The sequence below is a fragment of the Pan paniscus genome, chromosome 17 (assembly GCF_029289425.2).
Source record: "Pan paniscus chromosome 17, NHGRI_mPanPan1-v2.0_pri, whole genome shotgun sequence".
NCBI lineage: Eukaryota > Metazoa > Chordata > Mammalia > Primates > Hominidae > Pan > Pan paniscus.
The window spans coordinates 80969299-81113477 of NC_073266.2; the positions used below are offsets into that span (position 1 = coordinate 80969299).

The 144179-nt window shown below is 39.0% G+C and overlaps 3 protein-coding genes and 1 pseudogene across 6 annotated transcripts; all 4 read left to right on the plus strand.

The window, feature by feature from the left end:
* Positions 1-18398: 18398 nt before the first annotated feature.
* SERPINB5 (serpin family B member 5) lies at positions 18399-48003 on the plus strand. Of its 2 annotated transcripts, XM_003827270.5 has the most exons (7): positions 18399-18733; positions 26105-26279; positions 28631-28768; positions 31039-31156; positions 34656-34798; positions 40794-40961; positions 44931-48003. In XM_003827270.5, the coding sequence occupies exons 2-7, from the start codon at positions 26112-26114 to the stop codon at positions 45321-45323; spliced, it is 1128 nt and encodes a 375-aa protein (XP_003827318.1). In that variant the 5' UTR covers positions 18399-18733; positions 26105-26111; the 3' UTR covers positions 45324-48003. The 2 variants fall into 2 exon arrangements, with proteins under 2 accessions (XP_003827318.1, XP_054958415.1); XM_055102440.2 differs by lacking the exon at positions 18399-18733 and having other exon boundaries at positions 25906-26279.
* LOC100986383 (ATP synthase F(0) complex subunit C1, mitochondrial-like) lies at positions 38593-39468 on the plus strand (annotated as a pseudogene).
* Positions 48004-60282: 12279 nt separating the features above from the next.
* On the plus strand, positions 60283-111907 carry SERPINB12 (serpin family B member 12). Of its 2 annotated transcripts, XM_008952647.3 has the most exons (9): positions 60283-60459; positions 60606-60769; positions 97710-97895; positions 100055-100189; positions 101311-101451; positions 102818-102935; positions 105706-105848; positions 107173-107340; positions 108335-111907. In XM_008952647.3, the coding sequence occupies exons 2-9, from the start codon at positions 60752-60754 to the stop codon at positions 108737-108739; spliced, it is 1314 nt and encodes a 437-aa protein (XP_008950895.2). In that variant the 5' UTR covers positions 60283-60459; positions 60606-60751; the 3' UTR covers positions 108740-111907. The 2 variants fall into 2 exon arrangements, with proteins under 2 accessions (XP_008950895.2, XP_054958479.1); XM_055102504.1 differs by lacking the exon at positions 97710-97895 and having other exon boundaries at positions 60310-60459.
* An 18425-nt stretch (positions 111908-130332) lies between these two features.
* On the plus strand, positions 130333-140835 carry SERPINB13 (serpin family B member 13). 2 transcript variants are annotated; one of them, XM_008952649.5, is made up of 7 exons: positions 130333-130497; positions 131355-131441; positions 134003-134131; positions 134510-134627; positions 136014-136156; positions 136691-136846; positions 138606-140835. In XM_008952649.5, exons 1-7 carry the CDS (start codon positions 130333-130335, stop codon positions 139008-139010), a joined length of 1203 nt encoding a protein of 400 aa, XP_008950897.2. In that variant the 3' UTR covers positions 139011-140835. The 2 variants fall into 2 exon arrangements, with proteins under 2 accessions (XP_008950897.2, XP_024782101.1); XM_024926333.4 differs by lacking the exons at positions 130333-130497; positions 131355-131441; positions 134003-134131; positions 134510-134627 and adding an exon at positions 135834-135897.
* Positions 140836-144179: the final 3344 nt, after the last annotated feature.

Genomic DNA, 144179 nt, shown 5'->3' on the forward strand with positions numbered 1-144179 from the left:
ACCCCGTCTCTACTAAATATACAAAAATTAGCCGGGTGTGGTGGCAGGCGCCTGTAGTCCCAGCTACTCGGGAGGTTGAGGCAGGAGAATGGTGTAAACCTGGGAGGCGGAGCTTGCGGTGAGCCGAGATTGTGCCACTGCACTCCAGCCTGGGCAACAGAGCGAGACTCCGTCTCAAAAAAAAAAAAAAACAAAAAAACAAAATCACAAAATCTCTATATATTAGTTGAAGCACATTTGGAAGTATAAGAAAACAGAGAAAACCAGAAATATTCTATAAGCAATGGATACTCTTGGTTTTTGTGTTAGTCCGTTTTCACATGCTAATAAAGACATACCTGAGACTGGGTAATTTATAAAGGAAAGAGGTTTAATTGACTCACAGTTCAGCATGGCTGGGGAGGCCTCAGGAAACTTACAATCATGGCAGAAGGTGAAGCAAACATGTCCTTCTTCACATGGCGGCAGCAAGGAGAAGTATAAGTTAAGAGGGGAAAAAGCCCCTTGTAAAACTATCAGATCTTGTGCGAACTCACTCACTATTGTGAAAGCAGCATAGAGGTAACTGCCCCCATGATTCAATTACCTCCCACCGGGTCCCTCCCCACAACATGTGGGGATTATGGGAACTACAATTCAAGATGAGATTTGGGTGGGGACACAGCCAAACCATAGTAGCTCTTCTAAAAGTCCATTGCTTTGGTTACTCATCTGCCAGGTCCAGAGCTTCCTCTTGCCACTTCTGTGAGGCAAGTGAAGCAGGCATGGGGGTAGGAGGATGGAGGAGAAAGCTTGACCTCCTGAGCTGGGCTTTGAATGAAAATGACTGATCCCTGAATATACTTATTGGACCAGGCAGTTCTTCAGACCCTGACCAGTAGACCACCCAGTTTCTTGTCTCAGTGGGAACCTATGATTCTTTCCAGGCTGGTTCTGGGGCTCTGCTTATTTGAATATTTGATCTAAGGTTCAAAACATTTGATTTCATGTTCTTAATTAAACTGCATTGCTGTATAAGTGAAGTCAAGTCACCACTAAAGTTTAAAATCTCACTTACTCTAAGGTTGCTCAAACTGTTGTTCCAATAATGTCCTATATAACTAAAGAAAAACTATTTTTTTCTCTTCCTTCTTTCCTCCCTTTTTCTGGTTCAGGATCCAATACAGATTCACACATTCATTTAGTTTACCTGGTTGGATTTTTTATTTTAATTAATTAATTAACTTTGAGACGGAGTCTCACTCTGTCACCCAGGCTGGAGTGCAGTGGTGCAATCTTGGCTCGCTGCAGCCTCCACCTTCTGGGTTCAAGCAATTCTTCTGCTTCAGCCTCCCGAGTAGCTGAGATTACAGGTGTGCCACCTCACCTGGCTAATTTTTGTATTTTTAGTAGAGATGGGGCTTCACCATGTTAGCCAGGCTGGTCTTGAACTCTTGATCTCAAGTTATTCACCTGCCTTGGCTTCCCAAAGTGCTGGGATTATAGGTGTGAGCCACCATGCCTGGCCTGTATGTTCTAAAAATCAGCTTTTTTGAGGTACAATGTACACATAATAAAATGCACCACGTTAGGTGTGCAGTCTAGCAAATTTTGACAAATCCATGCTTCCACGTATCCACCACTTCAATGAAGATATGGAACATTTCCATCATCCTAAAAGATTCTCTTTGCTCTTTCCCAATCTCACTCCTGGTCTTAGGTAACCTCTGATCTCTTTTTGTTATTTTATATGAGACTTATCTTGTTTACAGTTTTGTGCAAATGAAATGATACAGTCTGTACTCTTTTGTGTCCAACTTCTTTAATTCAGTATACCATTTTGAGATTCATGTATATTACTATATATAATATGTAAACATATCATTATATGTTTTCCTTTTTTTGTTTCATTGTTCATTAAAAAAATTAAAGTAGCATTCTACTGTATGGACATACTAAGATTTGTTTATCTGTTGATAGACATTTGTGTTGTTTTCTTTCTTTTTTTGGTATTAAAAATAAGCTGTTATGAATATGTTTGTACATGTTTTTGTGTGAACATATGTTTTCATGTCTCTTGGGCAAAACTGCTGGATTTTATGCTAAGGGTATATTTTTATTTACAAGAAACTGCCAAATTGCTTTCTAAAGTAACCATACCATTTTGCATTCCCATCAGCAATGTATAAGAGTTCCAGTTCCTCCACATTCTTGCCAATAGTTTATATGCCCAGTTGTTTTAACTTTAGCAATTAAGATTGTAGAGTAATTATGGTTTCAATTTATATTTCCCTGATAATCAATGATGTTGAGCATCAGCTGATAAGATTTTAAATTTACAGACAATAATAACTTTTATCATGCACTTACAATATGCTAAACTAAGTCTGAGCACTTTATTTGTATTATTTCGTTCTCATAACTACCCTATGAGGTAGGTACTACTATCATTCCTGTATTAAAAATGAAAAAAGTAAGGCACAGAGAGGAAAGCAATTGGCCCAGGTTCTCATAGCTAGGAAGTGTGAAGCCAAGTATTAAACCTGAGTCCAGAACCTGTACTCTCAACCGCTATCCAACACTTGACCTACGAGTGGTGTCTAATAAAAACCTAACACTCTTTCTTGACTGCTTCAAACTATTTCTCTTGCAGATTGGTTTTCTTCTTCCCCCTTGCCCTCTGTCTAGTTCTGGTCTTGCTGGTGCCCTCACCTTGAAGCCTTTCCTTAATTGGTAAAATGACCTGCCTAGAAAAAAATAATCCATTTTATCTAGCAATCTCTTCCCTTTCTTATATCCAGAGGCTGTTTACATCTTCCTTTTTTTAAAAAATTGCAATTTCTTTTCTCTCTCTCTCTTTTTTGAGACAGGATCTTGCTCTGCTGCTTAGTCTGGAATGCAGTGGCGTGATCATGGAGCACTGCAGCCTCAGTCTCCTGGGCTCAAGTGACTCTCCCATCTCAGTCTCCTCAGTAATCGGGACTACAAGCAGATGCCACCATATCCTGCTAACTTTGATGTTTTTTGTAGAGACAGGGTTTCGCCATGTTGCCCAGGCTGGTCTCAAACTCTGGGCTCAAGTGATCTGCCTGCCTCAGCCTCCCAAACTGCTGGGATGACAGGCATGAGCCACCATGCCTGGCCTTTTTTTTCCTTTTTAAACTTTTGTTATGAAACATTTCAAACACAGAGAAAATACTTTATGAACCCTCACTTTATCTGTAAAAAATATTAGTAGTTATCTTAAATTGAGGAGGATTTTAAGAAATCATAACTCTGATATCATTATTACACTTGAAAATAATTATATCAGCTTATTAGTATCATCAATAAATCTCCTTGGTCTTCTCATTAATTTGTTTTATGGCTAGTGTGAAGCAAGATCCAAATACTTGTGATCATTTGATACATCTCATAAGTTTAGTTGAATTTATAAGTTCCCCTTTGAACTCTTTTTTGTCCTTGAAGTTTAATTGTTGAAGAAAACAGGTTGTATGCTTATAAAGTTTCCTATAATCTGAATTTTTTTTGACTGAATCTTGTAGTATAGTTTAACGTGCTCCTCTGTTCTTTATATTTCCTGAAATTTGTAGTCAGATCCAGAAACCTGATCATATTTGGGTTCAATTTGTTTTGCTTAGACTACTTCAAAGACGATGCTGTGAGCTTCCACCAAAAAATAGACAATATCTGACTGTGTCTCCTTTTGAGATGGTATCAGCCATTGATAATCATAGCCTAAAATATATGAATTCATTAGGGGTTGTATTCGTATCATTTCTTCCATATTTATTAGCTGAAATATACCTACAGAAAGAAAACTTCTCCTTATCTACTATTTAGTTATTTAAGATTTGTAGAGAAAAAGCAAAACAAATGTTGGGCTCTTTCTATTTTGCCCTGGTTTTCAAAACAATAAGTTGGTTAGGAGATGATGTTCTTTTTTTTCTTTTTGAGACAGAGTCTGGCTCTGTCGTCTAGGCTGGAGTGTAGTGGTGTGATCTCGGCTCACTGCAATGTCTGCTTCCCAGGTTCAAGTGATTCTCCTGCCTCAGCCTCCTGAGTAGCTGGGGTTACAGGTGCATGCCACCATGCCCAGCTAATTTTTGTATTTTTAGTGGAGACGGGATTCACCATGTTGGCCAGGCTGGTCTGGTCTTGAACTCCTGACCTCAAATGATCCATCCACCTCAGCCTCCCAAAGTGCTGGGATTATAGGCGTGAGCCACTGTGCCTGGATGGTTGTGTTCTTTAAGATAGTAGGAGAATGCAAATACGATATGATGATGCTGGTCCATTTGCCAATAATTAATCATACAAACTCTTTTAGTAGAGTCTCATCCTTGGTTTTCCTGAAGAACATGCCAATGCTAATGGGAAATTAGGCACCTTATGCCAGAAAATTAGCACAAAGAGCAATGTGGCACTTTTCATCTTCAAAGCATTTCAGGGCTAATTATTTCTCCCATCTCCCCAAAGAAGTAGGTGTTATTAACTTCATTTTAAAGATAAGAAAATGGAGACTTAAAGAAGGCATGAAAGCCACCTGCCCCGAGCTAAGAGGGCGTCACCATGAGAAATGAGATTGTAATTTATATGTGGCTTGATTCTTAATTTCATCCTGAGGAAGGGAGGTCCAGGGAGAGCCAGAGAAAAGGGAACTGGGGATCTCTGACTCTGTTCTGATGCCAGGAGTTGTGCAGTGTGTGGAGACTTGAAGACACGCTGTGGCATGGGCATTATCAATGAAGTATTTGATGCTGTAGTGCCTGACCTGTGGCAGGTGATGTGTAGATGTTTGTTAGCGCACCATACATAATTTGCAACTGTATATCTCTGTCCTGTGACAAGGACAGGAACCTCCTCACTAGATTTAGACTTCTCAATTACTGTACAGCAGGCAGTTGGAAGATGACAGTTGTTTTCTTTTTCCTCCGGGTTAGAACAATTTAGTTTACACTGATTACCTCTTATATACAGCAAAGATAATATTAATATTTATACTAAGCTTGGAACATAGTCTGTGCTGAAAGACTCCAGGTAATCGTGAGCCTGAATCAAACAAGAGATCATATAATTCTTGGGACTCAGTCTTCTGAACATCTGGGCTGGTACTTGACTTTTCCACTGTAGAGATGTTGAAGTTAAAATAATTTCAACATCTTGGAGCTGGAACATACAAAACTTGTGTTCTCCACCCAGAACAATTGCCCTAACAGCCCATAATCACCTGGTCCTCAAGTAAGTTTGCATCATCAGCACCAAACCCACTGTAGGTGGTGCCGGTGTAGGGAAAGTCAATCAACAGAAGGTGTTTCCAAAAGGAAGAAACCTGGAAACCTCTTTCTGACATTCATTTGTGTTTCTTTGTTTTTAGAGACAAGGTCTTGCACTGTCTCCCAGGCTGGAGGGCAAGGCATGATCATGGCTCACTGTAACCTCCTGGGCTCAAGTGATCCTCCCACCTTGGCCTCCCAAAGTGCTAGGATTACAGGCATGTGCTACCACACCCAGCTAATTTTTAAATTTTTTGTAAAGATGGGGGTCTCATTATGTTGCTCAGGTTGGTCTTGAACCCCTGGTCTAAAGCATTTCTCCCACCTCTGCCTCTCAAAATGTTGGGATTACAGGTGTGAGCCACTGTGCCTGGCCTAGATTTTTCTTATTTGTTACCTAACAACATCTCCTAGACTAAAACCCATTTGGTGAGCTTTATGATGACTTGGCAATTTATCTCCTCCTTGAAAAGAATGGCTAACACCTTCCATGTACTTTAGACTTTTAGTTCATGACTCAAATGCCACATTGCTCTTTGTGCTCATTTTCTGGCATGAGGTGTCAGTTTTCCCATTACTGGGCGAGAAATCTCTCTGTTTAGTTTGCACCTTATGCCTCTCCTCTCTATTTAATTCTTAACTCATGTGCTAATAACCTATTAATTGGCTTTTTTTAATTTAAAGGAATTGCATTTCTTTTTAGTTTTTCTCATTCCTTAACTTCAAGCTAGCATTGATTCTATGGTTGCTCAGCTACTTAGAGACATTCTTGTAATCGTTTGGACAGGGAAAGTGGAATGGGAGAGGTCCTGTCCCTCTTACACAGCCTCCTCCTGCCGTGAATCCACTCAGACATGCCCCACTTTCCTCTGGCTCTTTCCTCCCTGGCTAATGATATCTTCGTGTCATGACTGATGACAGTAGGGAAACACTGGTTTGCTCATCAACTCCTGGAATACAAGAGTTTGTGAAAAGTAGGTTTATGACTAATATCAAGGACACATTATGTGACACAAGAAGAGAAAATGAACCATCTTTGCCATCCTAGCAAGTGACATATGTAATTCAGTTAGGGGTATGCTCCATGATGAGGGACTCCAGGGAGGCATCTACCATGGACACCAGTCATGCTCTCCTCAGGGGGGTGAGCATGGTGTGGACTAAGTGAGTCTACATGGTGGTCTGGGTTTGTGCTGAGTCTTTGGGCTTCCCCTTCAAAACCTCCTTTGAAAAGGAAACTGATAATAAATCTTGAGAGAATTACCTTTGGTTCATTCATTTTCTTCCATTCTTTTTTTTTTTTTTTTTTTTTTTTGAGACAAGGTCTTGCTCTGTTGCCAAGGCTGGAGTGCAGTGATGTGATCTCAGCTCACTGCAGCCTCTGCCTCCCAGGTTCAAGTGATTCTCCTGCCTCAGCCTCCTGAGTAGCTGGGATTACAGGTGCATGCCACCATGCCCAGCTAAGTTTTGTATTTTTAGTAGAGACGGGGTTTCACCATGTTGCCCAGGCTCATCTCGAACTCTGGACCTCAAGTGATTCGTCTGCCTCGGCTTCCCAAAGTGCTGGGATTACAGGCATTAGCCACCACACCCGGCCTCCAGTCTTTTTTTTTTTTTTAGACAATGGAAGGCAGTATGGTATTTGTACCGTCTCACTGAGTTCTGAGTGTGACTTTGACTTTATTTCTTACTAGTAATTACTTAAATTTCTAATATCACTTTTCTCGTTTGTAAAATGGAGATCATAATACATAACTGACTGATTTATTGTGAGGTTTGAAAGAGATAATACATATATAATTGCTTTGAAGAAAAGGCTGGGTAAACAATAACAACTAATAAACTGCAAAGCACCATAATTATGCTAATATGTGTTGTTGGTCATATTAATGATATTTATTTAATTTGAACTATTAAATGTATACTCCACTCTTTGAAATCTTAATCTCCTTTCTCACTATGAGTAAATTTCATTTTATTCTTGTTTTTCATGTTATAAGACACCATAACCCAAAGGTAGAAAGTGAAAACTTCACATAAATTGTGTGTGTGTGTGTGTGAATGTGATATGGTTAATGATTCTTAATTCTTCTCAAGCTTTAAAGACTATCAGTTTTTCTTCCAATTAAAAAATCTTGAAATATATTAATACAAATACAGACAAAAAATTTTCTGTCTATCCCTACTATTGAGGTAAAACCAATCTCTCTGAGGTTTGTAACTTCACTACAGCCTTTAGAGTACAAAAATCATGATAGTTAACATTTTTTGAACATTTACTGGTGGCAGGCAATATTCTAAGCCTTTAGCATGTATTATCTCATTGTGTCCTTGTTATAACCCTATGAGGAATTGCTAATGTCACCTCCATTTTACAGACGAAAGGACTGAGGCAAAGTGAAATGTACTAATTTGTTCAAGGCCATGGTGTCATTAATGGCAGAGTGGGAACCAGCCAGTCTCATGCTAGAATCAGCGCTGACCATTGGACCAACTGTGGTTAGTGCAGAACCTGCCAGAAGCTTGTGATTCTGAAAGTGTGGTCTGTGAACAACCAGTTCTGAGCCACCCAAAGGGATTCACATTCCTGGGTCTCACCCTAGACCTCTAAATCCCAGATCTCTGAGGATTTGGGTCTGGAAATGTGAAATTTGATTGTACTTCTTCACCTGTCCTCCACACACATTATTCCTTCTTGATTCTGATGTGCAGTGATGTTGAAGGACCACTAGCATAAGGATCTTTATCTAGTTGGATAAAAAAATAAACCTTTGATTTACTTGCTGTAATGTTTAATTCTTTCTTTATATTTCAAGATATTAAAATAGCAACACCATCTTTCATGGACACCACCTCCTGTCCTAACAATCATTGTCTGCACTATGACATTGTGAGAGGTAATTGATTGGTTTCTACTACTAGACTAGGACAAGTTTATTTAATGTGTAGTGTGAAAAGAACTTTGTGAGTTCTAGGAGAGGGAGTAGGGATGTACAGATAAACTGTGGTCCCTGGCCTCCCCATGGCTCAGGGTCTAGACAGGAACCAGGCATGAATGCAAATAATATAAAGGGGTCTTCAAAAAGTTCATCAAAAATGTGTATCATGCAAAAACAATGCATGGATTTCATTTTTTTGTATCAAAATAAACTCATACTAACTAGTTACAACATGTCTAAACAGGATCTAGTTTGAAGTGCTAAGAAAGATACCAGTTTGAAAAGAGCCCCTATCAAAGCAATGTGAATTCTGCTAAAATTGAAACAAGAGCAAACATCAAATTTGTGGTGAAGCTTGAGTGCAAGAATAGTGAAATCACTGATGCTCTGTGAAAAGTTTATGGAGACAATGCCCTAAAGAAATCAGCAGTTTACAAATAGATAACTCATTTTAAGTAGGGATGAGAAGATATTGAAGATTGTGAAGAAAAAAATTCACCTTGTTTGTGCCCTAATTGAAGAGGACTAATGATTAACAGCACAAACAATAGCTAACACCATAGACATCTCAGGTGCTTCAGCATACATAATTCTGATTGAAAAATTAAAGCTGAGCAAACTTTCTACTTGATGGATGCCAAAACTGTTACAGCCAGATCAGCTGCAGACAAGAGGAGAGCTTTCAACTGAAGTTTTAAACAAGTGGGATCAAGATCCTGAAGCATTCTTTGAAGAACTGTTACAGGAAGTGCAACATGGCTTTACCAGTATGACCCTGAATGCAAAGCACCATCATAGCAATGGCTACCAAGAGACAGAAGTGGGCCAGCGAAAGTGGACTGGTCAGGAGCAAAGGTTATTGCAACGGTTTTCTGGGATACTCAATGCATTTTGCTTGTTGACTTTCTGGAGAGCCAAGGAACATTACATCTCCTTATTTTGAGAACATTCTGAGAAAATCAGCCAAAATGTTATTTAAACACCAGAGAAAGCTTCAGTAGAGAGCCCTTCTCTACCATGACAATGCTCCAGTTTGTTCCTCTCATCAGATGAGGGGACGTGTGCGAGAGTTTCCGTGGGAAATCATTAGGCATCCACCTTACAGTTCTAATTTGGCTCCTTCTGACTTCTTTTTGTTTCCTAATTGTAAAACAACAACAACAACAACAACAAAAATCTTTAAAGGGCAGCCATTTTTCTTCAGCGATAATAAAAAAGGGACTGCATTGACATAAATTCCCAGGACTCTCCTTTCTTCAGAGATGGACTACATGGCTGATATTACCACCTACAAAAGTGTCTTGAACTTGATGCAGCTTACGTTGAGAAACGGAGTTTATATTTTTAATTTTTCTCTTTATAATTCAAATTTTCCATGAATTTTTGAAGTCCCCTCATATGTGGGAGTGAGTGAAGAGACAGAAGTCCAGACTGGGACTCATGAAGAAGTGTCTGTTCTCAAGTTTCTATGGGGGGCACTCTTGGAGCTACAAGTGAATCTCAGAGTCCTCCATGTCTGGGAGAAATTGAAATTGCTGGATAGAAGGACTCACTCTTAAATCCCATTTTAGGAGGCGGAGACCGGGACGGAGTTCTCATCTGCAGAGTCTAGCACAGTGCTTTACATACCTAGCACAGGCTGATTCATACATCTCCCCCGCCCCTGCCAAATGACCTTCGAAGACTTCATGAAAATGTCCTCCCTTCCCATGGGGTGGGGAGGTGATGGGGATGGTTAATGCGTACAAGAAATAACTAGAAAGAATGAATAAGACCTAGCATTTGACAGCACAACAGGGTGACTATAGTCAATAATAATTTAATTGTACATTTAAAAATTATTAAAAGAGTATAATTGGATTATTTGTAACACAAAGAATAAATGTTTGAGGGGATGGATACTCCGTTCTCCATGATGTGATTATTACACATTGCATGCCTGTAATAAAATATCTCATGTATTCCATAAATATGTACACTTACAATGTACCCAGAAAAATAAAAAATAAAAAATTAAAACAAAATTCCTCCCTTTCCAAGTAAAGCCAGCTGACTTTGTGTTTCTGAGGCCTGTAAATTCCTGCATTCTCTCTCCTCTTGAATTGGATCCTGACATCACATAGAACTAAGTGCTTATTAGAGGAAAAAGTATTTCATATCAATATATTTCTATATAGCAATTATAAATATATTTCATAATTGCTATTATATATAAACATGTATAGTTATATATTTTATATAATATAAATATATGTTTTATATAGTTATATATTTTATATAATATACATATATAAATTTTATATATTTATATATTTTATATAATATACATATATAAATTTTATATATTTATATATTTTATATAATATACATATATAAATGTTATATATTTATATATTTTATATAATATACATATATAAATTTTATATAATATACATATATAAATTTTATATATTTTATATAATATACATATATAAATTTTATATATTTTATATTTCATATAATATATATAAATTTTATATATTTTATATAATATACATATATAAATTTTATATATTTATATGTTTTATATAATATACATATATAATACATTTATATATTTTATATAATATACATATATCATATCTTTATATATTTTATATAATATACATATATCATATATTTATATATTTTGTATAATATACATATATCATATATTTATATATTTTATATAATATACATATATCATATATTTATATATTTTATATAATATACATATATCATATCTTTATATATTTTATATAATATACATATATCATATCTTTATATTTTTTATATAATATACATATATCATATCTTTATATATTTTACATAATATACATATATCATATATTTATATATTTTATATAATATACATATATCATACATTTATATATTTTATATAATATACATATATCATATCTTTATATATTTTATATAATATACATATATCATATCTTTATATATTTTATATAATATACATATATCATATCTTTATATATTTTATATAATATACATATATCATATCTTTATATATTTTATATAATATACAGATATCATATCTTTATATATTTTATATAATATACACATATCATATCTTTATATATTTTATATAATATACATATATCATATCTTTATATATTTTATATAATATACATATATCATATCTTTATATATTTTATATAATATACATATATCATATCTTTATATATTTTATATAATATACATATATCATATCTTTATATATTTTATATAATATACATATATCATATCTTTATATATTTTATATAATATACATATATCATATCTTTATGTATTTTATATACTATACATATATCATATCTTTATATATTTTATATACTATACATATATCACATCTTTATATATTTTATATAATATACATATATCACATCTTTATATATTTTATATAATATACATATATCACATATTTATATATTTTATATAATATACATATATCACATATTTATATGTTTTATATAATATACATATATCACATATTTATATATTTTATATAATATACATATATCACATATTTATATGTTTTATATATTTATACATTGTGTGTGTGTGTGTGTGTATATATATATATTTATTTTTTATTTTTATTTTTTTAGAGACAGAGTCTCACTCTGTTGCCCAGGCTGGAGTGCAGTAGTGCTATCTTGATGCACTGCAATCTCACCTCTTCCCAGGTTCAAATGACTCTCCTGCCTCAGCCTCCCAAGTAGCTGGGATTACAGGCACCCGCCACCACGCCCAGTTAAGTTTTGTATTTTTAGTAGAGACGGGGTTTCACCATGTTGGCCAGGCTGGTCTTGAACTCTTGACCTCAAGCAATCCACCCTCCTCGGCCTCCCAAAGTGCTGGGATTACTGGCATAAGCCACTGTACACGGCTGTATTTTTTATATTTGATACAGGAATAGGCTTATTTAATCTCAGATTAGGGTCAAGAATATAACGTTTAACACGTGGATATAGTATGTTTGTTAAGAATGCTACCTGGATTTAAATCGGGTTCTACCATTCACTAACGTTGTGACCTGGGGGAAGTTACTCAATAGCCCTAGGCATCTGCATGTTTTTCCTTTTCATTTATAAATTGGGATGAAAATAGACCTTACATAAAGTGTTATTGCAAAGCATGTATAAAAGGTCTTCCTCGTATGACTTTAAAAAATGCTCACACAAGGCGCTGTGGGTGTATGTTCTTCACCATTTGGAAACAAGGTTTGGACTTAGTGGAAGCAAGCTTCCTTTAGCGAAGAGCTGCGCTTCTTGGCACATTTCAGTTGCATCACCTATCAAGGCAGAGATCATGGCCTGCAACTGAGTCAGCACACTGGCTGATGGTACAGAGGAGGAGAAGGGAGGAGGAGGGAGAAAGAGGTCAGGCGTGTTCCCATTTGAGCAGCTCTCCCCTGGGGGGGCTGACACTCTCGGAGGTGCTCCTGACCATCCCAGAGCCCCGGGCTTGGGCTCTCCTCAACCCGGCTCACCTGGGGTGTGGGTGGCGGTAGGGGTGGTGTGTCTACCACAAGGGTGTGCACACCACAAGGGGTGGTGTGCCGAGATGACGTGCTCATCTCAGGACGACGTCAGCTTCTGTTGTGCAGCTGAGAGGTCCTAGGCCTCACAAAGATGCTCTGGAATTTCCACTGCTTAAGAAATGCAACTTTTTAATCATAAGAAATGATATATGGTGATTGTTGAAAATTTGCAAGATATGCCAAAGATATGGAAAAATAATCTTTAATTTTGCCAGCCAGAAATAACTATTATTAAAATTGTTTAGGCCAGGCCCGATGGCTCACACCTGCAATCCCAGCACTTTGGGAGCCCCAGCCGGGCGGATCACCTGAGGTCAGGAGTTTGAGACCAGCCTGGCTAACATGGCAAAACCCCATCTCTACTAAAAATACAAAAATTAGCTGGGCATGGTGGCACATGCCTGTAGTCCCAGCTACTTGGGAGACTGAGGCAGGAGAATCCCTTGAACCTGGGAGGCAGAGGTTGCAATAAGCCAGTAGAAATTAGGAGCTTCTGCTTCTTGTTATAAAGCACTTAAGGGTTGCTTAATTTTGTATTAGCAAATTAGATATTTAGAGGACTTGAAGAAAATCTATAAAATAATTTTTTTTTTGAGACGGAATTTCGCTCTTGTCACCTAAGTTGGAGTGCAGTGGCCTAAGGGATTTGTCACTCAATTTTTTGCTCAGATATGCCTTCACACATAGTATTAAGCATTTTATTTATTCATATATATTTTTAATAGAGACTGTGTGTTGCTGTGTTGCCCAGGCTGGTCTCAGACTCTGAACACAAGTGATCCTCCTGTGTTGGCCTTCCAAAGTGTTAGAATTACAGGTGTGAGCCACCGCACCTGGTTAACGAAGCATTTTAGAGGTGAATTGTGCCACTTCTACTATCTGGTTTTGGTTTAACTTTGGGGTCCGGTTTAACTTTGGGGTCCTGTTTAACTCTATTTTTTTTCACTGTGGTCTTTTTTTTTTTTCTCTTAAGTTTGCTTCTTAGAAAATTTCAGACAGCCTGTGTTCTGTAATATAATACAGTTTATCATATAATATAAAATTTCTTCTAGACAAACACCAGAAGTTGAAAAGACAAAAAGTATGAAATAAATCCTCAAAATAGAGTAATTAGGATAAAGAATTATAAATCTGGGGCTTTTAAAATAGCTTTTTTTCCATCTCAGTCAGAAACTTTAAAGCAGTCACTTTATCTTCCCTGACTCAGTTTCTTCACAAGTGAAAAGACATAATAGTCCACAGTGACTAGTTAGGATCCTTTATCGTCAACTGTGAATGGCTGGAAACGTGGACAGCTAATATGATTCCACTATTGTATGGGAGAGGCATCATGTGAATTAGTGAGAATCACCTTTATTAGTGAAGAAAAAAATCACTCGATGATCTGTAGGAATCCGGGGAGAATGCTGAGAATTTGTGGCTGAAACTTCTCTTAGGAAAAGAGAGAGACTGTGAGAGCGAGAGCGAGACAGAGAGAGAGAGAGAGAGAGAGAAAGCGAGAGGCACATGCTAGAACAAAGCTCCTTTCATTTGTTCCTGGGAGTGGCTGGGTGTGTCAAATCATCCCTCAGCCTCGAAGCTGAGTAATCAAGTATAATATTTGCAAAGCTTCAACCTATAGGTAAGAAAAAGCACGAACAAAACAGTCTCCTAGGTTATTAAATATTTAGTCCAATGATTACTTGTGTTGAACTAGAGGAAGTTATTTCTTCATACAATTGTATAATGAATGAATGAATAATTCATTCTTTGAGCTATGTATCTCCCCTCCAAAAAATCTACTCTTTTAAATATATAGTCAATAAAATGGTTTTTGTGGCAAATAAAGAGAGGGGAAAACATTATGGATTATTTTTGAAATTATAGAGCCAATGCGTTTTCCTACAAACAGGTGTATTCTTTGTCACTAAATTTTTTTAAAGAAATCATTTATTTGGCTGGGTGCGGTGGCTTACGCCTGTAATCCCAGCACTTTGGGAGTCTGAGGCAGGTGGGTCACAAGGTCAGGAGATCAAGATCATCCTGGCCAACATGGTGAAACCCCGTCTCTACTAAAAATACAAATATTAGCCGGGCGTGGTGGCAGTCATCTGTAATCCCAGCTACTCGGGAGGCTGAGGCAGGAGAATCGCTTGAACCTGGGAGGCCGAGGTTGCAGTGAGCTGAGATTGCGCCACTACACTCCAGCCTGGGTGACAGAGTGAGACTCCATCTCAAAAAAAAAAAAAAAAGAAAAAAAAAGAATCGTTTATTTTACAAATATAAAGTGTTTGGGATGAATCAGATGCACTGGTCTTCATATACAAAGAGAACTGGAGGAAAGGTAGCTGGTATTTAAGGAAATGTCAAACTGACTTCAAATTTTGGGTTGAATTCATCCTTAGTTGAATTCCTGTCAGGTAGGGTTATTTCCCACTCATTCATTCTCTACCCACTATGTGCTAAGTACCCACTATGTGCCAGATACTATTCTAAGTTCTTGGACTACATCAGTGAAAAAAACAGACCAAAAAAATCTGCTTAGATTTCAGCTGAAGGAGGCCATCAACAGTAAACATAATAAGTGAATTGTATAATATATCATATAGAAAACTATAAAATCTGGCTTTATATCTGCTTCTTATAGGTTCAAACTTCATCAGGAAGAAGGGAGATCAAAAATACTCTAGAGTTGACTATTCATGGGCCCACATAAAAAGCTTTTCATGAGGCAAGAGACTGAAGATTATAACAGGATAATAACACCATATTGTTATTTTTATGTTGTTGCTCTCTGAGTTATTAGTATGAGTAGAACCTTTTTTCTTATAAGTCTGATGCTTCTAAGTCCACATGTTAACATAATTGACATGAGAACTTTGTTCTTTCCAGGCATTTCCTTCAGGATGTATTTTTTTTTTTTTTTTTTTTTTTTACAGTATAACAATTAGTGTAGGTATCTGACTTATAGAAATGCAAAGCTAAACTGTAGTCGGCTTGAGATCCATAGTTAGGTCTTATTCTGGGTCTTGCCCAGGGTCTGACACACTCAAAAAATGCTTATTCAGTCAATCACAGACTCCAATCAAAATGTCCAGTTAAAACAGGGAAGCAGAGTAGAAACCTATTGAATGCAGAAGACATTCTTGAGGCCACTCTTTCCTAAAATTAATCAGCAGGCATGTTCTCCAGAAACTAGTTTGAAATTCTGTAATTTAAAAAATGTGAACTACTTGTATAACTCCATCTTCTCCCACTTTTCTGTTTTCTAGTGTCTTTTTAGGTAGAATTCTAAAGAACTTAAAATTTTGGCTGCCGTGGAAAAGAATATTACTGGGAAATGGGTCTTCTCAGTCAAATAGAATCACAGTTTTAATACTCTTTCCACTGAATGGGAACCACTTTTTTTTTTCCTGCTATTTTGCCTAAATCAACAGTGTGTTTTGTCAATGATGTTACACCTGAGACTTGTGAGTCCTTGCCTTACTTGGGTTCAATGAGAGGGTGAGAACATTCACGTACAGGGTCTGACCTCCAGAGATACTTCAACAAGTGAAAGCTTTTGACAGGAAATGTTCTGTTTAATCTTTTGTTAACATATCTGTCCAATATACCTTGTATCATCCCAGCTCTGGACCTCCGTTCTCAGGCTTAAATGGTCTCCTGATGTCCAATGATGCTGCCTCCATGATCCTTCCCCAGTCATAGCCAGACTGAAAAGGTCACACCCATCTCTGAACTACTTTTGTCATTTGCACCTCTCTTAAGTCCCTTATTACATTCCTCCAGATACTTTCTTTTGTTTCTTATCTTCCTATTGTACCCTTTGGGGAGAGGGAACATGTCTTATAGCCCCAGTCGAATGGTGCCTCTAATTTTCACCCAGTTAGAATCACCCAAAGGCATTTCACTTTGCTAGAACTTCCTTGGGTATTGTTCAATTCCTGTCATTGGAAATGTTTCTGCCCCGGCTGAGCAAGCACTGAACAGGAGTGTTTTAGAGGGAATTAAAACTTCAAAAAGGAGAATAGAGAAGCTCTACCATTTAAATGCAAGTCGCTTGAAATCTGTAGACCACAGTAGCAAGCACGAAGCAGGTGTTCAATAAATGTGGTGAATTCAATGTCAATAACATGCTCCGGTCTTTTGTCCACTATCCCCCGAGCCTACCTAACCAATGGGCAAAGTGGTACTAATTGCCATCATTAGGAAGCACATGCTATGTGTCAGAAAGTATGTAAGAATTGTCTCTTCATCCATCTCTGTCTATATCTCATTTTATCGATCTTATTGACAAATGAGAACTATATATAGATCTCATTTTACAGATGAGGAATCTGAAGATAAAGGGATTAAGCAATTTGCTCAGGATTTCTCAAGCAATGAGTGGTTAGACTTAGTTTGCAAATTTATGACTCTGCTCCCAAATTCTCATTTTCCCTCCTACAGCTGGATAATAGAATTTTTAAGAAGCATTCTTCCACGCCTCCTCACCTATGACCTTACCTCCACTTGCTCCACTGATGCCTAAAATTCTGTTTTTGGAGTTCACTTAGTTTATGACTTTGATTCTGGTTAACATTAAAATACCCAGGACATGGGGGAGGGGAAGCTGTTATCAATCTTAGTTTTGTCAGTTAATATAGCGAGTTGCTCTTATTCATTACTCAACAAGCACTTATTGACTGCATACTGTACCTCAGGTCTGTACCAAGTTTTGGTGTTATAAAAATGAATGAAGCTTGGCACTTACCTTTAACATTGTTGTAGTCACATATAGGAGAATGTAAGAGATTATTATGAAACAATGTAGTAAATGTACAATAGGGAATTCTAGATAAGCACAGCAGAGAAGCAACCAGCTCCGTTTCAGGTCCTTTCCTAAGACTGATTCGGCTGGAAGGGAGTAGGTCCCGCCAAATGAAGAAGCTGTGGGAAGACAGGAGGACAAGAACAGGCTCCACGAAGAGATTTCAGAGCAGAGCTGCGTACTTCTTTTTCTTTTTGTTTCTTTTGCTCTGTCACCCAGGCTGAAGTACAGTGGTTAGCTCACGGCTCACTGCAGCTTTGACCTCCCAGGCTCAAGTGATCCTCCCGTCTCAGCTTTCCAAGTAACTGGGACCACAGGCATGCATCACCACACTAGGCTATTGTTTTACATTTTTTGTAGAGATGGGGTCTCACTATGTTGCCCAGGTTGGTCTCAAACTCCTGGGCTCAAGCAATCCGCTCACGTCAACCTCCCCAAATGCTGGGATTACAGGCGTGAGCCACGGCGCCAGGCCTGAGTAATCCTAATCACAGGATTTTAAAAAGAAACTTCCTGCGCCACCCATTAAACAATATCTCCTACCAATTTGGTAGTAAATATTTTGCTAATAGTACCTAATTTTTAGGTAGGCACTGTGTTTATACATACATCCATTCCTTCTTTTTTGATTGTCTTTCTGTTTAATGGGCAGCTACCTCTTTTGGCATCTAGCAGAATGAGCTGCTGCAGTTTACACAAAAAGAATGGAGATCAGAGTACTTTTTGTGCCACCAACGTGTCTGAGAAATTTGTAGTGTTACTATCATCACACATTACTTTTATTTCATCTAATATTTCACCTTCCGGTCCTGCGTGGGCCGAGAGGATTGCCTTACGCATGTCTGTACGTATGCATGTAACTCACAGCCCCTTCCTGCCCGAACATGTTGGAGGCCTTTTGGAAGCTGTGCAGACAACAGCAACTTCAGCCTGAATCATTTCTTTCAATTGTGGACAAGCTGCCAAGAGGCTTGAGTAGGAGAGGAGTGCCGCCGAGGCGGGGCGGGGCGGGGCGTGGAGCTGGGCTGGCAGTGGGCGTGGCGGTGCTGCCCAGGTGAGCCACCGCTGCTTCTGCCCAGACACGGTCGCCTCCACATCCAGGTCTTTGTGCTCCTCGCTTGCCTGTTCCTTTTCCACGCATTTTCCAGGATAACTGTGACTCCAGGTAAGCAAGGTGGGGTAGCAGGGCTGGTGACTTCCTTTTTCAGGGAAATTCATAAATATCGTTATTTGAGCTGATTTGAGATGGTGAACAAAATGGACTTAGGTCCATTTTGGGGCTGTTTTCAAAGACGGGCTGTTGGGTTGAGTACTGTCGCCTCTCATCCCCCATGTTGGCAGTATTTCCAGCTCCCAACCCTTTGAGCACCAGGAACACCGCAGAGGGAGTAAAATCACTTAACCATACAAGGTAAGAATATGAAGAAGTCACATGGCTCGGAGGTTTTGGTGGTAGAGGGGTGCAACCATGATTCACGGAGGAGAAAATACTTCTGAGGACATTTTCAGGCCTACCTTGGAACTCAGAATGAATTTTGCAATGCTAGTTTCAGAAAGGGTGTGGTACCCGCAAACTGGGGAAAGTTGAGAAGTATTGGTGTGTCTGGCTGGCTCTTCTCCCTGGCTGACGTTGTAAGGCTGAGATTTAGGCATATGGACTGCCCTTCTTTTTGGCATTTTTAAGCATCAGATCGCTGTTCATCTACTTGCAACTGCATTCTTCTAAGCGGAAATTATTCTCCCTTCAGTTTTCTGGGTTTCAGCATAACTTTAAACAAGTTACACATTTCAGATGCGTATTCTTGGACTTTTAAATTATAACAGCTGCTTGTAGTTTCTTACTCATATGCTGTACACTTTTTCTTATGGCTTCATTTAAGCATATCATACTAAAAACCAACATGCCAGGCTATTCCAGAGACTTGTAACCAGATCCTCAGAGCTGGGGGCTCTTAGACATATTTCAGCCCAGCCCCCTCATTCTGTAGATGAGGAGCAGAACTCACAGAGGTGATCTGGTGTCCAAAGCCACACAGCTTGTAAGTAGCACCGCTGAGATCGAATCAGGCCTTCAAACTTGCAGCTCGGGATGTTTCCACAACACCATGGGTTCTGTTACCATCTTTTTCATCCCCTACATCTCCTGGGAGGTTTTCGATAATGGGTTCCAAACCTCAGTCCCTGTCAGTTAGTGTAAGTGTTCGATGAGTTCCTTCATGGGTGGAGATGAAGCCTGTCTGAGGAAAGGAGTCTCCAAAGGAAATGAGTCAGCAGGTTTATATCTTTGCTTCCTAACGCCTTGAATTGTGCCACTTCAATCCCTCTGGGTTGCAGATTGACTTTGGGGCTATGCAGTCTCAGCGATTTGGGCCATTCTGGTGTGACTGAGTCTGGCTGTAAGTTTACTGCTTGGCAACAGTGGGCTGGGTCAGTGGTCAAGATCAGGCTTCTAAAGAGACAGGAGCAGCTATGATGCTTCAGAGCAAAGCAGACGCCCCCCTGCCATGGGAAATTAAAGCAATTACTAATAGCTGTATTGTACTTTCTTGCCCACAAAGCACTTTTCATATACATTGATTCACTTAATCACTTCGTTTAGTCCTCATAGTCTTTCACATTGCAGAAACTTCAAAATATCCTATTTTCTTAATCCTGCACATCCTTTGCTCCTCAAAGACTTAGAATGTGGACAACAGAGGTTGTGTTTTTTGGCATTCCATTACTGATATTATAATAGGCAAGGTTTCTCATGGCATTCCCTAAGGACTGGTTATACCAAATACTTGAGAGATGTTTTTCACCATGTCTTTCCATCTTTAAAATGAGGCAAGCCAGGCTAAATGATATCTACAATACTCTGACACAGTAAAAACGTAGTTTTTTTTTTTTTTTCTTGAGATGGAGTCTTGCTCTGTCACCCAGGATGGAGTGCAGTGGCACGATCTTGGCTCACTGCAACCTCAGCCTCCCAGGTTCAAGTGATTTTTCTGTCTCAGCCTCCCAAGTAGCTGGGATGACAGGCACGTGCCACCACGCCCGGCTAATTTCTATATTTTTAGTAGACACAGGGTTTCACCATGTTGGCCAGGCTCGTCTCAAACTCCTGACCTCAAGTGATCTGCCCGCCTTGGCCTCCCAAAGTGCTGGGATTACAGGTGTGAGCCACTGTACCCAGCCAAAAGTTAAGGTTTTAAGGGATGAAAAAACTATGCTCATAGCTCTGTTTAAATATGCACACCCGTGATGTGTGGTTGAAGAGTGTGGTTGATGGTCTATAAGTAAAATGAACATATATTGTTCAAATCAGGATATGTTTGAGAGTAAACGGGGCACTGTTATTAATGTCAAGACAACAGACATAAACCAGGATTGTCCCAGGCAAAGTGGGATATATATATCCTACCCACAGGACTTTTTTCTCACCTAAATGGTCTAAAGACAAAAAATTTGAGGACCATTGGCTCAGATGCATAAAAAACTTAGGAAATCTTCATACAAAGACCAGTGACAAGCTATAAGTCTAGAGAAGTGAGCACAGCCCTACCCCCAGCCCAGTACATGCGTCTCCATTCACTGGGGCCTCTCTGAATTGAGTCAGTTCTCCCTGTCCCACGTTTTTGCAAGGCTAACTCCTACTTATCCTGTAGGACTCACCTTTAATGTGACTTACTCAGTTGTCACTGTCTCTGAGGAGGTGTCACTGAGGTTTCTAGTATGGGGGGTCTGTCACTCCTGGGGATCCCATAGTGACTTGTGTGCTCATCAAAACACTTAAAACATTCATCATACCACTAACTGACAGCTCCTTGGAGGCAGGGGCTATGTCGTTTTCACCTTTTCTTAATGCTTACCCTGACACACATTAGGTACTCAGTTAATACTTACTAGATGAAAGCAACGTCATACCAAGAGTTTACAACATAAGTGGCAGAAAGGGAACAAGGGCTTCTTCAAGTAGGAAAATCATAGGGAAGAAGTTTTGTGTCGATTGAACAAACCATGCAGGATATGTTGATATCTTCAAGGGGAGACTTCAGGACATGCAGGATTTTTGGAACTCGAGACACTTCTGAGAGAACAAATGCCAGCAAAGATGCAATTAACAAGAAAGCAGGTGATCAGGTGTGGCGGGGAAGTGCCAGGCTGGGAGCTAGAAGCAATGAATTCTAGGTCTGGTTTTGCCACTCTCACTCCCTGCGTGGGTGGCCTGGTAGACTCACTTCATCTTTGTCTGCCTCATTTTCCTCATCTGTAAAATGAAGAGGTGTGGCCAGCCTAGATCCTCTCCAAGATCTTGTCCCACTTTCAAGGTTTATAATTTGCACAGATTGCGAAAGCAAGGTACTTGGAAATAAGTTCTTAAAACTGCATTTGTATTACTGCTTGAACTTCCATCTATCTCACTTTCCTATGGTTAAAATAAAGTTCCTTTTAAATTTTTAAGTGCTGAAAGATGTAGCGTTTTCTACATTGCAACTATAAACGAAGTTCTCCTTGTTAAAATGGTTACAGGGTTTTCACAGAAATGGAAGAAGACCCTTGTGACAAGGCAACAGAATGAAAAAAAATTTGTAGCAATTTTAGCACTTTCAACAGAAGTCATTAGGCACATTAAATTTATTATATAGGAATTGCTAATCTCTACTCTGGTACTTACAATTTTATAGCATTTGATCATGCAAAATGGTCTGTGTAGGAAGTTTGTATTTTTTCCAGGTCATGTATTGTTAACATTGCTGAAGTTTGTTTAAATGCTTTGATTGTCTTGCAACACAGTCATGTGGCAACTGTGGCCAAAGTCATCTTTTGAGCTACCTCAGACCAGATCAACTTTATAGTGTTTTTAGGTCACTTGGGACTAATCACAGAGCCACTGATCAGATTTACTGGGCAGTATTTGATTGATTACTTAGTGGGTGATTTTTTGCAACTACAACCATTTCCATGTACAGACCTTTTCTGTTTCCTTTAGCCAGCATCAAACAATGCTCTTGCCGCTGGGACCCCAGATACTAAGGGCTGTATGACCTTCCCAGACATGAAGGAGAATTTTCTGAGAAAGGAGCCAGTCAGCATAGGAACAGGAAGGCAGATCTCTTTGCGTTCATGCACTGAGGATTAGCATGCAAAGGAAGGGACTCACTCAAAGGGAAGGTCTGCCAGTGGTGAGAGAAAGCCCCAGAGATGTTAGGATGTCAGATGTGCACCGATTTACATCTCCAACAGGGACCTGGATCTAAGCCTTGAATTGCAACACAGCATTAATTGTATTGTGTAATTAACTACACTAAAAGCCACAATGATCTTGTATCCACAATCATTTAGACTAAATGTATCTCAAAATGTTGTGACAAGTGAATGAATAATGCTTTAGTGAAATAAAATGGTAAAATGAACATCTCCTCACCATTTGATCCACTCCTAAGATCCATTTGTAGGTGTTTGCAGCCAAACTCCCTCAGCACATTAAGATCTTAAACACCATCTTTCTATACAAAGGAAATCACTAAAAGTATAGTTTGTTATTGACTATGCAAAATTATTGTAGTTTCTCTTGGAGGATAATAAATACGTGCTTGGAGGAGCTACTTGTGTTTGTTAAAGCAGTTTGTGTGTTTTCATATTATTATCAGTGCGATTAGCTCTCCACTGGTGGAAGTGTTAAGAAGCTTTCAGGGATCTGGGTTTAGGCTTCTCTATTTGGTGAAGAAATAACTCATTACTTCTTGTACATGTTGAGTTTTACTTGTAGATGAACTTGGCATTACTAATATTAAATGTGCTGTGGAAGGAAGCCAGGTTTCCTATTCTGAAAGTCTGTCCACAGATTCCCCAAACCTTTTGTGAAGAGTTTCTTTATATTTTCCCAGTGGCGGGCACACTGGGTGAAACACTCAACAGGCTTTCATTTTTGCCTCAGTATACTCTGCTAACCTCAGTATACACCTAATGCCAGTCACCTTTCCCTGGGGTGTGATGTCACCTGTAGGCCCTTGCCCCTGCCCTGAGGGGAGAAGGAGTAAGGTTGTGGGCTTTAAAGAAAAGTGAGAGGCCCACCTGACTTCAGGGGGCCTCATGGTATATTTGCAATGGGAACTGGCCTGAGTGCATGGCTGTACTTATCAGGGACATATGGAGAAGGAGGAAGCCCGCGGAGATGACCAGTGAGCATGAACAGAGTCAATAAAACATTATTTTTGGATAATGAACTCGCTTTTTCAGACTCTGAGATATAATCGATTTAAGTCCATCCTACACACAAGCCATATATCCCATAAAAGGGAGAATTCTGAAGAAATGTTTAAAGACCAGGAGTCCTCTCCTCCATCTTATTCTCGTCTTTGCATTCTGAATTTGTGTCCAGGTATAAGGTGCAAATTGCAATCCTATTCATCATGCCTTTGACTCTTGACACACGTTTGGGTACTGGCCAAAGGGAGTCCTCTATCTTAAGCAGTGGAGCTTACTTTCTGATGCCAGGGTGCATGTCCTACCTGAAGACCTTCAATGTCACGTTCGGCCCTTGTGTCTGTGTGTGTGTGCCTGAGGCTTTGGGGGAACACTTCGAGTTTAATCCCTGTACTGCTCACCCCGGGGTAGTAATATCAATTCATTTCCCTTAGAAACATGCTGTCCTGGCTTAGGCAGAGCCTCAGGAGTTCATGTAGTTCAGCTCTGCTCCCAGAAAGGGAAGCCCTGACTGCCTGAATTTACCTAATTGTCTTTGGAGTCGATCAGTAACTACTAGACTAAATAGGTAGGTAGACCTTTATTAGAACAGTGAAGCTTTTTAAATCTGAGGACCCTGTTACACTCTTAAAAATTACCGAGGACCCCAAAGAACTGTTTCTTTAAAAAAAATGTAGATTATATCTATCACTATTTACCAAACTAGAAATTAAAACCAGACACATTTTGAAATGTTCATTTACTAATTTATTAAAATAATATAATTAAATACTAATATGAATAATATATATATAAAAAAACATTTTCTAAAGTGAAAAAATATAATGAGAAGAGTGATATTGTTTTTCATTTTTGCAAATCTCCTTAATATTTGGCTTAATAGAAGGGATGTCATATAGCCTCTGGAAAACTCCGCTGTCTATTAGAGATTGAGAATGATCATGTCTTAGTATTATTATGAGAATAGTTTTAACCTCATGGACCTCCTGAAAGGGTGTTAGGGACTGTCAGGAGTCAAGACACAACACTTTGGAAGTTGCTGTGTTAGAATTAAAGAGCTCTGTGATGTGACAAGATGCCTAGTTGCTGCTATATCCACTTTACCAGGCTACATATTTTGAAACTGTTCCCTCTTTTCTTTAACTCCCATATTACTTATTATACCACTCACATATCTTGGGCAGCTCTGTATTCTAGTTATTTGTCTGCATATCTGCCCAAAGAGACTATGAGCTTAGAGAAGGACGAGGTCCACTGATCCTTGTAACACTCTGGGTAGTGTCTTACACACAGATGCGTATTATAAACGCAAACAATAACGGCTGCTGTTTATTAAGTATTGTTATGTGCTGGGTGTCCTGCAAAGGCATTACTTACTTTAAGGGTTTTCTAGCACTTCTCACACAGCACCACAAACCGGGCAGCTTAAAGCAACAGAAGCTTTATTCACCCACAGGCTTGGAGGCCAGTACTTTGAAATGACGATGTCGGCAGGGTCATGCTGTCTCAAAAGGCTCCAGGGGAGAATGTTCCACGACTTTCTCTTGGTTTCTGGTGTTGCCAGCAGTTCTTAGCGTTCTTTGGCTTCTGGAAGCATCCCTCCAATCTCTGCCTCCATTGCCATACGGCATGCCCTTCACACAGGTGAAGACATTTGTGTCTTCACATCTTCCCTCTGTGTATGTCTGTTTCTGTGTCTCTCCTTTTATTCCTTTAAGGACACCAGTCATATCGGATTAGGGCTCACCTAACCCCAATGTAACTTCATCTTAACTAATTATATATTAGTTAAGAAATAGGACATACCCTGTTTCCACATAAGATCACATTCACAGGTAATGGGGATTAGGACTTAACATATCTTTTTGGGGGACACAATTCAACCCATTACACTTACTAAATATTAAACTGAACAATGCAAAACTGCTGCAATTCGACTGTTTTTGTTTTATAAAAGTTTTAACTTTGTAGTTTAACTGAAATCCTAATGGAAACAATATGTGGTAAATAAAACCAACTGATGTTGATTAGTGCTGTCAACTTTTCTGACATATGCTGGAGAAGAGGTGTGACCACTGGGCTCCCGACAATGGCCACTGTGGCTGAGCAGGCCCAAGACTGCAGAGTCTAGGCAGAGCTGGACACACAGAGGACCTCACATGCCTTCGGACATTTGCCTGGAAGTTTCTTCACAACTGATCTTACTTTTGAATTTACAGAAAGTTCCTTGTTTCTTCTGAGATCAATTACTCTGTTTAAATAGAATTCTTATGGTGTTGGCAGAATGCAGTTGAGAAGATGTTAAAGATGCTTTAGAAACTAACCGCTCCCTTGTCCTTGCTTCCAGGCCCACAATGGATGCCCTGCAACTAGCAAATTCGGCTTTTGCTGTTGATCTGTTCAAACAACTATGTGAAAAGGAGCCACTGGGCAATGTCCTCTTCTCTCCAATCTGTCTCTCCACCTCTCTGTCACTTGCTCAAGTGGGTGCTAAAGGTGACACTGCAAATGAAATTGGACAGGTAAGCCCCAAAACCTTGTTTCTACTTTAAGTGGGAATACAGTTATTAGAACCCATAGGCAGTGCCTACGGAAAAAAGGAATGTAGACTTTGTGGCCAGAATTGGTCAAGATTCAGAATTGTGCCATTCCAGGACTCTCTTAATCTTTTTTTTTTTTTTTTTTTTTTGTGAGACAGGGTCCCACTCTGTCACCCATGCTGGAGTGCAGTGGTGCGACGTTGGCTCACTGCAGCCTCCAGGTTCAAGCGATTGTTGTGCCTCAGCCTTCCGAGTAGCTGGGATGACAGGCGCATGCCACAACGCCCGGCAAATTTTTGTACTTTTAGTAGAGACAGGGTTTCACCATGTGGCCAGGCTGGTCTCGAACTCCTGACTTCAGGTGATCCGCCTGCCTCGGCCTCCCAAAATGCTGGGATTACAGGCATCTTAATTTATTTTTAAATGTGAAAGCTCGCTTGTAGGTAATGCAACTCACATCTGGGACAGGCACCAGGCTGTGATGGAGATCCTGGAGATCTGCTGGGTAATCACAGCTTTTTCATTCTGACTTATAATATTTTTAATTTACAGTGGTTTTATTGAGATGTAACCTCATGATAAATCAAGCAGCATCTGTATCGTTTTAGGGTTTCTTTCTGGCTATGGTTGATTATCTAGCTTTGTAAAGTTCTTAGACCTTCAAATGAGACAATTTTCCTGATTGTTCCGTTTTAAGTCCTCATGTACTTTTACATAATAGGTGAATGTTCTTATAATTCTATTTCATTATCACTCTTACGCTAATCATTCTAGGTTCAATAGAATTTCTTTTCTATTAGCTCATAAGCATTTAAAAAGGCAACACCTTCTTGTATTCATATGTGTCCAGAAAGTATGGCCCATAAGAGTTATTTAGGTAAGGATGAAGAATTTACACTTGGGACTTGAAGCAGCTTCACTCCTGCGAAGAGGAGATGTATCTTCTCATCAAGCCACATCTCTGAACTGCACAACTCCACTATCCCTACCCAATCTCCCATTCCTCATTTCTAATCTACCATTAGAGAAAGGCCAGCGAAAGAGAACTTCCGGGTAGTGGGTCTGTTCCTCAGTAATTCCTCAAGATCTTCTCAGTATATGCAACTGGTTCCCCAGCAGTAGTTACCTGGGCTCTTAAATTTTCTGGTCTCCTTCATCCATCTTTAGGCATGAGAGTTATGCACTGTCTGGGACCAGCATTTGACCCTGCAATGCTGAGGCTATGTAATTCATTGGGACAATGTGCCGGTTTGGCAGCGTTTGTTATCTGGGTTGTGGAATCACAGCATGGCCATTATGAGTTATGGAGCGAGGAGGGTGTCATCTTATGCTGACATTACATGTTGTGGTGTTGCAAGGCAGAAAAGATGCTGGACTATTGGTTGGAACAATAAAAAAAAAAAAAAGGAACAAAATACAATGATTTAAGCCCTCCAAATGATAGTATCCTGGTTTTAAATGGCTTACAATATTATTACAAGAATAATTAACAGTTTGAATCCATATAATATTTTACGTGTTTTACATATAAGTAATCCTCATTAACAACTCAGGAAAGCAGGTATTTTCAGCCCATTTTACGGAGAGGAAAGGAGGCTCTGAAGAGTTGGAGAAGATTCTCTGAAGAGTTGGAGAAGAGGTGGTGAAGGCTGGGATTCACAGGCAGGGCCATCTGACTCTAGCCAGCCCAGGGCAGCCCACCATTTATTGTAGCTGCCCATCAGAAATGACACATCTATTTACCTGGCATTTGCTAAAGCACCCAGAGGGACTAGACAGACTCTGGCTAGAGGCACTTGTCCTGAAATCTGATTCCTGCCTGATGATGGTGTCTCTTGTATCAATCTCTCTCTCTGGTCTTTGAATTGGATAGAAATTATAACCCAGCTTCATCGTTCTCCAAGTTTGGAAATCCTTCTGTGTGAGTATTAAGGGCATCACTTTAAAGAAAGGACAAACGTTCTCGATGGTTGATTTGGAAGAGTACCTTTATGGTAGTGTTTCTCAATGGGGACAATTTGTCCTCCCCTTCCCACTCTGGGATAATCTGGCAATGTCTGGAGACATTCTGAGTTCTCACAAATAGGGGGAGGATGCCACTGGCACCTAGTAGGTCAGGGATGCTGCTAAGCATCCTGCAGTGCCCAGGACAGCCCCACAAAGACTCATCCAGCCTGAATGTCAATAGCGCTGAGGTTGAGGAGCCTTACTTTACGGGAACTAGGCAGGAGGATTCTGTATGCCCAAGGACGTTGGTCATTATCACGTGTCCACTTCAGTACAGCACTATTCAGAGGCAATGCTTTTTGGGTAATGGATTTTTCTCTTAACAGGTTCTTCATTTTGAAAATGTCAAAGATGTACCCTTTGGATTTCAAACAGTAACATCGGATGTAAACAAACTTAGTTCCTTTTACTCACTGAAACTAATCAAGCGGCTCTACGTAGACAAATCTCTGAATCTTTCTACAGTAAGTTGTTTAAAGCAAGTAGCAAGACTTAACTTTTTACAAGGAGTGGCATTTTCATGCTGTTAGACCTACAACTTTTTTTCAGTGAAATTCATTTCTAGGATGTTCACTTGTGATTTGAGGCTTTAAATAAATAAATCCTAGTGGAGAGGTTGAGTATAGTGGGAATCAATTGCAGTCACATCTTCTAACTCAAAATACAGAGAAGCTTATGGGCTTTCCTTTTCCCTCTCAAATAAATCTTACCCTTTCTTTTACCTTCCTCTGAGAGAATGGAGAACAGAGTAATTAACTCTCTAATAAATGTAGCTCCATAGACAATGAGCTGTCTTACAGAATGTAAGACAGCTAATGATTTAAACTTTCTCCTTAAAGAGCAGGGCATATGGCCTGGGACAATGTTTTAAGCTCTCCACCTCATTTTTTATGCACACAAAGTTCTTCTGATGTTTCTCAAAATCAGCAAGAAAAATAATAACTATGAATTCACAATTTTCATCAGTCACAAATTAGTTTTGTTGGCTGGGCTGGTCAGATGGGGATCTCCACAGGCAGCTCTGGTTATATAAGTTTAGCCATTGCTCTAAGGAATCATACAAACACCACTATGGTACCCATTGTTGTAATATTTAAAAATCTGTATTTGAAACACACAGACAATATTCTAGACTACATGAAGTTTCCCTCTGTACTTCAGTAACACAGAGTTGATTTAGTTCCTGTTTGGATGGTCAGAATTTCAAGGTTTCCAAATCGAAAAGCTAGACTACCAGCTTTTAAATATTTTACCATTATTTTGCAACTTTCTGCAGTAGGTATTTTTGTGGTTAAGATCTTTTGAGGACATGGGTTACTAGATATTGTGAGTATATTTTTTGTTGCTTAAAGATACATATACACAACCATTTTTCTTCCAACAATCATCTGAAGAATTAAAAAAAAAAACTGAGATGTGAGTTGAAGCCTGAGCATACATTTCTAGAAGCTCCCTAAATGATCATTAAAGAGACAATTAACACATTTTTATTGCTGGCAGTGAGGACAATGGAGGCCCTCCTTCATCTGGCTGAGGCTTTCTAATGTTTTCAGGTGAGATTGGTTCTGTCAGTCAATGGTGACAGTGAGTCCCAAGGTTGATTTGCAATTAACTGAAACTAAGTTAATTGGCTAAGGCTGAAGCTGCTCTGAAGAAATTCAAGAAGCCCTGTGCTTGGAAGTGAACTGACATGACACTGAATCAAGTTATATTTAGTTTCATTGAACTTCCATGCAACATCTGGAATGATCTTAACCAGACTAGGAGTTGTAAAGTTTTGTTTTGTTTTTTTCCTTGGAGATGGAGTCTTTCTCTGTTGCCCAGGCTGGGGTGCAGTGGCATGATCTCGGCTCATTACAAAAGATTTTTTAAAAGACTGCTTTCCATTGCTCCTGCTAGGTGCACAGCATCTGCAAATTTACTAGTTAAAGGTCCAAACAAGTGTGCTCTGTGGAGGATCTCTTGCATAAGAACTATCTGGGTGTTAAAAGGGCAAGTTCTTCAGGCCCTTTTAACACCCAGGTAGTTCTGATTGAACCCAGGTAGTTCTGATTAAACCCAGGTAGTTCTGATTATCAAGGTGGGAATGGGGTTTAGGGTTGCACATTTTAAATAAGCATCAGAATAAGAACTCCTGCTATGTTCTCTCCTGCATTGTGTTTCCAACCTTAATTTGCAGATGGCACACCTGGAAATTTTGTTAAAATGCATTCTGATTCAGTATGTCTCGGGTGGGGTCTGAGATTCTTCATTTCTAACAAGGTCTCAGGTGATGCTGTACACCACCTTGGACCACAGTTTGAGTAGCAAGGGTCTACAGGATATTTATTTAGTTCAGCAAAGACAAGAGTTTTCTGCTCATAATTCTCTTTTCTATACATTTCCTATATTCTAATATATATGTATCTGTAGACATACAACATTTTCATGTTTCTGAAATTACAACCCATAAGAGAATTGGGCATATTTAACATAGTGTCTCTTTTGTTTTCCCCAAAGCTGATATTAAGTTGACAGATGCATTTAATAATTGAAATTGTCTTATAATTGAAAAAAATGAAACATTCAATAAAGAAATTTACTGACTTCTACATGAGGTTTCAATTCATATAGTGTTACCAATTTTGAAAGTGTACATATAGCAGTTGATATTTAATAATCCTTTTGTTAGAAGAGAATAACAATGCAATAGCTTGACTACAGACTCTGATTTTATGAACTGCATGTTTTTCAGGAGTTCATCAGCTCTACGAAGAGACCCTATGCAAAGGAATTGGAAACTGTTGACTTCAAAGATAAATTGGAAGAAACGAAAGGTCAGATCAACAACTCAATTAAGGATCTCACAGATGGCAAGTACCCTTTAATTGTTCTGCTATCAATCACCAAGTAAACAGGGCCTTCTATCTCATAAATGTTTGCTCCAAGGATAAAAAAAACATCTGGAGGATTCTCTGGATATTTTTACTACACAAGCTAAATTCTTTCCCTTCAAGCCTGTGAACAACTTGGATTTCTGGGCAATTCTTGTATCATCTCATCACTTGGTAGAAACTGTTGATGCTTCAGTGTTAGTTTACTTTGTCTTGCTCTCTGACGAGCTGTCACAGGCCCTAGTGGAATCCTAGCTGCGCCTCTAACAAAGTATGACTTTGGGCCAATCATGAGGCCATTTTTCAGTATGGAAATAGAGGGACTGGATTATAACTTCACGATCCCCGAGGCCCCTTTTAGCTGACAAATTTTACAAATTTGTTAAGGAAAAAGGGACATAGGCAACATATGTAAAAGAAAAACCGGCTGGACGCGGTGGCTCACGCCTGTAATCCCAGCACTTTGGGAGGCCGAGGCGGGCGGATCACGAGGTCAGGAGATCGAGACCATCCTGGCTAATACGGTGAAACTCCGTCTCTACTAAAAATACAAAAAATTAGCCGGGCGTGGTGGCGGGCGCCTGTAGTCCCAACTACTCGGGAGGCTGAGACAGGAGAATGGCGTGAACCCGGGAGGCGGAGCTTGCAGTGAGCAGAGATCGCGCCACTGCACTCCAGCCTGGGCGACAGAGCGAGACTCTGTCTTTAAAAAAGAAAAAGAAAAAAGAAAACCAAACCAAACAAAACCGTAGTGTCAGCTTGTCCTCAGTGCCGCAGCTTCCCATGCTGGTCGTTCCTCTGATAGCCCCGGGGTCCAAGAAGCTCCTAGGTTCTTTCTCCGGCTCAGGGCTTCCCCTAGGCGTCTCCCTTGTCGGGCTCCTCGTCCCTCCCTTAAAATTGCCGGTGAGTTGTCTTCCTTGCTGGAAAAGAATTAGGGTTATGATGATTTTGAGGGCAAATCAGTGACTTTGTCCCCCTCCCCAGTGGATATATTTATAATTGCATCTGGAGGGACCCGTTGGGAGGCCGGGCCGAATCTAGTCATGAAAGAATGAAGCCTAGGCAGTCGCTGCTGTCTAGGGAGGGATACACTTCCGGGGCAAGGGAGACCCACTTCCTGCGAGAATGACTAGCGCCCCCAGCTGCTCTGTTTCTGTACTGACTGAGGAAGTTCTAACAAGACAGTAACTGCAGAATGAGAACATGGAAAGAACACGGTCTCTGGAGTCATTCAGCACCTAGGTTCAAATCCAGACACTGGTACTTACTAACTGATATTTGGACACAAAGCTTCAATTTACTGAACTGTAAAATGAGGCACATGTTACCTGATTTAATTTTTAAAATTGTATTATATTGTGTTTTATTTCAATAGGTTTTGGGGAACAGGTGGTTTTTGGTTACATGGATAAGCTCTTTAGTGGTTACTTCTGAGATTTTGGTGTACCCATCACCCAAGCAGTGTACACTGTATGCAATGTGTAGTCTTCTATCTCTCACTTCCTTCCACTCTTCCCCCACCCCACAAAGTCCATTATGTCATTATTATGCCTTTGCATCCTCATAGCTTAGCTCCCACTTATAAGTGAGAACGTACACTGTTTGGTTTTCCATTCCTAAGTTACTTCACTTAGAATAATGGTCTTCAGACCAGGCATGGTGGCTCATGCCATAATCCCAGCACTTTGGGAGGCCAAGGCAGGTGGATCACCTGAGGTCAGGAGCTCAGGACCAGTCTGGCCAACATGGTGAAACCCCGTCTGTACTAAAAATACAAAAATCAGCTGGGCATGGTGTCACGCACCTGTAGTCCCAGCTACTTGGGAGGCTGAGGCAGGATAATCGCTTGAACCTGGGAGGCGGAGGTTGCAATGAGCTGAGATCGTGCCATTGCACTCCAGCCTGGGTGAGAAGAGAGAAACTGCGTCTCCCAAAAAAACAAAACAAAAAAAGAATAATGGTCTTCAGCTCCATCTAGGTTGCTGTGAATGCCATTCTTTCTTTCTTTTTTTTTTTTTGAGATAGAATGTTGCTCTGTCGCCCAGGCTGGAGTGCAGTGGCATGATCTTGGCTTACTGTAACCTCCGCCTCCCAGGTTCAAGGGATTCTCCTGTCTCAGCCTCCCAAGTAGCTGGGGCTACAGGTGCGTGCCACTACGCCCAGCTAATCTTTGTATTTTTAGTAGAGATGGGGTTTCACCATGTTGGCCAGGCTGGTCTCAAACTCCTGACCTCAGGTGATCCGCCCGCCTCAGCCTCCCAAAGTGCTGGGATTACAGGTGTCAGGCACCGCATCCAGCCATGAAAAGACTTCTGAGTTTGAAATGGGAGGCTCAGGATTGAAGTTGAAGCTCTGTCGTTTACCGGCTCCCACACTTCTTTGTTCTTCAGGTTTCTTCAATAACACTAATATATATTTAACATATTATATAGCGTTGGCAGGACCAGTTACATAATTTGCATGGTCCAGGGCAAAAGTAAAAATGCTGGGCCTCTTGTTTAAACATTTATTAAGAATTTTGAGGTAGTGACAGCTGAACATTAAACCAAGTGCAGGGTCCTTCACACAGGGGTCACAGGCCTGTGAAGTGGGCCCTGAACATTGGTCTGAAAATTGGAGATTAGGTAAATGAAAACCCTTTATAAAAAACCTGTGGGCTATTCAAATGTGAAGAGTTCTTTTTATTAAGGGATCACTCCCCTTGAATTGTTTTGGCTATTGGGATTTAGCTTTATAATAACTGCAATTGTGATTGAGCCCTACGGTGATTACAGTTGACCTTGAGGCAATCAGCCTGCCCGCAAGGAGTGCAATTGAGAGAGTGGATGGAGAGCTGTGGGGTGAAGGGGACAACCTTCAGACATGCTTTCCAGCTGAGGAAACTAGAACAGCTCCTTGGCCTCTCTGAGCCTCAGTTTACTGCACTGTAAAATGGAGATAATGATCTTTGCCTTATAGGACCATTGTGAAAAGACTGAGATAATATATGTGAAATTCTGCCATAAAGAAAGTGATTACGTATTTTCATTCAAGAGCACAGGCTTTGGAGTCAGAAAGAGCTGGCTTTGAATCCTGAATCCACCCTTGTTTATATATCATCCTTGAAAGTGACTTATCATCGCTGAGTCTCAGCTTCCTCATTCATAAAGTAGGAAGAAATATATATCATGTGTATCAAATAGCTTGTATACTGCCTGACACAGAATAGGCATTCAGAATGGTAGCTGTGCTTTCCTTCTTATTTCTCTTCCTTTCTTCCCCGCTCCTTCATTCTCCTCTGCTGACCTCTTTGGTAGATCTGGTTGTGTCAAGGTAGAAGGAGAGAAAAGAGTCCTTCTGAAATTTGATGGTTGGAACTATCAGGCCTTACATGGTGTGACTCCATGAAGTGGTAAATACTCAGCGAATATGCATGTGAATTTCAGATGTAGTTTGGAAGAATAATTCTGCTACTTGTGTTTTCCTAAAATTGTTGCAGGCCACTTTGAGAACATTTTAGCTGACAACAGTGTGAACGACCAGACCAAAATCCTTGTGGTTAATGCCGCCTACTTTGTTGGCAAGTGGATGAAGAAATTTCCTGAATCAGAAACAAAAGAATGTCCTTTCAGAGTCAACAAGGTATGTGGGGCAGCATGTAGCAGTAAAAGGAACCCAATTATAGATGTGAATAATGATAGGGACAGAGTGGGGCATAAATCCATTCCAACGAGGAATCTGAGGGCACGGCCGGCAAAGTGCCTTTCCTGAGATGAACAGCTGGAAGGTAAGTGGTACAAAAAGAGCCAGAATCCAGAGGCCCTCCCTCCTCTTTTCCACAATGTCTTCAAGGATCTGAGCTGAGTGAAACTTTATAGAATTTATAACCCAGTGAGGAAAGCTGAGTCACCGGCTGAAAAATAGCTACAAACATCTGAGAACTTTAGCAGAAAAGGAAAAGACCAAACTCTGTTATCAGAGGACTTTGGATTGTCATGAAACCTTGACATCTAGGAATCTTGTTCCTGATTGATTAACTTCTCTAGCATCTCATTTCCTTATCGGTTGATAGCGAAGTATATTGTTCTGGGATTTTAATTTATAATTTATAAGATGCTTTGATGGCTGGGCGTGGTGGCTCACGCCTGTAATCCCATGACTTTGGGAGGCCAAGGCGAGCAGATCACCTGAGGTCAGGAGTTGGAGACCAGCCTGGCCAACATGGTGAAACCCTATCTCTGCTAAAAATACAAAAATTAGCTGGGCATGGTCGTGGGTGCCTGTAATCTCAGCTACATGGGAGGCTGAGGCAGGAGAATTGCTTGACCCTGGGAGGCAGAGGTTGCAGTCAGCTGAGACTGCACCACTGCACTCCAGCCTGGGCAACAAGAGTGAAACTCCATCTCAAGAAAAACAAACAAACAAACAAACAAAACCAGATGCTTTGAAGCACTTGTTGGCTGTGAAAAAACAAAGTATAGCTTACTCATTGGCATCACTGGAAGTTATTATGGGAAGAATTAAGAGCCTGTTTTGCAGGCCAGTCTCATTGATACTGTTGAAGTAAATATGTTAAATAATTAATAGAGGGTGGGCACAGTGGCTCACGCCTGTAATCCCAGCACTTTGGGAAGTCGAGGCAGGCAGATCACGAGGTCAGGAGTTTGAGACCAGCCTGACCAACATGGTAAAACCCCATCTCTACTAAAAATACAAAAATTAGCCGGGCATGGTGGCATGTGCCTGTAATCCCAGTTGCTCAGGAGGCTGAGACAGGAGAATGACTTGAACCCAGGAGGCAGAGGTTGCAGTGAGCTGAGATTGTGCCAGTGCAGTCCAGCCTGGGTGACAAAGTGAGACTCCATCTCAAAAAAAAAAAAAAAAAAAAAGAAATGGGTAAAGTACCTCTTTTGTAAATGAGACCAAGGAGCTGAGACTGGAAATTTGACCCATTTTATTGGAAAACCCAGAGATCTATATGATGATGTGATGTGGTCTCCGTGGGTGGGATCTGACTTGTGTTAGACTGGAAGCAGCACTTCAGTTAGTACCATACTTGAAGGTAGCTTAGTTACCTGTAGCTCCTACGCATCAGTTCTAGTTTTCATGCTTCTCCCAGTAGTTAGAGTACCTAGCATCAATATCTTGTTTTTGCCAAATATAGTAGCACCTTCTTAATGCTAGCATCCATGAGGAAAAGCCCTGCAAGATACAATCTATGCCTGGGTTAGCTGGATGGCTTCCATTACTCTTTCTTTCTTTGTTCCCATGGAATTTTTATTCATACTCTCCCCTGTCCACTGCCAGAATTTGCTTTTCCACAGTGAAATCTGTTTACTTACATAGATCCCCTACTAGTGCATGGGATTTTTAAGGTAGGGACAATGCGTTATTCACCTCAGTGTCTACAATTTCTGGCCAAGTCCCTAACACATCAGTAGGTGCTCAGCAAATTTGCTGAATGAATGATCAGTCCCTAAGGGTCAGTTTGCTTAAACAATCAATAGCAGACAAAACCTGACTGGCCTTTGGGACTACCATGGTTTCCTATGCAAGACCCATTGGGCATTTTCACTGGGAGAAGACAATGATGACTGTTACTGCTCCTTACCGACTCAAAATATCCATGGGTGCTGAGGGATGGGTAGGAGGTCCTCCTAACTTCCTGAGTTTAGCTTCCCAACTGCAGTGGTCTTCTCAAAGCTGACTGCAGAGACAGGATTGACCTTGCACACAAGAGGTCTGTCTGAGATTCTAGAGACATACCTTAGGCTCTTCATACTCTTGTGTTTTGCACACACAGGTCCTTGAGTTTTAAGCATGGCTTTTTGACCTTCTCACTGTTGTCTTTTACCTGGAGTGGAAGTGGAATGTGACTTTACCCAGCCTCTACAGTGAGTTAGGGAGGGGTGTTGGCCTCACTGGCCCTGACGGCATCCACACAGCCTTCACTGTCATGGAGTGACCCCTCTGGCTCCTTTGATCAGTGATTGGCTCTCTTCCCTAGCAAGGGCTGGCAAAGGGTTCCTAACTCTGTTTAAGTGAAATCTGAAACAGGTTGCCAATGGTGCCTCTCTTCAAGACCCCAGAGCCAGCCTGGAAGGAACACCATGAAAATGTTGCAATAGTCAATGAGTAGAATGTGAACTTTTGTGTCAACCACACTAAGGGTCGTACTTTTTTCATTAAGAAAGTATTAATGTGTGTTTTTTGAGAAGGGAGAAAGAATGTGTGCTATTCCTTTATTCTTGCTATTAAATCATAAAGCTAGGTTATATAAGATCCTGGAAACTCAGCCTTTATGAACAGAATTAATAAAAGTTTGAAATGTCATTGATCTCTCAGTGTTTCACTTGATAAAGCAATAAAATGCTATTCACAGCTGCATGAGGCTACACCCTTCTTTTGAATGCAGATGCTATTACTTCTCCTTTGTTTTCTTTGAATTGCTTTGTCCACCCTAGAACTTTTTGAGTGACATTACTAAACCTTTTCTCATGCCCCGTGGTGTCTCCGGTAAGGGTTAGACTAAATTGGTGAAGTTATATCATTAAAAGTTTAGTATAGTACTTACTCTGATAAAGATATCTATCCATATATATCTATATTAGTATATATGTTGTATTATATTTTCTGGGGTAGATAGTCTTTATTTGGTCCTCTTTTCAGAAGATATGTCTCAACATGTGTTTCAGAAAATAAAATACCCATAGTCAGTGCCGATAAGTGAAATTGATGACAGTTTTTGGAGGCCACAACTATGTGCACATTCAGAAACTATGAGCAGTCTAACCTGTTGGAGATTTTTAGACAAATTTCTTTAGGAGGAATATATTTTAAGACAATATCCTCTTTAGGAGAAATAAAGGGAAGAATTATCTGTTAACCTCCAAAGTAGTATGTTTTCCTATAATTCTGTTTTTGGTTACACATAGAGTTGAAGTCTTCCATTATTTATCAGCCAAATATTCAGTGAGCAACTACAAGCTGGGGTAGAAAATGAGACTTAGTTTCTGCCTTGACTGTATTCTAGTTGGGGTGGGAAGTGGAAAGACAATCACTAGATAATATTTCTAACACTGTGGCAAGTGTTAAAATAGAGGTATACACAAAAGTAAAATAAATAACGTTTAGCTCTGCTGGAGAGAGGTATTGGGGAAGGTTCAGCTTAGTATTTGAAGATACCAGACGCAAGTTTACTGGAGTATTATCCTTGCAGGCTTGATATGAAGCTTGAAATTTCTCCCCAAAGAGATTTAGTTAACAGGCAAATATCCCATGGGAGGTATATGTCAATAGGTTATACGACATTTCTGTCAGTCTTTTACAACTTAGCGTGAATTAATTTTCCTTCAAGAAATCAGTCATCTCTGGAGCAGAGACAGGAGGCCAGGTGTTAATAGGAGCAAAGAGAAGAAAAGGCCTGGGCAGTGCTTGGAGATAAAGACCTGAACGATCAGACCCTTCCATGGGCTCCCTTTAAGAAGAGCAGGGCGAGACCAAGGGCTAAAGTTGGGAGACTGAGAAAATGCAGACCACCGGGGCTTTACTTATTTCTCCAGCTCTGATCCGCTGTTGTACTAGGGGCCTAATCCGGCCTGTGTCTGCCTCCTTCTTGAATAGCCCAGAGAATTCATCTAAACAGCCTTCCTACAGCAGCTCCCCACTTTAGGTGGCCAGACAGGAGTTCTAGACCAGGTTGTCTCCTGGGACATTGACACCGCAGCCAAGTTTATTGGTGCTGAGGCAGACACAGTTGGTGTGGTTGGTTCAGGGGCTAGCATTGGAATAGTGTTTGGCAGCTTGATCATTGGCTATTCCAGGAACCCATCTCTCAAGCAGCAGCTCTTCTCCTATGCCATTCTGGGCTTTGCCCTGTCTGAGGCCATGGGGCTCTTCTGTTTGATGGTCGCCTTCCTTATCCTCTTCGCCATGTGAAGCTCTGTGGGGGTCACCTGCCTGTCCCTGCTGCTGCGGCTGCACACCATTCTTGGTGCTGGGCTGTGCTAAGCTTTACCATTGAACACAATGTTTCTGGAAAAAAAAAAAAGAGCCGAGCATACAGTGGAGCTCAAAGGGACTTAGAGATAATTTTAAAAAGACTTAGAGATAATTTTAAAGAACATTTTCCTTTTTAAAAATTATGCAATACTCCAAGCATTCAGAAAATGATAGAGAATAATAAAACGAACACCCATATACCGATCAATCATCTTTTTGAACTTAATATTTTGCCTTAATTATTTCAGATATTTTAAAGAAAAAATATAACAACAGTTGCATTGCTTTGTATGTATCCCTTCACTGCTCACTCCACTGTCCTGTTCCTCTTTCTTCCTCCCCAGTGGTAACCATTATTCTGAATTTACAATTTCTTCATTCTACTGACAAGAATACTGAGGCCTGGAGAGATTGAGTGATTTGCTCAAGGCCACAGAATCTGTTTATGTCACATTTGGGACTAAAAACCAAGGTTCTTATCTTCAATTCAGACTTTGTTAATTAGCTCAGATCTGAGTAGGTGGCAGTACAGTGGGGAGTGGGCAATTCAAACCAAAGACAAACAGAGAGGTCACAACAAATATTGTTTTGTTCTGCTATGTGCTAAGTTTGTTGTTGTTATTGTTCTGTTTTGTTTTGAGATGGAGTCTCGCTCTGTTGCCCAGGCTGGAGTGAGTGCAGTGGTACGATCTTGGCTCACACCAACTTCTGGCTCCCAGGCTCAAGCAATTCTCCTCCCTCAGTTTCCCAAGTAGCTGAGATTACAGGCGTGTGCCACCATGCCTGGCTGACGTTTGTATTTTTTAGTAGAGACAAGGTTTCACCATGTTGGCCAGGCTGGTCTTGAACTCCTGACCTCAAGTGGTCTCCCAAGGTGCAGGATTACAGGCATGAGGCACCGTGCCCAGCCAGTTTTTGAAATTAGGCATTTTATTAGGAAAAGCCGTATAAATGGTTATGTGGGTTTGCAGTAGAATTTACTTTCAAGTCAGCTCCACCAGGAATAGTTTAAAGATCTCATAGGCATCTGGAAAGAATAACAAACGTTGCCTATATTTACAGCCATACAGTCTTATTTTTAAGGTTTGATCTATGCAAATACAGTATTATATATACTTCATGTAATGTGTAACATGTAGATTATAAAGTATATGAATAACTTTTCAAAGTAACACAAACTCTTCACAGGACAGTCTCTGGTTTGGGTGCAATACAGTTTGGATCTGAGTGGATGATGAATTATAAGCCATAATAATCTGACACTGTGTCAAGAGCAAATTTGTGTATATATATATATGTACATATATATTTATGTGTTTGCCTATATATGTGTATATATGTGCATGTGTGTATATATGTATGGGGTATATATATATATAGTATGTATATATAAGTGTGTGTATATATAGGTGTGTGTATATGTATATGTATGTATGCATATATATGTATATGTGTATATATAGGTGTATGTATATATGTATGTGTGTCTGTACATATATATAGGTGTAGGTATGTATGTGTGTCTGTATATATACATGTGGGTATATATGTGTGTGTGTGTGTGTGTGTATATATATATATATATTTATGCATGTGTAAATTGAAAAGTAAGCAGTCCAAATTTTCCCTTTTACAGACAGACACCAAACCAGTGCAGATGATGAACATGGAGGCCACGTTCTGTATGGGAAACATTGACAGTATCAATTGTAAGATCATAGAGCTTCCTTTTCAAAATAAGCATCTCAGCATGTTCATCCTACTACCCAAGGATGTGGAGGATGAGTCCACAGGCTTGGAGAAGGTAAGGAGAAGGCAGGTGCTCTCCACAAAGGCACCCCCTGCCTTGGCAAAGAGTTGTGCCAACAGGTCTGTGTGGGCCGTGAGAGCTGGGCCGGAGCCCTCCCTTATTGCCACTGGCTCAGTCACCTCCAAGGACCCATGGTTCTTTCTGGTGCCTTTCCTCCTTAATATTAACAACAGCCAACATTTATTTGGCACTTACAGTGTTCTAGGGACTGTGCTAAGTTGCCTACGTGCATTATCTCATTTAATTCTTACAGCAGGCTGATGAGTTAGAGACTGTTACCACACTCTTGTTTACCAGTGAGGGAGCTGAGGCACAGAGGGGTGGGTAACTGGTCACATAATTAGTCAAGGGTGTGTGCAGGATCAGGATTTGGGCCCAGGTAGTTGGAGCCAGGTTCTTAACTGAAGGCTAGAGTGTCTCCCTCACCTCCTAGGCAGTGAAGGCACTACGTTGCTACGCACTGCCAGGTCCACTATCGTGTGACCTGATATCAAGCATCCTCTCTCTTGCTCTTTCTTTTTTTTAAAAATTAGTAGATGTTATTTTTAGAGTAGATCTATGCCTACAGAAAAATAAGCAGAAAGTACAAGGAGTTCCCATATACTCCCCTTCCCATCCCAGGCCTACAGTTTCACCTGTTATTAGCATCTTGCATTAGTGTGGTATGTTTGTTACAATTGATGAGCCAATACTGACATATTACTATTATTATTATTATTGTTTTAGAGACAGGGTCTTGCTCCATTGCCCAGGCTGGAGTGCAGTGGCATGATGGTAGCTCACTCTAACCTCAAACTCCTGGGCTCAAGTGATCCTCCTGCCTCAGCCTCCCAAGTAGCTGGGACTAAAGGCACATAGCACTATGCCTGGCTTTTTTTTTTTTTTTAAAGGTGGGATCTCACTGTGTTGTCCAGGCTGGTCTTGAAATCCTGGCCTCAAGCAATCCTCAGCCTCAGCCTCCTGAAGTGCTAGGATTACAGGCATGAGCCACCACACCTGGCCTTCACAATTTACGTTACGGTTCACTCTTTGTGTTGTACATTTATGAGATTTTAATATGTACACATATATGCTTCAAAATTTTGAATTATGCAGATACTATTTTATAGTACACATTATATATAAGTATTTTATTTTATATGAAAAGGGTTATTATATTATTTTATTTATATAGATTTTTAAGGCACAAAGTTTAAATAAGAGTAGCAGTTTTCTCTGCAGGTGAATGGAGTTTTAGCTTCCTCTCTGCTCCCTCGCCTCTGCTTAGCTGGCTGAGGCCTGTTCTCCCTTTAGTCCCTCCCTGGCTTCCATTCTAGCTCCACCCCGCCTGGCCTCAACCCTTGGCCAGGAAGGAAGAAGGGGCTCTTTGAAGGCCTGGATCACTTGCTATATATCCACATGGGCCTCAGTGATTTGCTGACTTTCCAGGGGACCATCCAGTCTCCAGCTTGCTCCTTTGGTTGCCATTATGTTTTAGCCATCACTTTATTAACTGAATTATAATTCCTGTCCTTCTTCTTCTTTGGTGTATTATTCTCTCTGTTTTTTTTCTTTCCATTTTATGCTTTATCTTTCAGCCATTATCCAGCTGTCTTGGATTTTACCTTTCGTTCTTAAAACACCCTCCAATAAGCATCAATTATTTTTTTCTTCTTCTTCTTTTTTTATTTCAATAATTTATTTTTCTTTTTTAAATTATACATTAAGTTTTAGGGTACATGTGCACAATGTGCAGGTTTGTTACATGTGTATACATGTGCCATGTTGGTGTGCTGCACCCATTAACTTGTCATTTATATTAGGTATATCTCCTAATGCTATCCCTCCCCCCTCCCCTACCCCACAACAGGCCCTGGTGTGTGGTGTTCCCCTTCCTGTTTCCAAGTGTTCTCATTGTTCAATTCCCACCTATGAGTGAGAACATGCGGTGTTTGGTTTGTTGTCCTTGTGATAATTTGCTGAGAATGATGGTTTCCAGCTTCATCCGTGTCCCTACAAAGGACATGAACTCATCATTTTTTATGGCTGCATAGTATTCCATGGTGTATATGGGCCACATTTTCTTAATCCAGTCTATTATTATTGGACATTTGGGTTGGTTCCAAGTCTTTGCTATTGTGAATAGTGTTCCAATAAACATACGTGTGCATGTGTCTTTATAGCAGCATGATTTATAATCCTTTGAGTATATACCCAGTAATGGGATGGCTGGGTTAAATGGCATTTCTAGTTCTAGATCCTTGAGGAATCGCCACACTGACTTCCACAATGGTTAAACTAGTTTACGGTCCCACCAACAGTGTAAAAGTGTTCCTATTTCTCCATATCCTTTCCAGCACCTGTTGTTTCCTGACTTTTTAATGATCGCCACTCTAACTGGTGTGAGATGGTATCTCACTGTGGTTTTGATTTGCATTTCTCTGATGGCCACTGATGATGAGAATTTTTTCATGTGTCTGTTGGCTGCATAAATGTCTTATTTTGAGAAGTGTCTGTTCATATCCTTTGCCCACTTGTTGATGGGGTTGTTTGATTTTTTCTTGTAAATTTGTTTGAGTTCTTTGTAGATTCTGGATATTAGCCCTTTGTCAGATGAGTAGATTGCAAAAATTTTCTCCCATTCTGTAGGTTGCCTATTCACTCTGATGGTAGTTTCTTTTGCTGTGCAGAAGCTCTTTAGTTTAATTAGATCCTATTTGTCAATTTTGGCTTTCAATTATTTTCTTCTTAAAGTATAGAACTAAAGAAAATGACCTTTTGAGTTTTGGAAATGATTTTTTTTTTTTTTGAGATGGAGTCTCGCTCTGTCCCCCAGGCTGGAGTGCAGTGGCATGATCTCGGCTCACTGCAAGCTCCGCTCCGGGTTCACGCCATTCTCCTTCCTCAGCCTCCCGAGTAGCTGGGACTACAGGTGCCTGCCACCACTCTCGGCTAATTTTTTGTATTTTTAGTAGAGATGGGGTTTCACTGTGTTAGCCAGGATGGTCTCGATCTCCTGACCTCGTGATCCACCCACCTTGGCTTCCCAAAGTGCTGGGATTGCAGGCGTGAGCCACTGCGCCCAGCCGCATCTCTCTCATTTTTTAAACCAGCTAAAATGGATGCATTCACTACCTATGACCCTAGGGCATGGCTCAGAGTTAGTTCAAATTCCCATTAAAAAAAAAAGTAACTTTAGCTTTAATTTAATTTTCTAAATCTGATGCCATTCCTAGTACATGAATATTCTGGATTTCCTCGTAGAGAAATTACAATAAGCATTCAAGAAATATGTGTAAAAACTTTCTAATTTTATATTCATTTCACTATTGTGTATGCAACATCATAATCCAGGCATTTGTTTCTATAAATCTACTCTCTAACTTAAGGTTGGGTGCGGTGGCTCACACCTTTAATCCCAGCACTTTGGGAGGCTGAGGCTGGCACATCACTTGAAGCCAGGAGTTTGAGACCAGCTTGGCCAACATGATGAAACCCTGTCTCTACTACAAATACAAAAGAAAATTTAGCTGGGCATGGTGGAGTGTGCCTGTAATCCCAGCTACTTGAGAGGCTGAGGCATGAGAATTGCTTGAACCCAGGAGGCGGAGGTTGCAATGAGCGAAGATCACACCATTACACTCCAGCCCGGGTGACAGAACAAGATTGTCTAAAAAAACCCAAACAAACAAACAAACAAACAAACAAAAAACTACTCTCTAACTTAAAATGAAAAAACAGAACCCTGTCCTCATAAATTTCAGTGCACATGGAAAACTGTTATAGGCTGGGGAGGAGGAGGACACAGCTGGGTGGCTGCTGGGTCTCCGGAGTCACATACCAAAAACTTCTGGGCCATCTTTGGTGTTCCATCCAGACTGCTTTGAAACTGGGCTTATCATAACACCTTATGTTTTCAATCTAGCCAGGTCTTTTACAGTTGGAAATAAATAAAAATAATTTCTTTTCATTTTTGTCCTTCAGATTGAAAAACAACTCAACTCAGAGTCGCTGTCACAGTGGACTAATCCCAGCACCATGGCCAATGCCAAGGTCAAACTCTCCATTCCAAAATTTAAGGTGGAAAAGATGATTGATCCCAAGGCTAGTCTGGAAAATCTAGGGCTGAAACATATCTTCAGTGAAGACACATCTGATTTCTCTGGAATGTCAGAGACCAAGGGAGTGGCCCTATCAAATGTTATCCACAAAGTGTGCTTAGAAATAACTGAAGATGGTGGGGATTCTATAGAGGTGCCAGGAGCGCGGATCCTGCAGCACAAGGATGAATTGAATGCTGACCATCCCTTTATTTACATCATCAGGCACAACAAAACTCGAAACATCATTTTCTTTGGCAAATTCTGTTCTCCTTAAGTGGCATAGCCCACGTTAAGTCCTCCCTGACTTTTCTGTGGATGCCGATTTCTGTAAACTCTGCATCCAGAGATTCATTTTCTAGATACAATAAATTGCTAATGTTGCTGGATCAGGAAGCCGCCAGTACTTGTCATATGTAGCCTTCACACAGATAGACCTTTTTTTTTCCCCCAATTCTATCTTTTGTTTCCTTTTTTCCCATAAGACAATGACATACGCTTTTAATGAAAAGGAATCACCTTAGAGGAAAAATATTTATTCATTATTTGTCAAATTGTCCGGGGTAGTTGGCAGAAATACAGTCTTCCACAAAGAAAATTCCTATAAGGAAGATTTGGAAGCTCTTCTTCCCAGCACTATGCTTTCCTTCTTTGGGATAGAGAATGTTCCAGACATTCTCGCTTCCCTGAAAGACTGAAGAAAGTGTGGTGCATGGGACCCACGAAACTGCCCTGGCTCCAGTGAAACTTGGGCACATGCTCAGGCTACTATAGGTCCAGAAGTCCTTATGTTAAGCCCTGGCAGGCAGGTGTTTATTAAAATTCTGAATTTTGGGGATTTTCAAAAGATAATATTTTACATACACTGTATGTTATAGAACTTCATGGATCAGATCTGGGGCAGCACCCTATAAATCAACACCCTAATATGCTGCAACAAAATGTAGAATATTCAGACAAAATGGATACATAAAGATTAAGTAGCCCATAAGGGGTCAAATTTTGCTGCCAAATGCGTATGCCACCAACTTACAAAAACACTTTGTTCGCAGAGCTTTTCAGATTGTGGAATGTTGGATAAGGAATTATAGACCTCTAGTAGCTGAAATGCAAGACCCCAAGAGGAAGTTCAGATCTTAATATGAATTCACTTTCATTTTTGATAGCTGTCCCATCTGGTCATTTGGTTGGCACTAGACTGGTGGCAGGGGCTTCTAGCTGACTCGCACAGGGATTCTCACAATAGCCGATATCAGAATTTGTGTTGAAGGAACTTGTCTCTTCATCTAATATGATAGCGGGAAAAGGAGAGGAAACTACTGCCTTTAGAAAATATAAGTAAAGCGATTAAAGTGCTCACGTTACCTTGACACATAGTTTTTCAGTCTATGGGTTTAGTTACTTTAGATGGCAAGCACGTAACTTATATTAATAGTAATTTGTAAAGTTGGTTGGATAAGCTATCCGTGTTGCAGGTTCATGGATTACTTCTCTATAAAAAATATATATTTACCGAAAATTTTGTGACATTCCTTCTCCCATCTCTTCCTTGACATGCATTGTAAATAGGTTCTTCTTGTTCTGAGATTCAATATTGAATTTCTCCTATGCTATTGACAATAAAATATTATTGAACTACATGTCTTGTTTTTTTTTTCCTATTAAGTTAGACTATTTTGAAATAGAACCAAGCCGTGCGTTTACAAAAGCATCCCTGAAGCAGGCAGATCACGAGGTCAAGAGATCGAGACCATCCTGGCCACCATAGTGAAACCCCGTCTCTACTAAAAATACAAAAATTAGCTGGGCGTGGTGGCGCGCACCTGTAGTCCCAGCTACTCAGGAGGCTGAGGCAGGAGAATCGCTTGAACCTGGGAGGCGGAGGTTGCAGTGAGCCAAGATCAGGCCACTGCACTCTAGCCTGGCGACAGAGCAAAACTCCGTCTCAAAAAAAAAAAAAACAAAAAAAAAAACCTCAAAACATAAAAACAACAAAAACAAAGCAAAACAAAAAGAACAAACCCCAAAAAACCCCAAAGCCTCCCTGTAGGTAAAATGCTCTTTTGAAGATTGAGGCAGACTAAAAAGGAATAAGAATAATTACTTCCTCTTTTCCCTTGTTTTCCTTTCTTCCTAGCCATCAGCTCTCACTTCTTTCTCCCACACTCCTTTCATCCTAGGGAGTAAAAGACCAGGGCGGTGCTAGAATGACTCTCAACTGCATAAACGTCTATAATGGAATCAGAGACCTTGGGACATAGAGATCTTCCCAGCCCTTTTCACTCTAAACCCACCCTCAAAAGTCATTATATTAGGACACTGTATGTGCTTAAAACATTGTTTCTTCTTATGAAGAGTGTTTTTCTCAATGCCATGCACATTTGTTTTAAATTAGTTATGGTGTCTCTGAACCTAATATTCAACATAGCCTCTTTTCTGTCCCTATTGTGTGCTTGAACTAAACGTGTCTCCTCTTTCAACAAATGATGAGTACAAAAGCTGACAAATGCCCCCACATCCTTAAAAGATTATTTGTGTGGGATGGCTGGGGGTGGTCAAAGCCAGATTTTGCCCTCTTGGTTCATCATCCCTCTTATCCAGGCTATGAAATACAACATGTGAGATGACTGTGAAAAACATTAGTGAGTTTTTAGAGGAGGGGAGAGATTTGTGCCTCTTTAAACCAAGAATGCAGGGAGCTTAAAGTGTCTCCTGGAATTTGGAAAACACTGAAAATTTTGGTCATCTTATCTGGGACAGTCTTAATTCGGTGATTTTTGAACCAGGGGAAATTCTGCCCCCTAGGGGACATTTTCATTGTCACAACTGGGGTACTGTCATCTAGTGGATAGTCTGGGGGGTTTTGTCTAGGATGAGGAGGAAGATGAAAGAGGGTCGGTTTGGAAAGGAAGAATTCAGTGCATTCTGCAAGCACCCTGCCCAGCCCAGCTCACTAGCAAACTGGTCACAGGTATATTATCTCATTTTGTCCTCTCCACAGACCTTTCAGGAGGAAACCATGACCCCATCTTATAAATGAGGACGCTGAGACAGAGAATGGATAGACAACCAACTCAAGGTCACAGAGCTAATGCATGTTGGTGGCTATATTTGAACTCATGAAGACTGACTCCAGAGCTGGACTTCCTAACCTCTGTGCTCCATGCCCTCTTCCAACTGACAGCGATCCCTGACAGGCGGCCACTGAATGAACCTGAAAGAATTCCTCTCTTCCAGACCTTCTCTATTTAGGAGGAGTTCCAAAATATTTGTCATATCCTGGCAGTCCTTTCCTTGTCAACTAAAACATCCCTAGAGTCAGAGACAGTCCACCAGTAAGGGGCCCAATTACTGCCTTTGCTTATTCTCACAGTGACCCTGGAGTTAAGGGCCATGCCTATCTATTTTATGAGGAAATATGGGCTTAGAAGAATTGGATAATGCATCCAAATGGGTAAATAGCAGGGCTTGGATTTGTGAACATTATGACTATGAAAACATATATTTAGTTATTTCCTTACTGATGAATATTCAGCTAGTTTCTGGTTTTTCTGTTATAAATAATATTACTATGGACACCTCTATACTTAATCATCTGTAATTATTATTATTATTATTTTTTTTTGAGGCAGTCTCTCTCTCTGTTGCCCAGGCTGGAGTGCAGTGGTGCAATCTCGGCTCACTACAACTTCCCTCCCTCCCAGGTTCAAGTGATTCTCGTGCCTCAGCCTCCTGAGTAGCTGGGACTACAGGCATGTGCCACCCCACCTGGCTAATTTTTTGTATTTTTAGTAGAGACGGGGTTTCACCATGTTGGCTAGGCTGGTCTTGAAATCCTGACCTCAGGTGATCTGCCCGCCTTGGCCTCCCAAAGTGCTGGGATTACAGGCGTGAGCCCCTATCTGTTTAAGATTTCTAAAATCTTTGTGATTGATATGTTATGAATATATCACAATTTATTCATTCTACTCTTGATGGACATTTGGGTATTTCTAGGTTTGGGCTATTACAAATAGTACCATTGTGAATATTCTAGTACATGTTTTTTGGTGAAATATGTGTGCATTCCTGATTGTTACACACACACACACACACACACACACACACATATATATTTTAGTGGTTTTCCCAGTGCCTCTCTATCTTTCATTATGATTGTATAATAATTATGAGTGATTACTTTTTCCAACTATGACTCCTACCATCACCACTGCCATTCTTGGAGTAATTATTATGAGCCAGACACTTTGCTAGACATGACATATGTTATAATTCAGCTTCCACAGCAACCCTATGGGGCACCATTTGAGGTGAAAGGTGCTAAAGTTCAGACATGCGACACAAAAAAGCTTGCTGAGCACAGATGGCTACTGAGTTATATGGTTAGGACTTAAACCCCAGCTCTCTGACTCCACAGTCCATACTTTTTAATCACTATGATTTGATTATATTACAAAACTTACTTGTATTTGGCCATAAAAAAGAATTAAATAATGTCATTTGCAGAAACATGGATGGAACTGAAGGTCATTATCTGAAGTAAAATAAAACAGATTAATCATCTTAGGTGAAATAACCCACATAAAAAGACAAATATTAAATGTTCTCACTTATATGTGAGAGCTACAATATTTGATCACATGGAGGTAGAGTGTGGAAAGATAGAGATCAGAGACTGGGAGGGGTGAGCTGGGGGAGGAGGGGAAGATGAAGAAAAGTGGCTTAAAGGGTACAAACATATAGTGAGATAGAAGGAATAGAGTCAATGTTTGATTTCAGAGTAGGGTGACTGTACTTAACAAAAATGTATTGTACTTGGGTGATGGACAGCCACATACCCTGACTTGATCACTACACATTTTACACATGACATGGAACAAAATTTCATGTGTGCCCATACATTTTTACAAATAAAAAATGAAAGAGACCTAAAGTCCCTTTAGCCTGTTTAGTGTTGGTTGCTTTGCATCAATAAATTGATGATTCATAGGAAAAAACAAAACAAAAAGCTTCAAGGGCAGATTTTCCTCTATGTTAAAAATGAAATGTTATGTTGAATAGAAGACAAATGAATGTAGATAAAAATAAAAGTTAAATGTTTACATAATAAGTAAACATTCCATAAATATTTACTTTTCAAATATGTCTGGTTAAATGTAATTTTTGGAAAATTCTGTTTCTTTCTCAGGAGTCCTGTTCAGTCAATTGTATGGCATTTGTGATTTATATCAGATTAAAAAGACTTCCCTTCTAAGTTTTAGCTCTTGGACTAGAAACCACTAGCACAACATTCTTACCCTCAACCCCACCCTACAGTCATGGAAGATTTAGGTGATGGGTGTTTCCCTGTTCTTTTGTCCTTGTCACCATCCTCTGCCAGACAGTAACAGCTGCTTGAGTTTGTGAAAGCTTTTTGAGAAAAGAGATCAAACTGTTTCACTAACAGCAAATGACTATTCCTCTCCCAAGGCCTGGAACAGACAAAGGAAATGGCATTATTCTCCATTAGAGATGAGATAGATACAGACGTGTCCCTGGAACTTCTGACCGCATTTGAGGAGTCTTGCCAGTTGCACGTGGCCTGAAATGACAGCCCTCCCTGTCTCTATCACAGGCTGCTTTGCACTTCTCACATCTCCTGGGACAGGATCTATCACACAGTAAAATAAATACCAAGGCATATTTTCAATGGATGGAAAATAGAGTTTGAATGGGCAGGTGATCTATGTGTTTGTGTTGGTTGCCTCTTGCATCTAATGAGGGCTTCTCTGATGACATAAAACAAGATCGTCTTGTGTTTCTGAAAGTGTGTCTGGAGGAACAGTAGTTGTGTAGGGTATGAGAAGCTGCTATGAAATAGGAGTCCGTGGTTGAAAAATCTTGAAAAAGCTGTTTTGAACAAAATTAAACAGGTTCTGCAGTACTCTTCAAGCTTTCAAGAAGTTGATGTGGCCGGGCGCAGTGGCTCACGCCTGTAATCCCAGCACTTTGGGAGGCCGAGGCAGGTGGGTCACCTGAGGTCAGGAGTTCGAGTCCAGCCTGGCCAACATGGTGAAACCCTGTCTCTACTAAAAATACAAAAATTAGCTGGGAGGCTGAGGCAGGAGAATTACTTGAACCAGGAAGGCGGAGGTTGCAGTGAAAGGAGATTGCACCATTGCACTGCAGCCTGGGCAACAGAGCAAGACTCTGCCTCAAAAAAAAAAAAAAAATTGACGCAGTTGACGTCTTTTCTGAATATCTGGAGGAGGGTACAGTGTCTGGTTCCTTATTTATTTTATTTTATTTTTAGAGACGGAGTCTCGCTCTGTTGCCCAGGCTGGAGTGCGGTGGCACAATCTCGGCTCACTGCAAGCTCTGCCTCTTGGGTTCACGCCATTCTCCTGCCTCAGCCTCCAGAGTAGCTGGGACTACAGGTGCACGCCACCATGCCCAGCTAATTTTTGTATTTTTAGTAGAGGCGGGGTTTCACTGTGTTAGCCAGGATGGTCTCGATCTCCTACCTCACGATCCGCCCACCTTGGCCTCCCAAAGTGCTGGGATTACAGGCGGTGAGCTACCGTGCCCGGCCTGGTTTCTTAAATTTATATGACCTCTAAACCTGGTAGTCACCCTGCATCTTGGAGGACAATTGTTTAGTAGAGTGAGTTTTGGGAAAAGTCAACTTAGCTGGGAAATAGTAAGAAAAATCAAGATTTTTCCGGTTGCCATGTGGATACTATGGAAAGAACCCTGGTGTGGGAGGAAGCCCTGGATTCCAGCAACCAAACCACTCCTATCAATACCTGTATATGAGGGAGGGAGGGTCTTTATCTCAGGGATTTCTGAGATTCCTCTTGAAGCTAATAGTTCACGGGGCCCAAACAAATCCTCTATCCTGAGCCATCTCTCACCCATCCATCTATGTGGAGACGGCTGCCATTTCCATCCCTAAAAGCATGGTCAAGGGTCTGACACTCCTCTCTGACACTAGGAACAAAGGTTGTCCTCCCAAAGGTGAAGAGGCATGATTGCTATGCACGCCGCCCCCCCCCCCAACTTTGGCAGGAAAATGAGAACAAGTGAGGCAAAGACTCACTTGTTATGTCAATTCTAGGACCACATATTAGTGGTGAAATGACTTTTTCTTTCCAGCAATCCCAAAGTTACTGAGGGAGGTAGGAAATGTGAAGACAATGCAACCAACTTCTCTTCCACACCATATAGCTGCTTTTCCCCTGCCCAAATATAAACACAGACTTGCCTCTTTCTTGCAGGCTGCCTAGTCTTTTACTGTTTATTCAGGCTGTTGCCCACACGAGCACCATTGCATACAGGTGTGTAGGTAGATCCCTGCACAAGGATATCCTACAGAGATGGTTAGAGGGAGCTGAAGTCAAGCTTGTAGTCTACTTGCATAGCAGGGCTCCAGGGTGTGGGGCTGTGCCTGTCTGAGAAAGGGTCACCTCTTTTGCATTCACAAAAAGATAGGGTATAGGCTAGCAGTGGCTCTGTTCAGTACTCAGAAAAATTTGCAGAAGAAAAAAGAGCATCATTACATCTTCAGTACTACTATCGTTACCATTACTGACATCATCATCATCAATTCGATATGTTACCTTGCTAAGATAATGATCCTCTGTAAAATTAGGGCAATTAGGAGTATATAGATTTTAGGAGCAAATAAGCTGATGAGAAGTAGGCTCTGCTTAGGAGGATGGACATACCCTGAGGGAGAGCATGAGTGAGGGGCGCTGGTATCAGCTGATTTATCGCAAGGAGCAGTCTGATAGCCGCGATGACATGCTGAGACCTGACTGGAGTCAACCTGGGGTCCAAAAGGAGTCGTTGCCATCTCTAGTTCCATCTTTCCTTAGGGAGGACGCCTGGATAAAGGGAGCTGGATGCCTAAGAACCAAAGCCTGGGTACTGGAGAGATGGACACTTGTGCACAGCACCCAAATAAACAAGCCTTCTTTCCTTTGTCAAGAGCTGCTGTCGATAGCTAAATTTAGTCAGCCGCTAGAGGGAGGTGCTGGGAAGTTAGGATGAGCTGTTTTCTCTTGCCCTTAATTCTTCTTGCTGATTTAGGGGAAAGCAGGAACTCCGCGGATTGGATAATTAGGTCAATGGCTTTCCACATAGAGAACAGGTTTTCCCATCGTTGGGCAGGTGTCATTGCAATGTTGCTGGCCTCAGAGTTGGCCTGCCTGAGCTGGGGAACAGGAGACCATTTGGACATTGTTCTCTTTGTTACCAAAATTCATCACAGGCACTGATAATGGAGGTATAGTAAGCATTAAAGAAGATTTGCACTCTGTATTCAATAATTTTAAGCACATCATTCCCAGTCATAAATTTATTTTTTTCATTTAATAACATTGTATTGAGCATCCAATAGACAGCTGTCTGAAACGACCTAACTAGACCCTCATTTGCTGTCTCCATCTTGTCCACAAGGTTATCAAGGAAATTTTCGTCAATCTAATTACTCATCTTTTCATTAATTCTTTGGATAAAAATTTATTGGCCGAAGTGTGGGAGAAGAGGTAGGAATAAGACACAGAGCTCATAGCCGTGTAAGAGAAAGTGAGCCGCGAGCAGAGCTGCGATGGGTTATTCGAGGGGCGCTGGAGCAAGAAGGAGGACTCCCGGCTCAGTCTGAGCTGAGTCTGAAAGGACCAGCAGGAATTAGTTAGGAAGGCAAAGCCGGGGGGCTAGTGGCCCACGCACAGCAAGGACTCAGGAGAAAGGAAACGGCTGTGGGGTCGCGGTGGGTGGTGAGTGTAGGCAGGACTGTGCATGACACCCCAACACTCTAGGAGGTTGAAATTCATCCCAAGGACGATCAGGAGGAGGAAGACAATTCACAGAGGTGCCTGTCAAACTACCTACGGTGAAGGAACAGTTTCCCCCTTTATATTACCAATTCATCATAGACCAATACTTAAGTAAAACAAAATACATATGAGTTCCAAGGAAAGTAAAATAAAAAAATGAAGACACACAAAACAGAAGCCCTAGCTTTTCATGATTAGTTTCGACATACATAAAATTACTTGGTGAAGTTTTCCTAACAGTTTCTATATTCATAATCTCCATTTCTATACTCATGTCATGATGGCCAAGTTTCAGAATCCACAGACTGCCACAGACATGGAGACTCCTTAGAGTCTCAGTAGTTGAAAGGAGGGCAGAGGAGAGCTCGGATTTGCATTTTTGAAAAGTGTACCTGGCCAGTGGCTGGTGAAGCCTGAAAAGAATGGATACAGGTGAGGAGGGAGTTGAAGTAACCCAGGTGAGAGTGTGTGAGGCCTCAGCTTCAGCAGTGGTAGTGGGGATGGGAAGGGGATATCAGGATATGCGCTCTGGAGAGCCATTTTCCCAATGTAGACACAAATGGGTGTGGTGATTTATTGGGTAGGGATGTGTGGGTGAAGGACCACAGGGGTATTGTGATGGTTCTTCATTTTCAGGCTTATACAACTTAATGGAACCATCTTGGACATGGGAAGTGCAGTGTGACTGTGTACAGGACTCCGTCTTGAAGGGCAGGGCTCTCTGCTGGCATCTCCAGATCTGGAAGATGGTTTCAGATGATAACCATAGGCCTCTATGAGCATTTTTAGAAAAGTCCCTGTGTTTATTATGGACAAAGTTTATTATTTTGCAACATCTAAGTTTCATAGGTGTCCTGAATTGAAAATGTAGAATAAAAAGAGTTAGCCAATTAGCTGGTTTGTAAATATCTTTTTGTTGTAATTTACATAAAAGAGGCATCTTGGACATGGAATTGTTAAACTGCCTCTGAGCAGTGTATATTACAACTTGTTTACCAGGTTGGCAGCAGAGGGGCAGAAGGAAGGATAAAGGGAGAGAAGTATGCAGGTGTGTTCATATTAACATTTTGTTGATAGCCATTGATGTGTGTGCATCTCTTTTGGCTGTACTATAGGAACATACTAAGTAATTCAATGGAAACATACCTTCTTGCTAATATTTTAGTGGTATAGATCTGCTAATGAATTCTCTTAAGAAACATTATACTCAATGTATTCTGTTGCTTTAGGTTTCATTTTAAATTGAGCATTAAGGGAATGCAGTATTCTGACTGGAACTCTGCTAATGCTTTTATCTAGAGGTCTGTTGCCATTTTTGACTTCTATGAAATTTTTGTCCCAAGAAAGGTGGGGTTGCATTTTTTTCTAACAGCAAAAAAAAAAAAAAAAAAAAAAAAGGGCAGGATGGGGAGTAGGGTTTTTTGTTTGTTTTCATTTTTAACATGCTTTTAGTTGCTTTTAGTTTTAGCTATGTTGATTTTGAGATGCCAATGGGACATTCAGCAAGAGACAGGAAAGGATACTAGTGTTTCTAGAGGCGAGAGATGAATCAGCTTATGGTGGGGTCCAAAACCATGGCTGGGAGAGAGCATCAGGAGAAGAGAGTGGGCTGTGGGCAGAACCCAGGGAAGCCAGGATGGGTGGCCCGCCAAGGAAGAGGAGCCATAGAGAGACGGGATGATTTTAAGAAGGGAGTGATTTGGAGAGCCAAGAGCCCAGTGCTACAGAAGACCCAGCTCCCTTACAGACTGAAAAGTTCCTATTGCATTTTCACTGACCTGAGCAAGAATGATTTCGGAGGCAAGTCTGCAGGGTTTTCTTGCTCTATTAGCACGTTAATATTATCCACGGAAGGAATTCAGCCCATTTCAATTGCAAATTCCTGACGAGTAAAGCTATGACAAGGGAACAAAACTTAAGGGAACAAATCCTGGAAACCTGTTATCCAAGGCACCCACCTGTGAGGTGAAAAGTCATCTCCAAAGATTAAAGAATGCCAACATAAAGGAAGCCCACTCTGAAACTCAAGAAAAATTTGCTTCCTCTTACCTTTGTACGCCTCAGTTTCCTACTAGTTTAAGTTTATGTAAGTAACCTTTAGCAAGTAGCCTATAGCTTAACCCTCTTCCCTGTAAAGGAAGGGGAAGAACGAGGTCACTTCTATCTTCCTCCATAGGAGAGGAGAGCGCCTTGTCCAAAGCTCAGTCAGCCCCTCTCCTGCTGCAGCTGAGATTCACCTGAGCTCTTGGCATGCAAATGGCGGTGTGGAGGTAATTTAGGAAGGGATTGGAGACTGCTCTTTATAAGCATAGAGACAGTACTCACGTTACACCTGTTTTCAGAAGGTCTTATTAGCATTTATCCCGGATTTAAAATAATTTTAAGTGAAGTATATTTAACATTTGCCTAATATTTAAGACAATCCTGGATGAGTTCGCTAAACCCCTCCCTCGCAACTTGTACTTCTAGCTTTGCCATTGTCTTCTCTAACAGTGTGAAACAGAATTTTCATTTAAACACGGGGTCAAACCTAAAAGATGACCCATGATTAAAAAAACAACAACAAAAAGAAAACACTGTTTGATTGATTGATTCATTATTTATTTTCTTGGAGTCTTTCCAGATACAACAAAACTAATACCATTCGTTCAAGATACCATGTAAGATAGTAAAATAAAGTACATCTAGACATTGACTTAGGATCTCTGAGTGTGGGAGAAATATTGGCTGCTGCGTCAAAGACCGAGGCCTTGGTCTTTGAGGTTCACAAAGCCCCAGGGCTGCCAGGTGGTGAGGTCAATAGGAAATGTCTGAAATTAGAGCTTGTGTGTTTATGAAATACTGGGTAACGCAGGCTGAGGGGTTCTGTGAGCATATACAGAATAGTCTGAAGGCACTTGCGGTTTTATCAGTTAGTGCATGGGGGTAAATCTGCAGCTGCTTATTTATTTGGTAACAACTTTTAATTTTGCAGTAAACCCTGTTGACAACATTGAGCTTAAAAAAAAAAAAAAAAGAGCGAGCATATTTAATGAAAAACCAGGGGTGCTGAATTTGCTTTTCTCCTGTTGACGATGTAACTTGGATTAAAATTTCCCATTAACCACAGGCTGCACTGCCATCACTGACCACATGAAAACCAGAAATGCTAACCTGCTGGAGAAGCACGAGGGTCTCCTCCAAATGTTACAATTTAGCACATCTGGCTGCAAAGGCCTTCCATGCAGCCCTCTGGGAAGTGTGATGTTTCATTCAGATCATGTGACTACTGTCCAAATTAATTAACTCATTCTAATTCCAAGTTTACATAGGAGAGGTGAAGCCATAGCTATAGATGTGTGAGTTCCATCTTATAAGAATGACCCCAACAGTTAAATGATGTCAGTTTTATGTCAGTGTAATGAGCTGTTGCCAATAGAAAATTATTTATGTTAATTTAAATAATGGTTCCAATTTTCTTTTGTGGGATTTACAAAACTTTTGGAATATTTGTCTATTAAATGAGAAACATCTGACACTATTATGAATTTAATTGTAAATTTAAAGGTTCATAATTGAAGATAATACTTATTTCTATAGTGATAACATAAATAGAAATTTTGGTAATGTCAGTGTTTTTTTTCAACTTTTAAAAAATACGCATTTATTTTTTCATCATTTGTTTCTCTACAAAAGGAAAACAATGTCACTGTTATAATGAACACATTTTCTTTTCCAAATTAAAAAAATCCCCTAAGTCAGCAATAAACTTGGAATTGGTTGTAGGGCTCATAAAATTCATAATTGTGTCCAAATACACTGTTATTTTACAAAAATAGAAGTTACAGTTGTAAAAATGTATGAACATTTATTTAAAAAATTGTTTTTCCTTTAATTTTTTACATTGACGTATAACAATTGTATATATTTATGGGGTATAGCGTGATGTTTTGATACATATTATGTGTAGTAATCAGATCAGGGTAATTAGCATATCCACCATCTCAAATATTTATCATTGCTTTGTGTTGGGAACATTCAATATACACCTAGCTATTAGAAGGCATATAATATATTATTATTAACTAAAGTCATCCCACAGTGCTATAGAACACTGTAATTTTGTATTTTTTTTAACAAATCTCTTTCTATCTCCCCTCCATGCCTTACCAATCTCTAGGGTCCTCTGTACAAATTTTTAAATTTATGTACAGAATAATTGCAGTTTTTTGTGAAGCCTTCATCAGTTGGGTTTTAGAAGTGTCGGAATCTTTGAAAAACTATATTATGAATCAACTCATGTCCCATATTAGTATTAAAGTTTTGTTGTTTTTAGTAAACAAATCATTTACCTTTTCATTGCATTTCCCCTCAAAATCAGTTGGAAGTGTCTACACAAAGCATTTATGAAACAGAGCATAAGAAAACCTCAGCTTTTGCTGCTTTTAGCTAATTAAAATTATCAAAAACAAAGCCTGCAGACAGGATGCCATATAAATTAATCACCAAAGAAAGAAAGAGGGAGCTGAACAAATTTAAGAATAAGAGTTCAAACGTGTGTGATGTTTAATTTTGAAATTCTATAATTGCATTTTGGAATATTTCAACTCGTGGGAGGGATCTTTTGATAGGATTTGTACTTTTAATTAGACAACTTCATATATATATGTATTTTTTACCAGTACAGAATGAAACCAAAGTCCTCAATTTTGCACTTTCTAAACTTGGTGAAATGTTCAAAATAATCATAAACAGATAACTTATTTGACAAGTTCCGGCTTTTTGAAAACATTTTCTCTGAATAGAGGCAAAGAAACCGTAGCTGTGACAATATTGGAGCTGGATTATTTAAGAATTAAATTATGGAAAAGTTTTAATCAACAATATCCCTCATGTAGAATTTGCTCTAAGCTTAGATGCTTTCAGCATCTACTGAAAGACTATCTTCTAACAACCCCAATTTCGTTAATCATAAAATGCGCTTTGAAGAAGATTTCTGGCAATTTTATAAAAGAATTAAAAATAATACAGCACATTGAGAAACTAAATTCTTTGGAAAAATTGTAGTGACAGCTTTAGAGACCAGGATTTCTAAAATACCTGAGATTATACAAGAATAATGATTTTGTTTGTTTGTGTTTTTTTAACACTGAGATAACAAAAAGTTTTTTCACATTTTGCTTAGTGTGTACAGATACACGCTATTTTATTTTATTTTTAATTAATTAATTATTATTATTTTTTGAGATGGGGCTGGAGTGCAGTGGGCGATCTCAGCTCACTGCAACCTTCTTCTCCCGGGTTCAGACGATTCTCCTCTCTCAGCCTGCCGAGTAGCTGGGATTACAGGTGCATGCCACCATGCCCGGCTAATTTTTGTATTTTTAGTAGAGACAGGATTTCACCATGTTGGCCAGGTTGGTCTCGAACTGCTGACCTCAGGTGATCCACCGGCCTCAGGCTCCCAAAGTGCTGGGATTACAGGCGTGAAACAGTGCGCCTAGCGAGACACATGCTATTTTAAAAGAGAATTTTATTAGGGCCAGGCGCGGTGGCTCACGCCTGTAATCCCAGCACTTTGGGAGGCCTAGGTGGGCGGATAACCTGAGGTCAGGAGTTTGAGACCAGCCTGGCCAACATGGAGAAACCGCGTCTGTACTAACAATACAAAAATTAGCCAGGCGTTGTGGCGCACACCCGTAATTCCAACTACTCGGGAGGCTGAGGCAGGAGAATCGCTTGAACCCGGGAGGTGGAGGGTGCAGTGAGCTGAGATTGCCCCACTGCACTCCAGCCTGGGCAACAGAGCGAGACTCTGTCTCAAAAAAAAAAAAAAAGAGAATTTTAGTTTTGAAAACTTTTTTTTTGTATAGAATGATTTTAAAGGTCCGCCAGTAAAATAAAAGCAGCTGTCAATTCAGATTTCATCTATCTATGCAACTTTATCTCTAGCTCTATAACTGTAATTATTTTTGATGCCCTTTTCCCTTTCAGAATTGTCCTGGTGTGGAAGACTAATTATATGGTCGCGCTGTCTATATAACAGGGCGGAATAGTAAAAATGCTCTGCAGAAAGGAGCTTTTCAGGTTTTCTTCATCTCCATTGGCCTCAGGAGAGGTGTTATTTTTGCTAGGTATGAAGTTTTTTCTGGTTGTTGTCTCGACCCTGACACCATAGAGTTTGCTTCTTTGTCTGGGTGGATGTCAGGGCTGAGAAGGAAACAGCTCTGTCACTTGAGAACTGGCTTAATCTGTGGGGAAATCAAACTTAGTCTCTATGTTTCCTCTGTAAAATATTAACTGTTAAGGTGCCTTCCGACTCAAACGCAATGTTATTATCAACCTTTAAGAGAATCGGTCACTTCTGTTCATTTTCTCTTCCACTAGATGGCGCTGTCCGTCACATTATAACAGTGCTGCTCAGGGCCTGGAACTGTCAGTTGCTACAGCTTTTCTTTAAGATCTGTGAACTCCCGCCCTGCCTTAGACCTTCTGCCCCTGCTGCTATGGGGACGTTGTTGAAGTGCTTTCTTCTCCTTGCCACCAAGACACTCTGCAACATTCCTTAACGTTTCATTCTAGGCCACCTCCCCAAGCTTAAAAAATTTGTTTATGGTAAGAACGGTTAATATGAGGTGTAATTTCCTAACTAATTTTCAGTGTACAATATATTATTATCAGCTATAGGTACAGCGTTGAACAGCAGATCTCTAGAATCTATTCATCTTGCTTAATTGAAACTTTACTTTCCGTCTTTCTAGAACTCACGTTGCACCCGGTGTGACTATGATTTACCACCCACAGTTCAGGGTGGGGACACTGAAATACGTGGCTCATAGAGTCTGGTGGTACTGGGTCTTGGTGAGTAGGAGCAAGCAAGGCACTGCCCAAAAGCACTTCTACCCGTATGAGCATCCGTCCACAGGTAAGACCCGGGGACTCAGCCCCAACTTACCTGATGTGGCTCTGTGAGCACCAGGTGTGTGGGGCCGGGAGACAGGGACCACCCTAGTTTAGCTTCCTTAAAACCTTCAACAGTGGCTCTGCAAAGTGCATATAAAAGGAAAAATCAGTGGAATGAATCCCAGGGCAGCTGAGATCTGCTGTGGATCTACTCTGTACCAGCCACGTGCTAGATGCTTGATATACACAACCACATTTATGTGTAGCACAAAACCCCTGTAAGGTAGGGACGGTACTTTGATCCTCACTTTGTTTCTTGAACTTTCGCTAATTGTTCTTTGCTTCTGCCTCAACTCCGCCCCTTCTGTCCCTCTCAGTCTGATATACCAATGGACTGCCCTCCTAGCTTGGTTTCCTAGATTCCGGTACCATTTGGTGCATTATTGCAATTAACTGCTGAAAATCATGAGCCTCTTTCATGTTAGGGAACTAGGTCTTCTGGGTGGAATCCAGCCCTGAAGGCTGGGAGTTGGTAACTTTGCCATGTGTTTCTTGTTGTCACGAGATGCCTCATCCCTCATTCTAGGAGTCCTAAAAATTTCATATGTCTCAGCATCTCCTGAGAATTTTGTTAAAATGCAGATTCCAAGGTCCCATCTCTATAGGTTCTGACTTATTATCTAAGGTAGGCTCGAGAATGAGTATTTTGAAATAAGCATCACGGGTGATTCTGAGGCAGTTTCCAAGGATCCTGTGTTGGGAAACTCAGCCCCGTGGGGCTAGCTCATTGTCATGGATGCCCTGTCTTGGTGCCTGCTTCTTAGCTCCCTGCCTATCTCTAGAACAGGTACCCCGTGTGAAACGCGCTCATCAGGGATCTGTCCCTTTGCCCCTGGGAACCTTCTGTAGTCCAAACCAGGGCCTTCACCCTCAGCTCTGTTTTCAAGTGTGAGGCTCTTGCTCTTCGTCAGAGACAGGTTCCATGAGTAACCTTTTCCTTTCGGTTGGGCCTACTCCCTATAAGCAGGGCATGGCCTCACACCCAGTGCAGGCTTGGTAATGCCTTAATTGTGGAGCACACAGAGAACAAGTGTTACCAGGACGGGACAATGGTGGCAGGAGCCATGCTTCTGCCCAGCCCTAGAGGATGATGACGATTTCTCAGGCAGGTTAAGGGTGGGGTGGAAGCTATCTCTAGGAAAGGAAAAGCAAGAACAGTGAAAGGGCAAGGTGTGTTTGGGAGCCTAGAAGAGGCTGTGTAGCTGAAATGCATGTGTCAGTGGAGAATGAGTCACAGATGCAGGGTGGGGAGAGGCTGGACATCCACCCCCAGGAGATTGTCCTTCATGCTGGCTAAGGAGAGAACAGGTGTCCTTGCAAGGGGGAGACAGATTGAATGAAATAGGGGGACTCAGTAGGAGAAAGAAAAGCTGATCAGAGGCTGTTGACTCTGATATAGAATAAAAGTAATGAAGGCATAAACCAGGACAGTGGTAGAAAAACCAGACCACAGAGGAGAAAATGTAGAGAAGTTTGATAGGTAGAAGCTAAGCATCTTGAAGCCCAGTTGAGGGTAGGGGTGGGTAAACAGGAGAAATCAACAACTAACATTTTAAGCTGAAGTGAATAAACAGATGGTGAGGCCATTCTACAAGACAAATAGAAGGTGTCAAACTAAGTAACACATAGAGAGGGAAACTCTCCAAAAGAAAATGATATTTATTTCGCAGTAGCCTTGCAATAGGAATATGTGCATCATAGTAAACTAACTGTGTGTATTCAAAGAGGTTGAGGCAAGGAGAAATTTTTAAAGGTAAAATAAGGAGGATTACATAAGTTGTTTTGAATTAATTATCCTTGGCTACAAGAATCAATACCAAGGGTGGCATCAGTCCAATGTTAAACAGGCAGTTGGTGGACAGATGTCCTTGTGTAAGGAATTTTTTTTGCATGAGGTTGTGATGTCCTTTGTGCAAAGTTATGACTTTTGCAGAGTCTTTTGTGATACTTCTTGTTAGCAGGTGTATGTGTATGAAAAAAATTCCTTCTCGCCTTCTCTGGCTCCATTTTGTCAAGGCTTGACATAAATGACTCCATTTGATTCTGACAATGTTCACATTTCCCCCTTTTGATCAAGATTTTGCTCTGAAAGCATCAGCGATCAGTCATCTTGATAAGTTTTGGTTATCCCTCAGTGTCAGTGTGGACCTGTCCCAGGTTGCTGATCTGATCCTCTGTTGGAGAGAAGTGACTGGTGACTAGGAGTCCGGGTCAAAATTCTTTTAGCAACATTTGAGCAGCAAGGGAGGTTTGGAAGGAGTGGCTCTTGACTAAGTCGACCTGGAGTCCATTGTCAAGTTCAGTTTTTGTCTATTCCGTAGGCCTTGGCTATCACCTCAAAGCACTGGGCCAGCATTAGTCTGCTAGGACTGTACTTAGCATTATCTTGCCCAAAAAAAGGTAGGCACAAGCAAGGGAAAATTAAGAGGGGCAAGAATTTCATTATGCTGGGAGTTTTGTTCTGTCGCTGTGAGAAAAGCCATCCACAACAGTCAACTGCCTGTACCTCATCCTGGTTTGGAGTCTGAACACCTAAAGTAATGAAATTAGGTGGTCTAGTGAAATTTTGGTGTGACCCATACATCAGGCATGAGACTTGTCCCTTAAAATTCATTTAGTTTCAGCTATAGGGCTTCAGGAACAGACCAGTTATCGTTCTTAGTTGGAGCATTGTAGCTAGATATTGGAGGAAAGTAAGATAATTCAGAACCTAGTTCAATCTACAGGTAGATAACCAGAACTCAAAAGCAGTGGGTACAATTGCTACAATCTAATGAAAAGCGTATTATAGCTATAGAGAAACATAGTTTTTCTCTTTATAGTAATCCTGATTTTTATCACAGATAATCAAAATAAGACTAATTTATTTGTAAAATAAGTTTAGTTTTTATCAAATTTTATCTGATCATTTACATAGTGTGACAAGAGTAATGATTGACCACATGGTAATTTCAGATTAAAAAACCCCTTGAGGCTAGAAAGCCGAATCAAGGCAGACTTCAGACTTTGTCTGCAGGACGTATAAACAACTTAAAACTAAAATCTAAGTCAAAACCTTGGTAATATAACCAATACTTGCAATTGTATCCTTTTATAAAAAGAGGAGATTCTTATTGCTAGAAAAATAAGAATATTTACAAATAGTTTCCAAATTTTGGAGGGATCAATCAGCAAAAAAAGTAAATGTTTCCACTTTTGTTCACAAGAGTATATTTTACCAAACTGCAAGCTGTAGATAAAGAGAAAAATGATAAAGAGAAAATTTCTTTAAATCTGGGAAGCAAAACATTTAAATAAAGAGCCAATAGTTTTCAAATAAAAGCCATAAAACATAATCTTTATCAGTTATTCAATTTCATGTAATTAATTTTTTGTTTTGCTTGACCTTGATTAGCAGTTTCACAAATTCAACAATTTCTCCTTTAAAGTTGAGGAAAATTTTTATTCAGTCCATCATCTAAACATTATTAGAAATCTGCATTCAAGAGTACTAGTTAGAATCTTTGCCATGAATCTGACTGCAGATGCCTTTAGAGAAGAATCAAAACAATAACTGTGGATGACAAAAACTTAGAATAACCATGGTTAAAAATCTGGAAATTGATAAGAAATTTTTTTTTTGTGGCATACAACAAGATAGCCAGAATTATAACTGATGACATGCTAGATTTTAAGGAATTTTGTATCACTTGGAACATTCATATCAATAACATACTCATAAATGTAACTGAGATAAAAATCTAACATCAGATATCATTTGATAATGTTTCCCATATAATTCAACATATTAATTCAGCCTAATTTAGTTTAATATGTCATTTCCATAAAACTTTGAGATGTTCCAGGGTCCTCTGGAACATCCCAAAGTTAGTTTGAGATAAAAAAAGATTTAATTTAGAACTTGATTGTGGGGAAGCCTGCCAAGAATGTCAAAAGTTTCAAAACACTTTATCAAAATGGGATAACATGTCACTGTGAAATAATAGTCATTCATTTAAACAAAGTGATATTCAAAAGACTTTAGAAGCAAATATAGACAGTCACATGGCTGTAAGAAGAAAAATCCTTAACCCTTTCAAAGTTCATTTTTCCTAAGTAGTAAACTCATGAAGACAACATGAAGCACAAGAAATGACAAAATATTTGTTTCCTAGGCCAATTACTAAAAGGTAAAGAAACAAACCTCCTTCAGTGTGATTGCTTCTGCATATGGGAAGCTTGTTTAGATAATCTGGAAGTCAAACCTGATGAAAAGGTGCTTGAATTCAGTCAAGCACAGGAAGAGTCTGTGCCCAAGTTATGAATGTACACCATATGACAGAAGAAATAAACAAGAAAGCCAGTACCTTGAACAGGGGAATGTATGGCTTTTCGAAAAAGTAAAGACACCTGAAATTGCCTGGATGCAAGCACAATTCGGACAGATCAAGAAAAGCCAAGAGTACAGAATCAAGTTACACTGGAAGAAAACATTGCTTTTCTAAGCCTTCAGGACAAACATTTCAGCATCAGGTCACAGCAGCAGATTAATAAATGGAAAAAAAAGTTATAGGAACTGATGAGAAGTTTGAAGGAGAGAATTACCATCCCAGCCAAGCAAAAAGCTGTACTTTCTCAAGGACAGAAACAGCAGGAGGCAGTGATGCGTGACTTGCAAATCACAAGCTGTGGATACAGCAGAAGTTGAACTTCCAAGATATTGAATCTGAAAAGCTTCAAGAGGAAAATTCCACCTTGAGAAATAAAATTGCCATTCTAAGTGAAGAAGGCAGCATTGTCAACCTTAAATAGAGAAATTAAATGGATCTCAGGAAGAAATATGGCAGAAATAAAAACTGTAAAACAAAAAGATGTTGCAGTTCAGAAAATGGTTGAAAAAAATTCAGAATTAAAAGAAAAACTTTTTTTTTGCTAGAAAAGATAAACACTTTAAGTAAATTTTGTTATTCCAACATAGGGGACCAAAATATTCTAGTTTCGTATTAGTATATTAATGCTCGATTTTTGGAAAAACTTCTAAATGTTTCCTTTAATTATAGCCAAATTGATTACACACAAAATTTCTTTCTTTCTTTTTTTTCTTTTTGAGACAGTTTCACTCTGTTGCCCAGGCTGGAGTGCAGTGGCATGATCTCAGCTGACTGCAACCTCTGCCTCCTGGAGTCAAGCAATTCTCCTGCCTCAGCCTCCTGAGTAGCTGGGATTACAGGTGCACACCACCATGCCTGGCTAATTTTTGCATTTTTAATAGAGATGGGGTTCCACCACGTTGGCCAGGCTGATCTTGAACTCCTGACCTCAAGTGATCCACCCACTTCAGCCTCCTAAAATTGCTAGGATTACTGGCATGAGCCACTGTGCCTGGCCAAAATTTCTTTTATAAATTTATTATTTATAAAACATTTGCAACGTGCTCAGAATTTCTACAACATGCTTGGACCTTCAGTTTTGTAGTTTTGTGCTATACTTCTTTTTACCAGTCATTTTATTTTAGGACAAAAAATTTACTTTCTTTTTTTTTCCCTTTCCCTTTCCTTTTTTTTTTTTTTTTTTGTGACAGTCTTGCTCTGTCACCCAGGCTGGAGTGCAGTGGCATGATCTTGGCTCACTGCAACCTCAGCCTCCTGGGTTCAAGTGAGTCTCCTGTCTCAGCCACTCTAGTAGCTTGGATTATAGGCACGTGCCACCATGCCTAGCTGATTTTTGTATTTTTAGAAGAGACAGGGTTTTGCCATGTTGGCCAGGCTGGTCTTGAACTCCTGACCTCAGGTGATCTACCAGTCTCGGCCTCCCAAAGTGCTGGATTACAGGCGTGAGCTACTGTGCCTGGCCCCCTTCCCATTTTGAAAAGTTCTTTGGTTTTTAACCTTCCTTACCAAAAATGTATTTTCACAGCTATAATTTTTTTATTTCTTTCTCACATGCTTACTGGTTTTTTTCTATGTTGTTTCTATTTCCTTTCTAAGTCTGTATTTTGAAATAACCATTAAATCACCTCTGATTTAGACAATAAAGAACTCATTTTCTATGCCTTTCTTATAATTTTTCCCATCGAAAATACATCTTAGTTTTCTGGTACACTTTGTGTACAGAATTATATATACTAATTAGGAATTTTACTCATAGTAACCTTAATTTCTAGTGAAACCTTAGAAGTGAGCAGTTTTGAACTCTTATTCTTATACCAACAGCTTATAAATACATATTTTATAATTTTTAGAAACATAGCTTCTCATACAACAATTTTTAATAGTTAACAATTTTATTAATAGAGTCAAATATATTTAGTTGTTCTATAAGATTTAAGAAGTCAAGAACAAACTTGTACTTGTGTTCAGCAATTTATTTTTCATATTGGAAATGACCCAGACACTTAACGAGTATCTATTACTTAATTCAACATAATATTACTTTAACATTTCAAATTACATGAAAAGTTTATTTATAAATATTTATCCAACTTATAGTTACCAAATTTATTTTTTTAAACAATTATACCTACATTACTTATGAAAACTGCAATATTCAACAGGTCGAGTCATTATTTCAAGTGATTTCTTTGTTAAGTGATTTTATAGCCTGTAAATATCAGGCATTTATCACCCAAGTAAGAACTTTAAAGTAAATATGTGTGTATTTTGCCAATAATTCAGAAGGTACAGCTATTTTCATTAAATTAACAATATTAAACTAGCCTTATTCATGAAAGACTTACACAAAGATCATTTTGTTAAGCTGGATTTATACTTTCATTACTTTAAAACATCTAGGGGAGACAAATATAATCCCGTCTGACCAATAAACCCAGGAAAAAATGTTTGCTAATAATTCTGAAGACGTTTCTATTTTTATATTATCAATAATTTAAAAATCATGGATCTTAAAAACATTTGGGTTAGTTGCTGTATTTTTGGTAACATATTTGATTTAAACACTTATTTTTTTCCTTTTAAGTTAATTAACTAGAGCTCTTTCATGAATTTTGGTTGAAAGCTATTACATACACACAACATGAAAACACACAAACAACATAAATACAGAAGCAGATTCCCTAGCTTCCTTTTTATTTATTTATTTACTAATACTTATTTACTTATTTTTAGAGATGGAGTCTTGCTCTATTGCCCAGGCTGGAGTGCAGTGATGTGATCATAGTTCACTGCAGCCTTGAATTACTGGACTGTACTGATCCTCCCACCTCAGCAACCTGAGTAGTTGGGATTACAGATGTGAGTCATGGTGCCCATCTTCCCTAGCTTTCATTTTAGAATTTTAGTCACGAGACAGTAAAATACAGTAAAATAAAATCATGACATTAACTGTTTTGTATTTTTATCCAAATTGTGTTTCTAACAAAATGGGACAAATCTTATCCTGCTTGATAGCTTAGCGTTATGATTTTTATTTGCCTGATAATCTTATGAAGGCTGTGGACCATACTTGGGATAAAACAGTTTGTTGTAAAAAAGTATTTTACCATGTTTTCACCTCTCTTTTCAATTTTAAGTGAGTTGAGAGATTCTTTCAATGTTTACATTTTACAGTCACGTGTTGTTTAATGATGAGGATACATTCTGATAAATATGTCATTAGATGATTTCCTCATTGTAGGAACATCATAGAGTGTATTTACATGAACCTAGATGGCATAGCCACTATACACCTAGGCCACATTGTATTGCCTGTTGCTACAAACCTGTGCCGCATGTAACGGTACTGAATATTGTAGGCAATTGTAACACAATGGCGTATTTTTGTGTATCTAAACATATTTAAGCATAGAAAAGGTACAGTAAAAATACATATTATAATTATATGAAACCTCAGTCCTGTATGTGGTCGGTTGTTGACTGAAATGTTGTTATGCAGTATATGACTATAGTTAGAATTGGCTGAATTGTGCGAGATCATCTCCAAGTGGTCTTAAATTTTAGTAACAAATTTTCCTTTGTTTGCTGGTCTGGTTTGCTTGACTTGTCAATGCAGGCAGGGAAGCATTTTATAAAAATGTATTTGCTTTTTTTTATGGCAGACCAAGTAAATTTTATGCTGGACAGAGATATATTATAGCTCTGAGCTCAAGATATTGACCTGTTTGACCTGGAAGCTTTTCATAAGAACATTTATCTAGTTCTTTCCTTTCAGACTATCAATCCTTCAAATAACATTTCCATTACTCTAAGTGATTATTAGACAGTCAAATCCAAATTTACATTAAAAGGGATGACTCCTTAAGAGGCTGTCATTGAGAATGGTCTTCTGGTGGGGGAAGTGGAAGTTGAGAGAAAGATTGCATGGACCTTTTGCTTTTGTGGCAATATTTTTTTTCCAGTGAGCTGCTTTTTTATACTGGTTTTTATACTGGGAGCTTCTATCTGTTGTAATTGAAGTTTAAGGGTTTTAGTGGTTTTCTTTGTAGTAGCTTCCTCAAGAGTGTAGGCAAGTTGATTTGCTAAATTAATTAGATAGGGAGTGGGCATAGTTTCCCATTCTGTGTGAACTCCTTTAACAAACTGGGAAAGTTTTTAAGAAAGGCAATTCACAAACATAGAATTAAAATTACTCAAGTAGAATCAACATCAATAGGTAATTGATATGGTTTGGCTGTGTCCCCACTCAAATCTCATCTTGAATTCCCATGTGTTGTGGGAGGGATCTGGTGAGAGGTAATTGAATCATGGGGGCAGGTCTTTCCCATGCTGTTCTCATGATAGTGAATAAGTCTCATGAGATCTGATGAGTTTCCCTGCACAAGCTCATTCTTTGCCTATTGCCACGTAAGACGTGGCTTGCTCCTTCTTGCCTTCCACCATGATTGTGAGGCCTTCCCAGCCACATGGAACTTTAAGTCTATTAAACCTCTTTTTCTTTATAAATTACCCCATCTTGGGTATATCTTTATTAGCCCCATAAAAATGGACTAATACAGTAATCGAGAATTAGCTAGGAAACTTCTAAAAAAATAAGTTTAGGGAGTTTGAATGATCTTTTTAATAGCCACAAATTATCCTTGGTGTAATTTGTCCATTGATTAAAATTATATACAAGAATGGACCATAAATTTTGAACAGATAGCTGGCTGGAGTCACAGAAAGGTTGGCATGCCTCAAGATTTGAGAATCCCATTTCATTTCTTAATGTTTGAGAGCAATAAATAAATAAATAAATAAATAAATAAATAAATAAATCCTATAAATCCTATCAGGCCATGTCAGGGGTTTGGACTAATGTTTTAGATGGTGGATACTGCCCTAGTGTCTTTTAATTTTGGCCATCCTGTGCCTACCATATGGAATGTTCATTTTTACTTTTGGGAGATGTTCAGAAACGAGGTAAGGGGAAAAAAGTAAAATAGCCAGATAGTTTACAGACATGTGTAGCCAAACCAAGATGAAATCAAAGAGTGCTCACAAAAATTTTAGGCCAGGCAAGCAGACCAAACAAAAATAACTTAGGCATGTAAAAAGATCCCAAACTGAATTCACCGGAAAAAAATGAGGTCCTCACAAATGGAATGTAAATTCAGTAGAAGCTAGAGTACTCTCCAAAAGGACACTTGTCTTTATATCAGAAAGGGCTTGCCAAAAAAGACTTTATAGTCTGAAGAGGGATGCAGGGTCCTTCATTTAAGGCAGTCTTATACCAAAAGAGAAGATCCCAAATAAAGTCAAAAGAACTCATCAAAAGGAGGGAGTGCAAGAATCAGAGAGGAGATTCATCAGGGTAGAAATGGCAACTCCTGGAAGTAGATAGTGCAAAGGGCTCTGCTGGAACCACACTCAATTCCAGGGGCCATTGATCCATGTGAGGTGAGCTCACTCTATCCTTCTGGACACTATGATGTCAAACTAAATAACAAACAGAGAGGAAAATTCTCTAAATAAAAATATTTATTCAGGAGTAGCATTGCAATGGGAATACATGTGTCTTAGTAAATTATATGTGTATTCAAAGAGGTTCAGGCAAGGGGAAGTTTCTGAAGGCAAAACAAGGAGGATTATGTAAGTTGCCTTGAGTCCGTTATCTTTGGCTACAAGAATCAATAGCAAGGATGGCATCAGTCCAAGGTTGGTCAGGCGGTTGCTGGACAGATGCCCCCAACGAAGTGTTTTCTAAGGTTTTGATGGCCTGTATGCACAGCTGTCGTTTTGGAGAGTCTTTGGTGATAGTTCTTGTTATCAGGCATATGTGTGTGAGAACCTATCTTCATGGCTTTCCCAGGCTGCGTTTTGTCAGGGATTGGTACAGGTGACTCCATTTTGATTCTGACAACTTTCACAGATAAAAGCCAGCTTGGAGTAAATAGATTGAATTCAGTTTGGATGTGCCAGGTTTGATGTGTTGACAGTTTTCTACTGGCCCAGATGTCAGCACTTCATTTAAAATCATGTATTGGAATATTCTTTCATAACTTTACTGCATAAACTGGTGGAGTGCTGTGTATGTGTGTGTGTGTATGTGTGTGTGTGTGTGTGTGTACCTGTATGTATAGTTTGGGGTGGGAGATGTGTTTAAACCAGTGAAACGTAATTATGCCAATTAAAAAATAAAATAATTTATCATTTAAAAACTAATGTTTTGTGTATTGATTGGGGCACAAGACTAGGTTCCTTTTTTCCACTCTGTTCGAATTAAAGAACTCTTATTAGTCATCTTACTTGTTATGTAATGTTTTTCTTCCCTTTTTCAGAAACTCCTTCCCATGACAATTAAAAAACCTACAAGATGCATACTTGCTCCCAGGAATCATTGTGATTACTAGAATACTATAATATTGAGGAAAAAAAGCTATCTAAGTCTGTGGAGGGGGTCTCATTCTATTGCTGTGGTCACTGTCCCTGTTCAAACACAGGCACGAGGTACATGACTTCCTTCATTGGTAAATGATCTGGGTGACCTGGGTATGTAATGTCCCAGCCAGGTTGCTCTTCAGTGGTAGGGCATCCCTGTCCACTGAAGCAAAGCTCTTTGGTGACCTAAGGCTGAAGCCAGTATTGCTGGCACAAGGATAGCGTTTTGAGGATAGGGTGGGAGATGTCTTTGCCCTGATTAGTATTCTCAGTTACAGAAAGACCACACCACCATAGGCCTGGACTCTCTACAGTTACACTGCCATTTTGGTGCTGATGTTTGTTAATGTATACACACTTTCAGCCATTTTTCTAAGGAATGCCACATGATGCCCAGGTCTAGACCCACCTTCCGCCCAAACTTCCATATCTCAGCTTTTGAAGCAGAGGAAGAACTTCCTTCCATTGGATTCAGGGCTTGCTTCTACTTCTTGACCTAGAATGATACTTCTTTAAACGACTGTTGGAATCAATCAAAACAATAGATGAAAGTCAGGCGGCTGTCCCATTGCTGCCTTGAAGAGATGTCTTACTTTCAGAGTTGCCTCAATGCCCAATGTCAAGTTATGCTAGACAACATAATCAGGCCGTGAGTACTTATCAGATGCCCACAGATGGTGTAATACATGGTGCTCACACACTCAGGCCCTCCTTCAAGGATTTATAGGTGATAAGTACATAATTAAGTGAAGTATGTCACAGAGAGGCAGTAATTACAACCGTATCTTTAAAAGGGAGGGGAAGGTTAGAGAGGGGGAGAACAAATTGGGAAAACCTAACCAAGGTGGCTGACTTTGAACCATTCAGAAACTCAGTTTCATATTTAATAAACACTTACTGACCAGCTACTAAGTGCCAGGCACTTCCACATAATTATTTTTGCTCTAAGAAGTATAATTAATCCTCAAGTGTACGCAGCATGGCTCGAAAAAAACAATTCTTTAAAATCATAGAGTTCCTCAAGGCCCAATAGACCTAAATCTTTCATTACAACATTGTAGCCTGAAGAGTGTAGCCTGCTTGCTTAAATGTGCAGGAGTTTGCCAAACCCCAGATGCTCAAGAGAACTCAATGAGCAATTGTTGATATTTATGAATCCATACACAAAAATGGATGAAGAGTTCACTTGGGTCATTTAATTTTCTCTTTCTTTATAGATCCTGAGATCACTAAGCTTGAGTTGCTGTGGCCTTTCTTAAATTGTAGTCAACATTTGGATTACTAATTTGTGCCAACTTCACAGGGAGGTACAAGAAACGTCAAAGACCTGGGCCACGTCTGTGTTTCTCAAATATTCAGGGATGGACCACAGAGCATTTTTTACTATCAAACTCAAATAGCATTGTTCTTTGGATGTAAATACAAGCAAATAGTTTTTGAGGCAGTAAAGATTTAAGAGTAGGAAAGATACGGGTTTGAGTTACCCTATTTAGAGTTCAGAGACCTCAGCAAGTCACTTCACCTCTCTGAGTTTCCATTTCCTAATCAGTAAAATTGAGATAATATTCCCTGTCTCCTACTGAGGGTTAAGTGATATAAACTAATAAAATACTCAGTTTAGTGCCTGGCAATAGTAAATATTCAACAAATATTTGTTACTTGTTTTTCCATTCTCCTAAATTAAATATCATCTTATACCTAGTCCTAATATAGATAACTTGCAACAAATGCCAAAGGTTTAAGACATTATTTCAATGAAATAATTGTATTTATTAAAGTTTCATTTCTGTGATTTGGGGAAATGCTGTTATTTAAATATGGTTGAGGAAAATTTTAATCCAAACTGTGGCACCCAGGGCATTGTGAGATCATGGCTTGAGCCCCTCTAGCCAGTATGGTTTAGGGATGACTGTTACTTCCGATAATAAGGTAACCATGTAATCACATAATTCCCACTGATTTAAATAGTTATTTCCAAGATCTTGGGAAATAGGATCATTGGGCATTTCCAAGATCTTAGGAATAGTATCATTGTATTAATACAAACCTATCAGATCGATTTCAAGACCACTTGGACTCTAGCTCATACTTTTGCCTCCTTGTACCTTATTTTCTACTAGGGAAGACTGCAGACATCCTTTCAGTGGTAGACACCCTACACAGATATAGGACACAATCATACATTTTAGTTCAAGAGACTCAGGGGTTGCTTATCTCCAGCCTTGTACTTACAGTTGCTAAGACCCTGACATCCTCTTTCACATGGTTGAAAATACTCCCCATCGATATTTTAATGGTTGTCCGTCAAGGCCAGGGACATCTAGAGAAGGCCACGTAGGTTATAGTAAGTTTTCACTTATCACTAGTTTATCACACCAGCTAGTTGACATCTTCCACTTCTGTGGGAGTGAGGCAGAGGTCAGTTTCTGGTTGGGGCCTGAATGTTGGGGGTTTGGGGTACAGCAAGAGAATGCTGATTAAGGAAGTGGGTATTATGTGATGTAGCCCTGGACTGTATGTCTATAGGAGCAGTGGGGATTTTGGAGGAGGAGATGAAAGTTTTGGACAGATTTTACCTACTCTACAGTTTTGTCTTACTTGCTCTGACTCATCTTCAAGAGCAGGTTGTTTGAGATTAAAGAGGTTGTCTCTATGGTAGATGCAAATGATTCTTGAAGTTCAGTAGGAGTTTGCTGAGGGGTTGCTAACCTCTCAGGGTGTGTCCACAGATCAGGTGGTACTAATTCTGGCTTCTGAGTGATGTTTGATGAATATAATTGAAAAGTAAGGAAAACAACAACAGCAGCAGAAGCAAACCCCATCGCCATTCTTGTTTTTAGACCAGAATATGTTTGTAGTGGGTTCCTATACCTTTCTGAGCCTGAAAAACTTGACCTAACAGGTAATAGAAGCTTTTTATTATGTAAATCTTTGGTACCTAGTAAGTACTCCTTTCATGTTTCTTCTTCTTTTTTTTTGAGACAGAATCTTGCTCTGTTGTCCAGGCTGGAGTGCAGTGGCGCAATCTCAGCTCACAGCAACTCCACCTCCCGGGTTCTAGGGATTCTCCTGCCTCATCCTCCTGAATAGCTGGGATTACAGGTGCCCACCACCATGCCTGGCTAATTCTTGTATTTTTAGTAGAGACGGGGTTTCACCATGTTGGCCAGGCTGGTCTGGAACCCCTGACCTCGTGATCCGCCCACCTTGGCCTCCCAAAATATTGGGATTACAGGCATGAGCCACCACGCCCGGCCTCATATTTCTTAATGAATGAATTGAACTTAAGTTCTGGTGGTTGGGAATGTGTAAGAAGGTTGAATCCTGAGTATGATATTCAATCAGATCTTTCAACCTTGACAATTTGATATGATTACCAGTTAGTCCACTGTCCTCCCATACAATTCTCATGTGAACAAATATGGCACCCAATTACACTTAATGCCGAGTCTGAAATTATAGAAGAGCAGAGCTGAGAGCAGTCTTAGAGTTTCATTTATCCAACCCCTTAATTTTGCAGATAATGGAACAGAGGCATAGTTTTAATCCTTTTGAAAACACGTTAATCCAGATTCCCTCCTGACTGTAATGAATAGGTGCTGATATCTTTCACTGCTGACCCAGAGCCAGGATTTTAGAGATTAGTTTGCACAACACTATCTATAATAGAATATTTGTAACTCTGGCATTTTCCCACCTCCCTTTATGTGTACCCTCCCACCTCTTGAACTTTCATCGCCAAAGGAATACATCTACAAGCTTAGAATTACAGAAATCCACATGTGCATGTGGGAAATAAACATATTTGGAGAAGGGGAGATTTTTTTCCATCCCTCATATTTTCCTAGATGTAAACTTTTTGAAATTTTGGGGCTGAGATAGAGGCATAGTTAAAGAGAATTACTGACTAAATGGGAATAGGTTGAATTCTTCAAGAATGTATATCATCTCCAGAGAACAAATCTGTTTTGTGAGGTAGTTTTGGGATGCACAAACACTGCTCTGGGTAGAGTTTGAAATCACAATGACACATCCTACTGCTTCCAGTCTTACTTGTCCTAGACTTGATTCTGGCTTGTTTTATGGCATGATTTTAAAAATTGATCCCTGTCACTCAACTCACAGGCCTTGGTGAAAAATTCCTCACCAATATTTTTAAATTAATGTGGCTTCACTGACAGTCTTAGAATCTAAAAATGAAGAACACACTCATCAAAAGCAATTGTAAGGCTGTAGCAATTGATAGTCTGTTTTATAAGGAGACAACACATTAAAAAACAAAACAAAACAAAAAAACACCCAACAATTATCTGTGGGTACTTGTGGGGAGTTACTAAAGTTAAAGGGCCCTGAATTTGTCAGCTATGTCCTTGCTGCCTTATTGTATTATTTATCACACAAAAGGACCAGATTTTCTGAATCTGAATTACTTAGTACTCATACAATTGTTTTATGAACTTTTCATGAACCGGCATGATATTGGCCAGCACAGAAAAGCTAGACTCTGCTGATACAGATTGTAGACTTGATTTCTGAGGCTTTAATCTAGTGGAACGTGGAAATAACCTGAAATTCACAAACTTTTTTTTCTTTTTTCCTGGTAGAAAGAATAGATGCTTAGGAGAAACCGGATCAAGCAGACTCCCTGGTAATTTGTACTCATTTCCATTCTAATATAGTTTCTCTGTAGTCATCAGTACTTGTTTTATGAGTTGCTTTTCCAGTAGTGGTGACACTTTGCAATAACACATTTGTCTTTGTGGCTTCTGGTATAATGATTGGGTGGAGGAGGAAGCTGTTTGCCTGTGATCGAACCTATTTGGAAATTGAAACTGCAGAACATGGTCTCATTCACAACACATTATGACCAACAAAAGAGTGCAGACCACAGGCACGTATGCATGTGGAACACCCTTAGATTTACCATGAGCAGAGTAAATGTCTCAAAGGAAGAATATTTTTCTTAAAATATTTTAGATGAGAGATGGAAAGCAAAATATAGACAAACTATGCTCAGTCAGAATGTTGCTAATGGTTTATGGATTTTTCAGAACAGTTTTCCAGGTTACCAACTAATAAATATAGAGAGAATACTGGTTAGAAAATAACTTTTAAAACATTATGGTAGTCATTGATTCAAGCAAAAATCATTAGTGGATGCTAACATTTGAAAATGTTTGATGAGGGCAAGCATAGCTACAGTCTCAAAATATCTCCCTCCTTTGTATTTATCCAATAAAAGGGGCAGTAATAACTTTACAATGGAGAAATCTACAAGACATCACCCAACCAAATGATCAAAGGTAGAATGGGAAAAAGGAACATGATATGCCTCCCGAGGTGATGCCCCGAGAAAGCTTAGGCATTGTGCTTGCCAAAAATGCGTAACTCGAATCTTATCATGAGGAAACTTAAAAATAATACCCCAAACTAAGGGACATTTTATAAAATAACTGGCCCTTACTCGTCAAAATGTTAATTCCATGAAAGTCAAAGAAAGGCACAGAAACTTCCCTAGATTAGAAGACAAAAAAGATGTGACAACTAAATGCAATGTGCAATCCTGGGTTGGATCCTGGACTGAGAAAACTGGACATAAAAGACATTTTTGGGATAACTGGTGACATTGGAATATGAACTATGGACTGTGGATTATGTTACATTTCCAGATTTCAGTACCTGTGCTATGGTTAGGTAAGAGCATGCCATTTTCCTTAGGAAATGAATGACAAAATATTTAGAGCTAATAGACATGATGTATGCAACTTATTCATCAGTAGTTCTGAATACATATATAAATATACACACACACATATATACACACATGCATATATATATGTATTCACGACCATTGATGAATAAGTTACATAGATGTGTGTGTATATATATGTATTCAGAACTATTGATGAATAAGTTGCTATATATGTGTGTATATATATTTTCTATGTATAATATTTATATGTATTCAGAACATATAAATATCGTATATATAGGGAGAATTGTAAAACAAATGAGACAAAATGTTAATAATTGGTAAATCTTGATAAATGGTATATATAGTTCTTTTAAGTATTCCCACAACATTCTATACATTTGAAATTAATTACAAGCAAAAATAAAAAAGAAACAGTTCTTTCAAAAAAGTCATAAAGAAAAAGACAGACTTGATTTAATAAAAATTAAAATCATACATTTTGAAAGAAATAACCATATTTAAATGTCAAACGACAAAAATGGAAGAACATTTACAATAGGTACAGTTAATATTTATAACAACAATAGAGAATGTATGAATCAATAAGAAAATATGAATTACTCAATTTTGAAAATTATTAATGGATAGAAAGACACAGAAAAAGAAATAACCTACAATTGCCAATGAATATGATTAGATGCTTAACTTATAACTAATAAAAAAATGCAAAATAAAACATGGTGATTCCACTTTTTGCCATTTTTGGCAAATTTATAGGAATTGATATTAGAAGAAATTGTCTTTCTTATAGAGAGAAGAGGACTTCCTTTTTTCTATTCTCATGAAAGAAGCACAGATTGACTAAAAATTCCTCTCTTTCCATTCCCCATCCATTTCACCCAATGAGGATTGGTTAGATTGGACAGAATGATGATCTCCATTGGTCTAAAATAACTAATCTTTGTTGAGAGCATTTGTGTGCTAGGTACTACATGGTGTATTTTATATACATAAATTATTTCACTCACCTATCACAATAATTTGTATTACAAATAATAATAGCATTATTTTATAAATGTTTTAACTTTATCACATATATAAACTAATTAGATGGTAAGAGAAGCAATGCCAATCAAAGGAGGAGTTGGTAATTCATATAGTGCTGGGAACATTGGCTGGGTATTTAGGGGAAACAATTTATTTAAATCCCTACCTCACATCATAGACCAAAATAAATGCTGTAGACTAAAAATAAAGTTAAAAATAAAACCTAGAAGAAACTGAAGATGAATAACTATCTACTCTCTGGAAGTGGAACAACTATGTAAATATAAAATAATTAAATACATTACCAAGAAAAGATTAAATTTATCACATGAAAACCTATGTTTATCAGAATCAACTAGTACATATCTACATCATGGACTGATTGCCAGCAATGGTTTGTTTGGAGACAGCTAGGGCCCTGTAAAGAAATGGCCTGCAGAGATTGCAGGTTGGCACCAGGTGCACTCTGTGTCTCTCCTAATAAGCTACATGTTCCTCCAGGGAAGCTACTGTGTTCTTCTGACCTGTGTGTTTCTAGTTTCTTGCACTGCACCTAGTACACCTTGTGCATTGTGTTTTCTCTTTTGGTAAATCGAGTAAAGGAAAGAATGTATTCAGGTGTGGCCATAGGAGAATGATAGAAAAGCACAAAGGCATGTTCCTAGACTGACGACATACCAGGGGTAATGATAGAGTTGGAACAGTTTTATGCTTGAAAGATATTTGATTTAATTCTACACCCATATTTCTACATTTGTTAGGAGTGTGGATAAATTATATGAATATTCTTTCATGCCCAATAAATTGTTATTGGAAGCTTGGGAGATGAAAACAAATCAGTAGAACTCTGACTTTCTAGGGAGGCAACTACAACAATCAAGCCCGAGTTTTAACACTACCTGAATGAAATCTTACCATATGGAATCTCTCTTGTGCATGGTTTGAAAAAACTCATAAAGGTTGTCACATTTATTAATTTACACTTAATGACTAATCTTCGGAAACCATTTAATTACTATTATTTAAAAATAGCATTAAGTCTTTGCACTTGGAGATGAGGTTTAGAGCCTGAGGGAGCACATTTGGATCAGTTGAGAGTAGGTGGGACAGGTATGAGACTGTGGTGGGATGAAGGCTATGGATGAGGCTTTTCTAATATATAGGAGAAATTCCACCAGATGCAAATTTCGGATCTGTCTTATTCACTTCTAGATGCATCTACCATAGTATTTAATAGGTGCTCAATGATTATTTGTTGAATGATAACTGAGTGTAAAAATAACATGGAAATAAGATATGAAAGTATGGAAGAACTTTAGGCACCAGGACTTCTGCTGGAAACCTTGATCTGTTGAAAGCAACATGTCTAGCACTTTTCCTAGAAAACTACTTTATTAAAATATAATTCACATGCAATAAAATTCACCCTTTTAAAGTGTGTAACTCAGTGATTTTAAATAAATTTACAGAGTTGTACAGCCATAACCACAATAAATTTTAGAACATTTTCATCATCCCTAAACAAAACTCTCTATATTAGCAGTCCTCATTACCCTTCCCTCTAATCCTGGCAACCACAATAATCTACTTTCTCTCTTTATGGATTTGCCTATTCTGGATATTCATGTAAATGAGATTGTAAAATATGTGGTCTTTTGTGACTTGCTTCTTTCACTTAGCATAATGTTTTCAAGGTTCATGTATGTGGTAGCATGTATTAATACTTCATATTTTTAAAGGCCAAATAATATTCCATTGTGTGACTATACTACATTTTGCTTATCTATTTGACAGTTGATGGACATTTGAGTTGTTTTTTCTTTTTGGCTACTATGATTAATATTGCTATGAACATTTGCGTACAAGCTTTTGTGTGGACATAGGTTTTCATTTCTCTTAGGTTTATACCTATGAGTGGAATTGCTGGATCATGTAGTAACTCAATGTTTAGCATTTTCAGGAACTGCCAGACTGTTTTCCAAAGTGGCTGCATCATTTTACATTTCCACCAGCTATATATGATGGTTCCAATTTTTCCACATCTTTACCAAGACTTGTTATTGTCTGTTTTTAAATTATAACCATCCCAGTGTGTATAAAGCAGTATCTCACTGTAGTTTTATTTTGCATTTCCCTAACAACTAATAATATTGGTCATTTAAAAATGGTGAATGGGAGTGGTGGCTCATGCCTGTAGTGAATTCTCCTTGAAAATTTCCCCTTTGTTTCTGGCCAATATTTAAATGATGGGGATCCACCTGGGATGGCTGAGACCACCAACCTTTCTCTCTATGAGAAGAGAATGAAGGTTGCTCCCTGACCAGGGTTATTTCCTCTCTCCAACACTGTTTTCCCTTTATCACCATGACTCTTGAGGTCTCCAGTAGCTATCATTGGCAACCATAGCCAAGGCCCTCCCAAAGGCTCAGTCAGAATGGATAGGGGGTGTGAAAAAAGAAAGCATGGTCTCTATATTCCTGTCCAACTTTTCAGTAATTCTCAAAGTGTGCTAAAGAAAATAAGTCTATTCCACTCCCCCATGTCCCCTGAAATAACAGAAGCAAAATGCACAAAATTTCCATACTTTTTCAGCAAAGCTGAATGAGCACCAGGAGGTGCTGCATGTCCCGGTGCTTTAATCCCCATTTCTCCAGAAGTAGGAAGAGAAGGTTCTAGATATATGAGATAGGGATATGGGAGGATTGTTTCTTGGGTCTCGGTCAAGGAATTAATGTCTGTTCTCTCAATTTATCAATCTATTACCTCCACTCATCAGGTGCCCCCCCACCCCACCCCGCCTGCTTTCAAAACAAAACAAAACAAAAGCAACAGCAAAATCTTGTCATTCTTTGTGGGCACGTACACCATGTCTGGCATGGTGGGGTTTGTCTAAAATGAGTTATATTCCTCAAGCACACTGGGAGGTATGATATGGGCCCATTACCCTCCCAGAAACCCTCCTGATAGAAGGGAGAACCAGCTGGGCATTATTTCCATGTATGTTGTTTCTTTTAGATTCTATTTTGTGCACAACTTTTACAAAATAAATTAAGTTTTTGAGGGTGGTCTTCTTTCTAAGTTTTTCAATGGTGTGTCCTATAGAAGTCATTGCTGGGTGCCACTGGAGACACTTAGTACATGGACATAGAGAATTCCAATTGGGTGCTAGAGTCACAGGGAAAATAACACAAGAAAGGTAGGCTCCAACTTGTCTTTGGTGTTCCCCTAAGAATACTGAGAAAATTAGGTGGTTACACCCTGTTTCCACTCCATGGTGAGAGACTAGTCTTGAAGGATGCTTAAAACTGGGCTCAAAAGAATTGTAGAATGTCTAAATAGTCACTTGTCTGATTGTGCAAATGAGTGATTTATGTTAGAGGAGTTGTACAAAATGCTGATCTTTTTCTTTCCTCTCCTGAAGAGAGTGGAGGTTGGTTACTAGGTTTTAGGAGAGGAAAATGGGATGAAAAACAAAATAGTGCAAAGGCAGTACATTCCATGCATTGCTGATGGGATCTCCCTGGAGTACAATTCAACACGATGCATTCCAGCTTAAAAATGTTCATGCATTTTTATCCTGTAATTCGACACCTAGATATTCTATGCTAAGGAAATCATCTGAGATTCAGATAAACTCTTAAAATCCCACTGCTGATGGGATCTCCCTTAAGTACAATTTGACACAATGCATTCCAGCTTAAAAATGCTCATGCATTTTCTCTAGTAATTCAGGACCTAGATATTCTATGGCAAGGAAGTAATCTGAGATTCAGACAAACTGTTAAATCCCACTGCTGGTGGGATTTCTCTGGAGTAAAATTCAACATGATGCATTCAAACTTAAAAGTGTTAATGCATTTTTATCCAGTAATTTAACACCTTGATATTCTATGCTCAGGAGATCATCTGATATTCAGATAAATGTGTTAAAACCAGATATTTTTAATAAAACTTTGTATATAAATTAGAAATCACTTAAATGTTTAATTAATAGGAGAATGGATGTCATTAACATAGTCACTCAAATAATTCTTATGATTGGAATTTTAAAATATGAAGAAATATCTAGGTTTAAGTATTAAATGTTAAAAGGACACAAAATTACAAATTAGTATGAGCTCAGCTGTGTATAAAGTGTGTGTAGAGAAAAGGAAATTGTGGATTTTGATGGGCTTACAAATTATCTTTACTTTTCTTTACGTTTTCAGTATTTTTAATATTGAAACATTTTCTCAAATGACATGTACTATTTAAAATTCATTTGCACTCAACTACCCCAAATTTTCTACCATCTCCCTAATTCAAAACTTTTATTGCTTTGACAATTATATTCTCAATTATACGATTATTCTGTGGGTTAAAGCTGGTTCATGGGAACCCAATTTCATGTTTGCAAGTTGCATGCCACTCGTTCCCTCAGATTCTCTTATCACCTGGTTTATAGGTTAGGCATTCACAACTTTAACACCCACAGCACCATAGGGCTTTCTCATGTAGTGGGGTAGGGTCTTCATTTTTAATATCATTGCAGACAGTGTGTGCTCCCCAAGTTATGATCCTCACTCAATCATGATGCAGGATGGGTTTTTGTAGATCTTGAGTGTACTGTCCTAAAGTTACACTTAGAGACAGGAGCCTCAAGAGGAGGAGGCTTTTTGTGGAAATCCAAGGGCATGGCTTTGCTTTAAGACTGCAAATTGAACTAAATGCCCTCAAAATATCTCAGAAAACCTCCAAGCATGCGTTATTTTTCTTAACCAAATATGAACCACATTTTGAAAACGAGCTGATGTTGTTCTATGATGATAGGTAATATCTAGTGAGTTTTGCAGGTGAATGAAGTCTTCTGAGGTATTTGTACTGAGAGAGGTAGAGGGAGAAAGAGACAAGGAAATGGGATGGGGTGGGACAGAGGCAAATGGGGATGGAGGAGATGAGGAAGACAGAGGTGAAGAGAAGGAACAGAGACAGAAGGGAAGGGGGAGAGACACCTTTTGTTTATTTGCTAGGTACAGTCTGAGATGCCAGAAGAAAAAATAATAACTGGTGAGGATGCTCAGGAAATTATCCTAGACAGCTGTGGAGTTGCAGTCATGATAGAGTAGCTAATAACAGTTGATAATACCTGAAAAGTCTAGCCTCACACTTGACTGAGAGCCTCACAGTTCTGTCACTACTCAATTCATTTGATGGTGTGCATTGGGATAGGCAATGAAAAATATTCCGCTTGGGTTTTGTGTATTGTTATAAATTATGAACTCATGTGTTACACAGCGACTGGAGGGCTCTGTAAGTTGTTTAGGGAGAATAAGGGACAGAGATATGACACTTCCTCTTTACTAAGGCTCTAACCCCTAACCTGTGTTTTTCCCACTGTTCCCCTCTAAAGGAGAGGCCCTCATGGTGGAACGGTTTGCTCTAAAGGAGTGATAATGTAGAGATAATCACTTTAACTTAAAATTCATTGAATTGATGGCCATAAATGCATGTCTTATTTTCCCCTTCATATGTTAATTGTCCTGATTCACAAACCTGTATTTAAAGTGACAGAATAGCTTGCTCAATGCCTCTCCTTATAAGTTTTCACAGGCTGTAGGACTTGCCTGGTTCCTCCTCTGCTAGATTGATTTTTAAATTGACTTTATCAGAGCACAGACCTTAGCTGGGGACGGCCCTCACTGGCTTCCAGGTATGTGCTGGGAGGTGGACAAGCTATTGTTGGTAGAGATGCCTCTGGGGGCTAGTTGTCCTGGTAGTGAAGCTATATGTGTTGCAGGTCTTCATTCTTGGGATCAGAGAGTCAGGGAGGTGCTAACGTTATTCTGCTACTTTCTTTTTTAAAACTTTTATTTTAGGTCTGGGTGTATGTGTGCAGGTTTGTTATATAGGTAAATTGCATGCCAGTGGGGTTTGGTGTACAGATTGTTTTGTCACCCAGGTAATAAGCACAGTACCCAATAGGTAGTTTTTCGATTCTTACCCTTCTCCCATCCTTTACCCTCAAGTAGGTCCCAGTATCTGTTATTCCTTTTTTATGTCCATATGTTCTCAATGTTTAGCTCCCACTTATAAGTTAGAACATGTGGTATTTGTTTTTCTGTTCCTGTGTTAGTTCCCTTAGGATAATAGCCTCCAGCTCCATCCATGTTGCTGCAAAGGACATGATCTTGTTCTTTTTAATGGCTGCACAGTATTCCATGCTGTGTATGTACCACATTTTCTTTATTTAGATCATGCTGCTACTTTCTAGCATTATGATTATGAGCAACTTAAGGCTTTCTCCAAGTCCTTGTTTTCTTATTCGTCATATTGGGATAGTAATGTCTCTCTTCCTGACTTATTAGGAATGAATGAGATAATGGGTATGTAAGGGCCTGTTACATATCAGGTCCTTGAAAAATCTTTATTGTATCTAATTGCAGGTCATCTAGTTGGACTGTAAGCTCCTATTGCATGAGACATCATAAGTGCAGGGACAATGGCAGTCCCCTTTACTAAAGGCTCTAACCCTAACCTGTGCCTTTCCCACTGATCCCTTTGAAAGGAGAGACCCTCGTAGTGGAATGCTTCATTCTGAAGGAGTGATAATGTAGAGATAATCACTTTAATTTAAAGTTCATTGAGTTGATGTATACTCAGTGCCTGACACATTGTAGGCACTTGATAAATAATTGTTCAACAAATGAATGTCTAGGCTGTTATTTTACTGTAATACTGAAGGGCATTAGGGTTTTGCTTAGGGTTAAGATCTAATCAAAACATACATTTTATTTATTTATTTTTATTTTTATTTATTTATTTTTTTTATTGAGACAGAGTCTCACTCTGTTGCCCAGGCTGGAGTGCAGTGGCGTGATCTTGGCTTACAGCAACACCTCTGTCTCCCCAGTTCAAGTGATTCTCCTGCCTCAGCCTCCTGAGGCAGGGATTATAGCCTCCTGCAGCTGGGCTTACAGGCATGCGCCACGACACCAGGCTAATTTTTGTATTTTTAGTAGAGATGAGGTTTTGCCATGTTGGCCAGGCTGGTCTTGAACTCCTGACCTCAGGTGATCTGCTGGTGTCAGCCTCCTAATGTGCTAGGTTTACAGGTGTGAGCCACTGCGCCCAGGCAAAATGTACATTTTAGATTTAAGAAAATATGTTTCTTTTTAGCATATTACAATATTTATTGTATGTAAATAGAGGTTATATATCTAGGATATAAAAACTTCAAAGGTTTTAAAAACCATGGTATTTCATCATTTAAAGCAGGGATCAGCAAACTTTTCAGTAAGGGGACAGATAGTAAATATTTGCAGCTTTGCAGGCCATGTGATTTCTTCTCCACTACCACTGTTCAACTCTGTCATTGTAGAGCAAAAGCAGCCATAGACAGTAATAAATGAATGGATGTGTTTCGTTCCAATAAAACTTTATTTACAAAAACAGGCAGAGGGCTGGATTTGGCCTGCAGGCTGTAGTTTGTAAGCCATGATTTGAAGGATGAAGTCCTCATTTACAGTTTTGGAAGAAATAGATAATGTTATAAAGATTTGGCTAAGAAATAAAATAAAGCTTTGTGCAATACTAATTCTATGTAATTATATTAAAAACATGAATAGTTGTAAACACATAAGAGCTTGGAAAACCATATTATTATTCTTATTTTTTTAAGGGCGAGAAAATTGAAGTTTTCATGATGTAGTTGCCTGAGGTCTCAGGCTAGTAAGATTCAGCCCAGGGCCTGCTTCTTCTGATTACAAGTTTACTGCTTTTTCTATGTGTTCTTTGCTGTCTCATAGCTTTGCCTGTCTTTGATCTCTATGTCTCTGTCATATTGGGGTGGACAGCTGACATTTTTTCAATCCTGGAGATGTCAGTTTTGAAGCTGAAAGAACTAAGGGCTTTGGATATCTTAAGAGTGATTGCAAGTTTTGAAATGAGTTTGTGTTTTAGTCTTTATTGTTGTTTTAATAGATTTTTTCCTCTTTTTATGTGTTATAAGACTCTTAAATTTGGAGGATACAAGATAAACATCAGGAAAACTGTCTGCTTTAGATAAAAGATGCATTTTTTCATTAGGTTGAAAGTGTCTATGCTGATATTTTTCCTATAAACATGTTTTCTTTTCTCAATATTGGGTTGTAAAATTAAATGACAAAGAGCCCCTTTGTAATATTTCAAAAATACTGCCTTTATCACTAGGGGAATATTAATCATATCATTTTGCATCATAAACTGGCAAAGACTTTGATTGCTGAATCATTCTGGCCTCCTTAAATTTTTAATTCTAGGCAGAAAAAGGCTAATTGCTGAAAGATTTATTGATTGGCTCATAATTCTTGCTGAGTTGTAACATACCTAGGAGGAATCATCTAGCTCTATACTTGATGAAGTAAACATTATTTTTACGGCCTGTTGACATAGAACTATTTTTTTTTTTTTTTTTTTAGCTTGCCTTGAATAGCACTGTCAGGCTAGTTGACCTCCAAAATTCTTTCAAACCCTAGTGTAATTCTCTGGCACTTGAAGTCACGGGTACTAGAGAGGCTCGCTTTCTTCAGTCATTCAGTGATATATTACATGTGTAAAGTACCAAATGCAGCTTGGCATTTAGTAAGTGCTCAAGAAATTCTCCTCCCCTTGTTAGTGATTTATCAAGCTACCTTAATGTTTAGCTACATTTAGTGTCAGATTTCATCATCGCTCATTGAGCAATCGCACCACACCAAATTTTTAGGCTTGTAGGGCACAGTCATCTGTAGTTAGATCTTTGTTGAATTATTTAAGAGGATAAACAGATGCAAATCTAGATTAAAGACATTCAAACAAGTTTATACTCTTCTCAGGTACCCAGAAGCCCAGTGAAATTTGAATATTATCCCCCAACAGTAACAGATGTGACACCTACTTCCAGGAAGCCAGGCAAGAACTCATCCTGTTCTGAATATGAATGGTATACCCTTTTGGAAAGGCTATGATGGGCAACATGAAGTAGTAATCAATGACATAAAATATTAAATAATTCACGTGTTAAAATTTTCCAAACTCTTGCAAATCATAACCAATGACTAGACTGGTTTTTAGAATTTTGTGGAAGAATTTAGAAAAAAAAATAATTATTTTCAAATGATCATGTAGTAAAGAAAACTAACAGCACGTTTCTTTTCTATGCTTACTATTGAGAATTCAGAAAAACTCTGGATGCTTAGTCATTAATTTCCACTGGTCAATATCTTATAAAACTTGTTTTATTTATACACTAGCTACATAAGTAGTTTATATTTTCCATAAAGGCCATCTCTCCATTTTAGAAAGTTTTCCTTTGAATTTCTCTACACCTAATGTATTTGTAGGGTCATGGTTCAGATAATATTGTTGTCTGACAACAAGTTAGAAAAGGAAGATAAAGGGCTCAGTAGGAGAACCAGGTCAGAGAGGAGTCCTCGTTTGTCCTTAAGACATGTCAATTCCTGGAGTTTGACTCTTCCTAGCTTTCTCCTAGTTGCTCCACACTTTTTTGCCCTATCCACTGACCCTCATGTTTACAGTCAGTAACATAACACGATTGCAGAGTGCTAGAACCAAAAGTAACATCAGAACATGCTTTGGCTAAGTTTAAAAAGTTTTGTGTTTTCAGTTGTAAAATATGTGTGTCAATAATCAAATAATAATTCTCATCCCTACCACACACCTACTGCAGGAAAGCAAAAACTTTGAAGTAGCTTAGAGCACATTTTGCAAATCCTATGTAATAACTTAGAAAGATTTTAGAATAATGCAAAAATTCAAATATAAGAAATCATCCAAGACAATGTGTATATGAAGTAAAATACATTTCTGCTTCATGGTCTTCTAGTATAGAAATTTGAATTGAAAAGTGTGAGCCAAGTATTGTTTTGAGGGCTCTATAAAATTGGAAAGAGCAAAGAAAATATAAGCATATTAAGTTAAATATTCAATGTAGTTAAAAGCATAGCATTTGTTTTAAAAATATATGCCACTCTTTTCTTTTCCCTTTAATCTATCAATGATGATTTTACTCTGGATTCCAAAATGGCACTGGAAAAGTTCCACAGAGGGAGGGGCAAAGTTGATATATTTCCATTCCCGACAGGGTGTGGAGGGAAGCTTACCTGACCAGCTGTTAGCAGCAACTCTGAGGGCAAGAAGGTAAATGCTCGAATTGCCTGATATAATTTTTAACAATGAACACTGAATTGGAAAACCATTTTAAAGGATAGAAACCCAGAGGAGATGTGATTGAAATAGAAGGATATACTTGTTTTTATTAAGTCAAATACTTAAAAAAAGTGAGTTAGTTTTATGATGTTTTGAATTTTCTGCAGATGTGGCAGTCATCACTGGGAGATATTAACAATGCTTGTCACCTCGCTCAGCCCCAACCACCTGGTCAGATGCCTGATGTATATGATTGATTTTTTTAAAATGTAGATGTTTGAATAACTTTTTAAACTTTCACATACTTGACATATTGTATTTTATCTTTTAATGAATTATTTCTGAAACATAAGATGGTATAATATTTAGAATATCTATATTTTAAACAATGTGAGTTAGATTTTTTTTTTTGCACCATAAGTTGGAAAACACTTTCAATGGTATTGTTCACAAGTATTTCTTTGTTTTTAGATATTGGTTATTATTTAGTTTGCTGTAACCTGGTTTGAATATTTGTTCCAGCAGAATAGCATCTATTTGTGTAAAGTTTGAATTTCATTCTTGAGTTGTTAGTAGCTTTGTGGGAATTATAGAAATTATAAGACATGAAATATTTTTGGAGTATAAATATTTTTCTTCCTACTATGTATAGGAAAAAACAGTTTTACTCAGAATATTTTGGGTTGTTAGAATGTCTATCTTGTCTAAACCTTTACATTTTTACTATAAGGGAAAATTGTAATAAATGAACTTTTTCTTATACAGTAAATGAATTTTTTTATATTGCAGTAAGTGAACTTTTTCTTATATAGTAAAAAATTAATAAAAAGCTGATTCTCTTATGCAGAATCTCTGTTAATTACAGCTTCCTGCAGGATATATAAAGTTAATATGAAATGCTAAATAATCTTCTAACATTTCAAACATTAGGATTATCTACAATGAAAAATGGGCAGATGACAGCAAATCAATCCATAAATATTATGAAGGGTTCTCATGTGCTACCATTGTGTTCTTCACAGATGGGTACAAGGATGAATTAAAAACACTGAACCTACCTTCAAGACAATTATGATTTGGAAGTAAAGACATCAGTATAAAAAATAATTACCTTACAGTGTGATAGAGGAGTTAAGGGAAACAAATGCTGTATGGTTATTGTATACAGTGGTGACTAATTAACTCTTTAGAGGGAGAGGTTAGAGGAAAGTGGAAGAAGGTTTTACGTGTGTAACAAAGCCAGAAGGAAAGAAAACAAGCAAAATAGATCATTTGTTGATACCTCAAACACCATAAAAATGGAAAAAAATACCTTTAAAAAATTAAAAATGTTACACATTTCAGATAATCAGTATTTAAAAATGTATCTTCAAAGCTAACAACGTAAGTTAAAATCTTACAGGAAAGATTTTCTTTCTTGTAAAAAATTGAAAGTAGGTGAGGTTTTAAAATTAAGTTGAAAATACATTACTTTCAAGGTTTTGAAGTGATAGAAGAGAGCGCCAGAAAATATTGACAATTTTCAGTAAATAAGAGTAAAAACAATTCTATAATAACAATAAAGAAAATAAAGGAAGGTAAAACAGGGGAAATTTTTTTAAAGAACAAGTTTGAAAAACATAAAATGTTTATATAATATGAAGAGTTCATAATGATCCATAAATAAATGATCAAGACCTCAATAGATAATTGACAGATGAACAAGAGACAGTTAATATGTGAGAATTTATAAAGAGAAAAGAACACATGGAGAAACATTCAAATGTTAGCAAGTATCAATGCCATGTAAATTTAAAAATAATACAATTTTCTTTTTATTTTTTAAGTTATTAAGAATGGCAATAATATCTGAAAAAGGTGATTATGATATAGCAGTTTCATCTGTAACTTTTGGCTGACAGTATGAAAGTTAAAAATCTTTATAATATTTGACCTAGAAATCCCATGTTGAAGAAGATACTCTGAAGAAATAATATGAAGGGAGATAAAAGCTATATTTGTGACAATGTTTATCGTAGAATTATTCATATTAATAAAAACTGGGAAGCTAATTTAAGTATCTAGCAATATGATGTTAGTTTAAACATTTAGATATGTCAGTATAATGAGATATTATAAGGCCATTAAAAGAACATGTATGAAGACAGTATTAGGATAAACACTTAAGATGCAATTTGAAGTGAAAACAAGTGAACATAAAATGTTCATATAAACAGGCACGTACACACATATCAGTGCAGTGATTGAGAGATTGGAAAGCACACGGAAAAATAAAGGCGATTTATTTTTCAGTATTGTGAGGGCAAAATTCCTCATTACTATTATTCTGCCATCTGTATAACAAATTAGACCTTGAGAATAAAATTCCTTCTTCTACTTCATTAGAGGTTAAATCGTGAATCCCTTACTTGGAAAATATTATAGGCAAAAATATGATAGTATTTGTATTGATATAAAATGAATTTTTTTCTTTTTCTTCTGACTAAGAGCTGCTTATCTTCTCTTTCCTATATAGCTATGGTCAGTAGGAGGTGACATTGTGGATAGTACATGGGAGCTATCATGTAAGTCACTCCCAATTAGGCTACGATTGTTTGCAATCTTGAAATCTCAATCTATATTTAGGATACATTTGCACAGATTTCAATGCAATTTGAGAAGGATTTTTTGAGTAAATTTTCAGTCTAGAGAAGCAACCCCCATAGAGATTGTAGGAATCTTTGGAGGACAAACTGGAGCTTGAGAAGTGCCTTCCAGAGAGGGAGTTCACGGCCGTCCTGAGATGGACTCTCAGTGCTAGGAGGTCCTTTCTACAACCAGTGGTCTTGGTAAGAGACACAAACAAGACATGGACCTGCTGGTGGCATCTGCATCCCATAGAGCCACATGGTGGTCACTCAGGACACGGCCTTTTTGAGCACAAGTGTTATCTGCTCCAGAGGGTGGCCTGGTATAGGAGGAAAGAGGTAGCTTTGAAATCAGACTGAAAGAACTGATTTGCACACCACTTGTGCCACGTAGTGGTTGGAAGTACAATGAAAATTATTTCTAACTTACAGGATTTTTTGAAAAATAGAGACAATATTTGTGAAATGCCAGACATATCACAAGCTCAAATTGAACAGTAGCTATTAGTAGTATAACGTCACTGTGGATAGAGTTAGCACCAATTACTTAAGCTGAATGAATTTTGGGAGACCTTACTATTTTAAAAGATTATTTCAAGTCTGTTGGAAAATAATGATGACTGAAGTAAATTGCATACAAGTTTTTCAAGTTGTAGCTCACTAAGAGGCAGCCTGTGTGAGCAATTGCCTTTAGACTCAATCAAACAATAACTTCTTTGTGTGGTGGATATTTTCCAGAGTAAACACCAAGTACGGCCTGTGAATGCTTGGGGAGCATTCCCTAAATGCATCTGGAGCCAAAATTTCATTCTGAAAAATTTCTCTTCAATTTTCCATATACAGTATTCTTAGCTATTGTGTTAGGCACTAACTTGCAATGTCTTAAAATTAAATGCCATGTTTAGTAATACATCTACAATACATTTTAAAATTAAACCTTATACATATATACCTGCATGAACACCCACACACACATTAATACATAAGTGCATAAGAAATAAGTGTAAGCTTAATGTGTAACCAACACTCCAACCAAAAAAGGAACCAGTACCAGCTTCCTAGAAGTCTCCTTCATGCCTAGTTTACATGGTGTCCTGAGGCCGGCTCATACCAGCTCACAAGAGCTGATTTTGTGCATTTTTCCCAACTCTGGGTACAATGGTGTCTTGCTGGCAGTTTGAAATTAACCTTAATGGGGGTATTTACACCATAGAAATCAGCAAACATTGTGAATCATGGATTTTTGTTGACTTTTGTGTTTTGGGAGACAGTCTGCTACTGTCCCTACCTGTGGCTAACCACAGTTCTCCCCACTCATTCCTAAGGATAGCCACTCTGTTGACCTCTAAAACTGCAGATTAGTTTTGCCAGTTTTGGAACTTTATGTAAATGGAATCATACAGTATGAAAGTTTTCGGCCGGGCGCGGTGGTTCACACCTGTAATCCCAGCACTTTGGGAGGCCGAGGTAGGCAGATCACGAGGTCAGGAGATCGAGACTATCCTGCCTAACACGGTGAAACCCTGTCTCTACTAAAAATACAAAAAATTAGCCGGTTGTGGTGGTGGGCACCTGTAGTCCCAGCTACTCGGGAGGCTGAGACAGGAGAATGGCATGAACCTGGGAGGCAGAGCTTGCAGTGAGCCAAGATCACGCCACTGCACTCCAACCTGGGCGACAGAGCGAGACTCCATCTCAAACAAACAAACAAACAAACAAACAAAAACAAAAAAAAGAAAGTTTTCAGGTATGATTTCTTTTTTTTCTTTTTTGAGATGGAATTTCGCTCCTGTTGCCCAGGCTGGAGTGCAATGGCACGATTTCAGCTCACTGCAACCTCTGCCTCCCAGGTTCAAGCGATTCTCCTGCCTCAGCCCCTCAAGTAGCTGGGATTACAGGTGCATGCCACCATGCCTGGCTAATTTTGTATTTTTAGTAGAAACGGGGTTTCACCATGTTGGCTGGGCTGCATGTATGATTTCTTTTACTCAACATTATCTTATGATGTGATGTGAGATCCATGCTATGTGTTTATTCTGCTGATGATGGACATTTGCGTTGTTCCTGAGTTTTGGCTATTATGAAAGTGTTGCTATGAACATATTTGTACATATTTTAAAAAAATTCTTAAGGTGATTTTGCTACATACCTTTGAGAAATCTCTCTTACAATTACATTTTGGTATTGTAATATTTAGATCTCTGCCTTTCTATTTCTTGCTAAAGTGGTCCTATTTTGAATCCAATTGATTTGGAATTTGTGATTTAGTCATTACTGTTTTCAAATTAGTGTCCATGTAAAAGGCATTATTGAAATGCCAGGGATTTGGTCTATGTCCTATTGCTCACCGCCCAGAGAGGCAATCACTGAGACAAGTGTTGCCAGGGAAGAAGGCTTTAATCAGATGATGTCAGCCAAAGGGATGGGGATAAATCTCAAATCATTCTCCCTCAACTTACTAAAATGGGAGGTTTATATAGTGGGGAAGAAATGTAGCTACATATGGGAAAATAAGGATTAGGGAGGGGAAAGAAAATAATCAAGATGAGTGTGGGTTCTGCTATCTCTTTGTCTGCATGCCATGATGTGAATTTCAGTTGCTTGATACTCTCTGGGAGGCCTGCGAATGGGTTTCCTGAGGAAGTAATTCAGATAAGACAAATGTAAGTTTCAAGCTTTAAGACCAGGAGGGTCAATTTCTATGTTTATTCAAAAAGACCATAAACTCATTTCTATGGAACAATTAGGCTGGTTTCAAAGGGATTTTTGATGAGAACAAGACAATTAATCTTAAATTTCTTTCTCTTTTCTTTTTAATTGCAACAACATAACATAACATGATTTTTACTAACAGTCTAAGCTTATTTTTAATAAATAAAAGCAATGTTAAAAAGCTTTGAAGTATTTTTAAAGTGTTATATTTTAAAATTGCCTATTTGAATCTGTGTTATTGGAATAATCAAATCTTAATGAGTGCTTCCTACAAAACACTCTTTTCCCTTTTCTATTTCATTTTGTAAATTAATATCTTACTCTTCTGTGCTTCTTAAACTCTACTCCTGAATCTGCGAATGCATTATCTGCTCTGTTAGGTCGTAGATTTCTCAAAGGCAGAGATTGTCTCTTGTTCAGTTCATCTTTTATATATAGTGACTAACCCAGTGGGAGAACTTCATAATTAGGTTGGTGTCAGATTTAGGCAGTTTCTAATTTAAAAAAACTGACTCACCCCCACCCCCCAAAATAACCAAGCAACCCTTCAGAAGGTGGTTAGCAGATGACATTTTAATCTAGTCGTTAAATGTTCATTATTTGCTATGTTTTAGACTTGTATGTAAAGGCAGGAAAGATCTTCCTATTGTAAGGGCTTACATATAGTCGTAAAACTTTAACAGCAACTGTCCAGCTGTTTTTTTTTCGTTGTTTTCTGTTGCTATTGTTCCCTCAACTCCCTTGGAAGGTGAGGCAGCATTAAAGCTGCACACAACTGTAATGAAAGCTTAGAACCAGGTAACACTCAGAAAAGGGAATTGTCGCTGGGGTGAGAGCATCACAGTACTCCTGGAAAGTAGTTCACAAAGTTCATAGAAGCTTGATGCAGAAACAGGCAGAGAGAGTTTTGGAGTGTTCTGTAGCCCACAGAGTGAGTAAGTGTAGTGCCAGAATTAGAATGGAATGGAATGTGAAAAACTGTGTGATCTAGGAGGAAGCAGCCCTAGGCATGAGGAAGTCTTAGCCTTGCTTTGCTTCTGGACAGCTGCATGATTGTTGCAAGTCACTTCACCTCATTTGGCCTCAGTTTTTTTTATCTTGAGAAGTAGGGAGTTGGCCTGCATGAGTAGTCATGTCCTTTCTAAAGCAGGCAAGACTCTGATCATTCAGTTCTGGGAGTGCTCATGCTAGAAGGCAGAAGGGGTGAAGCCAAGTGATTAACTGGAACATTTGAAGAGCCAGGTTGGGATCATTCAGTCTTTCTAACCAGCCACTTCTTTTCCTTAAATATAGTCAGGCTCTTGTCTTCTTTTAATAGTGATGGCCAAATTGCCAGGATGCCGTTTACCTTCTCCTCCTTCGAGCTGAAGATTTTAATCAAACATTAACCTAAGTTATACGAAAAAGGTTTTAAAAAATATTAGACTACATTTCACACAAAATTTTATCATTAATCGAAAGCCTGTGAAATCCCCCCAACTCAGACCATCTTTAATTTGTTGGTTTTCTTTTCTTTGTTAGTAGACTTGTTACTAGATGGGTAATGTGAGCTATGTGTAGAGAAAATCTGTTGGACATCAAGATGTTTACCAACATATGCAAGGGTAGCTTTCTGAGATGTGAGGCATTATTGAATTTCCAGATACATCCAGGACATCCATTACTCAAAAAACACCCATCAATTAAGGCATAATGCTCCTGAAAACACTCTGGTGATCTATGATTACCCTGAAATTAGTTTGAAAATACAAAGTATGTCTCAAACCCAGTTCCCAGATGCAAGATAAGAACTGTGAGATAGGTACAAACTTGGCAGAAAGAAAATGTAACAATAAAATGGACTATAAGCTGAATAAGGGGGGAGAGTACCCACATACAGCAGGCATGTGTTTGATCACCTATCATCAGTTGAGGGGCAACTTAGAAATGATAGATACAGTAGAAAGTTTACTTAGTTTGGGGCCAAATATATGTGCTATTTGATTCTGCAGTTTTCTTTTCTGAAAAACAAGGAATGATCATATCTACCTTGCAGAGTTGTAGGATTAAAGCTAACACATGTAAGATATTTGGCACATGTTAGACACATTTTTAAAAAAGTTACATAATGTTATCTTTTTGAATTAGGTTTTATAGGCTAAGAAAATCTATATTAACTGGGAAAGTGTTAAAACAAATTACACCATTCCATTCAATGCAGCAATATTTCTTCATGCTTATGGTGTGCTGTATCTGATGATAAAAGCACAAATAAGAGGATTTACATTTCTATCTTGGAAATACACAATATCCATAGGCAAAGAGACAAAAGAAAAGGCATTTCATTTGAAAGGCATAGGTCAGTGGTGAGATCTACATATTCTCTTGATACTCTGGAATAGATTGGGTGGGGAAGGCAAGATACCTGTTCTTAGGAAGTCACTATCTTACTCTGGTTCTATATTATCTGTAGTTCTACACTGTCAAAGAGGACATTGAACCTGGTGATACGGTTTGGCTCTGTGTCCCTACTCAAATCTCATCACACATTGTGATCCCCATAATCTCCACGTGTTGAGGGAGGGACCTGGTGGGAGGTGATTGGATCATGAAGGAAGTTTCCCCCATGCTGTTCTTGTGATAGTGAGTGAATTCTCATGAGATCTGATGGTTTTATAAGTGTTTGGCAGTTCCTCCTTTTCTCTCTCTCTCTCCTGCCGCCTAATGAAGAAGGTACTTGTTTCTCCTTCTCCTTCCGCCATGATTGTAAGTTTCCTGAGGCTTCCCCAGCCATGCAGAACTGTGAGTCAATTAAAACTCTTTCCTTTATAAATGACACAGTCTCTGGTGTTTCTTTGTAGCAGTGTGAAAATGGACTAGTACACCTGGTGACATCAAGACCCCCAGCATCATTCAAGATTTATTGTCTCTTGAACAATATGAATGACCGACTGAAGTGCCTCAAATTCTGTAGTTTGCATGTGGGATGAGTCAAAAGGGGGTGAGAATGTTAACAAGGCACATGACCCATGGGAATTTCCTGGGCATATCCTCAGTCACAGAGCAATGAGGGGAGAGTACAGGCAAAAGGTGTAAGCAGAACCAGCCACAATCTGTGGAGAAGAATGAGATGGGATGATGTTTGCTTGGCTGCTAACTTGATAATAAGAATGTTGGCCTTTGGCTTCATTTTACATGAATAAAGGGAGTTCCACCACAAAGTGGGTAGGATTATGTCCCCTAAAAATATAGTTTAAGTCCTAATCCTTCTACCTGTGAATATGACCTTGTTTGGAAATAGGGTCTTTGCAGATGTGGTCAAATTAAGATGAGGTTGTACTGGCTTAGGATGGGCTCTAATTCGGTGACTGCTGTCTTTAAAAGAAGAGGGAAATTTGGATACATACATGGACAATAAAGAGAAGAATGTGAAAATGGAGGCAGAGACTTGAGTGATTTGTCTACAAGTCAAGGAATGTCAAAGTTTGCTGGCAACCACCAGAAGCTGAGAGAGAGGCATGAAACAGATTTTCCCTGAGAGTCTTGAAATGAACCAAATCTGCTGATATCTTGATTTTGGACGTCTGTCCCCCAGAACCATGGGAGAATAAACTCCTGCTATTTAAACCACTCAGTCTGTGGTAATTTCTTATGGCAGCCCCAGGAAACGAATTCACACTACTAAATGAAAATAGATCTCTGTCTATCAATATCGATATCAACACCAATATTTATATACAGGGATGATAATGACCTTAGTTTTCCAGTTCTTAATAGCATACTGAATAATTGTGCATGATTGTATTTCAGGTATGTAAAATAAAATTGTTTGTTCACTTATTTTCTTCCAATCACCATTTTCTCTTTCTCCTTTTTTTTTGGTTTTAGATCGTTATAAGTTTTACAATGGACTCTCTTGTTACAGCAAACACCAAATTTTGCTTTGATCTTTTTCAAGAGATAAGCAAAGATGATCGTCATAAAAACATATTTTTCTCTCCCCTGAGCCTCTCAGCTGCCCTTGGTATGGTACGCTTGGGCGCTAGAAGTGACAGTGCACATCAGATTGATGAGGTACGTGTCCACTAGGGTGCTACACAGGGTCCTAAACTCTGGGTCCACACTCAAAGTCAGACGCTAATCCCACTTAGGCAAGCCAAGGGGCTTATTGCACCCTGGGCTTAGTCAGAACCCATCCCTGTCTCTGAGTCTTTATTTGTATTTTCTCCATCTTACTTCCTCTTCGATCCTACCATTCTTAAAGTCTCACTTAAACTTGTACCTTCTTTAGGGTGCTCCTCAACTTCATGTCTGGCAGCTTTTCTCATTCATCTCTATCTTTATCTCTGTATGCATGTCTGTCACTCTTTTACTCTATGATTGCTAATACAAATATTGCTAGCGATTTTTAGTATGTGTATATGTCTTCTGTCTCACTCATTTCATTAAATAAATATTCATTAAGTACCATATATGGTTCCAGTGGCTAGACAGCTTGGTGTCCTCCTGGACTCTTTCTCTCTCACTTTAAACCACATTTGTTAGAAAATTCTGTTGGCTTCTTTTCTTTTGAAAGATATCCATAATCCAGGCACTTCTCCCAGTCTCCTTGAGGTCTGAACCACAACCATCTTTTCTCACCTGGATACTGCAGCAACTTCCTGATGGGCTTTCCTGCTCTCACTGGCAATCTATCCTTTGCACAGCAGTCCAAGAGACCCTTTTAAAACCTGAGCCAGATTCTATTTCTCATCTGTTCAAAAACCTGGATTTCTTATTTCACTCATGATAGCAGTTCAAGTCCTTACAATGGCCCACAAGGATCTGGAGATCTGAATCCCAGATAAGCCCTGTGACTCCATCTCTCACTTTCATCCCTCCTCACTGTACCTGTCACACTGGCCTCCTGGCTTCCTTGGGTAAGCCATGCCCATCCTATCTTGGGGCCTTTGCTCTCGGTCCCTTTGCCTGATGGCTCTTTCCCCTGGTAACTGACCTCAGCCCACTTTCTTCTTCAAGACTTTGATCACTGTTTATCTCCTATATGGGGCCTACTTTGACCTCCTAATCTAGTGCTGCATCTTGACCTCCAAACCATAAGGGATACTTTTTTTTCATGTGGCATTTTCCACTGTCTAACATACTGCATACAGTAATTAATTACTATGTGTCTTGATTTTTGTATGCCTCCTCCACTAGAATATAATCTCCTAGAGGGCAGGGATTTTTGTCCTAGAACAGTGCTTGGCTTACAGTAGGCACCTAGTAAACATTTCTAGAATAAATAAATGAAGGTAATAAGAACAAATCCCCAAATAAACTACAAGTTCCCGTGGTTGGCCTTATACTTCCTTGGATGTAGCACATAGTGCGGGGGTTATGCACAAATCAGGCTGTTTCCCCTGAATATGGAGCAGTAGAATTTATGGATTAAGACAGAATGTGTTTCTGGGGTCATTCTGCTTTATTCATCTACTAAGATTTGGTGTATTATTTTCTTATTCCATTAGCAAAACTTAGCTTTAGAGTGTGGTTTGCATCTTGCAGGGCGGAATTCAGATGTTCTTTCTTAGGCAGTTGAGGGCACCTGCTGACCAAATGGGTCTGAGTAGTGCAGGATATGACACCTGTCTCCTACCTTTCTACCAGGCCCTGGATAACTTGTCTTTGCTGTCCTCACTCCCTTGATTCATGTGAAACTCTAGATCAGCACTGTCTGACACAAACATAATGAGAACCACATAGTAATTTAAAAATTTTTAGTAACTGTATTACAAAAGTAAAAAGAAACAGGTGGGACTAATTTTAATAATAATTTTTTAACCTAGTATATGCAAAATATATCCACATATCATCAATATAAAAATTTTAATGAGCTATTTTATTTTTTTTATACTATATTCAAGATCTGGTGTGTATTTTGCACTTACAGTCAATTCAGATTGGGTATCTATGAAATGCTCCATAGCTACATTTAGCTTGTGGATACCTCTATATTCTTTTAGTTTGGTTACATTTATTCATAAATGCTCTCCCAGGGTAGCAGTTTGTTCTTCTCCTCCACTCCACCTCCCAACCCAAGGACAGAAGCACCCACTTTCCTTTAAACTGTTGTTGATTGTTTTGTTTGACTATGTAATCATAGTCATTGTCTCATTATGAAATGTTTCTGAAGTTATTCAGGCTTCCCTCTGTTCATATTATCTGAAAGACCCCATCCCGTTATCATGCAGGTACTACACTTCAACGAATTTTCCCAGAATGAAAGCAAAGAACCTGACCCTTGTCTGAAAAGCAACAAACAAAAAGTGCTGGCTGACAGCTCTCTGGAGGGGCAGAAAAAAACGACAGAGCCTCTGGATCAGCAGGTGAACCGTCACCGTAGAAAACTCTTGCCTTTCTTTTTTTACAAACTGCTTATTCTGGCTGTAGGATATTTGGTGATAGTTGCTTATCCCCAAATATTAGACTCTGGATACCATCAACAGCAATAACCTCATGTGATCTGTGATTCCTGAGTATGGATCTCAGATGTCCTTGGCTATCAGCTAGTTTCCTAAAGAGCAGGATCTGGTATCTTCTGCTTATGATAAAGAAGTCTAGATCATCACTCTGTCCCTCATCTGCTTCTACAGGCCACAGGGCCCCAACATAGAGTATGGTCAAAGATAAAGGTGGTAAGGGGTAGGGTCAGCTGTGGAATTCTTACTGTCTCCCTCTATCTCTGCTTGTTTCATTTCGTGCTGAAATCTGCACTGACAGACAAAACTTTTATTGGTTGCCTCATGCCAGGAGGAGGAAAGATATTCTCCAGGGTATGCGTCCCCCTACCTTAGAAAGTTTAAGAGGAGGGTGGATAGATGATTGTCTTTCTTTCTTTCTTTCCGTCTTTCTTTCTTTCCTTCTTTCTTTTCTTTCTTTCTTTCTTTCTCTTTCTTTCTTTCTTTCTTTCTTTCTTTCTCTCTCTCTCTTTCTTTCTTTCTCTCCTTCTTCTCTCCTTCTCTTTTTCTCTCTTTCTTTCTTTTTCTTTTTTCTGAGATGGAGTTTTGTTGTGTCGCCAGGCTGGAGTGCAGTGGCGCAATCTCAGCTCACTTCAACCTCCGCCTCCTGGGTTCAAGCAATTTTCCTGCCTCAGCCTCCAGAGTAGCTGGGATTACAGGCATGAGCCACCGCGCCTGGCCTCTTTGAAATGTAAAGAAAATCAGAGTGTGTCAGTCTGAAATATAGTGAGCGTTGCTGAGTTCCCTAGATGTATTTTTCCTGGATGATCTTGATATAGATGTGGGAGCCATAATCTTCCACTGGGACCACTTCTCACCCTCCATTCCTCTGTTCTTCCCAGCTCACTTCCCCCAGCATGGTAACAGAGACAACTGACATCTTACTAAGAAGCTCTATCTTGCTTCTGTACAAAACACGTATCTTTTAGCGGTGTTTAGCTCTTCTGATAGACACAGTGAAGGTCACATTTTGTTTCTTCTTTCCTTAGGCTGGGTCCTTAAACAATGAGAGCGGACTGGTCAGCTGCTACTTTGGGCAGCTTCTCTCCAAATTAGACAGGATCAAGACTGATTACACACTGAGTATTGCCAACAGGCTTTATGGAGGGCAGGAATTCCCAATCTGTCAGGTGAGTTGCACACGAATGGTGACTAAAGCTACCATGTAGCATACTATTTAAAAATCAGGGAGTAGCTAGGTTACTCACCTGCCATCTAGAACACAAACCTCTTTGACAGGATGATGCGCTGTGGACTGGTGAGGTGTCCAGGACCTCCCTCTTTCAGTCCCACACTTTTCTTCTCTTCCCAGTGTTCAATGTGAGCAGTTTACGGGGCCCATTGTGGGTGGAATAGAGTGGGTGGGAAAGGGTTGTGTGAGTAATGGAGGCTTTGGAGCACGTGTGGGCTTGGTAATGGCATCCTCTCCTGACTGTCTTCCCCAGTCAATGTGCCTGGTTGCTGCACTTCTCTCTCCCTTATCTGTTAGGTGCCCCCGAGACATTTCTGTGGAATCTCCTTTTGTGCCAGGATCAGGCTACCCCCGCAATGCAATTGTGTTCACTATGCTCTTTTGAGAGTGGGGTAGCAGGAGGAGACTGCGTTTTGGCATTTGGAGCTGAAAGGCACAGGACTTGTGTCTGTGGCTAAACAGCTTCCTACCTAGAGCAAGCTGGGTCTCCATCTGGGCTTCAGTCTCCTTTTGAATCACTAGAAGGAGCCATGTGCTAAACAATAAATGTGGGGGCTATGACCAATGGCAAAGATGTGACATGGTTGGTTAGCGCAGGACTAGCCAGGGGTTGGGTGGCCTCCTTTGGCCAAAATAAGTGTGTTTCCTTGCAATGAAAGTAAGATTTTTCATGCTGGATTTTTTAAAACTAGCCTTTTTATGAGCTATAAATTCATGTATTAAACAATTCACCTGTTAAAAGTACACAAACCAATGGGTTTGGTATATTACATTACTGATTTTTTAAAATTATAGTAAAATACATATAAAATTTACCATTTATGTGTACATTTCAGTAGCATTACTTACATTCAGAATGTTGGGTAACCATCACCTTATCTATTTCTAAAACTTTTTTTTTCATCACTCTAAACAGAAACTCTGCAACCATTAAGCGGGAGTTTAATTCTTAAAAACAGAAGCATTTTCCAGCCAAGTCTCTCAAGTTACTTGATATTTACCTTGTGATGGCTCCACAGATGGGTTGTTGAAATAAAAGGATATCCAGTAGGAAAGGCTTGTCCCGTTGTAACTATAGACTGTTCATGAATAATATTCGATATCCTCATTTGTCACTAAAAAAACTGAAATGTCTCTGGCTAGTTTAAGACTGGGGATGGCTAGAAACTCTCAGGCCTGTCCATGCAATGTGAAATGACCAGGCTCATCTTTCTTGGGAGACTTCTCAGGAGAACCTCACTCCTAACTATGAGCATCACTGCCTGACTTTATTGCATTATTTCCCTTTTATTCCAATGGAACAGGAATACTTAGATGGTGTGATTCAATTTTACCACACGACGATTGAAAGTGTTGATTTCCAAAAAAACCCTGAAAAATCCAGACAAGAGATTAACTTCTGGGTTGAATGTCAATCCCAAGGTAAGAATGCCCAAAAGCACGGGAGCTGATATTGGTTTCCATTTAAAAGAAAATTGGTCTGCCTAGCTTTGCAGATTGCTGGTCTACTGGGGGCCAGAGGTTCACATATGTGGACTATGTTCAAACCACGGTTTGCAGAATGAGATATCATCTCACACCAGTCAGAATGACTATTATTAAAAAGTTAAAAAACGACAGATTCTGTCAAGGCTTCAGATAAAGGGGAACACTTATACACTATTGGTGGGAATGTAAATTAGCCATTGTGGAAAGCAGTTTGGAAATTTCTCAGAGTTAAAACAGAGCTGTCATTCGACCCAGCAATCCCATTACTGGGTATATATCCAAAGAAATAGAGATCATTCTACCAAAAAGACATATGCACTCATAAGTTCATCACCACACTATTCACAATAGCAAAGACATGGAATTAACCTAAGTGTCCATCAATAGTGGGTTGGATAAAGAAAATGTGGTACATATACACCATGGAATACTACACAGCCATCAAAAAGAATGAAATCATGTCCTTTGCAGTAACATGATGGAAATGGAGGCCATAATCCTATGAATTAACACAGGAACAGAAAGGCAAACATTGTTCTCACTTATAAGTGGGAGCTAAACATTGAGGACACACGGACATAAATATGGCAAGGAACAATGGACCCTCCAGATACTAACTGGGGGCAGGGAGGGAGAGAGGAATGGGTTGAAAAACTACCTATAGGGTACTATGCCTACTGTCTGTGAGCAACATGCCATGTAACAAACCTGCACATGTACTCCCTGTATCTAAAATAAAAGTTGAAATTAAAAAACAAAACAAAGCAAAAAAGCATGGTCTGAACAGCATCAAACAGTTAAACTGCTTAGATATTGCTGTTATTTATTATTGCAGTTTTGGTCTCTGGTCTTGCTGGCTCTGGGCGGGAAAGGGGACACCAGCCTCATTAGTGCTGATCTTCCAGGTGGGGCTTAGAGAATGCTCCCTTCTACCGGTGCCTGTGTGAATTTGAAAAACAGAATAAACTCTTCCCTCCAGGACCAAAGTTAGAGACCTGAAGGGTCAGGTCAGGCTGCTGGACACAGACTAGGCCCCTTTTTGATCATCGTGTGGGGCTGGCGGAGGTGTTCGTGTACAGTGAAAAGTTTGGAGTGCATGAGAGAGCACAGGTAGTGCATTATGTCTCCTGCCTTCAGAGTGAGACCATGACCCCAGGCATTTGCATACATTTTGAGTGGCTGGAGGCTGGGAAATGATAGTTGACTTATTTTAGGCTGTCCTTGGTACCAGAGCGCCACTTTCGGTTCCTCCCTTCCATTTGGTGGCTTTCTCTCCCTGTCTCCTCTTTTTCTCACACTGACTTAGGGATGGGATACCCCTGCCTGCGTTTCCTTGGGAGAAGTCTCTACATTCCAAAATTATTGCTTTTTCCTTCTTTCATAGGCCACAAAAATGACCATTCTTTCAAGGCTCTACTCAGCTGTCAAAAGGAAAGCAATTCATTAACAAAGCTCATATTAAGGCCTGGATATGTACTTTCCCCTTAGTGAGTTAACTCCTCCAGAGAATTTTAAATGTAGATGATGTCAACCTAATCTATTATTATGGGATTTAAGTAGAGCTCTTCTTGAGATGGAAGATCTTTTCTTCTTAAGACATCTGCAAATATTCAAGTAACTGGTGATTTGGTAGTTTGAGTAGGAAAGGGTGTACCCTAAAGATGGGATATTGCCCGCTAGCCTGGGGCTTTTCAAGTGGAGCTTAGGGCTGTGTTATTGTGGAAGGAGCCCCAGAGCTGAGCCCAAAGGTGGAAGGCCTGAGGACCCATTCCCGCCAGTCTTACTGCTTCTTGGCTGTGTGACTTCAGCTCTCCCTGGATGCAATTGATTCTTCTATGAAGAAAGGATAATGATACCTCCTTATCGTGGGATGGATCAATTAATTGATTAAGGTGGGGTGGAATGAGAAAGAGCATATAAAAGTATCTATAAAATAGGTTTTATATCATGGTCTAGCACATTTATGTGTATTTTTGTTTACATGTAAGCATATACCTTATGCTATGTTGAGGGCTTGAGACAGGAAGTTTATATTGTAGTTCTTTGTTCTCAAGGGAGCTTATCATATTGTCAGATGACTAACTATATAATTTGAAATATAAACCATAGTATAAGACGTCTACTGACAAGTTCCAAACACAAGCAATACAGGGAATCAAAGGAGATTCCTTCTGTTACAGTGCTGTGATTGGACCCCCTGCGAGGTGGAGTGAGAGGGTTTCTCCCCTGCCCCATCACCCCCTCGCTTACCGCCAGCCAGGACTGTGAATTAATCTTCTTGTGTTAGTTCTTGAATGAGACACTCCCTAGTCTTGGGGGTGATAAACTGCATTAAAAAGAATTATCGGCCAGGCGCGGTGGCTCGTGCCTGTAATCCCAGCACTTTGGGAGGCCGAGGTGGGCAGATCACCTGAGGTCAGGAGTTCAAGACCAGCCTGGCCAACATGGCGAAACCCCGTCTCTACTGAAAATAAAAAATTAGCCAGGCATGGTGGCGGGTGCCTGTAATCCCAGCTACTCTGGCGGCTGAGGCAGGAGAATCGCTTGAACCCAGAAGGCAGAGGTTGCAGTGAGCAGGGATCACGCCATTGCACTCCAGCCTGGGAGACAAGAGTGAAACTCTGTCTCAAAAAAAAAAAAATTATCTACACAAATGCTTTTGATACAATTCATACTCAGGATATTCTCTGGGATCTTTTTTTAGGTAAAATCAAGGAACTCTTCAGCAAGGACGCTATTAATGCTGAGACTGTGCTGGTACTGGTGAATGCTGTTTACTTCAAGGCCAAATGGGAAACGTATTTTGACCATGAAAACACTGTGGATGCACCTTTCTGTCTAAATGCGGTAGTGTATCAGAACTCATGGTTTTCTAGCTAGCCAACTCATAATTTCCACTAGGAATGATTTGCAATATGTATACTCGAAAAGTTACAGCTTACATTTACAATAAGAACATTTTTTGTTGATAAGAACTAGTACCTGAATTTCATTGAGTATTTTTGTGCCAAGTGCTTCCTGCACTGAGTATTTTTCCATTTGTTATTTCATTTGTTCCCCCAAAGAGCATTATGAGATGGGTGTTATTATGATTTCCACTTAGGATTTGAGACAAAAAATGGAAAGGCTAAGTTAGCCGGATTCATGCATTAGGATTCAATCTGTGAGTGTTTGCCCCAGAAACTTGTGTTCTAAGCTAGTAGATTTAGAATGGGAGGAAACAGAAAGGGTTGGGTTCCAGCCACCCACTTGTGGGCCAGCTAGCTTATTACTGGAGATGCATTTTTCTCTCAAGCACCAAATATCCCCATCTGCAGGTTGATGACCCCTCACCCACCACCTTGAGGTTATTATGAGATTTAAGGTGCCTGGGGTTGTGCCGTCCCTCTGAAGGAGCAGGTGTTGTTATTTAATATGGAGATGATTCTCACTTAACGATGTCTGCCCTTGGTGCTGTGGTGGGGTCATCCAGGCCAGCTGGCATGGGGTGGTATGAGGCCAAGGGGCTGGGCTGGGATAGGCCCTACAGTGGGACAGCTGGCAGGGCGTGTTTCTGCTGACTTAACAGTGGAGATGCTTTGATAGTAAGTTTACCAATAGTCACCTTGGGAGCTGAAGAACTGATTAAAATACATGGAAAGGGCCAGGTGAGGTGGCTTACCCAGCATTTTTGGAGGCTGAGGAGGGAGGATCACTTGAGACTAGGAGTTTGAGACTAGCCTGGGCAACATAGGGAGACCCTGTCTCTACAAAAAATAAAAAAATTAGCCAGGTGTGGTGGTCCACGCCTGTGGCCCCAGCTACTCAGGAAGCTGAGGTGGGAGGATTGCCTGAGCCCGGGAGGGTGAGGCTGCAGTGAGCTATGATGGCACCACTGCACTGCAGCCTAGGTGACAGAGCAAGATCCTGTCTCAGAAACAAAAAAGCAAACACCTGGCCCCCACCCCTGTCACTCCACAACAAAAAAAGACATGGAAAGATAAAGTGTTGGCAAAGTAAGGGCCACTGATGAGTGGGTAGACTCTTGTAGGCTGGATCCCTGGTGTGGCTCAGGACTTCTCCTGCAGAACCTTCTCATCTTTAGGAACCCCTGTCCTCCGTGAAGCTGGGGCCATATGAATTTGGGAGTTTCCCATAGCCGTCCTGTGACCTCCTACCTTGACTACTACAGAATGAAAACAAGAGTGTGAAGATGATGACGCAAAAAGGCCTCTACAGAATTGGCTTCATAGAGGAGGTGAAGGCACAGATCCTGGAAATGAGGTACACCAAGGGGAAGCTCAGCATGTTCGTGCTGCTGCCATCTCACTCTAAAGATAACCTGAAGGGTCTGGAAGAGGTAAATCTTCATTTCCACATCTCTACAAAATATTTAATGATAGATCTTTAGAGAACAACACTGTCTACTATCTACCATCTCGAGGAAATTCAGTACCTCAGCTGTCAGAGACATCAAGGAATGTGTAAGAATCTGAATTAGATTAGATATTTATTCCTCATTTGTTTAGAATTAAACAACAAATGTCAAAAATATTGGGATTGAAGTTTCTTCTTTAATCTCATAGCTCTCTGCCACTGTTTTAGCAAATCAAGGAATCTGGGTTCTGAGTAACTTGAGAAGTTTTTAAGTTTTTCCTTTTCTCTGAATATTCTGACTTCTGGCCTCTTACTCATACCATTTTTCTATAGCTCAATTAATTAAAGAATTAACTGAATACTGTTTTGGGGAATATGTACCTTGACAGAAGTGTAGAGAGTGACAACAGAATTGATTGCTTGTGAGGTAGGAATTCATAAAGGCTGGAGAAGCTCAGCTACAGATTGTCCAGGGGGGTAAAGAGATAAAGATAGAAGGAGAGAGAAAGTGAGAAAGGAATACCAATATAGCAGGTATAGTAGTTACAACATCAATAACAACCATTATTCACAATTTGCTATGTGCTATCACTGTGTTAAGTTCTTTATATACATGATTTTATTAATGCTTGCAACAACTTAATCATATTATCTCTCTTTTATGGAAGAGGAAATTTAACTTCAGAAAATTAGGGCTTGGCCACAGAACCCAACTAATCGACTGAGCCTTGCTGTGCTTTGAACACGTGTCTCTCAAACACCAGAGCACACGGGAACCTGAGTTGTCCCCTAACTTCTTCTAAAGAGGAAAGATATTTGCTTGAAGTTTTAAATGAAATCAGACTATTCTGTAGCTTAGGGAAAGGTCTTGAAGGTCGTCACTGCCCACTGAAAGGGACTCAGGCACCTTGAAGTAATTGGGGCATTCTTTGTGGTCCCATAATCTGATGCTAAATCTTATTTCCTTCCTCTTGTAGCTTGAAAGGAAAATCACCTATGAAAAAACGGTGGCCTGGAGCAGCTCAGAAAACATGTCAGAAGAATCGGTGGTCCTGTCCTTCCCCCGGTTCACCCTGGAAGACAGCTATGATCTCAATTCCATTTTACAAGACATGGGCATTACGGATATCTTTGATGAAACGAGGGCTGATCTTACTGGAATCTCTCCAAGTCCCAATTTGTACTTGTCAAAAATTATCCACAAAACCTTTGTGGAGGTGGATGAAAACGGCACCCAGGCAGCTGCAGCCACTGGGGCTGTTGTCTCGGAAAGGTCACTACGATCTTGGGTGGAGTTTAATGCCAACCACCCTTTTCTCTTTTTCATTAGACACAACAAAACCCAAACCATTCTCTTTTATGGCAGGGTCTGCTCTCCTTAAAAGGGGAGCAGTGTCTAGTACTTTGGAGCTGGAGGAAAATATCAATACAATCTTCCCCTGGCATAAGATGGACATTTGAGTTTTTGGTAATATCTAAAGCATCTCCTTCATCCTCCAGCCATCGGCTTGTGCTTATCTTGATCTTTCTGTTACGCTGTAGCTTATTTTCATCTGAGTCTGTTAGTATTGAAGGGCTGTTGTTCTCTAACCTAAACTTTCAAGCATATAAATTCACCCTCTGTGACCTGAAGGTCAACACAATTCAGAACAGTACCTACCTCCTTTTGAAGGAATCCTAAAAGTTCAGGTCATTAGACCATTTCTAAGAGATGGCAAACTCAGAAGCCACTTTAACATGGGCAGCAAGAGAACATATTTGACTGGAACGTGTTTGGAAACTCAGCTCTGTTTCTGGGGTAGTTTGACCGGAACGTGTTTGGAAACTCAGCTCTGTTTCTGGGATAGTTATGATTGTGGTCATCACTGGGCGAGATGCCCTGTTTCTTCGTTTGACAGCTACTGCATGGAAGATGTCCTGTGAGGTCTTTTCACCTAGGACAAGGCAGGGCTTGGGTGTATTTAAGTGATAGCTCAAAGATGTGTGACTGCTCCAACCAGCACTCATTTTGCACAGAGCAGGGGAATGATATTTGTCTTGTGATTTTGACACTGACCCAGGAAAGTGGCTAGTGGATTTAGAGGAGGTTTATCTCAGTTTTCCTTATTGAGTCCCCCAACATTATCATCAAACACTTCCCTCTGTCTCTCCTCCCCTAGCTCCAAGAATTCCCACCTGTGGCTAGTTCCTTTTATGCACCCAGCACAGGCAGGTGTCAAGAGAAGTGCTGCTGGCATTGTGGACGGCTGGCCTCCGGGTGCCCCTCTCTCTGCCTTCTGGCCACGTGGAGGCTGGCCTCCGTGTGCCCCTCTCTCTGCCTTCTGGCCAAGTGGACTTTTGTGTCTTCCGAGAGGTCTCATGACAGACCACATGGTGACAACAGGCTTGAGCCTGGGCATGGTGTCCATAGCAATGCTTGTTGGCTGGGCATGATGGCTCATGCCTGCAATCCCAGCACTTCTTGGGAGGCCGAGTCAGGTGGATCACTTGAGTCCAGGAGTTCGAGACCAGCCTGGGCAACATATTGAGACCCTGACTCTACAAAAAATACAGAAATTAGCCGGGCGTGGTGGTGTGCACCTGTAGTCCCAGCTACTTGGGAGGCTGAGGTGGGAAGATCACTTGAACCCAGGGGATGGAGGCTGCAGTAAGCTGAGATGGCGCCACTGCACTCCAGCCTGGGTGACAGAGTGAAACCCTGTCTCAAAAAACAAACAAACAAAACACCCAGAAAGCCAAAACAAAACCTGAAACCCTTGTCAAGAAGGCCATTGGGCTCATCTCAAGCTCTAGTCTACTGAAGGCCTGACCTCTGAGTGTTCCTACTCGCGGACTCAGGGCCTCTGTTCTCTGGTGTGGTAATCTGAGTTCCTAATTTCTATCTTAGCTGAATGTTCTGCCATGACCACTGACACGTCCAACTCACATCTCTTTGGAGTCAGTCTCTTTCCTATCGAGGTGGGTTTCAGGTCTTGCTTGTGGCTCAGTTTCCTTGGCCCACCTTGTGGCTGTCCTCCTCCCAGCTGCCACCAGTCTTTCAGTGTGGCCACGCAGTTTTTTTGCAGAAGGCAGGTGAACCACACCTGCTCCCATGCTAGCCTCCTCTTCCTTTTCTCACCTACCCCAGTGATTTCTTTGTGCTCTGAGAGACAAGTTCCATGTTCTCCATACAACCTTCTCATTGTTGAAGCTCACTTACGACCTAAAACAATTTGACGTTGGTAACGTGAGGCAGTGCCCTATCCAGAATGCATGTTCCATGGGTCAAATTAATTTCAGATAACCAAAAACTTCATGTCCCCTGTGGTTCCTTTTGGGGTTGACGTTTTGGGGGCTGTTTCCATGTCTGACTTGGCACCACTGCCCGACACCTAGCTGGAAACCATGACCTATATATAGCCCTGCATTGCCCGGCATTTCTTTTGTTCTTATTCTTTTACTTGGTAAACACATTTTTTTTTTCATTTACATCGGGATTTCTCAGATTTTGAAGCATGAGAGGGAGAATGTATCTATTTACAATAATGAGGAAAATTAAGAATCTTAAATCTTTATGTAAATCAGTAAACATTCTTTACTAACCTTTGACTTATTAAGAAGTTTCTTCTGAATGAATAAAGCACTTTTGTTATTAGTTAAAATATATACGATGTGTTGCCAACTGATTTTTTTAGGGATATAAATTCAACTTCAAACTGTTTCATCCAAAAATATAAAAATACATAATCTATGAAACTAACAATTCATCTCAGTTACACAGGAAAAATACATCTTGCCCCAGTAATAATTTCTCCCAGCTTTCCATCATAATTACATATGAAGGCATATAAAAAAGATGAAAACTGACAATGCTAAAACCAGAGTGATAGCCAGCTGATCATCAGAATATAGAAGACATTTCTGCCGACTACAGGTTTTTCTTTTTTTTTTGTTTGAGATGTAGTCTTGCACTGTTGCCCAGGCTGGAGTGCAGTGGTGCAATCTTGGCTTACTGCAACCTCTGCCTCCTGGGTTGAAGTGATTCTTAAGCCTCAGCCTGCTGAGTAGCTGGGATTACAGGCGCCCGCCACCACGCCCAGCTAATTTTTGTATTTTTAGTAGAGAGGGGGTTTCACCATGTTGGCCAGGCTGGTCCCGAACTCCTGACTTCAAGTGATCCACCTGCCTTGGCCTCCCAAAGTGCTGGGATTACAAGCTTGAGCCACCGTGCCTGGTCCCTGCTGACTACAAGTTAACGAGGCTGGGCAGTGAGGCATCGTTGAGGGGTCACCTGCATCTCATTGCCAGTGAGTCAGTCTGCCTGTTTCCTCCCATTGCTGCCTTCCTCTGAGTTCAGAAACACATGCTCTCTCTCAACTTGAATTTTGGACGTCTATCTCTTTATTTTGTACTTGCTGCTGTCCTTCACCCTCTGTCTTTCTTATTAGTTAGTTTCTTTTTTTCTGCAGCCATTTGAAGACTGAATGACTTCCCAATTATGACTTGGGAGAAGGTGAGGACAGGCATTTGTTCCTTCCATCCTAGGCAGTTTAGTCATCAGCAATAAAATACTTTTGGTGAAGCCAAGGACAGGAAAAGCCTTGGTGGCAGTGTTCTTGGATATTTTATCTACACTGTCTGTCTAAAGTGTCCCAGACCCAGGCCATACAAAGAGGAGAATATTTACCTGAGCCCAGCAGAACTACACTAGATGGAAGACTTTCAGACACTGGAAATTATGTTCCAAATAGGGAGACCTTGACTCTTCATTTTTCTTGCACCAGCAAGATTGACCCAGCAATATGGTGCCCAGGGGTAGAAAGAACATACAAGTCCGTAGGCTGATATAATTGCTGGAAAGCCAACCAGAGCATGATTTTAAATCAACAAGAGAATGAGCTCCCCACTTCCTCAGTTTAAGGTTTTCTCCATATAGCAATGTTGACAGGTAGAACAGATGAGGTAATGTAGATTCAAAAACAATTGTTTCACCTATGCTGACTGTAAATATTCTGGTAAGAGAAACATGGACATATAGTACTCAACAGGCTCCCTAATAGATACAGAATCTGTATGTTCAATTGCATTTCAATTCAAGTCCTCCTTATAACTTCATACATTGTCTAGTGCATACTCCTCAAACTCTTCTGTAGTTTTTTTCCTTGAGCTGGGACAAGCCAGAACATGTGTTGCTTCATTCCTAATTGCTGTTTACAGCTTTTGCATGCTGGTATTTTTAAAAAATTACACTGTCATTAACCCGAGGCGGAGGTCCAATTGGAGCAACAGGGTGAGGAATCTTGTGCAGTTGTCTCAATGGATTTCTTTGCTCCACAGTTGAATGCCAATTCCAGATGTGTTCTTTATCCACACCACTCGTCTTGCATTCTTCATTTCCCAAATCCATTTTATTTTCTTCTTACTCAATTAAAAGAATCCAAATCCTTTCTTTACCCAATAAAAACAGAAAATATCCCCAAATATGCATACTTAAGTATATTAAGCATATCAATATACTTATTAAGCATATTAAATAATAATATATTCATAGTATTTACATTAACTGTAATATATACTTGATATTTAATTTATAAATGCTCATATTCTAATGCAATAAATTTCCCGTTTAAATACTGTTTCCCTTCATGTGCCTCAACAAAGTTTTAGCTACAGACAGGTGAAAAGGATTTAAAAAGCAATCCAGTGCACAACAGCGGGGCTGAGAAACTTGCACACCTCTTGTTGACACACATAGGTCCTGAACAGATCATTCCATGTTCAAGATTAAATAAGTAGAAACAAAAGTATAAGGTATGAAAAAAATAAGTGCCAAATAAGAAGAGATATATCATGTTATAAATGAGAGAGAGAGATAGAGAGAGAGAGAGAGAGAGACTGACTTCATAAAATGATTTACAGCAAGAACTGGAAGAAGCTTTTAGAAAATATGCCCAAAATGCATATTAATTTTGGGCATAATTAATAGGATTTAAGAAGACACAAAATCTATGGAATTGGAGTGCAATGCCACAAAGATAAACTCTGATAAGATGTGAAAAAGCTAGATGAGATGAAAACAGACCACTAGGGAACAAAAAAATGCAATAGATGCCATAGAAGAATTTAAATAGACTTTAAAGGCAATAAAGAAGCAAAACTGACATGCTGGAAACTTTAGTTAGTGATGAATAGGGTGTATTTGAGTGTGTCTCTTAGAATGTATAGGAAATAATAAGAGAGAATTTGGTAGATATAAAGAGAGAATAGAAAGTAAACCCAACAACTATGGTGTTTCTCAGGAAAAAAGAAGACTAATTGGCATAAAGTCAACAATCCATGACATGATGGAAGAAAACCTTTTTAACTTGGATAGTCACAGGATCATACTGAATGATTCGCCCTCCCCCTGCAGAGCAAAAACAGACATGCTGAAAAACTTTAAAAGATTGAGAAAGTAATCCTATCAGCATTTGGGCAAAAAAAGAAATAGTTATAATGTATAAAGGATAAAAAAAATCAGATGAGCATCAAATTTTGTTTTGTACAAACTTTCTGAAGATAGCGAAACTTAGTGTGCAGGTCTGAGGGAAAATATATGATTAAAGAATTTCATATCTAGGCTGGTTGGCTTTTGTGTATGCATGGAACAGAAAACCATTCTCAGATCTATTTTGGTGTATGCGAATGCAGATATATTTTATCTTTAGCTCCTGACACCATGCTGTAAACATCATAGGAATTAAAATTAAATGCATGTTGTTTTGAGTGGCATCCAATGCAGTCAAAGACTCAAAAAGCTAGTGTATTAATCCATTTCATACTACTAATAAAGACATACCCAAGACTGGGTAATTTATAAAGAAAAAGAGGTTTAATGAACTCACAATTCCACATGGCTTGGGAGGCCTCACAATCATGGCGAAGGAGGTAGCAAGGAAGGCAAAGGAGGAGCAAACTCATGTCTTACATGGTGGTGGGCAAGAGAGCATGTGCAGGGGAACTCCCTTTTATAAAACCATCAGATCTCATGAGACTTGTTCACTATCATGAGAACAGCACAGGAAAGATCTGCTCCCATGATTCAATTACTTCCCACCACGTCCCTCCCATGACACCTGGGGATTATTATAATTCAAGGTGAAATTTGGGTGGGGATACAGAGCCAAACCATATCAGCCAGTAAAAAAATTCCTTCAGTAAAACTATGACCTCAATTGATAATCAATGGAAGAAGAGAAATTCCTCATTTAGAATTCTCACTATGCCCAATAATTGTTGGCAGCAGTTACTTTTCCCCTTAGCACTGGTTTTTTTTTTACAATGTTGGGTTCAGGCATGGAATGAGTTTCAATATCCAGAATAAGACTGCAACCATGAAATATCTGAACTGGAACAGTAATAACACTAATACTTCTTGTGCTTATTGTGTGCCAGCTTTGGTCGAAGACCTTTATATGCCCATTTAACACTCTCACTCATCCTAAGAGGTGGGTTATTATTCTTATCCACCCTTAACAAATGAGGAGACAGAGGCACAAAGAGATTAAGTAATTTGCCTAACATCCCTCAGATAGCAAATGATTGAACTAGGATTTTTAACCAGGCTGTCTGGCTGGATGTTATACAGAAGATATATCACCACCACTCAATGAAAGTGTCAAGAAGTAGAAGTTCCTGACAAGGTTTGTAAGCCACTAATACACTTGCCCCAAAGCATATTCAGGCCCTACCACCCTGAAATTGCCAAGGCAGGTTGTGGTAAACCCCAAAGCAGTATTCATAGACAGTCTAATGAGGAATCTCAAATACAAAGAGAAACCTACAACCCAGATCTACCACATGACTGTAGAAAATAATCACATGAATAAAGGGTATCAGCCTCAACAGAGTTAAGAGGTCAAATGAGATTTTTAAAAATATATAAGTAATATGCTTGATAGCATCCATAAAACAAGAACAGAGAATTATTAAAAATATTCATTTAGAGTTTCTGGAAATAAATTTGATTATTGCAATTAAGTAGATTGAATAATAGAATGAAAATAGCTGAAGAGTTAGCTGGTAGATTGAGCTGTGGAATTGTACAAAATGTAGAATAAAAGGATAAAGGGATCAAAAGCACTTTAAAATGTTGGCCAGGTGTGGTGGTTCATGCCTGTAATCCCAGCACTTTGGGAGGCCAAGGCAGGCAGATCGCCTGAGGCCAGGAGTTCAAGACCAGTCTGGGCAACATGGTGAAACCTTGTCTCTATTAAAAATACAAAAATTAGCTGGGCATGGTGGCATGCCTGTAATCCCACCTACTTGGGAGGCTGAGGCAAGAGAATCACTTGAACCTGGGAGGTGGAGATTGCAATGTGCCGAGATTGCACCACTACACTCCAGCCTGGGTGACAGAGTGAGACTCTGTCTCAAAACAAACAAACAAACAAACAAACAAAAAAAAACACACCTTAAAATGTTAAAATCATGTAAGGCAGTTTAAAGGGTTTCAACATTCATTAAGGAGCATTTCAGGAAAAAAGAACAGAGAGATAACTGAAGAATAGAAATACTCAAAGAAATAAGAAAAAAAATGTACAGAATTGAAAACAGTCATGCATTCTCTTTTGAAAGGGCCCATTCAGAACCCACACTTCCACACTGTGGCAAAATTAAAGAAGATAAATGCAAAAATAATATATTCTAAAAGCCTTTTGTGCTAAAAGTTCAAATTTATAAACTGGAACGAGAATCATATAGAGTTTAGCTTCTCTTTGTCCTACAAGAAGACACAGAAGAATATTTTGAAGTTCTGGGAGAAAAAATACTGTAAACTGAAATATTTACCCATAAAAAGTTTTATTCAAGTGTGAGGGCAAGATGCATGAGCAAGCACTCTAAGTTTACTATCTGAAAACTTTAACCTAAAGGAATGACCAGAAGTTCTGCTCCAAAAAATTTTTTTAAATGAATTGGCTAAAAAGTATGGAATATGAGTAGCAGTGATGCAAAAAAGAGAGTAAAACATGATTGAAGATTAAATTAGAAATAATAATTTAAGAATTAAAACTTAGATATCTCACTTTGAGAGGCAGAAGACAGTAGGCTTGAGGAGTGCCAAGGGAATTATAGAGAGAATGGAAGGAAGGAAATAAAACCTCTGGGGTTCTTGTTCTTTTCAGGGGGTGATGGGGAAAATAGTCTAACCCTGGACATTAATTTAAAAATTATGTACAATATTTGTGTTAAACTAAACGATAACCAGTCAAAGATTGAAATAGAATGCATAATCTCCAAAACAGTAGAGGGAAAAAGAATGAAAAATACTTGGAAAAAATTCAAAGGAATGTAAAAAAAAAAAAAGAAAGCAAGAAAGCATAGCATGTACAAAGCATAAAACAAGACAGCAAATAAGTCCAAATATGACCAGTCTCAAGAAATGTGGATGTCTTAAATTGGCCAGTTTAAAGAAAGACTGCATTAAAAAGACAAAGATCTACTTATAGACAATTTATAGGACACAATTCTAAAACAGTAAAAACAAGAAGATTAAAATAATGATAGAGAAAAACAGACACTAGAGAAGTATTAAAAAGAGAAAAGCAGAAATAACAACAATAACATCGAAAAAAATTCTACCCAAAGTCCAAAACAGTTATAAGAACAAAGATAAATATTTCAGTTTGATAAAAGATGCCATGTGTTAAAACTAAAAAATAATATCACCTAATAGCATACTTCAAAAATACTAGGAGGTATAAGTAAAAGAAGAAATTGAAACATCTACAAAAATATTGAATAACTTTAACACACCTTTGCTAGTGATCAATAATTTAAGTAGAAAAAATTACACAGAGAAAAAATTAAACTTTTATTTCATTTATTAGAAAACAGAAAATAATTAAAATGCATAAATTTTTTCCTCCAGAATTTTGAAAAAAGAACAACATGCTTCACAAACCCAAATAAAGGTAAAAATAATAAAGACGAAGGCAGAAATGTAAAAAGTGAAAGACAAAAGCTTAAAAAAATTAGAGTTATGACAAAAAGAATAATGACACTAACCAACAATTTAGGAACAAGAGAGGGATATATACTATTTTGTATTTATGGAGGTATACCTTTAGGGTAAATTCCCAGGAGTTGCATTGCTGAGCCAAAGTACAATTGCATATATAATTTTCTTAGCTATTGCTAAATTCAGGTTGTAAGGATTACACCATAGCACTCCTATTAGCAATAATATGTATCTGCCTATTTCTTCACATCCACACCCACAGAATGTCATAAAGGCTTTGGGTGTCTGCCAAACTGATAGATAAAAAATACTATAGTAGTATATATTTAATTTAAATTTCTCTTGTTTTGAGTGAATTTATGAGCATGCAATCACATGTTCAGTCATTTATATATCTTTCCCTGTGTTATGTCTGTTCTTTTTTTGACATTTATGTAGGTGCATTTCTTCTTGATTTAAGAGATTTTTATGTATTAGGAAGATTAACCCTTTGTATTGGAATTAGCATAAACCTTTCCTCCGTTTGTCAGTTCTCTTTGACTTTGCTTATTAACTCTACTTTAAAATTTTTTTATAAGCTGAATATACCAATCTTTTCTTCTATTGCTTCTAAATTTTTAAAATCAGGTTTTCCCCACTTCCAGGTTTTAAGGTATTTACCCACACTTTTTTCAATTACCTGTATAGTTTCATTTAAAAAATTTAGATCTCTGATTCAATTGAAGCTTACTTGGCATGAGATAAATATGAATACTATTTTAATCTTTTTCCAAATGGCTATTCAGTTGGTCCAATACTACTTATTAAAACATCTACCTCTTACCTCCAGCCAGGGCTGTGAATTAATCTACTTGGGTTAGTTCTTGAAGGAGACACTCCCTAGTCTTGGGGGTGATAAGCTGTATTAAAAAAAAATTATCGGCTGGGCTCGGTGGCTCACGCCTGTAATCCCAGCACTTTGGGAGGCTGAGGCAGGCAGATTACTTGAGGTCAGGAGTTAGAGACCGGTCTGGCCAACGTGGTGAAACCCCATCTCTACTAAAAATACAAAAATTAGGTGGGCATAGTGGCAGGTGCCTGTTTCCCAGCTACTCGGGACACTGAAACAGGAGAATCACTGGAACCCAGGAGGCGGAGGTTGCAGTGAGCCGAGATCACGCTATTGCACTCCAGCCTGGGTGACAAGAGTAAAACTCCATCTTAAACAACAACGACGACAACAACATCTATCTTTCCCTTTGGGATTTGAGTTGCCACATTTATCATATACTCAATTTCCATATGTGGTTAGGTCTGTTGATGGATTTACTAGCCTCTTCCTTTGGTCTGTTTATTCATGTACCAACATCAGTGTTTTAATTATGGAAGCTTTGTTGCTTTTCCTTTGCAATGGTTTCCTATTTATTCTTGTTTGTTTATTTTTCCATATGAACTTTAGAATCGTATTGTCTTGTTATTTTACAACTTTTTCTCTTTTTAATTTTTCCTTGAGATATTTAGGAAAGTTTGTATTTTTGTTCTAGACATTATTTTTATACAATATTATGACCTAATGGCCTCACGGTACTCTTTTATTTACTTAGGTTTTTATCATTTTTAAGTGATGTCTTTTGATACCCATCTACTGCCTGAGTAATAATCAACAGATTTATATTCTACCTTCTAATTTCTTTCTAGCATTTCCTCTCACTTTTTTGTCATTTTTTTTTTTACTTTGGCAGCCCATATAAAACATAGAACATTTATATGTTACTTTCCTACTCTTATTCACATGTTTGCTTTAGTCTTAGAGCTATAATAAAATATATTTGTGCTGTCAGTCTTTTGCTAAAGTTTCTTCTCCAATCTTTTTTTTTTTTTTTTTTTTTGGTTACTGGATGAAGCTCATCCTCTGGTAGATTTCTCAAGAAGGGCTAACAAGTACAATCTTCTCTAAGTTCTTGACTGTTGAACATAGTTTCTTTATGGTCTTGAAAGACCATTCATGAAAGAATACTTTTTGGCATATAAAATTCTTGGTTTGGACTTGGAATCTCTTTGTTGTTCCACTGGTCTGTATGTTGTTCTCAAGAAGTCTGATGTTAACTTGCTTTCTTTACTTTATATTGACTTGATTCTCTCTCATTCTCTTTCTCTCTTCTCTTTCCTTCTTTTTCTCTTCTCTGCAGATGTTAAGACTGACTTTCCAGAATATGTCTTAGACTTTATCATTCAGGGTCAATTTTCCTAGTTACACTGTAGGCCATTTCAATGTACAGATTTGGGATTTATTTTATTTTTGAACTGTTTTCTTGGATTATAGCTGTAAATATCATTTCTACTCCACTGTTTTATTTCTGTACTTCAGAGACTATGGTTACACATATTTTAGATTTCTTTGCCTGTCTTTATTTCATTCTTTTATGCTTTTACTCTCTTTATTTTGTTTTTGTTCTCTAGGCTATTTTTATTTCTCTTCTCTATGTTCTTTATTATACTTTCTCCTGTAGGCAACTGGTAGTCTAGGCCCATTTCTGAGATGATTTTGTTATTTCCATCATTTCTATTTAATTCAGACATAGCTCATTACAGTACTTTCTTTCTGTGGTTATTTTGTTATTCATATATATTCTGAGTTTTTAAAATTATGACTTGAAGCATTCTTCATATTCACAATCTCTTTCCAAACAATATTTAGTTCATAAGCTAGTGTTACACTACAGCTTTATTCTCCCTCATGATTGATTTCTTGGGTAGTATCTCCATGGCTAAAAGTTTTAATTTTCACCGTTTTCTTTGTATAGTAATTTTACATATTTGTTTGGTACTTTTTCTTGTTCATACTGAAATGTGCAGGATTTTTGGACTGAAAAGGACAGGCAACTTTACGAAGGTGAGTCGGGGGCCATACTCTGTTTTCTTGGTGAAAGAGTGCCCTCTTCTGTCGGTACAGTGAAGTGCAGTTTTAAAATGGTGTCTTACTGCTATGCTTGTTCATCTGAGTTTTGTGCAGAGAGATTTGAAAGTAGGTGTCCTCCATTATACTGAAGAATAGTTCCATCAGGGGAATAAATATTGGTAAAAAGAGGCCAAACCATTATGCAGAGGTTTTATGATCATCTTTCTAGAAAATCTAAGCAAATAAGCTTATAATTTACCATAAAAGAATGTTCTTCAAGATGGTTTGCTAGATATCCAAATTTTTTTCTTATACACCAGTAATAACTATTCACCAACACAACGCCTTATTCAATTCATAGCACTTAATTTTATTTGAGATTATCTTATTTTTGTTTATTTATTGTTTGTATCACCCCAAAAGAATGTGAATTTAATGAGAGACTGGACCTTTTACATCTACATCTTATTCATTGCTTTACCTCAGTACCTAAAGCAATATCTGGCAAATAGTGGATGCTCAGGAAATACTTGTTGATTGACTGACTGAATGAATGAATGGAAAACCCAAAGACTGTATACACAAGAATATCAAAATGATAAAATATCTATAAATAAATTGAACAAATTTATTTTTCTTGTGATGAATAACACAAATATGGAAACATTAAAATGTATACATATAGCTCAATAAATTATCACAAAGTGAGCAACCATGGAGCCACCACCCAGATTAAAAAAATAGAACATTACCATTGCTCTAAAATTCCCCCTACATCCCTTTTTAATTATTACTTTCTTCCTCCTCTTCCATATGTAACCAATATGCTAACTTGCAGCACTATACAGTTGACCCTCAAGCAACACAGGTTTGAGCTGCATGGATCCGCTTGTACTCAGAGTTTTCTCAATAAATATACTGGAAAATATTTTGGAGATTTGGGACAATTTGAAAAAACTTGCAGGTTTTTCAAATCGCAGATTTTTCAAATTGCTGTACAGTCTAGAAATACCAAAAATATTAAGAAAAAGTTAGGTATGTAACGAAGGCATAAAGTATATGTAGGTCTAGCCTATTTTATCATTTACTCCCATAAAATATGTACAAATCTATTATAAAAAATTAAAATGTATCAAAACTTGTGCACACGAACACTTACAGATGGTCATACTTGGTGCTACTTGCAGTTAAAAGAAACAGGAACAAAAGTAAAGATGCAGTGTTAAGTCATAATTGCACAAATTAACTGTAGTACATAGTGTATTACTGTAATAATTTTGTAGCCAACTCCTATTGCTATTACAGTGAGCTCGAGTGTTGCAAGTATCTGTTTGAAGCACAGTGTGAGGACAATGATCTCTGCCTGAGCAGCTCATCTGTCCAGTAAGTTGTGTATGACAATAAAAAGTGATCTCTCACAGTTCTTGTGTATTTTTCATCATGTTTAGTGCAATACCATACAGCTTGAATAACATCATGGGACCTGTACGAAGTGCCACCAGTGATGCTGAAAGTGTGCCCAAGAAACAGAGAAAAGCAATAACATTACAAGAAAAAGTTGAATTCCTTGATATCTACCATAGATTGAGGTCTGCAGTTGCATTTTCCCACCGTTTCAAGATAAATGAACCCAGTATCAGGACCACTGTAAAAAAAGAAAAGGAAATGCGTAAAGCTGTCTTTGCAGCTACACCAGCAGATATGAAAACTTTACACTTTTTGAGAAACACGTTTTCATTTTATATTGAAAATGCAGCTTTTATATGGGGGCAGAATTACTATAAGAAAGGCACACCTATAGACTCTGATATGATTAGAGAAAAACCGAAGTCATTGTATGACAACTTAAAGCAAGAGGAAGGTGCAGGATCTAAAGCTGGAGAATTTAATGTCAGTAAAGGATGATTTGATTATTTCAGAAAAAGATTTGGCTTAAAAATGTCAAGATAACATTTTTTATGACCAAGAGGCAGCAAATTCCCAGTTGCCATTAAGAAAATAATTGAGGAGAAAGGATATCTACTTGACCATGTTTTTGAAGCATATCAAAGTGCCCTATTCTGGGAAAAAAAGGCCGTAAATGACATGTATTAGTAAGAAAGAGAAGCAGGCATCAGTGCTTAAGGCAGGAAGGGATAAGCTAATGCTACTGTTTTGTACAAATACAGTTGGGTTTATAAGATAGCACTAACCCCCAACACTTGAAGGGAAAAGACAAATACCAGCTGCCAGTCTTTCGGTTGTACAAAAAGAAGGCCTGGAATATGAGAACTCTTTTTCTGGATTGATTCATCAGTGCTTTGTCCCTGAAATCAGGAAGTGCTTTGCCAGAAAGGGACTGACTTTTAAAATTCTTTTGCTATTGAACAATGCCCCTGGTCACCTAGAACCCCATTAGTTTAACATCGAAGACGTCGAAGTTGTCCCCTTGCCATGAAACACAGTATCTCTAATTCAGCCTCTAAATGATTACACACAGTACTCCATGGAAAGTATTGCCAACGCTGTAGAAGAGAACCCCAGTAGAAAGAACACTCTGGAAATGTGGAAGGATTATACCACTGAAGATGCCATCATTGTTATAGAAAAAGCCATGACAGCTGTCAAGCCTGAAACAATAAATTCCTGCTAGAGAAAACTGCATCCAGATGTTGTGCATGGGCCAGGCGCAGTGGCTCACGCCTGTAATCCCAGCTCTCAGGGAGGCAAGAGGCAGGAGGATAGCTTGAGCCCAGGAGTTCGAGACCTGCCTGGGCAATATAGCGAGACCCCGTTCTCCAGAAAAAGGAAGAAACAAACAAACAAACGAACAAACAAACAAACAAACAAAAAACAAAAGACAGATGTTGTGCATGACTTCAAGGGATTTACGACAGAACCAATCAAGGAAACGACGAAAAAGATTGTGGATACGGCACACACACACACAAAAGGTAGGGGATGAAGGATTTCAAGATATGGATCTTGGGGAAATTCAAGAGTAAATAGATTCCACACTACAGGAATTAACAGAAGACAATTTTATGGTGATGAGTGCTTCTGAACCAGCTCCAGATGGTGAGAAAGAAGACATAAAAGAAGCAGTGCCAGAAAACAAATTGACATTAGACAATCTGGCAGAAAGTTTCTGATTACTCAAGGTTGCTTTTAAATTCTTTTTTGACATGGACCCTTTGATGACACAGGCACTGAAGCTAAAGCAAATTATGGAAGCAGGATTGGTACCATGTGGAAACATCTTTAGAGAAATGAAAAAGAAAAAAAAAGTCAGAAATGATGATGTATTTCTATAAAGTTGCACCAAGTCTATGCATCTGCTGCCTCCCATTCTGCCTTCTCCACCTCTTCTGCCTCTGCCACTCTTGAAACAGCCAGGCCAACCGCTCCTCTTTCTCCTCCGCCTCAGCTACTCAATGTGAAGATGACGGGAATGGACTTTATTGATGATCCACTTCCACTTAATGAATAGTAAATATATTTTCTCTTTTTTTATTTTCTTAATAACATTACCTTTTCTCTAGCTTACTTTATTGTAAGAATATGGTATGTAATACATAGAACATACAAAATATGATTTAATAGACTATGCTATTGGTAAGTTTTCTGTTCAACAGTAGGCTATCGGTAGTTAAGTTTTTGTGGAGTGAAAAATTATACGTTGGTAATCTTTGTCTTTGATTGTAAACCAGGGGTGATTTTTTTGCCTTCTTCATGCTTCCTTTGTTTTCTACAAGTTTTATATATCATGAACATGTATTCTTGTAATCAAGGACAAATATTTAATAGCTGTATTAAAATATTATTGTGAAGGGTAAATACACACACACACACACACACACACGCACACAAAAGCTGGGCATGGTGATGCATGCACGTAGTCCCAGCTATTCAGGAAGCTAAGATAGAAGGACTGCTGGAAGCCAGGTGCCCAAACTAACCTGGACAACATAGTGAGACCCCATCTCTAAAAAGAAAATTATAAAAATAAAAAATTATACCTGGATTTTCAACTGTGAGGGGGGTTGGCATTGCTAACCCCATGTTGTTTAGGGGCCAACTGAAGTTTAGTTTTGTCTGCTTTTGTACTTTATATAAAAAGAATCATACAGTATGTGTTCTTTTACATTTGGCTTCTTTTGTTCAAAATATTGTTTGAGATATTTATCTTTTTTTTTTTTTTTTTGCCTGTAGCTTTAGTTCATTCATTGTCATTGCTGTGTAGGATTTCACTGTGTGAACATATCATTATTTACGTGTTATGCTCTTAATGTATATTTGGGTTTCCAGTATTTGGCTATTATGAATGCTGCTATGGGCACATGTCTCTTGGTGCCCATGAGCACACATTTATATTGGGTAAATATCTGGGATGAAATTATTAGGTCATGGGGTGTATCTATATATATCCAACTTTGGATATATATGTATCTCCAACTTTGATAGTGTTTTTTGATTAATAAAAGCTTTTAAATTTTGTGTTGTCCAGTTTGTTAATTTTTACTCTTATTGTAAATGCTTTTTTTGTGTTTCAATTAGCTCTGTGATCCATTTAGAATGGAAATCTGTATATGGTGTGACGTAGTAGTTAAGATTCCTTTCTCCCCCATGTAATTATCCAATGAACTGAACATAATTTATTGAAGAGACCATTCTTTCTCCACTGCTCTGCAACAAGCTTGAACAAAATCAAGGTGCACATGAGCATCAGTATTTTTCTGGGCTTCTGTTCTGATCTATCCTTTGCCAAAAACCATGCTGACAATTAATAATAAATCTTGCTATCTGACAGAGCAGGTATTACCACTTCCTCCTTCTCTTTCAACAGTGTCATGGCTGTTGTTAGCCCTTGGCTATTTCATATAAATTTGGAATCAGCTGGCCAATTTTTTGAAAAAATGAGCTTCCTGAGATTTTGATTGAGATTGCAGTGATTAATTTTGAGAAAATTGACATCCTTACAATATTGAGTCTTTTAAATCACAAATAAAATATACCCTTCTATTTACTCAGTCTTCTTAATTTCTCTAAATTATGTTTAATCTTTTTCTATATGGAGTCTTAAACATCTTTCATATTTACTAGCTATGTGGTGCTTTTTTCATTATTTTAAAACAACTGACATAAAATTATATGTATTTATCATGTACAAGGTGTTTTGAAGTATAGAATATTGCATAATGACCAAATCTAGCTAATTAACATAGTATTACCTCACATAGCTTATTATTATTATTTTTGAGATGGAGTCTGGCTCTGTCACCCTGGCTGGAGTGCAGTGGTGCTATCTTGGCTCACTGCAACCTCCACCTCTTTGGTTCACGCAATTCTCCTGCCTCAGCCTCCCGAGTAGCTGGGATTACGGGTGCATGCCATCACGTCCAGCTAATTTTTGTATTTTCAGTAGAGACGGGGTTTTGCTATGTTGGCCAATCTGGTCTCTAACTCCTGACCCCAGCTGATCTGCCCGCCTCGGCCTCCCAAAGTGCTGGGTTACAGGTATGAGCCACCATGCCCAGCCTCACATAGCTTTTTTATACTCTTTTAAATAATATATTCAAAACGTTTCTAACTGTGTGTTGCTAGTATATTAAAAACACTTGAGTTTTTATATTGACCTTGTAGTCAGCAATCTTGCTAAACTCACTTTTTAATTCTCATAACATTTGCCTCAATTCCTCTGTGAATGATTCTATTTTTCTTTTTAAATTTTCTTACCTTTTAAATAATTATCTAATTCATCAGTTAATTAATTGCTTTATTGCACTTGTCAGGGTCTCTGGTTCAATTTTGATTGGAAGCAGCGGCGGTGAGCATGCTCATTTTGTTTTTCATCACAAAGAGAAAACTGGTCCTCTCTCTCCTTTGTCTCTCTCCCCGTGATTTCTTTCTATTAACTATTGAAGGACATGTAAGACGATCATACCACTTGCTCATTATGTAAAGATGAAAAATTTTCCCATTTAACATATTAATTCTAAAGAGTCCCGATCTAAACCCCAAAAGTGTTTTTCATAGGTCTTGATAAACTAATTAAAAATTTTATCTAAAGAGAATATATGCAAGGTTGCAAATAAATTTTTGGAAAGCAAAAATAATGAGGTCTTGGGCTAGATATCACAACACTTTTGTCATAGGTGAGGCACCCTAGAAGCAGAGCTAAAGACAGGGATTTTTCAGGTAATTTTTGGGAAGAGTGTGATGGGGAGCTTGCTTGTTTGAAAGAAGCAGAACAAGGCAAGGGGAAATGTTAATTAATCATGTGGTTTCTGCTAAAGACTGGCTTCAGTCTAATCTTGTGGGGGAGGTCTGGAGGAGAAGTGGCACTATAAAGTTAGTCTTACCCAGGCAGCTGTCTTTTTTTTTTTTTTTTTTTTTCGAGGTGGAGTTTAACTCTTGTTGCCCAGGCTGGAGTGCAATGGTGTGATCTCAGCTCACTCCAAACCCCACCTCCTGGGTTCAAGCGATTCTCTTGCCCCACCCTCCTGAGTAACTGGGATTACAGACATGTGCCACCACGCCCGGCTAATTTTTGTATATTCAGTAGAGACAGGGTTTCACCATGTTGGTCAGGCTGGTCTTGAACTCTTGACCTTAGGTGATCCACTCGCCTTGCCTCCTTAAGTGCTGGGATTACAGACGTGAGCCACCGCGCCCAGCCAGGGGCTGTCTTTTTATGCCCTTATGCCAGTGAGTCATGCCTGAGGTGTGCCCTGGCACGGGGGATGGAGTGGTACCTGGCTTCCCCCGTAGGCAGCTCTCCTTTAGCCGAGAAAAGGGCATCTGTGAATTATAAGGGAAAACAACAACTGGGTAACAGGCGTGCTGGTAGGTTAAGGAAATCTGGTGGGAACATCGGTAGCATCCACTACGAGATTATATGCTTGGAGAAGAAAAATATTACAAGTCAGTATCAGTAACAGACACACAGAAGTTGGAACAAAACTGTGAGCTATGGAACAGGGTTGGGAACCTATCAATACTCTGCTTCAGGGGATACTATTTCTTCTCCTCACTTGTTAGCATAGAAATCATTTTTTAAATGGTTCTTAATCATCAACGTATATTCCACCTCTGGGGCAGTTTTGATCCTAGAAAGAAGAGACGGATAAAACAGAACAGGGAGGAGTCTTGTGATAAGAGGTTGGGAAGGCGTTGAAAATTAGGTTTAGAGAGAATAAGGATGAGAATCTGTCACCAGATGGAGGTGCTTGAGTGTTAAACAAGAGCAGTTCCTGGTGTGAGTGGGCCACTATAAGAGAGGGAAGGTGAAGTTCCGAGAAGTGAGAGGCGCTGGCAACAGGAATGGTGAAGTGGTACGGGGTGGCGGTAGCAGCTGGGGTGGACAGGAAGACCATATGCAGAGTCCCGGAGGGGCCCGTGGTTGGGGACAGAGCAGCACAGCATGATGGTCTAAGTTTCCAAAGGGGAGCATTGAAGGTGACTGAAGGAAGGAAGACTTGGAAGAAGAGGGAGTGCGAGGGAGAATAGGAATGGTGACTTTGCTTTCCCAAGATATGAGTGGCCGTTCCCAGAAAAGACTATGGGATGTAGTAGTCCTCAGGACATGCCAGGTTTCCCGGTGAAAGCAGGTGGTAGAGAAAAAGCTTTAGCAAAAAGCAGAAGGCCTGTGGAAATGGCTGGGCAATAGAACAGGAAGTCTAGGGGCCACAGAGAAAGAAATCAGAAGATATAAATGGATAGGGATATTAAAACATAAAGCATTATGGCCGACTCAGAGATTTTATGCCATTTTAAAAAACTAACATTTCCATTTCACTGGCATCCAGGGTTCACTAAGTATTAATTCTTTCTAAACCTTACTCAATTTGCAAGATTCTCAGTGCCTATTAAAAAGCAAATCAATTAAATGTGGCTTTGAATTTGCTTAAAGAGTAGCAATCAAAATATTTTGAAAAAAGTAAATTGTGAGTATGGAGATTGGAACACACATGACCCATATGCCCTTCGAGCCTGCGTATCTAGGGAGGTGTTCCTCTAGGCAGAAGGAAGAGCTAAGACGCCCTTCTAGGAGCTGCTGCCCAGCAACGATGGCAAATCTCCACGCCCTTTACTGAAGATTAAAGCTAAGACTAATCCAAGCACAGTTTCTTTTAATGAACTGGTAGGGCCAGTAGAAATGCTCCAGGGTTGGCAGGAAAAACTGGAATCTGGGGGTGTAATTTCCTATTGAGTTTTTTTGGTAGTGTTGTTTTCCTGAAATCAGTGAGGGTATTGAGTGCTTATGAATTATTGGCATTAGACACAGTACCTGGTACATAATAGACTTGATAAATGTTTATTGAATGAATTAAAATGAGATATTTTACAATTAATGGATGGAATATTTGAGAATAATAGGTGTGTGTGTGTGTATGTGTGTGTGCGTGTGTGTGTGTGCGCATGCTCGCTTGTGTGTGGCTGCCTACCCAAACTTTTCTTGTTCCTTTTTCTTGTTCCTTTGTAGCAAGATAGTTTTCTTTCATTTTCTTCCTGGCATTTGGCACTCCTAAATAATGCAAATGCAAAAATAACTCTGTTACAGAGAATGACTTGTCAGGACACAGCTCTGTCCATCTATGGTAAGTAAAGTATGCATTTAATGTTTGTCTTCATCAGGCTATACACCTTTGGTTCCCAGCGCTGGCTGTACATTGTAATCACCTGGGGTGATAAAAATTCTGATGCCTGGTTTCCACTCGAGAGATGCTGACTCAGTTGGTCTGGGGTGGGGCTTGGGCATAGGTTTTTTTTAAAGTTCCAAGGAGATTTTAAGGTGCACGCAAGGTGGAAAACCACTGCTGAAGCAGATGTGGAGAACTATAAATTAAGGATCCCAGCTACTTAATTGACTTATGCTTCCTAGTTCGTTGCCCAGCCACCACCGTCTCTCCAAAACCCGAGGTAAGTTCTTATTTTGGCTCCAATTTAAGACCTCTGTATTTTGAGAACAATGATGTTTGTTGTTTGAAAGAATTACTTTTATTTTGCATAGACTTTCTGGAGGTAGTTTTATTTAATTCAGTTCCTACATGGCCATGACAATGTATCTTCTTTGACAGTAAATTAATCCATTTTATTTCTGAGTTAACCTGTAAAGGATCTCTGCAAGAAAACCTGAGGTGGAAATGGAAGCTTTGATATCAGATGTGGGATGCCTTAGCAGGGATGAGCCCTTGAGGGCAAAAGGCCCCAACGTATGTGGGCTTTAAAAAACTTTATTTTTCATTAATCTTATTCTTGTTTTAGGATTCCTCCTAAAGCCTTTACTTACTAGTTATAAAGTAGTTGGTAATGAAGCAAACATAAAAACAGTTCTACCTATTTATTTTTGGCAAATATTAATTGCTCTTTAAAAATTATTTTTGTGAAATGACAAAAGTAATGCAAGCTCATGTACAACCCTAAAACAATATAGAAAAGTATAAAAAAGAAAACCCTTTCATCTCCACCTAATAATTCATGACCAGAGATATGTGGTTTCTGCTTCAGAAAAATTCAGCCCAGAGTCAAGTTTGTATGCAGTTAGGGAAAGGGGTTTAAGAGATTTAATCAATCCTGTCACTCTCTGGGCTGAATTTTGAATCAATTGAGAAATAGTATCAGATAAGGATTCAAGTCTCGGCTTTATTATTGCTAAGGTTGGATCTGAGAGCACTGCTTGAACTTGAGGCCCGTGGAGATTCTTGTGCCTACCCCCCTGCCTTATCACGGGCCCCACATCTGGACAAACTGGTGTTGCCTGGACAAGGGCTGGGTCTACCTCGGGAAGCTTCCATGAAGAGGAGGCTGTGGAGAGGCAGAGACAGGCAGGTTCAGACAGAGAGCAAGAGAATAAAGCCATTAAAACATTAACCCTGCTCCCCGGGGAAATAAGAACTGAGCACCACCGGATGACGGAAGACTCCAGTAGATTGATGGATGTCTCCTGGCAAGAGAAGGCCAAGAGAGGACGTGAGAAGCAGGCAGCAGCGACCTTTCACCAAAAGGGTGGAAATCCCTGTATTCCGGATCGATGCAAGAAGAGGAATAGAAGCAGGAAGGATTCCCCTGACACAGAGTAATTCAAATGTTCAGTTTTGATTGTTGTTCTTGCTATTCTAGGTCTCGCTAAAATCATCATGGATTCACTTGGCGCCGTCAGCACTCGACTTGGGTTTGATCTTTTCAAAGAGCTGAAGAAAACAAATGATGGCAACATCTTCTTTTCCCCTGTGGGCATCTTGACTGCAATTGGCATGCTCCTCCTGGGGACCCGAGGAGCCACCGCTTCCCAGTTGGAGGAGGTTGGGCGCAGTCAGGGGGCTTCCTTGTTTCCTATGCACAAATTCATTTGGGGGGGTTTGTCAGCCCTCTTGCATTATCTTAAAAATACGCTCTTCTTGACCTGTGGACCAGGAAACAGAGACTTTCAAGACAAGGAGCAATTTCAGGTCTATCAGGAAAGCCCTCTTCCCTTTCCAAATACCATCTCCCCACCTGCTCCCAGATGCTTGAAATTTTTTTGAGTAGAGACTGGTTGCGTAACCTTGTCCAAAGCCATTGCACTCATAATTAAGACAGAGCATGAGAAGTACTTATGGAAAAAGTGACATAATCCCCACAAGGGTAAAAATGACACATCCAAGATGAACACAGGAACACATAAGCCAATACGAGTTCCTTAGAAAAAAATTAGAGGTATTTTTAGTAAAGAAGGGGATTCACCATGTTGGCCAGGCTAGTCTTGAACTCCTGACCTCAGGTGATCCACACGCCTTGGCCTCCCAAAGTGCTGGGATTACAGGCATGAGCTTAGCTGGGTGTGGTGGCAGGTGCTTATAATCCCAGCTACTCGGAAGGCTGAGGCAGAAGAATCGCTTGAATCCAGGAACAGAGGTTTCAGTGAGCCAAGATCATGCCACTTCACTCCAACCTGGCCAAAAGAGCAAAACTCCATCACACACGCACACACACACACACACACACACACACACACGAAAAATCAGAGGTAAACGCAGACCTTTTTCTGACTTTGCAAGGAGAGAATGTCACCTCATATACCACCGAGGTTTCTTTCAGAAGCGTCCACTCTCCCCTGACTGATTCTGTGTGAGGTTTTCTCTTCTCTGAGCACCACAGTAATATTTTCTATCTCTTCCAGGTGTTTCACTCTGAAAAAGACACGAAGAGCTCAAGAATAAAGGCTGAAGAAAAAGAGGTGGTAAGAATAAAGGCTGAAGGAAAAGAGGTGGGGAGATGTGTTTTACAAACTTCAGCAGAGTTGCATTTTAGGTGTGGGGTCTCTGGGGAAAAGGACTGAGAAAGGCATGAAAGCAATATTGTTGCTTTACTATTAAGCAGTAATAATCACTGTAGACAAATATTGTTGTAAGGATTATACAATAATAATAACCCCTTAATATTGAGAAGAGACCTTAGGTGTAACGGACAATACCTCTATGATAGAACTGGTAAAGGCTAATAGACAGAAAAGTTCCCATAGCAGAGTGGATGGGTTTTGGAGTTAAACAGACTTAGGTCCAAGTCCTGGCTCAGTCACTTAAGAGCGATGCTACTTTGGGCAAGTTATTTATCTTCTTTCAGCCTCTGTAAAGTGCCCGGTAGGGGCATCTGGCAACTGAGCCAGTGGTGGTGGTGGTAGTAGAGTAGGTGATATTATTGCTAAACTCCACTCATATTTTTAACCCCGTGCTGATGTTGTATTTAAAAAATTATTACAGGCCCAATGACTTCCTGAGGTCTTTTCCAGCTCCAGTGTTCCTGTATTCGCCATCCAAAGGAGAGTCTACTCAAATATGGGAAAGGAATAAGCCCATTAGGTCGGGGCTAGGATCAGATGTTAGCACTCTCAGGAAGGGCACAGCTGCTCTGACAGTAGTCATAGTGCAATTCCAGACCCTCATAAAACCATGGCTCAGATCACCCAGCAATAGGAGCTGCTCATTTCACAACCCCAAAAGGCTAGGTCGTGTGGGTGGCTCAGTTGCACCTGTGGAGGGTCAGGCTTCCTTTCAGGGTTTGCGCAACCAAGTTGGGTCATATGGCCACTGCAATGTTCCCTCAACTGAGAAGTGCAGTTGTCTTCAGAGCACATTCTTTCTCAGCCATGATAGCCCATGTAGAACCTTTGTGCAAATTAGAAAACAGCTCATTCTTTTGGATAGCTGCCCTACTCCTATGTGAAGCGCTAGATGACTGGGGTGGGAACTGAATTTCAGCTTTGTGTAAGGCAAAGCTTACACATACATGCTGTCTAGCAGTTTTGCCCATTCCCCAGAATTTTCCTGGGAGCCACAGGGGTATGAAGAGAATAGAACTACTGACTGAAAGGATATTAGCACTGGAATACATCTTAGAGGTCATCTACTCCAATCTCCTCATTTAATAGTTTGCCTAGAGACTGGCTTGGCATGTACCCATTTGATTATTATGTAAATTCAGAGTATTTTGAATCTTGCTTTTAAAAAATGCTGATAAAATCTCAAGACATATGTACAAAAGGTATAAGGAAAAATGCAATAAACACACTTTAACCCCTCCTTTAAGTGTACAAAATAAACTATTACCAAATCAGCTGATACCCCTTAGGCTGATGTATAACACCTTCCTTGAGCACACCCCCATCCTCTCCTCAGAGAGGAAGTCCCACTATTGTGGATTAGGTGTTCATTATTCCCACGTATTTATTATTTCATTACATACCATATATTTTTGTCATTCTTCTTTGGAACTTGATTATTTTTGGCTTAGCATCATGTTTATAAGATTCATCTATTTTAAGGGGATACTTATAGCTCTATTTGATTCATTTTTATAGCTATTTCCTCATTTATTCTGTTGATGGGGCCGGCCTTCCTTCCTTCCTTCCTTCCTTCCCTCCTTCCTTCCTTTTTTCTTTCCTTCCTTCCTTCCTTCTACAAACAATGCAAAAATGGCCTTTTTAATGCAAGCCTCCTAATTTGCCTGGGTGAGAGTTTATCCAGTCCCAAGCTATCCAGTATAGTAGCTACTCAAGTGGCTATTGAACACTTGCAATACATCTAGTTTGAATCCAGATGTGCTATAGGTATAAAATGCATATTATATTTTAAGAACTTAGTATGAGAAAGGAATACAAAATATTAATTTTAATATATTATTTTTGCTGAAATATGTATCTTATATATTAATATGTAATTAATATTTATTGTATTTATATGTTGAAATAATGACATTCTAGATATGTCGTTAAGGTAACATAGAATATGAAAACTTCAATCAGAAAGCTGATGGGTCCTACATGAAATATTCAGAAATTTTTTTTTCCCCTGGAGACAAGAATAAATCTCACTTCAGCCCAATGTGTAGTGGCTCATACCATTAGGAGTCACTCTTCTTATTCACTATCTGGAAAAATGTCCAAACTTCAATAGATAAGAATCGTCCGGAGAAATCACTTACTTTCCTTAGATGCTTAGAATCTTGTGGGGAGCTAGAAACAAGCTTATTGAACATTTAGTGAGCACTTTTATTTGAGACCAAAAAACCCACAACTTGAGTTATAAATGCAAGATCTGTGGTGTTGGGCTGGCAGAGAAGGCTTCTCTCTGGAGCTGAGATTGGTCATAACTGACATTATCATATGACTTGGGTAAAGGCTACCTGATATCCAGGGGCCACATCAAACACAGGAATCACCCTTGAGGCTGACAAACGGAGGGAGAGACCCAGCAGCTGCATCCTCTTAGGGGAGAATCTGGGCTTGCTTTTGCCAAGATAACCTGTTGAGATTTTGTTTTAATTTTCAAGATTGAGAACACAGAAGCAGTACATCAACAATTCCAAAAGTTTTTGACTGAAATAAGCAAACTCACTAATGATTATGAACTGAACATAACCAACAGGCTGTTTGGAGAAAAAACATACCTCTTCCTTCAAGTAAGTTTGCCATGCCTACCATATCTGTGAGTGGTATTCTGGAATGGCCAAATGGCCCTGGTAGGACTATGGGTCCTGAAGTCGTGCTGCCTGGCTCTGGCCACATCCCTGCGGTGCTTTTCCATCTTGATCTACAGATACTCAGAACTGCAGGGAGTTTCTTTTTAGTCCTGGCAATCTGAACCTGATTTTTGCCTCATCCCCAGAATAGCTGCATAAAAATGTGCATGCAGGAACTCAATGTGAGATGCCCAGGGCCTTAAAATTTCTCTTACTGTATTAGTCATCCTAATGTATACATATATTTATTTAGAGATGTTGGCAATTGATAAATTGAGTTTTTAACCTCTTTTTATTCCTTCCTTGTTTCTCCTAAAGAAATACTTAGATTATGTTGAAAAATATTATCATGCATCTCTGGAACCTGTTGATTTTGTAAATGCAGCCGATGAAAGTCGAAAGAAGATTAATTCCTGGGTTGAAAGTGAAACAAATGGTAGAGTATGGGTGGGTCATTCATTGCAAAAAAACAAAAACAAAGAAACAAACAAACAAACAAAAAACACTTCTTGAAAACCTGCTGTGAATGAAGCCCTGGACTTGTCACTGCGTGGGGTGCCATGCAGTGCACAAGCTTTGGGAAGGGACTTGAGATAGGTTTTGCAGGGTTGGAAGGGCAAGCCCGGGCCTAGGAGGTAGGGAGGGCACTGCAGATGGTGGAGCAATTTCAGCAAATGTGGAGCAGCCAAGGGGAGCCAGTGAGGGGACTGCATGAAGCCAAATACACGGAAACGCTTGCTGGAGAATTGTTTACACATAGCCATGGATCACAATAGCTTGGGGGTCCTGAAAATAGGATGATGCCTGTCTTGGGTTTACATTCTTTCCTTTATATCAGAGCCTTTCTTCCTGAGTTTTTCTCTGTCTGTGTTAAATGAGAAACATGCAGCTCTCCCATCAAGACTTGTCATTCCCATCCACAGCTGGGGCCACCTAGTCTTCATCTTCACTTAAGCATAGTGCAGGGATAATGACAACCTACAGCCCTCCCCACAGCAGAGGATTTGACAAGTTTCTTATCCCATTATTCCTTTCTCATCTCCTGGTATGAGAAATTCACAGAGAAATGTTAATGTGGAAATTCACCTTGGGGAGCAATAGCTGATACTTTAGTGTTAGAGTTTCAGATTCCGTTTTTATACCAATTATCAGAGAGAACTTTGTTATTCAGAATGTGTTTTTTTTCCCCCTCATGCTTGGTCTGAAGAAAGGAAATAAAAGACGCAGAAAAAATAGGATCTTTCAAAAAGTTGAACAGTATTTTTTAGAATTTATTGTGGGATGGGTTGAACTCAGAGACAAAAATATCAACTCCTTCTCCAATATAATAAGTAATCCCTTAATCTCAGGTGGTAACTATATTGAATGGTAAGCATAATAGCTAACACAGAGTGCTTATTATGTGTGAGATGGTATTCTAATAGCTTTACATGTGTTAAATCATTTGCTCCTTTCAACAACCCTATGAGGCAGATTTTATTCCTATTTTACAGATGTGGAAACTGAGGCACAGAGAGTTTAAATAACTTGCCCAAGATTCCTCAGCTGATAAGAGGCAAACTGGATGCTAACAGAGGCATCTGACCCCAGAGTCCGGACTCTTAACCATGAACCTCAATTTATCCAGTGGGATAAATAGGCGATGGGCAAAATGAGAACCTCCCCGTCGATTCTGCCAGCAAACCCTTTGTCAGCAAGGCCCTCAGGTGCTGACCTGGCTGGGTTTTTAATGATCAGTCAAGTCCATCTGCATCATATTTGTCATACATATTACTTGTCATTTGGAAGATGGGTCAACCTTTTTCTGTTTCTTCATTTGCAGAAAAAATCAAGGACTTGTTCCCAGATGGCTCTATTAGTAGCTCTACCAAGCTGGTGCTGGTGAACACGGTTTATTTTAAAGGGCAATGGGACAGGGAGTTTAAGAAAGAAAATACTAAGGAAGAGAAATTTTGGATGAATAAGGTATGGCCCTTAGTTTATTTTCGTGATGTGCTTAAACATGGAATGTAAAGTCTAAAGTCATGGCTGGGCGTGGTGGCTGACACCTGTAATCCCAGCACTTTGGGAGGCCAAGGTGGGTGGATAGTGAGATCAAGGGATCGAGACTATCCTTGCCAACATGGTGAAACCTCGTATCTACTAAAAATATAAAAATTAGCTGGGTGTGGTGGTGCACGCCAGTAGTCCCAGCTACTTGGGAGGCTGAGGCAGGACAATTGCTTGAACCCGGGAGGCAGAGGTTGCAGTGAGCCAAGATCATGCCACTGCACTCCAGCCTGGTGACAGAGTGAGACTCCATCCCCCACCCCCCCCCAAAAAAAATCTAAAGTCATATTTGAGCAAATGCATACTGGTAGATAGTAGATGCTCATTCTGAGACTCTGATATTGGGTTTTATTTTAGATTGAGCTAATTATTTTGATGAACTAACTTGGTTGCCTTAATGCCTTTGGTCTTATGTCCTTTGATATTGTGTGCTCTGTTAATTTGTTGCAGAACACAAGTAAATCTGTACAGATGATGACACAGAGTCATTCCTTTAGCTTCACTTTCCTGGAGGACTTGCAGGCCAAAATTCTAGGGATTCCATATAAAAACAACGACCTAAGCATGTTTGTGCTTCTGCCCAACGACATCGATGGCCTGGAGAAGGTAAACGCTTACACCTCCTTATTCTTTCTTTCATTTCCTAAGGCTTTTTGTCTCAGGGCTTCTGAGTAGGAGCTGGTGGCCAGCAGTGTCAAATAGAAAGTGTTTCTCACTCTCCAGCAGCTACAGATGGATGTCTACTGGGGAGCATTAAATAGTATGGGTCAGGTTTATTGAGAACAACTAATCCTAGAATGTTTGGGATGAACTAAAATGAACATTTAAAATTATATGGGAGTCCTAACGATCACCCACCATTCTGAGAAATGGTTGGTATCTACGGACCCCTTTCCTGGAAAAAAGAAATCACATATGCATATATACAACCAGTTCTGCACACTGTTCAGTAGGCTTTTGGAGCTTTTGAATTTCTTTCTTACACCCTTACACCATTGATTTAGTCTCATCCATTCTGTGGTTAAAGAAATTATGTGAAGGCCGGGCGTGGTGGCTCACGCCTGTAATCCCAGCACTTTGGGAGGCTGAGGCGGGCGGATCACGAGGTCAGGAGATCGAGACCATCCTGGCTAACACGGTGAAACCCCGTCTCTACTAAAAATACAAAAAATTAGCCTGGCGTGGTTGTGGGCGCCTGTAGTCCCAGCTACTCGGGAGGCTGAGACAGGAGAATGGCGTGAACCTGGGAGGTGGAGCTTGCAGTGAGCCGAGATAGCGCCACTGCACTCCAGCCTGGGCGACAGAGCGAGACTCTGTCTCAAAATTAAATAAATAAATAAATAAATAAATAAATAAATTGTGGCTAGTGTCCTGTATTTTGAAAATGAGGAGAGTTTTGTTTCAAATCCCTGTTTCTCTAGTGGCTTTCTGACCCTTGAAGCTTCTTAACTTCCTTGAACTTCAATACTTTCCCATTTCTGAAGAGGGCTCCATGGTGGTTAACGTGCAGCAGTGTTGGAATGATTAGAGAAACGTAGCCTAGAAGGGGTCTAGGACATAGAAAGCACTCAAATGATAACTGCTATCGTCTTATACTACCAGATGCTGTGCTACTTCTGTGAAATATTGCTAGTAGCATTTTAAGTTGGAAAATATTTTGAGACAGCAAAATAGTAATATGTCTGAGAGCTTTAAGAGTATTTCTGATTCAAAAACCCCAGTTGTGGGAATTACTCTAAAGAAATAATGCAGAAGAAAAATGTTGCCTTTCTGAGTCAAATCAGTTATTTCGGTATTAAATACACTGGAATGCCCAGTTTGAAATTCATCGTAATTATTATTTTGTATCCTTAGTAACTATTAAATCTATCACAATGCCTGATACAGACTAAATGTTTGTAAAGTGAATGAATAGCTAAATATTGGGAAAAATTTATCAACTTCATAAGAATATTATCTAGCTGTTTGAAGATAGGAGAGATATGCAATATTGTGAAAAAGTTTACTTTTTATCAAATAAAATGGACATTCACTGTGATTGCAACTATGTAAATATATATGCATTCAAAGACTAGGAGAGATAGTTAAAATGAAATATATACTAGGTTGATAAAATAAGAAATGACTTATTTTTAATCTTTAAAAATGTATTCAATGCTATTGGATTTCCACATAAACACAGATAATTTAAACAGAGAAATATAAGACAACCGCCTGCAGTATAAAGACAACAATCTAGTGAAATAAAATTTCTACTTTTAATATTACTAAAATTAATAACTTCTGACTGACACAAATCAGTGTTACACTGTTTTAGATTTTTATTGATAATCATACCATTCTACTCTTCTTTTTTTGAAAATAGATAATAGATAAAATAAGTCCTGAGAAATTGGTAGAGTGGACTAGTCCAGGGCATATGGAAGAAAGAAGGGTGAATCTGCACTTGCCCCGGTTTGAGGTGGAGGACAGTTACGATCTAGAGGCGGTCCTGGCTGCCATGGGGATGGGCGATGCCTTCAGTGAGCACAAAGCCGACTACTCGGGAATGTCGTCAGGCTCCGGGTTGTACGCCCAGACGTTCCTGCACAGTTCCTTTGTGGCAGTAACTGAGGAAGGCACCGAGGCTGCAGCTGCCACCGGCATAGGCTTTACTGTCACATCCGCCCCAGGTCATGAAAATGTTCACTGCAATCATCCCTTCCTGTTCTTCATCAGGCACAATGAATCCAACAGCATCCTCTTCTTCGGCAGATTTTCTTCTCCTTAAGATGATCGTTGCCATGGCATTGCTGCCTTTAGCAAAAAACAACTACCAGTGTTACTCATATGATTATGAAAATCGTCCATTCTTTTAAATGTTGTCTCACTTGCATTTCCAGTCTTGGCCATCAAATCAATGATTTAATGACTCCAATAATGTGTGTGTTTATAACCATCCTCGAAAGTGAAATGTCCTTTTCTTTGTGCCATGCGTAAGGTGAGTCAAACCAAACCTCATTGATAATCTCCCTTTGGTTTCCTTTGAAAGTAAATTGGTATCTTGTAGTTTTGTGCACACGAAAGGAGAGAAAGTCTCTCCAGTAAAGAGTACGAACTAGTAATTTTGGGGCGTCTCTCTAATTCTAGTATTTTGACATGTTATAATACGCAAGTAAAATAAAACAATAGTTTACTCAGCTCATGTTACTATTCCCCAACAGATATTGTGGCAAATCACACATAGGAAAGAGAATTTGGGAATACAGTAGCAAAACATAAATTAAAACTCAAATGCCAGGACAAAATAAAACAATATACCAGATGGAGAGGATGCCCGTATTTTCATCTTCCATTCTAACATTATCCGTTGTTAGATGCATAAGCATTTTGATATTGTGTAATAAATGTGGTATTTGAGAAGATAAATGATGTAGTTGATCAGTATTCCTCCTCTATCACCTTTTTAGACTTTGTAAGGTAAATATTTGGACTTTTAGAAAAGTTTCCCTTTTTTTCTCCATTTACATTTTTCTGGTTTTTTTTTTTTTTTGAGTGAGGTAGGAGTATTACCAAATGATATTTTCTGAAGATGCTTTTTGGAAAGCTCTGAATCTATACCTAATGCTCTTAATTATTGGCTTGTTTCATTTTTTTCCTCCAGTTTTTAACAAGATCACATAACTGGCTTATTTTTAACAGCTTTGTCAAACTACAATTTACATGCCGTAAAATGTACACACTGTAATTTTATGATTCATTGACTTTTAGTAAATTTCTAGAGTTATGCATTGCCACAATCCAGTTTTAGAATATTTCCAGGACCCTAAGAAGTTTCCTCATGTCTATTAATATTCCCAATCCTAGGCACCACTGAGTTGTCTTCTGTCTTTATAAGTTTTTCTTTCTACATCTTATATAAATGGAATCATAATACAGGTAGTATTTTGTGTCTGGCGTCTTGCGCTTAGCATGATGTTCTTGAGGTTCATCTGTTGTAGTATGTATTGATACTTATTTTTTCTATTGCCGAATACTATTCCATTGCATGGAAAAGACCTATTTTATTTCTGGGTTCACCAGTTGAGGGACATTTGGATTGTTCCCACTTCTTGGCTGTTAGGAATAATGTTGCTCTGAACATGTAAATAAAGATCTTTGTGTTCACATATGTTTTCATTTCTGTTGGGGAGATTCCTAGGCGAGAAATTGCTGGGCCATATGTCAAATCAGTAGTTAGCTTTGTAAGAAACAGTCAAACTGTTTTCCAACGTGACACTTTATATTCCCACCGGGAATGTTTAAAACTAGTGTCTTCCAATCCTCACCAACATCCAGGATTGTGTCTTTATGATTATAGCCATTTTTGTAGGTACAAAGTGGCATCTCATGGTGGTTTTAATTTGCATTTCCATAATATCTAATTAGGTTGAGCTTTTTTTATGAGCTTATTGGCCATTTGTTTGACTTTGTTTGGTGAAATGTATACAAATCATTTGCTCATTTTTAATTTGGGTTGTCTGTCTTGTCTTCTCATTTTATTGAGTTAAAAGAGTTCTTAATAATCTCTGGCTTACAAGTCCTTAATTTATCAAATATATGATATGTGGACATTTCCTCATAGTCTATGGTTTCTTTTAATTTTGTTATTAGTCTTTTTAGAACATATATAATACTTTTTAAAAGATATAATTTAATACCATAAAATCTGCATATTTAAAGTACAATTCATTGGTTTTAGTGTATTCACAGAGTTGTGTAGACACCTCCACTGTCTAATTTTAGAACATTTATAACACCCCAAAAGAAATCCTATACTCATTAACAATCACTCCCCATTCCTCTCTTCCCCAACTCACAGAAGTTAATATTCTATTGTCTGTCTCTGTGAACTTGCCCATTCTGGACATTTCATATAAATGGCATCATATAACATGTGGCCTTTTGAAACATGATTCTTTCACTTTGCCTAACAATTTTAAGTTACATTCAATTTGTAGCATGAATCAATACTTCATTCCATTTTTGGCTAAGTAACATTCCATTGTATGGGTACGTTAGACTTTGTTTATTCATTAATTAGTTAACAAACATTTGTATTTGACTTTTTGGCTCTTATGAATGTTACTATGAACATTTTGTGTGGAACAAGTTTTTGTGTGGATATATATCTTCATTTCTTTTGGGTATATACCTAGGAGTGGAATTGCTGGGTCATGTATTACTAGTACCTTTGTGTTTATCATTTTGAGGAAATACTAAATTGTTTTCCAAATCAGCTGTACCATATTACAATACCACAGCAATGCATGAGGGTTCCAATTCTCTACATCTTAGCTATACTTATTCTAGTCTTTTTAGATTTTTGCTATCCTAGTGAATGTGAATTAGTATCTCAATAGTTTTGTGGGATCTTTCATAGGGTGATTGGAGTTCAGCTTATCATTAATATTTCTTTTTTTTCTTTTTTTTTTTGTGATGAGTCAATCTCTGTTGCCAGGCTGGAGTACAGTGGCGCGACCTTGGCTCACTGTAACCTCTGAGTCCTTGGTTCAAGTGATTCTCCTGCCTCAGCCTCCCAAGTAGCTGGGATTACAGGCACGTGCCACCAAGCCCAGATAATTTTTGTATTTTTGTATTTTTTTTTTAGCATAGACGGGGTTTCACCATGTTGGCCAGGATGGTCTCAATCTCCTGACCTCATGATCCGCCCACCTCGGCCTCCCAAAGTGCTGGGATAGCAGGCGTGAGCCACTGCACCCAGCCCATTAATATCTTCTAAGGTTCAGGCTTTTGGTATCAAATCTGAGAATATTTCCCTAGTGATTAGTCATGTTGAGCATTTTTTACTGTCTCTGTTGGCCATTTTGTATGTCTTCTTTTGAGAAATGTCTATACACGTTCCTTGCCCATTTTTAAAATTAGGTTTTTTGTTTTCTTGTTATAGTTTGTTATATTTTGGATATTAACCTTTTTTTCTTCAACTTTTATTTTAAGTTCAGGGATACATGTGCAGGATGTGCAGGTTTGTTACATAGGTAAAGCATGTGCCATGGTGGTTTACTGCACAGACCATCCTATAACCTAGACACTGAGCCCAGCATCCATTAGCTATTCTTTCTTCCTGTTAGAAGTGAGAACATGTGGTATTTGGTTTTCTGTTCCTGCATTAGTTTGCTGAGGATAACAGCTTCCAGATACATCCACATCCCTGCAAAGGACATGATCTTGTTCCTTTTAATGGCTGCATAGTATTCTATGGTGTATATGTACCACATTTTCTTTATCCAGTTTATCATTGATGGATATTTAGGTGGATTTCATGTCTTTGCTATTGTGAATAGTGCAGCAATGAACATACATGTTCATGTATCTTTATAATGGAATGATTTATATTCCTTTGGGTATATACCCAGTAATGGGATTGCTGCGTCAAATGGTATTTCTGCCTCTAGGTCTTTGAGGAATCGCCACACTGTCTTCCACAATGGTTAAACTAATTTACACTCCCTCCAACAGTGTAAAAGTGTTCCTTTTTCTCCACAACTTTACCAGCATCTGTTGGTTTTTGACTTCTAAATAAGAGCCATTCTGACTGGCATGAGGTGGTATCTCATTGTGGTTTTGATTTGCGTTTCTCTAATGATCAGTGATGTTGAGCTTTCTTTCATGTTTGTTGGCCACCTGTATGTCTTCTTTTGAGAAGTGTCTGTTCATGTCCTTTGCCCACTTTTTAATGGGTTTTTTTTTCTTGTAAAGTTGTTTAAGTTCCGTGTAGGCTGTGGATATTAGACCTTTGTCAGATCGATAGATTGCAAAAATTTTCTCCCATTCTGTAGGCTGTCTGTCTGTAGGCTCTGATGATAGTTTCTTCTAACCTTTAATTAGATATATGACTTGCAAATATTTTCTCCCAATCCAGAGGTGGTCTCTTCACACTCACAGGACCATTTCTCAAAAAGATGATTCTTTCTGCATTGAATTGTCTTTGTATCTTTATTAAAAATCAGTTGACAATAAATACAAGAATTTTTCTTATTAAGCTTATGCCTAGGTATTTTTTTTTTGCTATCATGAATTACATTTCATTTTCCAATTTTTTGTTTGTATATATAAAGGTTATTAATTGTTGTAATTGTAGTTTTATAAGCTATTGTCTTATAAAATTATTTTATTGCTTGTGTAGTGTTTTCATCAATTATTTTGTGTTTTCCAGATATTTAATTATATCACACTATATCAAATAGAGCATACATAATTTTCAAATTGATTTTTACCTCTTCCTTTCTAATTCTAAGGCTCTACTTTCTTCCTCTTCTTTAAATGCATGGCTAATACCTCTAATAATATGGTAAATAGTAGTAAAGATAGAGGGCGTTCTTGTCTATATTCTGAATTGATGTTACTGCCTCTCATATTTCCCCGTTAAATTAAAAAAGTATGTTGGCTGTCAGGCTGAGTATATAAATGTTTTCTTAAGTTCTGAAAGTATCCATGAACTCATGATACATGTGTTTTTTAACATTAATGGGAATTGATTTTTTAAAAATACCTATTGCGCATCTAAATAAATGATCATATATTCTCTTTGGCTCATTAATATGTATATTTGTTTTGTTGAGCCCATTTAAAATTCTATTTAACTTCTGACAATTTTGAGTATTCAGTTTACATTGGCATTAATTTGGAAAATCGCCTTCCAGATAATTTCATCTAAAATTGTACCTATATTTTGTAAACTTCCTATTTGTTGGTTTTTCCCCAGGCTTTTCTGACATTTTTTATTCTAAAGGCTTATAATTAATATTATAGAACTTTCCAACAATGCACTGATTTTAAAGCAAAGATTGTATGCACACATGTGGCCATTGTTCATTTTTGTAATGTATTTTTTTGGTAATCAGTTTGTTTGATTTTTTTATATCTCCATCTCTTCTTTGAAAGGGTTTTTAAGATGGCA

What these genes read in the sequence shown, in the direction of transcription:
- SERPINB5 (XM_003827270.5), top strand. Translation starts at nt 26,112, where the DNA reads ATGGATGCCCTGCAACTAGCAAATTCGGCTTTTGCTGTTGATCTGTTC. An exon ending in AATCTCTGAATCTTTCTACA is followed by an intron (nt 28,769 to 31,038) that starts GTAAGTTGTTTA and finishes CATGTTTTTCAG; the next exon opens with GAGTTCATCAGCTCTACGAA. An exon ending in GTCCTTTCAGAGTCAACAAG is followed by an intron (nt 34,799 to 40,793) that starts GTATGTGGGGCA and finishes TCCCTTTTACAG; the next exon opens with ACAGACACCAAACCAGTGCA.
- SERPINB12 (XM_008952647.3), top strand. An exon ending in GTGCACATCAGATTGATGAG is followed by an intron (nt 97,896 to 100,054) that starts GTACGTGTCCAC and finishes GTTATCATGCAG; the next exon opens with GTACTACACTTCAACGAATT. An exon ending in CAGAGCCTCTGGATCAGCAG is followed by an intron (nt 100,190 to 101,310) that starts GTGAACCGTCAC and finishes TTCTTTCCTTAG; the next exon opens with GCTGGGTCCTTAAACAATGA.
- SERPINB13 (XM_008952649.5), top strand. Translation starts at nt 130,333, where the DNA reads ATGGATTCACTTGGCGCCGTCAGCACTCGACTTGGGTTTGATCTTTTC. An exon ending in TAAAGGCTGAAGGAAAAGAG is followed by an intron (nt 131,442 to 134,002) that starts GTGGGGAGATGT and finishes TTAATTTTCAAG; the next exon opens with ATTGAGAACACAGAAGCAGT. An exon ending in AAACATACCTCTTCCTTCAA is followed by an intron (nt 134,132 to 134,509) that starts GTAAGTTTGCCA and finishes TTTCTCCTAAAG; the next exon opens with AAATACTTAGATTATGTTGA.